The sequence below is a fragment of the Caloenas nicobarica genome, chromosome 3 (genome assembly GCF_036013445.1).
Source record: "Caloenas nicobarica isolate bCalNic1 chromosome 3, bCalNic1.hap1, whole genome shotgun sequence".
Taxonomy (NCBI): domain Eukaryota; kingdom Metazoa; phylum Chordata; class Aves; order Columbiformes; family Columbidae; genus Caloenas; species Caloenas nicobarica.
The window spans coordinates 21,325,844-21,470,022 of record NC_088247.1 but is presented as its reverse complement, the minus strand read 5'-3'; the positions used below and the strand labels follow the sequence as shown (position 1 = coordinate 21,470,022).

Sequence of the window (144,179 nt, the reverse complement as noted above, 5' to 3'; positions counted from 1 at the left end):
CTTTCAAATTTGGGATTATTCTGCCAAGAAGTCAGCCGTGTTGTAAATGCAAAAATGTGGGGGAGGAACAGCAGGATGGACTGAAGAGCAGGATGAGCCATGGTGTCATCATGAGACCTTGCGCTGTCACTGTAATTCTGTTGCCAGCACCTGAGACCCCTGATAACCATACCAGAGGCTCTTCCTGCTAGCGACTCCACTAGTTAAACAGAAAGAAGGGCAAGAAGAAGCATGAAAGGACCTTGTAGTCTAAGATCTCAGAGTAGGCTATATATAAGAGCCCTAGAGCCCATACCTCTCTCACTTCCCAAATTTAGTGAGGGATGTCAGAGGATTTCATTCTCAGCTATCTCAGCAGTGGAAGAGTCTCCTCCAGAACACAACCTGGGTATGTGATGGGCAGCCTTTTCTCTTGCTATCGAGAGAACTTAGTTGAGATAATGTGTAACTCTGGTACATCGATCTCCAAAAAATGGTGCGAATTTTGACCTGCATCTCTGCTGTGACAATCTCAATTACCAGCTCTGCTGACAGCTCATTTCTCAGTAAGAGATTATGTACCAAGGAGCGGTGGAGGGTGACATGCTTACTTGTTTATTTGCTTTATTTTTAAACTCAAACATGTTTTTTGAATGTTGCCTGTAACATAACACTACTGGGAGGATCCCAGTGCCTTTCATTCCTCGAGGTTTTCAGGTCCGTGGTCACTCTGCTGATCTCTGGAAAGCATTTACTGCATATGCTTGTGACCAGGGAGCCATTCATGCTATTACAAACATATTGCTGATTAAATAACCCTGTTCCATTTTGAATTTTGTATTGCACGTCTTTACAGGGATACCCTGCTTTCAGTGTGCACGGCAATGTTGGCCACCCCATGACCGCTGAGCTCCTGGACCGCTCAGCTAAGCAGGGCTTACAACATGGGTCTGGACAGTTGTGTATCCCTTTTGTGCTCCTGCTGTTCCACTGACAGCCCCACCAAGAGTGCAGCTACATCACACTGGGCCTCACTCCACGTGGACTTGTCTCCTGTACCTTCCCAAGTGAAGCAGCTTGTGTGTGGTTGACCTTGGATGGACGCGGAGAGGGCATGGGGCTGCCGACACCAGCCCACGTGCCCTTGCCTTGCTGTTCAGTAGTCACTTGAGGCTCCAGTTCTCCTTCCTTCTGCCATCTGCTTCATATAGGCTTTTCTCATGTTAATTACTGGCCTACTCATTTGCTTATGAATAGGATGAATTATATTTCTCCCTGGAGTAATCAAGTGCTCCCAATCTGAGGTTCCTTCAGAGACAAATGTGTGCCCAGGCTTGACAGAAATAATTGCCTTTGCCCCAGCGTAATGACAAAGAGATAAGCAGTCTCTGCAGCCCAGCAGTTCAGTGAATCTATCTTCTCTTCCTAACGGCTGAATCAGAGGCTTTGTGCTCCCAGGCTCTGGAATAGTTTCCATCTCTCAGAGAATACAAATAATTGCTAAGAACAAACCATGCTGTCACAGTTGTCATATATTTCTTGGGTGAGTTATCAGCAACAACTTATCTGTTACCCAAGGTTTATTGTTTTGGCACCTTTGGGAAACATACATGAAGCACAATGAATATAAATCACATTGCATTTTGACTCTGTCTTAAGATTTATGGAGAAACTAAAAAGAAAGCAGAACAATTTTCTATGTAGAAAGCATGGGAAAATTATCGATTCAAAAAATGCTTTGAATGGTCTTGATCTGGTAAGACGATGTGAGCATAAGTTTAAACTCAGGTCTATGGAATAATGCCAGTAACCTGAAAATACCAAGAGATTTTTAAGCAGTTTCACTGAAGTCAATGAGGGGCAGAGGGAAATGTTTCTGATTTCCAAAGTCACAAGGAGACTGACAAAGAATGCTTTTGAAAATCCTACTTGCAATTCGTACTGTTTATAATATATTAACAGTCACAAGGAAGTCTTTTTTATTTGGTTTTGAGTGAAAAATGTTTGCCACCAGAACATGGGGAACAGCTAAAATACAGAGAATCCTGATTGCACCCATGAAGGTGTGTTCGACCCAGAGACCCTGAAGCTATAATGCCAGTGCCATTTTCCTTGAAAAATATTTGATTTTTAATCTCTCTTTTAGAGACCCTTTATTTCCTTCTGTGTCCTATAATAACACCTCTAATCATTAAGGTAATTCTCAGAGCATGGAAGGGAGTGACCCAGTTCCTTATAAACTTCATCCAGCCCACCAGAGCCCTAGGCAAAGATTTCATCTTAGAGTCAGATGAAATATACCTGGTGGCAGAAGTAGCTGCTCCTGTTGTCCCAGTGCAGTGAGGACAAGTTGGTCCCTGGCTGTCAGTCCTGCCCTTGGCTGCCTGCTCTGCTAAAGGCACTGCTCTCATGACATCCATCTCTGATGGCAGCACAAATCTATATCCTCAAAAAAGACACATCTTATCCTTACATTGTCACGCCAGTAAGATGGCACCTAGAATGCCAAGTTGTGGCATTTTGATGATGTAAAATTTGATTGCAACTGAAAAATGCCATTATGATGAAATCTGGATAGTTTGAAACAAAATAATTTGCTTTGGGTTGGATTAATTCCTAGTTTGAGCAAAAGTGGTTTGGTTTGGTTTGGTTTGGTATTGTGTGTGGGTGGGGGGAGGGGGAGGTTGTTGTTTGTTTTCTGGTTTCTGTTTCTTTTTTTTTTTTTAATATGCCAGTATTTCCACCTTCAAATTCATGATTATATTAGATTGCCCATAAACACTCATTAACCCATATTTTAGAGTTCATCCACTAAACCCAGTTATTAATTATGAACAAAGACATAAATCTCAGTTTCCAAAATAGTGACAAAGTAGTTAGAAGAAAAAGAAAGAAAGAAAGAAAGAAAGAAAGAAAGAAAGAGAGAAAGAAAGACGAAGAGAGGTTGATTAAGGAATTTCTAACAAATAATATGCATGAAAGATTTTTGTACTAATAAAGCTTTAAACACATATACTTATATTTTCTGTCTTCTTCAAAAGTAGTGATGATGAACAACAAGGGACATTATGGATTTCCAACTGAACACACACAGAAGCGCATAACAACTTGTCCAAAGGCTTTGTGCAGCATGGAACTAGCAGTTTAGAAACACAAGACTAATGCTACTTTGAAAAGAGATGATGATTGATGGTTCATTTAACACACTATGTGACCAGATCTTTGATCATCAGTGACAGAAGGTGCAAAAGTTTGCATTGCCTATAAAGGACAGTCTTAAACATCAGACATCGCTTCGCCTACTCAACGGCAGTTCTGTTTACAAGATTATTTCCATTATTTCCATTATTTTGTAATCCTTAGATATTATAGGATCTAACATCTAGGCTTATCTAGGCTCCCTTTCTTGCAAAAGATTGGACCAGATGATCTTTCAAAGTCCCTTCCACCCTGGGTTGTCCTGTGATTCTGTGGTTCTATGAAAACACTGTTTATTCGTTTTTTTCTTATACTTTAAGAGGTCTAGTTTATATGTACTATTAAAGTAATGGAATTCCTCAAAAAAAAGTAAATATCCTGGTTATGTGGCAGTCTGCAAAATTCTACACATGTGAGACAAACAAACAGCACTTGGGATAAATAACCTTTGTGTCTCAGGTAAAACAGCAAATCTGAAGTTAAGAAAGGTCAAGAACAGATTGAGAAAGGCTGAGAACAAAACAACTGCTCTGAGTTTAATTTAATTATTTTAATGAATTAGACAATCTGAAACAAAAAAAAAAGGTAGAGTGGTAGAGGATTTTAGAAGAAGACAGATGATAAGGTCATTAGTCCCAGTGGAATAAAAGAAAATACGTTTGTGGAAGAAAACGCTTAATAGGAAGAAGTCTTTCTACTGCCTATGAAACAAGTGAAGTTATGAAGTTCAATTTTCAAGTTCAGCTTTTGTAGGGGAACAGGTCTGAGAGCTCAAAGGTGGAAGTGTCTGCTTTATGAAAAGTATTCTCCCAGTGCTAAGCTGAAGTTCATGTATATTAGTGAGAGTGTGTTCAGATTGGTTAGTTTTGTCCTCATTGCACCATTCTCTACTTGGTACCTGGATGAAGTATATCACATCAGAAAAGGACCAGTGAACTGTCTATACATTTCTTTAGCTCTGGTGGCAAGGGACAGTCACTCTGATGGCTGCAGAGTGGTGTTGACTGGTTTTAGCACTTAACAGGCATCATTTGACATACCAGAACACATTATCTCTTTGTACAGATCTTGCCTTTCCTCTCTCTTCAGACTGCTAGGGCTGTAACAATACAAAACCAGTAAAATAAAACCAAGATTTTTAGTGTTTTATCTTAAGAGAAAACCCAAATATTTTCAGATACAACCACCAACTTTTGGTCCTTCTGCCTCACACAGCCAAAATGAATCACAGAATCACAGAAAATGAAACGTGATTTCACCTGTGTATTAGACTTCTTTTGCTTCCAATGTAGTTATGCCAAACTGTGCGAGCTTTCTGACTTGCTTTGCAGCTTGAAATGCGGTTACAGGACTCATGCACAATTTACATTGCTAGCAGCAGAAGCAGCCCAACTGGGAAACTTGCTCTAAGAGGCTTCACACTTTGCTGGTGGTCACTGAAGCTCAGAAAGATGCTTCAGAGCTGGTACAGTGGGGAAAAAACTGCCTATTGCCCTGTGCTGACCTGCTGAGAAACGTCTTTGCTGTTTAGATCAGACTGATAGCCTTGGCTACTGGAATCCTTTCTGCACCATCTCCACTAAGACAAAGGTGGGCATCAAGGTTTGAATGGTCCCTGTGTTTGTTACGTGCCTGTCACAGTCGGCCCCTACATCTTAAACTGAATTCACTAGATTCTTCAGCCCACACAGGGCAATTGAATCTAGTTCCAGCTGTGTGTGTCCCTGCACTTCAGCTCCTTACTGTATAAAGAGCTCGGGTACATATAGCAAAGTTGCAATGGCTGACACGCAGTGCTGTTACACTACACCTTGTTTCTGTCCCCCGGGTGCTAGAGGGTTTGTTGCAGGTGGCATGTAGTGCCATCTCTAGCCATTCAATCCCTTCTTTTCTTCACCCAAGCCACCATAGCCATCAGGAGCTTGGAGAAAAGAAGACGGATGGCATCAGGCTGCCCCTGCCTTTGCCAGGTGTTGTCAGCACCATCAACATCTCACTGTGTCATCAAGACATCGCAAAGAGGATTCAGGAAGAGCCAGGATCCGTCCTTACACATGTGGCTTGTTCACAGAAAATTCAGTAAGTAAAGTAATCAAAAGGCAAACCTTAATCTAAGACAACTCCATATATTGTCTCATTGTTTTAGGGGAAAAACATATTTGTAACTCTTTTCGTTGACAGTTTTAGCTATAATGACTGCAAAGCAATTCAATAAACTCCACAAAATCTGTGCATCCCATGGAGACTGGGTACCTCTTCAAATAACCAAATCTTTCTCTTTTTCCACTAAATGGCACTAGGGATCTATGCTTAATTTGAAATAAGTGGAAACGAGGGTATAGAAGACAAATACAGGCTTTCCTTAAACTTTAAAAAGTAGACTTCCTCAGAGGGGGAAAAACCCAACCAACCCTAAGTAGCATTGTTTCAGGGTTGGCAGTGTACTGACACAAACCTTGTCCATTTACTTGTTAATCTTATCAGAAAATCTTCCTTGTGATGCAAACACCATAATTTTTAAGTAGTTGAAGTCTTTTATTTATCTGTGCCCACACTATAGAGTTTTTTCTGTCTTTTTCATACATAGAATCATAGAAGCATCAAATCATTTCAGCTGGAAGAGACCCTTCAGGATCATCGAGTTCAACCATAACCTAATCTAACTCTAGCATTAAACCATGTCCCTAACAATGTCATCTAATCGCCTTTCAACACCTCCAGGGATGGTGACTCCACCACTTCCCTGGGCAGCCTGTTCCAATACCTGACAACTCTTTCTATGAATAAATTTTTGCTAATATCCAACCTAAACCTTCCCTGGTGCAACTTGAGGCCATTTCCTCTTGTCATATCACTTGCTGCTTGGGAGAAGAGACCAACACCCTCCGTGCTACAACCTCCTTTCAGGCAGTACCTTTATTTCCATTAAACTATGGTCTCAATTCTCCTTAATTTTAGGCTAAGTAACCACAGAATTAAGAATCTAATGGTTTGAAATGCTGTGAGGCCACTAAAACTACCCTCTAGAAATATCCATATCCTATGAGGCCATGGAGGGGACGCACATGCCTCAGACACAAGCCCCAGCAGAGCTGAATGGTTCTGGTTTAGTGTTGAGGTTACAGGGGAGGAAGGGACAGGGGCTGGGTTTTTTTTTTTCCCTCTTCAACAACGAAGCTTTTCCTTTGAGAGTCTTGATCAAGTCTGTAGTTGATAGCAGATGGCAGTTTCCTTCTTTAGACAATTAAAGTAATTAATTTCATGTGGCTGCAGAGAAACCACTGATACATAACTATTTGTTTTCCTTCATTACCTCTCTAAAACATGGGCTCCTGATTCCTGCTGGAAAGAAACAAGGAATGGGGAGGAAGAGGGGAAATGTAAGTGGACAGGGGATTCTGAAGACTTTTAATGTTCATTGTAACTTGACTCTCTTCAGATTAAATAAAAGAGCTGGTAAGGCTGCAATCTAGTGTTGAATGCGTCTGCATACCAGCCTGCAAACTTGCAACGTCCATTCAGGCTATGAATCAGATTGCGAATGCTGACGTTCACAAAATTAAACATTTTCCAAACCAAATGCCACCAGTGGCTGCTGCCTGCCTCGGCTTGCTGTGCTGGAGGGGATATTCATAGCACTGACCCCAGGAGGGGCTCGGAGGAAGATATTCCCCAGCAGCTGAGGAATAGCAATAGAAGAATGTTGGTGCCCCAGCCCTCTGACAGGAAGGAATGGCAGTGAATTTCTGTAATATTTGGTTCATTACCTTCATTCCTTGTGGCCTGAATTTCCTTGCACTTACAAAAATGAAGTGAGAATGGAATAGCAGCAGAGCATTACCATGGCTTGCCTTCTGGGATGGGAAGATTTGGGTGTCCTTGTCCAGAATCTCACGTTCTGGATGCAGCGTAAGCAGTGCCTACAGTGCCCTCTGTGCTCAGGAGCTGTTGGCAAAGCATCACCAGAAAGACGCAGGATTCAGGAATGTGATATGAAGCTCTCAAATGTGGTTCTGATGCTTTGGTGATCCTGTGTGTCTGTTGCTCTTGAATATTCCCAAATGTTAGGATTCTCTTCGTTCATGTTACTTGTTCTTGATGAGGGAGCAGGATGCAGGACCTCAGTGAGCAGCTGAACGCCTGAACTATGCCTTAAACTGAGGTCATTTGAGTTAGAGATAGGTAAACAAATGAGCAGAGTTTGCTAATACATCCTTTAAATGTTTGTTTATTTCCTGCATTCCAGTGGTGTGGCTTACACACGATCAAATCTACTTTTGTCGAATTCAAGAAGAAAAGAAAACCATTCTCCTCTGCACCGAGAGTCTGGTAGGCAAATTTCTGTCTGGAATGATCTTGAGGGGCTGATTTCGAGACATCCAGAAATACAGGTTTATAAATAAAAGGCAGAATGTTTTAACATCGCACATATAAGTGGAGATTGCTATATTGCCTTAAAAAGCAGAAAAACATTACATAACAAAATCCTCTAGAGGATGTTAACAATAAGTTTTTAATCGTTATCTTTGAAGGCATTCTTTTCCTTAAATGAAACAAAATATGGAAGATCCTGCTCTCCTCCTAGATATCAAGTGAAAACTATTTTCATAAAACTTGTGTTAGGGTTTAAATATCCTTACAAGTGCAACTATTTTTCTCCCAAAAGCACAGTTTTTGGGTAGCACTCTCATACAATTTCACGAGATGTTGTATGTGAACATAAATTCAGAATTTAATTTTCCAATATTGAGAAACTTTTGCTCCTAAAATGAAGAGGCTACTCAGTTTTCAATGTGAAGATTTGATAGAAAATGGGGAGAACCAATTTATGGGTATGAACATTACTGTGTACAAGACAGCAGACAGTCTTAATTAGTTCACCACAGTTCAGTTGGAGGGATCAGATGATCCCAGAACACTGAGAGAACTGGCACACAGAGCCGGAAGGCTGGTAGAAACCATTATAAATACACCCATCACGTTGACTGTGGTAGCTTTTGACTTGAGAATAATAAACTTACTAGCTATATTTAATGAAAGAAAAACACAAACCAGGCATCTACTGATCCATTTGTCAGTACTCATGCTTTCAGAAGAATTTTGAAGAAAAACACGAGTAAAGATATGGAAGAAATGCAACAATACTTACCAAATATGGATTATGTAAGGCTTATCTGGCAGCTTTTGTGATAAGCTGTTCCTGGGTAAGGGTGATGAACCAGAGCCAAACTGTCCAGGCTTGTCTAAAACACTTGCTACAGCCTTTGATCATGTCCTACATGAGAACAAAACTGAGATGGAGAAAATGAGGAAAATGGAAAGTGATCTTCAGTACGGAAATACCTAATAGGGAGAAAGTGAGGTGTTGCTTCAAGCGGATACCTCTGGAGCTGAAAAGGGCTTTTCTTGACAGACATTGGTCATGAGATGGGTCTGATTTAATATTTTAATTGATAGTATTCCCATACAAAATGGGTACTTACAAACTTTGCTAAAAAAGCAGAACACTGAGAAGCATTACAAGTACAGAGTGGGGGTCAAGATCTGGACAATCTTGAGATGTGAATTTATAGAAATAGTGTGAAAGCAGACAGCACAGAGTGGAAGTCAGAGCACCAGAGGACTTCAAATTAGCCTTGGAAGTAACATCTTTTAAAGATTAAGAAGTGGAAAGTTCCCAGTGTTTTGATGACAAAGTAAAAATTGACTTTAAAAAGTCCACAGGTGTGTTTTCTTTCTTACTGAACTGTTCTCAATAATGTGGTTTTACTGAATAAGCTTGGTTTTCATTATGAACCTGCTGTTCTGCTTTCCTTCTTCAGCAGCGTGCTTTTCTCTTTCTCAGCTTCCGAGTATTTTGAAGCTATTCTCATGACAATGACTGGGAGGGAAAATGAAAACCATAAAGAAATAAGAGGAGGAGCTTTTGTGTTTCAAGATGGTAGCATAAATAAGTAACCTGCCTGTTGAATTTTCCTTTGCCTTTTGGCGGGATTATGCAATAGGCAGTAGAGAAGGACTTTTTTAAAGAAGTAAGGCGGGTGTTTGCTGGAAAAGCTGGACAAGACCATGCATTTTCACTGATGCACTAAAAGAAAACCTCAACATGTATCGGTAACAGAGTTATGGAAGGATAAAGGTGCGCACGAGCCCTGCTGCACACATTCAGTTTGCAGATGTGCTTGAGCAGCAGCTTGTGCAGGGTGACACTGAGGAGGGGAATGATCTTGCCACATCATCCAGCTCTCATGTAACACAGTTCCTGGACCTCACTTGTGGGAAAACTAGTTTTTGGGGGTACCCACGGGCAGTCAGGAGGATTACACTAATCAGTGCAGGTGCAGGGGACAAGGTCTGAGTAGTTTATTGAAGAACATGCTCGGGAAGAATCGAGGGGGTGTGTTTTCTTCTGGTGGGGATATTTCAAGGGCAACCTGCCAAGCATTTCAGCAGCTAATTATATCAGGAGTTTATTTTTTTGAAGTGTTTATAAGTGATCCAAAAAGAGGGAGGTTTGATTCTTCCACTTGACGTGTGCCAAATATAATTGGAATGATCACACACTGGTCAATCCGAGAACAAATTGGATTTGCAATTTTGGCAATCACCCGGCTTTTGAAGAGCCCTTTGGAAATCAGGATGGTTTGTTTCATGCGACGCTGACAGTTTGTGCACCAAAAAAAAGAATAGAAAAATAAGCACTTTCTTGCTAGACAAATAAGATCTAGGATGACCTCTTACTCTTTTGAAGCTGATGGCAAAATTCCCACTGGCCATGATTTCACTCAAAATCTTTCAGCAGTGAACTTAATAGTTCCTAGTAGATCTACTGAAAAAGCAGTGTGAAAATAATGTGATAAAGTTATCTTTTCTCCTTGCAAATATTCCCAACTGTAAACACTGTGTACGATCAAGCTGACATTGTCCTACCTGTAAAAAAAATCATTTAAAGAAATTAAGAAGGGAGGGAAGGCAGTAGTTTCTTTAGCGCAATGCCACAATGGCATTAAAAGGGCTGAAGACTTTTTCAGTCTGATCTTTGACAGTTTTTTCTTGTTAATCTAGTCCCTTAACTTCATCAGCTTGTCACTCTGAAAGACTGGCTCAAGGTCAATTGTTTCTAGTAATTGTTTCCTTGTACTCCTTATGCATTTTTCATCCTTCCTGTTTTCAAATCTGGGGGGCTTTCTTTTTAAAAACCTGGAAGAAGTTGGAAATAAGTAACAATTTCTTGTTCTGATTGTTGCCGTTTCATCTGTTCTCCCTATTTATTTTTCAGTTTTTTATTGATTTTATCATTTCCCCCATATTTTAATTAGAGATGAAAAAACTACGAGACTAGAAAACTCTATTTTTTATATTTAAAATTACTTCATTTAGGCTGTAGTTTAGTCAAGAAACTTAATTCCCTGTTACATTTAAGCATTTATTAAAGTCCGGTGTGACTTAAGCATGTTAAATGTTTTTCTCAAGAGAAATGGAATATATCTATATATCTTTCACCTATACAGCACCAGACTGTGCATTTCAGATTGCTACTGCCACTATCCAGTAACTTTCACTCTAGATTCTCCTACTATCAGCTCAGCTTTTTTTACTCCAGTGGGAGTCAAATACATTTCTCTAGCTATTTCTCTCAATGTCAGATGTTAGTTGTTAGAACTCAGGACAAAATCCAAAGATCAGGAGAGGTCATTGGCTTGTAAACCTTTCACATTGATACATATTTGCCTTTGTGACAAATAGCAAAAATTCAACAATTACTTACTCTTCCTAAAAATGTAATGTATATATGGTATGTTTAAAACCAAAGAAAAATTGCAAGTGTTTGTTCAAATAAAATAAAAGGTATCCAAACCAAAATACACTGTTGTAAATGCAATGTATGTATACAAACACGAGGATGCAAGATTTCTTTCTAATTCAGACTTTAAATTTCAATAATTGCAAGTTTGTCAATGTAACAGTGAATACAAAAATGCTTTCAAAACTGTTTATTAACCCAACTGCCTAGCAAGAAGCATTACGTATCAAAAGCCAAGTTAGTTATTGCACTGTTGGCTGCCACTGACAAAGTTCAGGCTGCCTGAGAGCAAGACTCCCACTGAAATGAACTGAGCCATCAGAATTTTGCATTTTTGAATGGCAGCCAAACTATACTCAAAATTTGCTTCTTTCATGAAGACTTCAGCCCTTCTGTATATTATTTTCTTGCTAAATTTTATTCCATAACGTGAAGTACAGATACTCAGTTTATGACTAGGTAAACATAAAAATTTAAAAGCATATTAAAATCTATGGAGCTCATGCAAATGTCAGCATTTTAACATCATGTAAATTTGTGGAAAGAACTATCAGGTCCCGCAAATGAACCGTGTCAATTTTCTGTAGTTATAGAATCACCCGACATGTCAAGATATTCTTTGTGTTTCTTTTTTAAAAAAAATACCTGCATAGGTAGATGTAAGCCCTGTAATCATAGTAGTGAAGTGCCACAGAAATATCTAAGAAAAATAACAATAAATGTCTCTTTCTCTCTCTCCCCTGTGTGCTAACTTTTGTAATGAGCTTAAAGGCATTTTTTTCTTTGATCTGCAAGGAACTGAGTTGATATACCAAAAGCAAGCGGAAAAAAAATATTCCAGGATGGTGAATGTGAAGAAATCAGTTTTTTACTTAGTTCTGATAGGTTTTGGAAGTCACACACATTAGGGACAGATGCACAAAGGCCAAGGGGAGAGCTGCTTCACTGAGGTTTGCATGGTCCATCGCTTATACATTTGTTCACAGCCGAATGCTTTTGACATACTGCTCGTGCCATTATTGCAGCAGGCTCAGCCTGACCAGCGCTCAGGGCCACTCTTAATAATCTATGGGAAGGAAAGTTTTGCTATCAAAAATTACAAAGCGCCTTGCTTGAGACATCATTTTTCTTGAGAGGACTTCCAAGTTTTAACTGTATTTCTGGCTTTGTAAAACACTTCACAGATTTCTGTGTAATCCTTGTGTGGGGGCCTCGTTAATCTCTGTGCTGTGCCAATTTTATGCTTTTGGCTTTATGGGAAGAAGAAAATAAAACAGAAGAAAAAAATAACATAATAAAAAAATAATAAAAATAAAAAATAAAATAAATAAAAGGATGTTTAATGTCATTGGGAACTCAACAGAATAACAGACATCTCTTCCAATTCCATCTCTTCAAATTATCCTTAGTTTATAGGAGAAAATGGACTCCTCAGTTCCGCTGTCTTCCTCCGAGGCCTTAAAGATGACTCCCAAGTTCATGCCTTCCCTTCCTATCTTGCCTAACTCCTCATTTCGTCACAAATTCCTGGGTCATCTCTCAGTGCCACTGCAGCTTCTCTGTACTGAAGCTTAGTCATAAGATCATGTTAGCTTGTTAGATACTCATTCCTCCTCTCTATTTATCTGGAATCATGAGATGTCTTCCAGTAGTGACATATGCCTTGCTCCTTTCCCTTTGTCCCACAAGACTTGGTCTTTGACTCATCCTGCTCCATGTGCATGAGGAAACTGGTATCTGGGCAGTACTGTCTTGTATGTCTCACAAACACTTATCAAGAAGCCTTGAACAGCTTCTCATATTGTGCCAATGATTTTAATTTGATTTAGGACATTTAAAATATTAATGGAAAACCCCCAAAAGATAAGAGGATGGTAAACATGGGTATTCTTGAGCTAACATAGAGCCCATTGCTGTTCTTGCTGACACTGATAATATCTTTTTGTCTGTGATTTGCCTGGGGCTGGCACCACTGTAACTCTATGGATGTTGACACATTAGCCAACAGCTCTGTAAATTAAATGCCCTTTACTTTACCCCAAACTACTCAAATATATTCAGTTAGGCAGCTCATTTCTTAAAAGAAGAATGTCCTTGGGCATTCGATATAAAACTCTCTAAAGTTCATGCCTAATGATTTCAAGAGCGATTGGATCAAACCTTTTTATTAGCACATGAGCTATTTTAGTCTAGTTTCCTATGTTGTTGTTGTTTTTTTTTTTCCCAGTGAGAACTTTCTGCTCAGTATTCATCATTCACATGATACTTCTACTTTCTACAGATGTTTCAAGTTATATAGGATATGTAGCACCTGCATACTCCCACCAGCAAACAGATATCACCCAAACTAGAAGGTGCATTTGCTTGGCCTGCCCTCCTGTTGGTTTGGACCTAGTAAGCACAAACTACGGGTATTTTTAGCATCTCTAAGACAGACCTATTTGCTGTCTGTTTGCTTTAGGGTAAGGCAGACAGGTGCTCAGGTGATGGTGTCTTTCTAAACAAAATGGTCCTGTATGCAACAGAACCTTGCACAGACTTCCACTTTGGTGCAGAAGAAAGCTGCTGCCTTCGCCGCTCTTCCCCCACCATGTTCCCACAGTGCAGATGCTTATTTTAAAATATTATTTGCCTTTCCCACATTCTTTTTGATAACATACATATAATTGTGAAAATATAAAGGGGCCAAAGGTTTGCTTTTGGAGTGATGGATGCCTACGACAGCAGAGGTTTATGCAAGACAGCAAGACTTCCTACGATACAGCTTCAATTAGTTTGTGGGCACATAGCAATATTGCAACTAATTTGCGTTCTCTTTCTTTGACACCATGCAGACCACAGGAAGGTCAGCTTGTAACTGTGCTGTCCCTTCAAACGAGTGACTAGTCCAGAGTGACTGCACACAAGCCATGAGTAGAACAGTGCTGCCAATGTACCAACACAGAGAGTCTAACAGGACTGGTTTGGAAACTCACTTCCATCTTTCAAACGTGCCTGTGCTCAGCTCCTTCTGCGAAGTGTTCTAAACACAGGATGCTCCTCACATTGCACATGGGAAAGAGTAAGTAGTGAGGCTGGCTCAGCCAAGAGGTTGTATCCATTAAAGGGCAGATTATGAGCTGGATGGACACAAGTGCCCAGCTTTTTTCTCTCTGCCTGCTGCTTTGCCTTTTTCCCCATCTGACATTCTGGTCCTCGGTGGCTTCTTTATGCAAAAAATGTGTGTCCATCTTCTGGTTTAAGGAGATTACGCTTTATCTCATGCCACTATCTCTGCTGTGAAAGCTGCATACAACACCTGAATTCAGGAGTATAAAAGACAAAGTTGTCCAACTTTGAGAACAAACGCCCACATTTGCCCAGAGAAGAAGCTATTTGACAAGGGTTACTGACATTTCTGTGCTGACCTTAAAAAATCACTTTATTCTTACTTAAAGGGAGAATTTTTCTGTGCCACTTCACCCCTCGGACTCCTTCCTGAGTACGATAGCCTGGAACATTGTTTCATCTATAGGGATGTAATAGACTTACAGTAGAAAGCAACATTATTTGGCTTGGTTCTGTTTTGGATTCATGGGGTAACATTGGTGAAGGAATTATACACAGGCACTCAAATTAAAATCAGGCCTACATCATATCTGCACCCAGAGTTATATTTGGCAGTGTACAAGTATTTTGAAAGTCATGGGAAGTGAGCAGACCCTGAAAAAATATGGATACTCCAAATGTTGATATCATTGCTGTAAACTTTTTCGTTGCTCTGGTATTTGGAACACTCTACACTGTTTAATTTGAGCTATTAACATTCCAAATGAAAGTAGCAAGAACTCCACCATAAGTTTATCTTTCTTTGACTGATTTTAACATGCACCCAAGTCTCTGTCTAGCTTTTCAAGATCCACATGGTAGGGTTATATTTCAGAATCACATTATCTATTTATACACTGTCTGCTTTAGCCATTTTACTGACACTGCCCAAGTGGCCCCCAGAAGCATTTGCCTCTCTCCAGTGACTACTTGGGAAGTTTGCTCTTCTAATTTTTCTCTTCTGAATCAGAGCAAAATTCAATCTTACAGTAGACTAAGCCAAACGATGCCAATATGTCCACCAGCGTCAAGTTAGAGATTTGATTCTTTAAGTCTTATTCATGCAAGAAAATCAGTGGTGCTGCTTGTGGAATGGAAGAGAAGTGAAGCTATGTTGTTAAAGGTCACGGGACCAGGGCTTCAGGATATCTATGGCCTGTGCTTCACTCAGCCTTAAAATTCCCATGCTCTGTCCCCTCCCTTCATTGCTGTATTTTAGCCAGTTTCTAAGTAATATTCCCGGCACAATATAACCCTGAACTTCAAAGAAGGCTCTTGGTTTTTTTTACAGATGTAGTAAAAGAACAGTTATGAAAATAAACGTCAGCTAATAATATAACAATTATGGAAAGGGCCAGATGCAATATAATCCAATCTAAGAGGTTAAATCCAGCATTACTTTTGCACCAAATACTACATATAGATACACATACATGGAGGAGCACACACAAAAACTGCTACACAGGACGTACCTTTAGCTTACTCAGTCCCTACATTTTATTACCTACAGAGGCAGTAAAGCCTTTCAGCATTAATTTAATAAATGCAATGAATACGTATAAAAAAGATACTGAAGAACAGGATCCAAAAGAATCTTCTTTCTCTGCAACCATGGTTTCATCTGGCTTCAGTGTATTTTCCTTTAACATTCAAATCGGACATGTCAGTGCGCAGGGAAACTTTGCATTTTCTTTACTCCAGACAATTACTCAACTGTTGTACTGTTAGCGTAAGAAAAATAAGGCCAGGAGAAGAAACAAGGAAGGACTATATAAAATGCACTTTACAGCTTGCTGTGTCTCTGATGCACACATTCTGTTGTAGGGACTTCAATCCCTTTTTTTTTTTCAGTAGTTAAGTTTATTTGCTCTGAAAGGCCATGAAATGCATAAACACAAATCTAAGAGCAATATGTGTGAAAATTACTGAAACACTGTAGGATGACAAAACTATTGGGAGCAGTAGAAGAAAAGTCTTAGGGGGCTGAAACAAATGCACTGGAAGAAAAATTTCTTTTTCCTGATTTTTGTTGAAATTATCCTTCAACTTTTTTTTTTCCCTTTTTTTTTTTGAAAAAAAATCTAAACACTTTCTATTTCAATGAGTTCAAAAATTGGACAATTCTTGTGAAAGGGAGTATTTAGTGGAAAATTCCATTCTGTTGAAAAAATGACTTTTGTCAAAACCAAAAAACAGAGCTGTGATTCAAAGAATCAGAGAAGACCACATACCAAGAGCACATTCCCCTTTCAGCACCCAGAACCTGGGACACTTCTCAGTACTTATGCAAGGATAGTCCCTTGCTGTTCTCATTCTGGTTACGTAGGTCTGCACATGGCATGGAGACAGCTGTATATATGGGGTGGTGCTTAACCAAGGTGTAATACAGGGGAAAAAAATCTGTGGATGGTTAGAGTAAGTGCTTAGAGCATGCTCCTGCTTAGAGCAGCCTTTATTCTTAGAAAACTGAATTAATGAGCTGGAAAAAATAGATTTTAATAACCGTTGATTAACACACTCACCTTTCCCACATAAGTAGTGGAAATTCATACTAACATACATCAACTTGTTTTACAAAGCATAGATAAAATTGCCATCCTTGTGTGTGCAATACTTCACTTAGGGTTATGTTGTTCCCATACTAAGTCCTGTAATAGATTTTTCACAATAATTTTATTAAAGTTTAAACACTGTTTGAATGGTACTTGGGCAAGTTTCATCTTGTTTCAGTAAAGGCTTGTTGTTCTCTACCTCCTGAAGCATGTATGGGACAAAGACACTTCTGGATTCCTTGCACTCAGAGCATCTACTGACGTCACCTGCTGAACTAAAGATCTATTTAAAATATATTGTCATTTAGATTAAAGTTAATTCTGACACAAAATTTAAATATGCAATATTCCCATACTATTTTACGTTTATCTAATTCATTGATCTTACTAGGAGGTAGCCATCGAATTCCTTTCAGCAGTAGAAAGTTATGGGATGCTCACAGTGTTATTTTACACAGTTATGCAATTTGAAAGGTTTTGTAGTGAAAAAAATATAAAGACAACTATAGAAAATGTAAGAGAGTTAAGTACAAGCACTAGGTTTAAAAGGGAGGACGCTGTTTCAGGGTGCCGGCCATGTTATACAGCTGGTTTTCCAAGACAGGAATGCAAGGGTGGAAAGGCTCATACAAAGTGCTCCGGGGAAAGAAAGGTGAAGTGAATATTTTGGAAGCTGCCTGAGAGAAAATGGGGAGCATACTGAAGATAGGGGGAAAGGAAAAAGGAAAACTGTAGCCACGCATTCTGATCAGCACAAAGGCGACACTACACAGACTTTGCAGAACATAAAGCAAAGAATAAAGATTTAGGTAGAAGAAAGGAATAAAGATTTCTTGACTTTTTAATGCTTTTCTGCATGTATCTCTGAATGCTAAGAGCCTCTTTGAAGAAAGCCAATTCCACATCACTGGTCGTAGGTTGTTAGATGAATGGATATTTTTTTGGTGTCAAATACAGCTGAGTTTATCTTGTCATGCCATCTGGAAGCAAAAAAGTGTAACCGTGGGATTCAGTTCAAGATTAAAAGAACTGTGGTGATGTTCCTGGCTACAAAAGCATGAGAGTGCAGACTTACTGTGCAACCCTGAAAATTTTCAAAAGCTTTCCACCATTTTCATTTATCATGTTAAAATGTACACTGTTTCCTTAGACTTTGTGTTTCAGATCACGCTCCAGAGGAAGTGTTCCCTTTTCCTTCCTTATTCCAAAAACTACTAAGGGATGTGATATACATTCAGGAGCCAAGGCACCAGGAGGGATTAATCACATTGTTAATGCTTTCACTTGACTCTACCTATCTTTCACTGCACCATGCAAGCAAGTATAAATAGAGGTTGCAAAGGATGACTCTGTTGTGGAAGGTAGAATCTATATTCAGTGCCTGAGGCACAAAGAAAGTACCTGCATAGGAAGAAGACGTCTTTGTGGTTCAGTAAAGCATCAAGTTCTCCAGTTTTTTATCAGTGCCCAGGACAACTACAGAAAGCAGCTATAGACCCCTGACAACCCATTTCCAAGAGGAAATGTGAAAAAGGTCTTGAGAGAACCTTAAAATTTTATGTTCTTCCAGGAAATCAGTTGGAAAAGTCTTCAGCAATTTTTGAAAGACACTTTGGTGTGTTTTGCTGCCCAAAATCATGTTTCCACTGAAGCAAATGGTCCTGCAGATTTCAGTGGCTATAAAATCAAGAAGTGACTGTTGATACAGAAGATAGTGCTACATAATTCATTTTGTGCTTAGAGATGTTAGACCAGATTTGTTAAGATGTTTTAATTGCTCAGCTGCCATTGAACTAAGTAGAGGAAGGCAGTGTAATAACACTCTTCTGCAATATCTGAATCAGATTCGACGACTTAAAGCCATTGTATAAATCCCTATGATCAACTAATACTTCAGATCACTTAAACTGATCATGTTCATATTTTAAATTTTAATTTAGCCTCAAATGTATGATGATTTTTTTCATCCAAGGTTATATGTTTATTATGTACTGGTATCTATTTTCTTGGTTTAGCTTTTGCTACCTGCAGAAAACTTTGAAAAACAAACACAGCTAATCAATGGAAATGATGCATTTATTTAAACATATCTGTATTTTAAGCTTATTACTCTGCTAATTCCATTAACCTTTACTTATCTCCTAGTCTGCATTGTTCAGACACATATTCTGGTTTTCATGGCAGCTTATAAAATACTTCCATTAAAATCCGGAAAGGAACTCTCCATCTATCATGGAGATGCACGACTTTCTTTAAAAACAACAGCCTAGGCTTTGCTAGGGCAGAATGACTTTTTATCTTTGTGACAGAAATCCCAGCTGACAGCCCTGTTTACGCTACAGAAAATAATGACTGCTGACAGTCTCAAGGACCACCCAGTGGGTTATTTACATTTGAAACATTTGAAATCAGCTCTGTTTAGATAAAGTTTCAGTTTTGCATCTGGCTTGCCTGCACATGTTGCTTGTATGCCGTATAAAAGTTAGTACATCTCATTGGAACTGTAATCAATAATGTCCAAGTTTCATACTGTCAGCCAGAATCTATTAACATGAAACTGCTGAGTTTCATGTTAAACATTTTGTTCATTTGGATTTTGGAGTCCAGTTGTTAATAGAAATCTCTTCATGTTTAAGAAAACAGACATTTTTAAATGTGAGTCAATAACATTTAGGCTTTTTATTCTGACATCGCCCTCAGGAGAAGAATATAAATATATATATTTTTAATATTACAACACGTAAAAGAAAGATCTTCCAGGCTACCTGAGTTCCTTAGGCTTGGTATGTACACTGCTGTTAGATTTCATCAACAATTCATATGGTTAAATTAAGAGCCCTAGATTAAGATGATCCATTTAGCAACAGATGATTTGAAGAGTTTTAAGAAACAATAGCTTGCATGAGATCTGTATTTTCTTCTGTTCAGGAAGTTATCTTTTCAGCTCACTATTTTCCATGTCTGTGTTTTGCCAAGAATAGTTCTAAACTGATAAACAGAAGAATAACCCATAGGTTGTTCTACTAATCAAAAAGAATTCTCTGAATATGAAGTTAGATAGGTACATATTTTTATGCAGCATTTGTCTTAGTACCAAAAAAGGCAATGATGAAATAAGCAGATAGTTTGAGTGTGTCAAAACTAGCAACTAAGATTAATATCCCATGTTAATTCCTATTACCGAAGTAGATATGAACTCATGTTGCTGTTAATTATATCTTTCCCTTTCTTAGATTTTCCATTCTTCATTCAGGGTGGCAGTTATCCATAGTTTCAGTTCATGTTGCAGTTTGGAAACTTTCATTAATAAGATCTGAAATTGTGCCTCCCTGCTTAATTTAGTAGGTCATGGAGAAAAAAAAATCATATTTATTTCTGAAATGCAAGAATGAAGTATTTATAAACAGAGTTCATCCTGTAGAATTGCCAACAAAAAGACATTAGACTGACAGTTTCAAGGAAAAAGTTAATCTTCTCTACTACAGACCCCAGAAACCACTCTAGAAAGCATTTCATGCAACCTCCCTCTCTCAGCTGACTGTCTCTCACATCATCCTCATAGGCAGGCTCAGGAAGTGCAGGTTGGATGAGTGCACGGTGACATAGATCAAGAACTGGCTGGATGGCAGAGCTCAAAGGATTGTGACCAATGGTACAGAGTCCAGTTGGAGGTCCGTAGTTAGTGGGATCCCCCAGGGGTCAGTATTAGGTCCAGTGCTGTTCAACCTGTACATCAATGACCTGGATGAAGAGACTGAGTGCACCCTCAGCACGTTTGCTGATGATACCAAACTGGGAGGAAGGGCTGACACACCAGAAGGCTGTGCTGCCATTGAGCGAGACCTGGACAGGCTGGAGGACTGGGCAGAGAAGAACCTGATGAAATTCAACAAGGGCAAGTGTAGGGTCCTGCACCTGGGAAGAAATAACCCCAGGCACCAGTACAGGTTAGGGATGGACCTGCTGGAAAGCAGCTCTACAGAGAAGGACCTGGGAGTTCTAGTGGACAACAGGTTGACCATGAGTCAAAAATGTGCCCTTGTGGCCAAGAAGGCCAGTGGTATCCTGGGGTGCATTAGGAAGAGTGTGACCAGCAGGTCAAGGGAGGTTCTCCTCCCTCTCTATTCTGCCCTGGTGAGGCCACATCTGGAGTACTGTGTCCAGCTCTGGGCTCCCCAGTTTAAGAAGGACAAGGAATTACTGGAGGGAGTCCAGCGGAGGGCTACGAAGATGATGAGGGATCTGGAGCATATTTCTTATGGGGAAAGGCTGAGACAGCTGGGTCTGTTCAGCCTGGAGAAGAGACAGCTGAGAGGGGATCTCATCAGTGTTTATAAATATCTCAAGGGGAGATGTCAAGAGGATGGGACCAGACTCTTTTCAGTGGTGCCCAACAATAGGATGAGGGGCAACGGGCACAGACTGAAGTACAGGAGGTTCCATCCGAATATGAGAAGAAACTTCTTTAGTTTGAGGGTGCCAGAGCACTGGAACAGGCTGCCCAGAGAGGTTGTGGAGTCTCCTCTCTGGAGACATTCAAGACCCACCTGGATGCATTCCTGTGCGATCTGCTCTGGGTGAACCTGCTTTAGCAGGTGGGTTAGACTACATGATCTCCAGAGGTCCCTCCAACCCCAACCATTCTCTGATTCTGTGAGCAGCAAATTCTTTTTTATGCTATCCAAAAAGCAATTGTGATTAGGAATCTTGAAAAAGAAAGTTTGTTTCCTTTGGCTGCCATGTTCATGACCAGACTCCAAGGGATCTATCGGAAAAGATGTTGGCAACCTGCACAGGAATCCACAAAGAAGGTCAGGGCTGCTTCAGAGCTTCAGTTGTAATTGGCTTCAAACACGTGAGGTGGATGGGATGGCTTTGTAAATGCAGAAGTAACTGACAGAAGAACAAACAGATGGTAATATAGGAAAAAATATACTTTGCATGGAATGATGCAAAGTCAGTATCCTTTCTGCTAGGAATGTGAGCTCCTGGAAAGCTACGTTAAGAATGTGTATTGCTGGAGAGTGTGACGGCAATGGAGAAAATACTGGTTGAATGGTTCTCAGAAGCATGTAAATACATCAATAACCCCTGTTTTATACTGTAATTTGAGTAGCAGGCTGGCTCCTAGTGAAGTCAGACCAGTAACATATATTTTAAGTAAATGTAGCACCATTTAAAGTCTACCTCAAAGCTACCAAATGAATCCCACTGATGCAAAATCAGCTGGAACAGGCCCAGGTATGGTCAGTATTGCCAGAAGAAAACAAGGGGTTAGTCTGAAGAGCATGAAATCAGATATGCAAAAGAAGTGATCCAAAACACATCAAACAAAATCTTAGCCTGCAAAATCTTAAAGCAGCTTGTCCTGGCTCACATTTGTTAGAATCTGACGGCTGACAAGAAACCAATTAGAATAAGAGACTGATGTTTTGAATTTCTGGCTTAACTGTGGCCTTAATTTTGACATCAAATATGGCAGAAGGAAATTGGGAACATTAAAATACAAGACACACTAAAGGGAATACCAGGCTGAGAGCAAGTAATAACCTGAGACAGGTTTTAAAAGGTAATGGGCAGATATATTTTCCATAAAAAAAGGACCACCAGAGAATGTATAACTCAAAATAAAACCAGTATTTTAACAGACATCACCTCTGCTTAAAATAAGTTCATTTTGGTGCAATTGCTGCAGTTGATAAAATCTTACAGAATGGCACCTATTTAAGTGACTTGATACTTTAATAATCAAAAATGTCTCCCAAGCAGCTGCAACTGTCAATCTGTGACAATACTTTTGCATCCAGGTGCTTTATTTCTTTCCCTCAACAGTATTATCTAAATTCATTGTGAGGCATAACTCACATTTAATTGTGTAAAAATTAGAGTCTAAAATGATTTAAAACCCTTGGAGAAAAGGATTTGACTAGCATTTGCATTTGGAAAATAAAATTAAAATGTCTGAAAGCATAAAAGGCAGTGCAAATATCGTGAAAACAGGATGTTCAGAAACTCAGAATTATAATGTTTGTTTTGAGACCATATATCTGATTCAACAGAAAAACAACTTCCATTTACAGGAATGATGTGAGAACATAGGCTGCCAAAGCCAGCTAACTGGTCTCTTTTTTTTTTTTTTTTTTTTTCACCACCTAACTACATGGTACAGTGGTTAGCATTACTTGGATGTTTAGAGGGAAGCCACAGGAAGGTCAGGTTTAATTGCCCTGGACACTGTCATAGTCCTCGAGCATTCAGCAAGTCAGATACTGAAAGGCCATGCATAGCACAGGAATAGTACAACACTGGAGAAGGACACACAGGTGGAAAAGAAGAAGAGAGGAAAAGTTCTTTGCTTCAAAATTTCTTAATGATAAAATGACTTTAACTATGATTATTGCTTTTGTGAATGAATTAATTGTATTCAAGTGGTTTAAGGAAACACTTCATATAGTCAAAATGACCTTCAGGCTCATGTTACCACTATAGACAATGTCCTCAGATTCATCAAGCAAGCAGCTCCTGGTTCTTCAGCCAGGGACATCTTCTACACAGCAGACAGCTTTGTTCAGCTCCTCTAGGCAGTGCCTGGCTTGCTTTCTCTGACTCTCATGTAGATATTTGTATAAAACAAATTCTAAAGCTGAAGGCTAGAAATATGCATAATGATGCTAGCAGAATTTGCTTTTTCCATAAAGTTAAATGGAACAGGTGAAAGGTTCAAGAACCGTTGAAGAGAACTCCAAAGCTGGGACAACCTATAAGCTTTCACAAAGGCAGCTGCAAAGACTCGGCGATGCAGATGGCAGGATTCCTCTGCAGCCCACAGTTACAGGATTTTTTATTTCTGCTGTTAAAAAAGAGATGTAGGTAAACAATTACAGCATGGATGGCAGATAAAGAATCATCTAGCATTAGGTTTAGTATGCATAAGTTCATACACTCCTGACATTTAAGGAACTATTTGTACTTCATTTTGGATGAAATTAACTAAAAACTTTTCCGAAGAATGAAGCTTGCTACTTCTTCTTATTTATTTTTCTTACATTAGTTATGGCATGGGAAGAGCCCAAAAGGTTCTCCTTGCAGTATTTCTAATTCAGTTAAGAGCAAGAACCAATTAAAAACTCACAAATTGTTTCCCATGAACTTTTGGGCTGAAGTGTTGGATAAATTTAGATTCTCAATACAACCTAATTTGATTTCAAAATGTTTTGGCTAAGCTATTTGAGAAATAGATGCCTATAGGTAGGATGCTGTGTCTATATTTAGGTAATACAGAAGAAAGGTCTATATTTCAAAAGTTCTGTGCATCCAAGTACCCACAATAAATCAATATAAACAGCTACAGCTCAGCTCCCATTCAATCAGACAATTATTTTAAAGCCTACATAAGTAACTATTTTTGATTCATAATCATATAGGCAAAAGTTGTGTATAGAATTGGTAGAAATGTATGCAATATGGATTTGATACTGTGAAGTTTGACAGAATTCATAAAAATCTGGTTTTAAAATCTTTGCAAGGATGACTAGAGCTACCGTAGAAATGTATTGAGCTTTTAAAGGAGAAATCAAATCATTTTTCAAGGAGATGCCAGTACTCAATCCTGAGGAATTTCTGCCTGTCATCCTGCTCCCAATTTATTAAGGCAAACAAAATAGAACATTACTGAGGAAAACATTCAGTCAGATCGAGCTGGTCCTTATTCAAACACAGATCCAAAATAACCACTCAGAGTGTGCATGGATGTGTGTGTGTATGTGTGTGTAATGGAGGAAAATGCCACATCAAAAGTTTTGCAGTGATACTTTTTACCAAAGCTATTTTTAAAACTATGGGATAAAATTAGATTACTAGTAAATGAACAGATTTTTGCAAAACAGGTACCAGAAAGAACGGAATTTGAACACACTCTGTGGGTTTGGTCATGTACTTTAAAGTGTCGCAAATGACCATGAATGGACAAAACTATGCAAGCTGTCAAAGAGATGTTAGGAATAAACTGAATAAGGTTTACAAAACTTTTTAACTTTTCTGAAAGCATAGATACTGTTTTAAATAGTTAATTAAAGTGGAAGCATTAATAAAAAATGCATGTGGAAGAAAGATCTGTCGATAACAGTCACACTCTGTTCCTGTCTTAACAACTAGCTGATGAAATTCCTGTAAGAAAGGAAAAAAACCTTGTTTTCAGTTTTCCCCCTGCATTTCGTATCTTTGGCCAGTATCAGGATAAAACGAGTACTTCAGTTTTTAACTTAATCTTAAGGGTTTAAAGATAAACTTTAAAATGTACCATCCTCTCCAGTTACCTTTTCCTGTTTACATAACTTGTTGACAGATGGTTGTGTAAATACTCTGAATGAAAATTTTGGAAGCATGGAACTGTCAGATATCATTGTTTCACCATTACAAGCATTATGTAAAATTTGGTGTATTTAATAATTATAGGATTTTCGAGTCTTTTCAATGAATTCTCCTAGCAAAACTAATAGACCATGCAGTTACATAATGTAAATTTTGCTAAATACCAATATAAAAGAGATACCAAGTCTTTTGAAGTTTTATTATTTGGAAAGGGTGGATTTCAAGAAACTAAGCTGTCACATGACTTGAAACACCATAAAACATGTAAGAAGGAGAGTAAGTCTTGATCCAAAAGCTAATGAGGAGATTGTATGCACTGGGATCTTCCTGTGAGTTGAACGCTTGCTGGGTAGACTTGGTAGACAGTCTTGTTATCATCACTCTGGCTAGCTTTTATTGTGGAAAAATAGAAAAAATAATAGAATGTGACAGTGGATTGGACAATGAAATTGACACTGAACAATCTCACAAGGAAACACTTGGATGCACTGAACAAAGTGCATGCTGATCCAAGCTGCATTCTGAGGCGGAAATATTGAACTGGAAGCATATTCATACCTGGAACATTTCTTTCTTCATCTAAATATAATAAAGGAAGGAGAAGATGCAAGAAAAGCCATTGGTTGTCAAAAATAAACCTCTTGAAGCATTACAGAACTCTACTACCTGATTCTATTACACGTGCCTTCGCGATACTGATCCGCTAGTCCAGTGACCCATCAGCAATCATATCTAGAGAAAAATTCTTAGAGCTACAATGTAAAAAAATATTTTTAGACACCATTAAATTCCAAATTTGAAGCCTTTAATATGGTAAGCCATAAGATTTCCTCCAATAAAGAACTCTACTTCGACTGCTTAGCATGGTGAAATATCTAACGTTAAGATGAATTATGATTAAGTTACCTGATAATGTTGAACACAGAGCATGCAGGCCTAACTATCACCCTCTGGGAATTCCCTTGCTCAAAATAAAGCCCATGAAGATGGACAGGAAATTGGGATATCATATATAAAAGATTGTCACAAAAGAAATATGGAAAGCACCTGTATTTTACATCGATAAATTACTGTTGTGTGATTAACTGCACTTCAGCAATTAAGAGTTCGTTTATAGGCTGAAGGTAACTGCTTCTAAGAGCATGGTGAATTGAACCTGCTCAGCACCACAGCAGAAGTATTTTGCCCATAATCTCTGTACCTGTTATTAAGTATCCCCTTGAGGGAAGCCCATGGCTCCATAACTCATTTTTCCTCTTCTAGTACAAGTACCTACTGATTTGGTCCTCCCAATCCCTTACTAAAAACCAGACACCAGGCATCTCATAACTGGTCTACAAACACATTTAATACTTTGTGCTAGAGGCATCATCTTCAAAATCTTCTCTTCTGCATTTGGGTCAGGCATCCTGTAGCAAAGGAACACAAACGTGGGTTTTCATGGAAAATCTCTCTTACTAGAATAAAAGTGTCTCGTGGGTGACTCCGTATATCTCCAGGTTTTTCTCTCTAGACCTACTGCAGAGAACCTGCTATATAAGTACATGTTCCTTAGAGATCTCTTAATTTACTGAATTGTGCAGACTGACTTTTACTGTAAAGCTTTTTTTACTGTAAAAACACTTTTGGAATTAGCCTAAGCCCACTGATGTGGGTTGATCAAGCCTGCATCAAAGGCACGTATAATAGAACCAGGCAGTAGAGTTCTGTAATGCTTCAAGAGGTTTATTTTTGACAACCAATGGCTTTTCTTGCATCTTCTCCTTCCTATATTATATTTAGATGAAGAAAGAAATGTTCCAGGTATGAATATGCTCCCAGTTCAATATTTCCCCCTCAGAATGCAGCTTGGATTTAGTAATTAATCAGTGCTATCCTGGAGAGCCTGCAGACTACCGTGAACACTCAGACGACCCTCATTTTTCCCCAAACTCAGCTAAGGCAATCCAAGAAACTAAATTTACATAAACAATAAAAAGATTTTACTGTGTGAGTTCATAAATTCTGACAGTTTATGGAAGAAGACACTTGAGATGAGTTAAGCAGCTTTAACAACCCTACACAAAGGCAAGTACGCTGGCTGAAAAAGCATCCACCATTCTGGAGATGACTAATGAAGTACTACAGCACAGTTCTGCTAGCAGATGCTTCAGCTTGTGCTGCATAACTAAAGTGCAGCAACAGGGTATAATAGATGCAGGAGTGATTATTTGTGAATATGTGGCATATCTAGCTTCTGGGTCTATGATATTATTATTAATCCTACTCACTGAGTCTTGATATTGAATGATTTAGTGTTATCTTACTTTATAAGCAATAGATGCAGTCTATGAAAAACTGGTAAGCACAGACTTTGCTTTCTCATCTCAAATTGGCAGATGTTACAACAGTTCTTCAAAAGGCATATAGTAACACTTCCATTGCAGCTACATAAAGTTATGTAACTCTTTCCAACTGGTTGGAAAATACTTTCTAAAAAAATACCTGCAAGCTGTGTGGATCCGTTTGGTGGTGGTATGTGTCTGAAGACACATCACATACATCTGCCTTGTCTATGAGACAAAGAATATGAAAGATTTTAATTGAAAGGCAGTAAACACATTTGACTATGGTTTCAGTCTCTTCTGTTTCATTTTGCGTTTGCTTATCAAAAACGTGTGGGCCAGTCTGAAAGAAATACAGAAACTTTAGCTAATAAGTAGGATGCAATGACTTTCTAATGATAAGTCTTACTCTATAACAGGCTTAGCCTTGTCATTCAGATGGGATAACTTAAAGCTGAACAGCACCTGATAGATCAGGAGATCATAACAGCAGATCAACTGCAACTTGGTTAGTGGAAAGATCCCACATACTGATTTTCCATCTGATATTCATGGCATTGTTAGAAGAAACAAGAACTTAAAACCCCCACATTTCTAAGTGAGGAAAAGCTGAGACTCAAGAAGAATAACTATAATCTTGGCATTAACTCGAAATAAGAGGCAAATTCAGCACATCCAGCAATGAGAAGGAAACTAAACTGGCTCTCAAAAACTCCCAGTCTCATTCTCACCTCTGCTCTGATTTGTCACATTAACTTTCAGGTCAATATCTGGATCTGTAAAATGAAGTTTTTTTACAAAAATACTCAAGTTGAAATCTGAGAATTATAGTGCTATACATTATTAATACATATATCCTACAGAAATATCTTCTCTATGTTATTGTTAATAATTTACTCTGTTTACTCTGCAATTTACTCTATCTTGCTCTTTCCTTAAAGATTAAACATTAAAAAGATGGGAAGAAACAGGAAGAGTTGTGCAAGCTTACTTGTGAACCAGGCAGAGATTTCTCTGTTTTGCTTCCCATGTGTAGAACAAGTTCCTACAGGAATCAAGTGACATCATAAGTCTATATATTTTCTGGAAGGGACTATTCATGCATTTTATTAAACAAATTTTCAGAAGTGCTTAAATTCTTCAAAGATGAGGGCAAGCTATCAGAGAAGCCGAACAGCTTAACTGTTACAGAAATGTTTAAAAAAAGGTTTTTATATGCCTGACAAGGACAAGAACTGGGGACCAGACCTAAAGCACTTAATAAGAAAAACTGCAATGCCTAAAGTGATTTTTAGAACCAAGTATAAAGGTAATTTCTTCTGCCATACCTCTGAAAAAATGTGTTTAGTAAAAGTAAAGAACTCCAACTCAGAGATGGTTTAAAGCAAATTTGAGAGCATTTATTATAGAAAGAGATCATAAATTATAATTTAATAGAAATCAGTAATTTTTCAGCATGTCCAATTGTAAATTGTTTACAATTTTTCTCTCATGTAAAAATAAATCCATTCAGTAAGACAGAATTGAAACTAGACACAAATTAGAGTACTCTTTATATGGCAACTTGCTCAAAAATAAAACTTCACCATAAATTGGCTATAACCTACTGTTTCTTTAAGAAATAAATTTAGCAAAAAGTTAAGGTCATTTAATGCATTTCAATTTTGTGTTAGGATAGCCTTGAGCAAGAATCTCATTTTAATAAAATCTGAAAAGTTAAAATATATTTTTCAGTGTAAATATATTACTGCTTCAATATTTTCTTCTATACAAATTTAGCTGTTACTTATGGCGACATAATTGGCTGGAAAGATGCCAGTTTGTCCTCTGATTCTTCCTTCCCACCAGTCAAACTGAGAATCAGTTTTGGTTGTGACTGTGATTCTGTCTCCAGCTTTGAAAGTCAAGTCACCTGGCTGTTGTCCTTCGAATGAATAAAGGGCCGTCACTTCTACTGGATTGTTCCAAGAGTGACCTGAAATGAAAGAAATTAAATAAAAAGGAAATTACTAAACTGCAGATACAGTAAGTCCTTAAATACACTATTATTAAGTATAAAACAGTGACAAAGACACCAAAATAACTTATATGAGCATATAAACTGCTGATAAAAACCCCTTTCTTTCCACTACATTCTTAGGTAAGTGAAATTTGGATTCTAGCCTACCAGCACAGTCTATTTAATAAATAAAGTACTGCTCTACATAAAATAAAGATCGGTATTTTTTTCTGTATGTCTCATATGGTCAGAGACGGTGGGGAAAAAAGTGACACGTTAAAGAAAGTGTGAGTGCTTCCTGAAAGATTGTTGAACAGAACAACTTTCAAGTGTTAGCTTTGGTATGTATTGTCTGTGAAAGTTTCCACACAGAAATTACAAAACTTAAAGCAGAGATTTTGATTTTTTTAATGATATTCAGAATACAAGATGGTAAAATACAAAATAAGCACAGTACTTCCCTTCTCTTTCCATAGGGTTTGCAGCATCTAGGATTTTGGTGTATCTCACACATTGAAGAAAATACACAAAGTGTGCTAGTGGAAAGAACTGATTGTGGTTTGACATATCGGAAGTGACTTGGCTCGCATAGTGGTATTTTAGACTACATACACAAAGGACTTTTGTTCTCTTTCGACCAGGCTCCTGCATAACTATTTAAGTCCTTAGCTGAGGTTGGACTCATGCCATGAATCTTCCGATCTAGAGTTAAAATCACCCAAAGTCTTGGATACCATTATCCAGCCTCCACTCTTGTTGATATAACAATGTTTATTACTATTGAACTTTCAATCTAAGTGGCTATCTTAAAGTTCCTTGTTTGCTCTCAATTCCTTTAACCGCCTGAACAACACAAGGTAGTTGCATTTGTTTAATGTCTCGCATGAATGCACCAAAAATGGAAGACTAGTTAAGAGAAAATAATGAAGTTGTTTACATGGTCAGATGGAGAGATTTCAGGTTGTATTGCTCATACAGACATGATAACTGCACAAATGTTCAAGCATGCAAGATTAAAGGCTTTTAGCATTAGCTGTACCTGTTTGCTGCCAGAACTGTGTTGCAAAAGAGGAAATCTAAACTCTTCTTAGTCTAAACATTGCAAGTACAGAGCTAGAAAGGATGGTGAGGGAAGCACCAATACAACTTTTCTTTTGGCAGTCTGTCATCAACAGCCAATACCCACAGAACTTTTCTTCTAGTTGCTTTTATCACTTCAAAAAAAAGAGGAAAAATCCTTTCACGTCCAAGCCTCCCCAATACAAACTGTAGCCAAAACAGGACAGACAGAGAAGAACAATGGACTACAAAGGTATGCATGAACAGCACAGATTTTTTTTTTCCCAGCAATTGTCAATACATATATTCATTCCATAGGCCAGTTCTTTGCCTTCGTGATCTGCATTTGTAGCAATCATCAAAGCTTAATACAAAAATCTTTGGCCATGTGTTGGGAGAGTGTTGGTTGCAGAGGAGGCAAATGCTGATTTCCTTGGTCACACAGTCTCTCTCTCCTGATATCTATATTCATGATCTAAAGTCACATACCACTATTTCTTCTGATGTGAAAACACATTCTGGTTTAACTGAAATTGAGTTAATTTTCTTCATGCAGTTAGAAACTCCTCTTTTTTTTGCAGCTAGCATGGTCCTTGTTTGGATTTAGTTTGAGAACAAGAAGGTAACACCCTGGGACAGAGTTAATGTTTTTTCTTCAAGTAACTTTCCAGTGCTTTTGAGTGTAAATGAAGAGAATGTAAGAATTTATTATTATCTTAGCTGTTGTCTGGGAGACCAAGGTCTTTCTGGACTTTCTATCTGTAAGTGTGAGGCAGCTGGGAAGGAGGCGTAGACGGGACAGACCTTGACTGACATTCGGGCTCATCAATGAGAAAATTCCACGCCATTAGCCTCATGCACTATATTTAATGCAGGTTGGGTTTTCCAGCTGTGGAGACCCATTCTACTTCTGCTCTGTTTCAGTTGAGTTCCATTCAGGAGTTCCTTTCATTTGATCTTTTGCCATTCTGCCATTTGGCAGTTGGCCTCTGGGCATTTCTTCCTTTTTCTCTCTCTCCCTGTGATCAGCCGTTCAGGACCAGGGTGCTCTCTCTTCTCAGGACTGGCTGCTCAGTGCAGATGGCGTTTGTGAGGAATTGCATTGAGTACCTTTTATTTTATATTTTATTTTCATCTTATATAGGTTAGTAGTAGTAGTAGTAGTAGTAGTAGAAGTACATTAGTATTGTTTTGTTATTTTATTGGACTGTTTTGATCTCAGTCCATGAGTTTCTCCCTTACCTTTTGATTCTCTCTGCTATTTGGGAGTCAGGGAAGAGCAAGTGAGCGGGAACTGTGGTTTTGATTGCTAGCTGGGGTTAAACCACAACAAAACCAAACCAGATGAGAATACCCACGTATATCAGGTCCTTATCTCCACCAGTTACTTCTACTAAAAAAAGGCAGCAATACAGCTTTTCTAAATATCTTTGTTACTTTTCACACTTAAAACCCTGACAGATTGGGTATTCAGCAGTTACATGATCTTCCTCCAAGAATTCAAGCATTTGATGCAGACAGGATTATATGATGTGTTCCCATGCAAAGTGTGGTTCGAAGCTAGATATTTTGATTGAGGAAATCATAGCAAAAACCACAAAAGTAAAAGACGCTTTGACTTTTTGCTCCTAGTTTTAATTCAAGAACAATAAGAAAACATTAAGATGCTACGACATGAAAACGGCTTGGACTCCGTTGCACACAAAAGGGAAGATGGGGAGTTTTACCCCTATGCTACATTCAGGCAGCACGCATGGGTAAAGGTGCATCTTATGTTATAATAAAGGCTACAAGTTCTTGTACTTTGAGATCTTAACCATATGTGTTTCCATCACCTAAATGTTCAAAAGGATAACCACTCTAGGAGAATTAGAGCTCCTATATAATTGACCAAACTATGTTAATATACTTGGAAAAATTAGATAATTGACATCACAAGAGACTGAAAGTGCTAGAAGTGACTGTGAGATCTTCTTTTCATTACATGCAATAGAACTGTTACCCCACTTTAATCACTTTAATATTCGGGACATGTAGCAAGGGCAGCAAGTAGTAGTTAATCTGCTCCATAGCTGAACTCGCTTTAAGAGTAGGACTATAATACCTTTTACATAAACTACTGAGTATACTGAAATCGGCTCAGTAAAAGTAGGAAGAAAAATTAAGGGAAACTAGACACAACTTAAAGCATGAAAAGGTGGAACAAAAAAAGTGCGTGTGAGATGTTAAAGTGTAGGAGGGCGTTTGATGCACCACAATCATGCCTCCAGCCACTGTTTGCTCAGCCATATGAACGAGATTGTTTTATGCATTTCCCTTTCCACTTTTTGCCCCTATGGATGTGTATATTTCCAAACATGCAGAAATCTCAAAGCACTCCAGCTGATTGTGAACATTGATTTCTGAGTCCTTGCCCCATTTGCTACCTGCTATCATTTAAAAACATTTCTGGCTTTATTCTTGGCGGCTATTTCACAAAAATTTGTATTTAATTTTTCCTAGCAGCTCTTTCCTATACTATAGTTTCATTTTATTTCTCACAAAGTTTCTAATCACAGTGCTTTACTTCTGTACTTTTGTAGCATGAAACAGATAAAATTCCATAGTTTTTGTCTCCAGGTTGCAGCATCCCATGCTTCATATTTATATGGATCATCCTAACAAATGTGTAACTTAAATGAATGCACTGTTATGAAATCTACCACGTATACTATAAGGGGGATCTATTTCACGTTCTTGTTTCCCGATTTCAGTTTTACAGGAAAGTGTTTTAAAAAAAATTGTTATAGTCAACATGAAGATTGCTGAATGCGTGTATTGAAACCACATTTGCAGCTCACACAAGATGGTGCTGCAGTGCTACATACAGCATATGATACTGAAATCATTCAGATTTATGAGTATGCACACTGAAATAAAAACAAATTACATTGTGGAAAATCCTTAATTAATGGTGTCTGAATACACACAGCACACTTCTACGAACGCAGTGGTCAAAACAGAAATACAGAAATTTTGGCTGAAGATCAATTAGTGCAGCAGCCAGCATACATATTCAGTGCTCTAGCACACATGGGTATGGCGTATGCTGGATAACAAATGGCTCTGACCACAATATCCTTTCATTTTTATTCATCTTTACATACCATCATGATTTGAACTTTTTGCTAAGGACTACTGCTATGGATTAAAGACATGATGAGGTATAAACTAGAGTGAATTTGCAGCCTCTTGGGCATGCTGCAGTACCAGCTCCAGAGAAAGGGCAATAAAACTGTCTTTAATCACAGCACATTTACCACAGATTCAAAGCATTCTCTAGAAAGTTGCTCTGGAATAGATTCTCTGGCTACATTTCTATTAATCGATTGAAGAGTGCCAGAGCTCTGCTTTGACTTTGAGGCCAACTGGCATAGACTGGTCACACACATACTAGTAAACACTCAGCATCCAGAGAGAAGAGCCACAACTAAACTACCTACTGGTGTCTATGCTGGAGTAACTCCTACACCACAGCTATGAATTATCTAGGAAAGCACTAGGTGAGAATAATGCAAAGGAACTTTCTAACAACACAACCACATAGGTAACCGAATTATAGTGCTTGGGCCCATGTCTTTACACTGTTTAATTTACTAGTAGATGTAGCCATTAGTTTCACCTTCTAACGTGAAACTATAAAATATTAGCAAACCCATAGGCTGATTCTAAGACTGGTTTTCAGAGAAGAACAGGCATTTTTCATCGTTTTGGGTTCAGCTTATTATGCTTGCAAAAACTAAATCCCCTGCTGTAGGTCTCAAATTTAAATTTGCTGGCATAGAAGTAAATATCCCTTAGCTACTGAATGTCTGATGCTGAAGATCTTGCAGAAGAATTATATAAAAGCTGTAGTGCTGCTTTTGGTCATTGAAACAGCAATAAAACTGAAATAAGTTTCATCTGCTTTGCCTTAGTGGTGAGACTGCTAAACATCCACTTTGCAAAATTCGCTAATTGCCAGCAATTAGAGAGCTAGCATGATTTTGTGGGTCATATGTGCACATATTAGATAGAAACTAAAAGTGGACTAATACCAACTGTTACTGCTAGTTTTGCATTCATCTAAACCATATTAAGGGGGATTGCACAAAAAGAGCCCTGTGACTCAGTTGTCACCACCAATGCGCCATCTGATCAACGGTACTGGTGACTTGCAAGGTAATCCTGTTGTTGACTGTCCATATAGTGTGCACTTTCTGCTAAATCTCTACTTTGGTAAATGGGCTGTGGGTCTGGTTTCTTTTGAAGTTGAAAGGTTATAACATTGCTTCTATTGGGAAGCAACATACCATGCAAAAATGCGATTGTCTAGGTAGATACATTTTTCCTTGAAACTGAATAGTCTCTTTATCTTTCTCATTTTTTGTGCAACCTCCAGAATGCGCAGCTATAGTTTTTGTTATTTAAAAATCAATCTGAATGAGCAACACATTCAACATACTAACTTCTACTCTCTCTGTATTTTGTAAAGTAGAGAGGAGTGACTGCAACTGCCACACAAAATGTTGAAAGTCAGATGAATCTCCAGCATCAGAGATGACAGAAGTTGAATAGTGCTGGCATAAAACCTCCACCAAAAAGCATCAGCTTACAGAAAAGCTGTCACAAAATTCTCATCGGTTAAACGGAGACATAGAAAACTAAGCAACCACATGAACCCTGTTTGTGCAGCAGAAGTAAGAGAAAACCAACAAACAGACCAAATGAAGGAAAACAACTACCAGATCTAAGCAGATGCAAACATATATGCTTTTAAAACCAAATATATGGAGTATCAAAAAGGTTTACTCTCACTAGTACAGTATTCAGAGGCACTGAAAGTCTTGGGTGTTGCTCATAGGTTTAGGATGAGAGCTTTAACTAACAGAGAACTGACAGAAATCTTAGTTCTTTACCCATTATGGGACACTGGGCTTTTGTTTGTAAAAGATTAGTATTGTGTTTATAATTACAGTTCAGGAAAGAATCCAAAGTAGGTTGAAGAACTAGGTTAATTACTGGGTCCTGCAAATCTCTGAGTGAAAAATGATAGTGTCAGCAATAATTAAGAGTTTATAGGAAATCTCAATGGCCACCCTTAGCAAATGGTCTGGACAACACCACCTGCTAAGATATAACTGTGAGTGCAAATACTGTGTGTGTGAACATACACATATATTGATTACACTAAACTGCCTGAGCATGTTTGCCCCAAATTATCATGTTAAAAAGGAAGACTATTATCAACTGGACATGTTAAAGAGGAAGACAACCATTAGCTTGATTCCACAGCTTTACATGAGCCAGCAACATGTTATTGCAGCAAAGGCAGGAAACAGTATCCTGGGCTGCATTAGGCAAAGCATCACCAGGAGGTCAAGGGAGGTGATCTCTCCCCTCTATTCAGCACTGGTGCAGCCACACCTGGAGTGCTGGGTCCAGTTCTGAGCACCTCAGTACAAGAGAGACATGGACAGAGTCCAGCAAAGGGCCATGAGGATGATGGGCTGGAGCATCTCTCCTATGCGGAAAGGATGAGAGAGCTGGTACTATTCAGCCTAGGGAAGAGAAGGCCCACTAGTGTCTATAAATACCTGAAGGGAGGGTGGAAAGAGGACAGAGCCGGGCTCTGTTCAGTGGTGCCCAGTGACAGGACCAGAAGCAACAGACACAAACTGAAAAACAAGATATTTCCTCTGAACATCAGGAAACCCTTTTTTACTGTAAGAGTGACTGAGTACTGGCACAGGTTGCCCAGAGAGGTTGTGGAGTTTCCACCCTCGGAGGTATTCAAAAGCTGTCTGGACAAGGTCCTGGGCAACTGGCTCTCAGTGGCCATGCTTGAGCATTGGGGTTGGACCAGATGATCTCTAGAGGCACTTTCCAACTTCAACCATTATGTATTTCATGAAAAGCTTCAAAGAGAGTTTTGAAACAAAGTGACCTTGAAGTATAAAAGCAGAATGAAAATTTGTAATTGGAGGGGGAGATAGTTTGGACTGGAACAGCAGTCATCAAAACCAAGTGTGATACAAAAGGAAGTCACCTTGCCAGCATCACCCCTGCCTAGGCCAGACAGAGCAGGCTCCCTGTCAGGCACTGTGACCAGCCTGCACGCAGCTAAGGGAGGGCCAGCATGGGGTGCCCCCAGCAGGGACTTGCATCTCTTTGTGCATATGTGACCTCGTGGTGGGGCTTTCTTGTCAACATACGGATCAGTGGGTTGTAGGAAGTTGCATGAGCACACATAGAGCTGCAGCACCCACATCTCCAACAACAGGTTTGTGCAAGGAGGACAACCTGCACTGGCAGAATAAACTGTGTGTGCCCATAACCCATATTGCCTCTGAGAGGGGCTGTGTATGAACGTAAAGCTTTGTACACATAACACTTGATATGCATGCATGCCTGGAAGTGTAGTGAAACTTTGGAGGTTGCATTTAGAAACCTCAGGTGTTTATTAACTTTTATAATTGTCTGATATTGTCAGTTATTTGTTGTAATGCTGATATTGATCCTGAATGTATACTTCACAGATTACTAGCTAATTATCTGTCATTAGTGAATTAATAAAGCAATTTGATCCTGTTTTTGGTTTAAGCTACATGATCTGAGCAGTCTTTCCCTGTGACAGTTCTTGCAATAGTGTCTTTTCCCACAGCAAATATTAGGGTTCAGGCTGACTGCCTCGGAGCCATTGCTGACCTTTAACTAGTGATTATAATGAAAGAACTTATTTAACTGCTGGTCTAGTAAGGAGGACAAATATGCATTGTAATGATGAAGCTAGGGTGAGAGCAGGAATTCGGATACATAACAAAAAGCTAAGCTCACTAGCAGTCCCATGAGAAGCTAGGATGGCTGTTCTGATTTGGTTTTGAAAAAAAGTTTACCCTAGGACTGATAGCATGACTGGGCTACTGTTAAGGTTAAGACTGGGATCAGAGTTTAATGAAGTAAGGGGCTGAAGAGAAATATTCATTGGTGGACAAGCAATATCAGGAATGAGACCAGGCATTAAAAGGCAAGAGTAAGTATCTTGCAGATATTTCTGGATTAGCTGTGTTCATCAACCGATAGAGGTAGATCTGGAAACTAAAAGATAACATTGGATCCTTGCAGGACAGGTGAAGGATAGAATAAGAGCAACAAATGTCTAATGGTTTATTCTGAGGTAGATATGAGTTACTGCCTTACAGTCGAAGTCAGCTTTAATAGTGGAACTAGAATTTGAGTATGGAATCCAGTCAGCAACAGTTATTCAGCTTCTGCACTCACTGTTAGTAGGGGTCTGAACAGGTCCCATTCTTACAGTAATTACTGCTGGCCCCGTTTCTTCATATTTGCAGACTTGAGGCTTATTAAGCTGTATTTTGGGCAGGAACTGCAAGCACCAAAGAGAAGATTTTCTGCTGGATTCAGCACACTACTGCATTAGAATACGGAAGGCAAGAGGTGGGTAAAGGAAATAGCATGCAGTAAATTCTGAAGGCATCAGGGTAACTCCTAATGACAGGGATTGCTTCTGAATTAGTGCTAGGGCTCATGACAGTGGGAACTAAAGACCTAAAATTTTGACTTGAGGAATGCAGCAGCACTGGGCCACAATGATGCCTAAAGGCAGGGAGAGAAATGGCTTAAGTTTAACTTTGAAGCAGGTAGGTGAATCACTAAGTTCAATCTGTAATACTCACAAGAATGGGATGAAAGCTGGATCTGGCAGGGAGTGCTTTTGGTTCTGTTTGAGCTCAAAGACACACTTAACCTGAGAGTCAGTGGAAGAATGTAAAGGATGGGCAAAGTGATAGGGCAGGAAATTAACTGTGAGGCAAGAACTGAATCTAGATGAGAGTAAAGGAATATTGAATTTGAAAAGGTCAGGGAGAAGAATGTTACAACAATTGAATCATAACAGGACAGAAGCCTGGACAAAAGTAGAGATGGAAAGAAAGGGCTGAATCCTTGAAATGATATTCAGAGAACAATTTATAGGAGGACTCATTGCTCAGAAAGTGAGAGCTTCTCAAGAAATTCTACTTGAAGATCACACATGCTCTGCAGTGATCAGCAACAAGCAATTTCAGATTCTATTTGATCATTTTAGCTTGAATTCATAATTAGTTAACAAAAGACTACCAGAATAAGGCAGGAAGAGATGGATCTGGAACAAGGGTAGTTATGAGTTGTCTGCAGAAAATGTTATCTAGCAAATGAAAGGGGACAAAGGATAGCTAGCTGGAAAATCTTAACAGAGAAATTGAGGGCTAATGAGGATGTCTTCTCTGCGACACACTGGAAATACAGAGGTAAAGGCCATTACAGACATAGTCCAGCTGTGGAATTCAGGGAGAACAAGTATTACCAAAGAAAACAGAGGATGACAATTAATCTGTCAGGTTAAGGGAAGATAAAATTTGATTTTTAATATGTGGTTATAAAGTGGTCACCAGAGACTTGGAAGTTACATTTACATCAGTGAAAGAAGCAGTACCAAGGCCAAGTGCCAGTTTGGCCCTGTCTATGCATTGAAACTCCATGTCTCCAAATCAGAGTAGCTCCATCCATATTTACTACTGGGGACAGCCTCTGTCACATGCTAACTTCCAGACTACTAAGGACAGCCCACTACCTTTCCCAGATCAAAATCATCCCAGGAACCTGCTAACAATTCAATGGAATAAATGATAAAGTTTCAGTGCCCAAAAACATTCCCTGGCAATGTTTAATTTATCAGCATAGATAGAGCCAATGGCTTGAACTGAATGCAAGAGAAACTGCTTTAAAGAGGGCCCAGAACAGTACTGAAGAACTCCAAACCAACAAGATAAAACAGACTAGGTAACAGCAATATGATCAACAGCGGGCTTTATCAGATGGAAAGAGTATGAGATGCTAGCACTGGGAAGAGATATTGCTGGATGAAATTGAGAATGTGAGGATCAAAAAGAAGTGACAAGATAGGATGGATACCTGGGACAGAGAGACAGAGGGGACAAAACAATGAGAATCTTCTGCATCTATGAAAGCTATAAAGATTAAAGATGTGAGCTGAGGATGAATAGAACCACTGTTGTCCCAAAAACACGGTTCTGTCACCCAGTGTGCAAAAAAAGCCAAATTGTAGCACACAGAGACGAGATACTGTTTATTACAGAGTTGCGCAAGTCTGGATGCTGGAATAAAGCCAGCACACCAGAAAGAAAAGTAACAGCCATTATATACAAAATCTTATCACTACATTCACACCCTAAAGAGCCTATTGGTTACACATTTGCATGTTGGTTACATAATCATTTTAGTGTATAATGAGCAATGTTTGGCTAAAGGACAGTTTATCCAACAGTCTCAAGATATGTATTAAAGCAAGACTCAACTATTCATAATTGTGAGGCTCCAAAATGTCTGAAGCTGCAAGGTCAGTAGTCTCTGTAGTTTCTGATTAGGTGTTTTGCAAGTCACTCTTTGTTAGAGGAGCAGACTGACCTAAAACTGAAAGGATTTACATATCTTTAGGTTAGCAATTGCCAACAGTATTCATTCTTTTAAGTGGTAATGGCTACATCATCATATCTGTATCAGTATCCTCCTGAAAGACACCCAGTATGGACTGGTAAGAGGGCATAGACACTGGCTAGGACCTGAAGAATGGTCCAGTAAAGCACATTCTCTGAGACTTTGGTTGGAGGTTGGTGTGTTGCCAGACGTTAAACCACCTTTTTGGCCACTCCTCTTTTTGCCCGCATTAGTCGTCTGGGGATGCTATTATAGAGCTGTACTCCTCCAGTTGGTAAGACAGGCTTCTTAATGTCCAGATTCAAGTAATTCACTACTAGTTTACATCTATTTTGGGTTTTTTTGACATGGGCCTTTGGCCAAAACCTATCTTTCTTGGCATTTACCTTCCCTATGCTTTTATAGTCAAAAACCCTTTTTTTTTAAAAAAAACCTTCAGGGTGTTACACTAAAAATAACTTAGCTACCTCATATCAGTGACTCCTTGCTCCACTCATTGTACTTATTCTTCTCCACACCTATTCAACTTGACCTAATTTTTCTTGAAAATGTGTAAACAGAATATTACTATCAGGTAAGAGGCCTGTAGGTAGCTGACTTCTCTACCATTAAGTGCAGAATTGTTTAAATAGAAGGGTGACAGACTGAAGGAACAGAGAACTTATTTTGTGGAGATTATGGATTTATTTCTGAATGTGAAAATAATAATTATATATATGTGTGTGTATATATATACATATATGGGATGAATCAGCACAGGAGACTGCCGGTACAGATTTTTTGATGAGTAGATAGTCATGAATGAAGAAATCAGCAAATAAAAATGTAAGGCGAAGGCGAGGAACTGGAAGCCACAGAAAGCTGAGGTACAAAACTGGGAGACGTATTACTGATGTGGCAGAGCTGCTCTTTTAGCGGAAGTCTGAGCTGAACCAAAGCTGCAGAACAGGCGATAAAGCAAGACAACAGAGAGCTAGGGACAACAGAGAGCTAGACATATTAGAACTCAACATAATACAATATTGAACACAGATAATCCAACAAAAAGCCATCAGTTCTATAAAGTGTTTTAACACTAGTAGGTTTTGAAAGGAGAGAAGTCTTTGTATACAATGATGGAGCCTGTTCCGAGATTACTGAAGATGAAAAAGGAAGCTGGCAAACAGAAGAGTAGAGGGATGCAAAGTCAGGAGGGAAAATAACGGTGTATTTGTGATTAGTACCTTTATCTATTCCCTGACCGTAAGAAGAAATGCCAGCACATGTATTAAATGGTGCAGCTGTTTCAAAGAGACTAAGGAAACAGGCCTAAAACTGACCTGTTGATATTAATTTAGAAAACTGTTAAGAATAGCATTAATCAGGTTGAAGTCTGGACTACCACTATGGAGAGAGAAACTGGATGGCATGTTGTCTAATAAAATGTTAATTCTTCAGCTGCCTTTTCTCCAAAGAATTATGGAGCTGAAACTACTAATAGTCTCAGTGATACGGCACCTTTTTCAAGAATGAGGCAAATCCAATTTCTTGGTTATGTATGACCAATCATTCTGGAGAGTATCTACCTTTTACTATATCTAAACTTACCCTCTTGGTTTCCATTATATTTTACATCTCTTTCTGAACTATTACGTAAAACAGCAGCTATGAAAATAACTTATGAAGATAAAGTTATGCCCCACAGAGTTTTGATTTCTCAGATTAATTGTGTCAGGGACAGTCAAAGCAGCACTGGTAGGGAACTGAGAGGGATAGTGTGGAAGAAAGATGTAAGTCTTAGTGCTGGATTTCTGAGAAAACCACTAATTATTCCTACATATTAGTTTCCTGCAAAATGTTCAGTCCTTTAAGGATCTCATGCCTTACGTCACTACTACATTTTGGAATTGCTCTTAAGTAGGAGTTTTAAAACAAGACTGAATACTAGTTTTAAATTCAAGATATGTGAATTAACAGTGGTTTTGATCACAATAATTCTAATGAGTCACACTCTAATGAGTTAGAACAAAGAAACAATTCAAGACACGCTTCATTGATATTCTAAAAGAATCTTAGAAATAGTTCAGTTGTCTGAAAGCATGCATGTATGTGACTAAACTTGGCTCCTTAGAAACAAAACAATTGAAAATATTTCATGTATGTTATGATAACAATAAAAAATGTACAGAATACCTCTGAAAACACAGGAAAAGATACTCTAGGATGTAAAGAAATAAAGCTACAAAAGTACGTAATTGTATGTTTACTACTAACTATATGCACACACACAACAAAATTTTTTTTTTTTTTTTAACAACTAATTTTTGCACTCAGAGTTTAGAAAGCAATCAAAATGATGAAAACTGCAACAGAAAACAGTATTCTGTCATTGAGATATAAAATACATGGCTTGCAATGGATGCGGCTACAGTCTGAATATTTCCCCAAATTCAGAAACCCCTTGCTTATATTATAGTATGTAATTCCTTTATTAAAAAGAACTGGGCCATTTACTTGCTAGAATGTAAACAAAGAAAAGTTACTGTGTAAATTAAGCTCATTCAGTATGAAAAATATTTCACTGTTTTTGAGTTTCTGGCCTATTAGGGAACATGCTGGCTCATCATCTTCATCTGCTGATGGAATGCTTTCTATCTTTGCTTCAGCACACTCAGCTTTTGCATTAAAGAAGTGCCTTTTTTGTCAAGCATCTGTGGATGTATTTGATATTTAGGATATAAAAAACCCACCTCCTGCTTGCAAGAGTCAATTTCGTAACTACTCTTGCTGATTACTTTTTGGATTTTTCTGCCTTTTCAAAAAACATTTAAATTTCCATTCAAACTGAAATGGTCAAATAAACTATATCAATGTCAAGGGCTTTATTATGTTCAAGACTACATTACTGCAAATAATGCCTGTGCTGAAATCATACTGCAAAAGCTGAGATGCAGTGCTAAGCATAACCTTCATATTCTGAAAAGTACAGTAATGAGAACAGAACATTGTTTTGTTTAGGTTAAATTGATGATTTAAGAATGATTTTCAGATTTTTTTATTATGCTGACAAGCTTCTCCATGTTTCCTCTACACATACTGAGTGAATATCTCAACCTGAAAACAGTCTCTGCATCTTGCTTCAAAAACCTCTGTACTGTCAGATTCAAGAGTTCTGCCAACATGTTATTGGCACATAAGCTAGGTCACTTGATATAAGCCTAAGCTTTTACCCGACTCTGGAAAACAACCTACAGCCTCAAAAAAAAAAAAAAGTCGTAAACCCAAGTTAATCCTACATAGTTTCTGCCAGCTTTTACAGTAATGTTTTGTGAAATACTGATTTAAAATTTTGTTAGTCTTGCATGGAGGAAAACTTCTCTGCACTGGTTAGAAAAAACGGTTAAAAATAATTAAATTATATGAGACAAAGGGGTATCTCATATGGAAACATACAAAATAATAGTATTGTACAAGGCCTTGTTTGTGAAGTGCTGGTGACCATTCTCATCACCAATGTTTAGAACTGGATGAGGAACAGGATGAGCAAGAACACAAAGCCCATTTTTCCAGAAAATGTGAATGACCTTGTTGGTTCAATCAGCAACATCCAGCTGGCTGACCTCACGGTGTGACGCTGAACTAGCACAGCCAAGATGGACTCAGGACCACAGGTCTCTCCATGACAGAGAACACATCACTTTTTGGGGAACCATGACATGTAATTTTACTGCTCATGTAAAAATATATTTAAAGTGGTTCTTCCATCAGAGTAAAAAACTAATTAATTCCCAAAGAAAGGAAAGTATTATCAGAGTCTTCCCTTAGCCCTTAATATAAAGCAGATGTTCGGTATTTTTCCAGGAAGACAGGCAGCATTTCCTCCCATCTCCTTCCTGCCTCTCACCTGAGATAAGGGCAGTGCTGGAGACTGTGTGGAAGACAAGGTTTTCTCAAAAATGCAGTTTTCAGATGTAGAGAAGTTTCTTGTCCCTGGTATCAAGATGGATCTGCAAAGCTTCACCCTCCCATTACTGCAAAACTGTTTCCATTTATTTGATGAGTGTCAGCTTTCATCTCAAGCCAATCAAGCACAGGGCATTTTGCTGCAGTCTGGATAGAAATCCTGTATATCCATCACTTCCTTGAGGTACTTAAAGTCCTGTTTGGCTTCTATTAGTATTAATGAAGCAGAAGCTCCCATACTCCCAAAGGCTTTTCTAGATAAATAGATAGGAAAGCAATTTAAAGTTGCCTTTGCCCTACTACTTGAACAATACAGAAAGAAAATACTACCAAACGTGGTACACAGTTTTGAAACAACTTTTAAAGCATATATTTAATAAATATGCTAAAACATTAAGCTACATGCTTTACAAGGGCCTCAGACAAAAGACTTTAACTTATACCATTTAACGTTTGTATGTTCACAAGAACAATTTCACATTTTAACTGCGTGAATCAGAATTATCACCATAATGGTGCCTTGCACTTAAAAAATAAGTGTAGATTGCACCGAGATTTTCCTGTGATTTAGCCCTGTTTTCCTAATTTTTATTCCAAGCCATTATAAAATGATCAGAAAAAATGCTGTTCCCCAGTGCCAGTATATCTGGTCCATATTTAGCATAAGAGCCCTCCGCCAACGCATGCACACATCGGAAAGACCCCGATTTCATCCTAACACGTCTGACCTCAATCTCTCTGTGTCTTGTTGTATTATGAGTTAGCTGATTATATGCAGTAAGTTATTTGTTTCAGTATGACCAGTGAAGTCCTGCATGCTACATATTTTTCTCTCAGCTTGCCACAACATAAGCCATAAGCAGCTTGATTATCTGACTTATTACATTCATGACAGTAATAGTACGATCCTAGTAAAAGTGAATCAGGGATAAAAATAGTCTCAAAAATAATTTCCTGGGATTTCCTGGGTTTGGTTAGCATTAAGAAAGAGCTCATAATAGCAAGAAAATTAATACTGTGGGGGACCACCAGATGGATGTTTTATTTTTCCGGTAACTAAATATAAACATGTCACAAGCCTTGCCATGAAAAACACAAAACCAGACCAAGCTTAGCTAAAACTCTTAAAAACAAAACAAAACGTACTTTAGTTACTTTCCAGGGGGTTAACTTCTTCACGTTTACTAAATTAGTAGACAATTACATGAGGGATTATGACAGATACATCATATATTTCACTTTGTAAATATTTTCTAAACCAAATATCTATTAGTCACACTGAGCTGCCTTGTTGATTTTACAGTTTATAATCTGCCAGAGCTCCTCTTCAAGTGACAGTACACAAGGAACAGATTACTGCACAGCTTCATGAGGGTTCTTGCTTACAACGTGAAGTAGTTCTACTTGATGCTACAGCAAATCTCTGCCTTTCTTGAAAAAGGAGTATTTAATGAACTGAAAAACGAAAAGTAGCTTTTTTTTTTTAGTTCTGAATATGCAGTACACATCCACAGCAAGATGTGTACTGTGCAGGCACATATCTGATTTCATCTGAGTTTGTTATTTTAATTATTTTATCCAGTTTTCTGTTAATTATTGAAATCAGTATCTTTCATTCACCATAAAGAAATGTCTACTCCATGTTCTCATGGGAGAACAATTTCATTAACCAGTTAACCTCCTTATCTACAAGGAGTAACAGCACAGAAATGTTACAGGAAAACATGAGAAATTCATTTGAAAGAATGGCTTTCTTTATCAGTACTCCATCAGGTGGAGGAGATCACTTGATTTATCTCTGATTTCTCATGCCTCCATTAATGAACAGAATTTGAAAAGTGTACAGTTTAATGCCTATGAAAATGACTCGGGGCCAACATTTCTGAAATATCAGCCAGTCCTAGTAACAGAAATAAAACATGTTTCCATGGATCACTTCACTTCCAGTTCAAAAGCAAAAAGCATATTTCCCTCATTGTGAACCGTGGAGTCTCCCTCTGTCCTTAAAACCAAAATATTTTAGATTCCTTCTCCCCTCCTGGTCTATGCAGATAGCATGGCACAAAAACCATTTTATAATCTTACTTAACTAAAAGCTTTTGATTAATTTTTATTAAAATTCATGTTAGCAAATGAATCTGTAGAATGATGACATTTTAAGTCATCTTGATCCAGAACAGACAGAAAGAAGCAAAAATTGCAATATTGACAATATTCTAGAAAGACACACTTTAAGCATATTGTTTCTGACAACATATGAAAAGCAAGAATTTATATAATATACTGGGAAAATGTTAACCTGAGACCACAGCTTTACCTGAATTTTATTGGCTCCATAACTGATGAAATACTTTTATATTACTATTCTCGTGTTTTGTTTTAATTACAATAAATAAGTCAAAAGTTTCTCATCAAGAGGAGATTTGGGTACGCTTACTTTTCTCTTATAGTGTAGTTATCAGAATTTTTTTGTCAGTGAGTATTTCTAAATGTGGAACTGCATAGCTGATATAAATAGCAGCATGTTACATTTCCAGTTAAATTTGAGCTGTTCTAAAACAGTACTAGTTTTGTTAAAGCTATGATAAGAAAAGCATATCAGAAAAATAACATAATTGATTCGATACACATGTAGCAAAGCAAGTCTGTATTAAAGTGGCAAACACACAGAGCGATACTCACCTTCAGCAGCTCTGACTAAAAGTTCCACCGTTTCTCTACACTGTTTAAACAAGCTTAGCAGCACCCCTAATTAAGGTACTAATTAATACAGAGACAACTAGAATAGCATCCAAGTTCCATGTTATATTTTGTCTTTTCACTGAATTTGATCAATATCATCCTACAGGATAGTAGTTCTAAAAAATAACAAGATCATAAATCAGATGGAAACTGAAGTGCAGAACACGCATGCAAGTAAAATAAGTGAAATGGGAGGTGAAGTCACAAGTAAAAATTATGCTATTGCCCTCAGAGAGCTGCAAAATAGATATTTTAAAGCTTTTTATCTCAGAAGCAGTCTACAAATTCTTAGACTGCATAAATGTGCTGTCTTCGTGAATATTTTTTTAAGTGGCCACAAAAAACCCCGTAATTTACTACGAAAAATAAATTCATGTGCAGATCATCATGTTTCCTGCACAAAATACACTTCAGGAGGCATGAAAATCTGCCTTGAAATACTCACAGCAAACAGATTTTCATAGATCTACCAAACCATCTGGCATTCATAGACAAGAAACATCGAGAACACCTCTGAAATTATATCGAGAATTGGGCCAGACTTGATTCCTGGAGAACTGTAACCATGAAAAGCAGCATCTCAGAGAGATTTAGTTAACACAAACCAAATTTAAAACAACTTCATGGTACCACCTAACCAGAAAGAGTTGATGTTGCCTCAACGGTTTTAACATACAGTAGCAATATATAAGAAAGTTAAAATAAATACATTAATAAATAATAAAAAAGTAAGGACTGGAGTTTCCTCCAAATTCATCGTGGCTTTTAGGAACCCAAATCTTATTGATCTCAGTGAGTTCACATCTCAGGATTTGCTATTTGTAGCACTATTTAAAATTTGAGAAGAAAGAGAAAACGACTTATGACAAAGAGTTCATCAATCGGTTTAGCAATCAAAAGAAAGATCAAGGAAGATCAAAAGGTGATTCGATTACAGCACAAGTGTCTCAAAGGGAACAAGAAGGGAACAAAAAAATGCTCTGGGTAGGAAAGGGCTCTTTAATACAGTGAATAAAGCCACAACAAACATCATTGTCTAAAAGTTGCAGACAAATTCATATGGGAAGGCATGAATTTTTAATAATGAGGTTGACTAGTCACTCAAACCTTCATTGATGGAAGGAGGGTTTTTTTAGCTTCTCAAAAACAGTGACAAATTTCTCATGTGTCTCCATGTCTTCATCAGTAGGCTTGATATAGCACTTCTTTCAGTATGTAAGAATAAAAATATATGCCTAATGTTTAGTAACAATCTGTTAATATTTTTATATTATTTTCAAAGTGAAAAGTTTCTGCTGAAAAGAAATAGTTACAAATCCTATTTTGAGTTTTTCAAAGTTTTAATATGATCAGGTTTGGATGTGATGATTTTATGTACAACATTCTTAAGGGCTCAATGTCTGCAGACAGATTCAAAAATCAAAAGAGGGCAGCCATTCTTCCCCAAGATAAAACTAAATTTAAAAATATTTAGTTCAAGTATTTGTGGAAGTAAGAAAGGCAGTGTCTCTGAAAGAAATCTTAAAAAAGCCTCAAAAAACACCTTGAACACTTAGGCTTTACATGCACAAGTTCTTCTGAGTTTCCTAAGCAAATCATATCGCTGCTTAAAAGATGCTAACAGCATCATTACTTCCTCCTAATTATGACAAAATACTCACAACTCTTACAAAAATAAGTGCTTTTGTGTTTACGATGAGTATTTTGTCATACAGTATTGTAGCCATAGACACACTCTCTTGTTCATAAACATTCCTGAAAGGGAATACATTACTGCACAGAGGCAGAATGAAACACTAAGCAAGTATGTATTTTCAAGGGCAGAGAACTCAAGCCTATGACGATTTCTGATATCTGTGAATGAATAGTGAAAGAACAGTGTTTGGAAGGAAAAAGATTTTTTATTTTTCATTCCCATTCCTGCCTCAAGTCTGTTTCCTGATTGTTTCAGCGTCTTAGCAATTTTAAATGATTCTTTTCCAATCATGTGAACCAGTCCCTTTCTGATTAGCTGAGCTGAAGAAAAAGTGAAAAAAAACCAATCTGACTTCTGATTCTAAACTAATTGCCTGTTAATGATTCAGTTCTCAATAATGTTCAGTTTGACCTAGCTCCTGCTTTTACTAGCAGATTGCTACTCCTGCTGCTACCAGTTCACTACAGTTCAATGCAACCACATCACTGCAATATTTTCAGAACTGTACAGTGTTCAGTAACCTGCCAGAAGGACAGACAGGTAAGTTAAGCAACCATTTATCTACAGTTTCAGTTACTTCCTGCTCTGTGACAGAACCCCAAGCAGAGATAGCTAGAAAACACAACACTAATGAAAAATTAATATCTATGATTAGAAATTCTAATGTGACAAATTATCAGCCTAAAGTATTGAAAAAAATGGTTCTAGTAAAATAAACTTGTGAGTCTACAATGCCCCAGTAGTCCACAAAAGAACCACAAGTCATTTATATTATAGATGTGGTACAGAACTCTGCAGAAACCTTCTATCTAGGTAAATTAAAGCTAGATCATGGTAATAAAACTTGGAAGAACCAGTCAGCCCTTTTATTAGGTTGTATAACATAGAGGGAACAAGTAGAAAAATGAAGCTGCAAATCCCTAATTCTAGTAAGGGAGGAGGCATGAACTCTCACATTAATAAGGAAATCTAATTTCTTTATCTGAACAGTCTTCAGAAAAATCTCTACTAGTGTAGCAATGTCATACATCACTGAATCATAATAACTATATCAGCTATGAGTTTGGTTATTTTTTTTTCCAGAATCATAACAGGTCTCTGCAAATTATTATTTTTTAAAAATAAAATTTATGGTGTTTCTAAGCTTCTGGAAAAAAATTAAAGCACTACTGAACCAACAACTAAATGCATTACCTTAAGTATTATTCAGTTACATGAAAACAGTTTACTTGCATCTGAGTTCAAGTTTCACATTATCAGTTTAGAAAAACATGTTTTTCATTTAACATTCTTCTTGCATTTGAAATAGGTTGTATTATACTACCTATCTAGATAATCCAGGTCCACATAAAGTAATCAAAAATGTTTTAACCGCAAGTCTAGCTCTTCTTCATCTAATGAGAAGAATTAATGTTTCAACCTTTCTACTACTTTTGTAACTGTTGCAAAACCAAAGCCTCATAACAGAATGTCAACATCCCTCCTCCCCACCCAAAAGCAAGTCCTTACCACTGGCAACCCAGACAAGCTCAACATCAAAACCTACCCCTGCTCCAGCCATTATACCTAAAATGTAGCTTCCTAAAGATTAGTTTCATGAGCTCTTCTATTAGTTATCTAATAACTTTAACCTAGAAAGATGAAAAAAATGTTGAACTTTTTTTCAGATTGCTGTAGAACATCCATTGCAGCAACTAATCCTGCAATAAAGATCGACTGGTATGAGACATAGCTGCTCCGTTGAAATCATCTGGACTATAAACAGTCAGGAAGAGAGTACTGACAGACAGTATGGACTTAAAGCTCCGTCTATTCCATCACCCAGCATTAATACACCCTTCGTTACTGATGGGAAAGGGACTGTAACTCTTCTCCAGCCTCTCATCAACATGCATGTAGGCTACGGTATTGAGACACTTAGGGGAACTGACTTCAGCCTTGATTTTCTCTGTGATAAGAACAATTCTTTAGCCTTTAGACACATACAGTACCCCTGTGGTTTCAGATAGCATTTGAACTGCTACCTATGGAAATGAAATCTGCAATAGGAAGCAAAATGCATTTTATTTTCAAGTGGTGCATGCAGTATGTGAAAATGTGTACATATCACATATATAAAAATATGTAATAAAGAATGCCTTGATCTTGGTTTTGATCCTAGCAGAGACCACTAAAACATTTATTTATCAAATGGACAATATACTTCATGGGAGAAACAATCTATTTCATTGACTTTGAAACAGCTAACAGTCTTTTACCTGTGAAAGATGAGACTCCTGGTGGGAGAGAACACTATGGCAACTAAATGAACTTAACCACTTTTACAATAAAATTTTTTCCTAACAGATCACGAGTTTCCAGATAGTGCACCTCACAGTTCAAGAGTTACATTGTAAACTAAGATTCTCCCATTAGAGTTGAAACTGCTTTAAACTTCATAGAATCAGAATAGAACAACAAACAAGTGGTATCTTTTTGGTATAGTGCAGAGTTATCTCAAGTCAATACAAAAACCTCAGGGAGTATAACTGCAATAGAAACCTGTGTTTATGTCAGTATAATCAGATATGACCTGTGGAAGCACTTTTTAATTAAAATAGGAGTTCTAGTACCTTGCATAAGGATTTGGACACAAGCTGGTTGTATCTGCTTTCTTTTGCACTTCCATTAGGTAGTAATGTAAACCAGTTTTACTAGTTTCAGTGCATTTTTCAAGGTCAATGAATAAAGCAAATGAACTTTTGCTGTTCAGAAAAAGAACATCATTGTTGGAATGTAAAGCCAGGGAATAAAATTCACATTTATGAAATATTTTCAGGACAGCATGCAAGACCTGAATCTCATTTTAACACATGGACAACAAAGAAAAATATGTATGGCCAGATGCTGTTAGATGTCTTCCAAAGTACTTTTAGGACTTCTCAGATTCCACAGTGCATTGATACAACATGTGTACGCTTAGTACTCACCCACAGAGGCATAATCATTTGGAAGTTCAGGATAAAGTTTGTTTGTACTCTTTTTAGCTGAAAGAGAAAATAAAGTAGCAAGTTATATGATACACTAACATACGCTGTTATATTCCATACACTGCTTTTGTAATACATGTTCAATAGTTATAAAATGATGGCAGCTATCTAAGGTGCAGCACGGAAGAAAGAAATAAGGACTTTGCCTTATATATCCTTGTCCAGAGAAATAAATCAAGTTAACAACAGGAGCTACACAGTAAAGCCTCACTTTCAATGACAGCACTTTGGCAGAAAAACTGTTATGGAGCCAAAATTCTGCCTCCCCTGCTCTACTGTAAGACCTCTACCTATTAAAAGATAATGACAACCTAAAAGAAAACCCAAGTGTTCTAGAAACCTGAAGTTTCTAGAAGCAGAACTAGTAGTTTCTAGTGGGACTGTTCTTTTTACTAAGAAATTTCGTTGTACCATGGGGTTTCTACGTATCCAACAAACATGAATGCTCCTTTGAACTATTACATGCTTCTGTAACTATACAAACACCACTTCTGTACCAAATCTGTCAGAGAAGAAAGGTTTGTTAACATAAAACAAACAAAACCTTTACCCTTTATCATTCATGGCACCATCCCAACATGCCTTCAGTGTTTGCCCAAGGAAGAGTATCAACAAAATATTTTTATAGAGACAGCCACTACTATAATAACTGCATAACATTCATTAGCTTTAATGCTCTAATTTTTTAATGGAGAATACATTAATCATTATAAAAATGCTTTTAACCTGGTGGTGTTGGTCTAACAGCAGGTCTAGGTGGGTCTGGTCTCAATGGTGGTCTAGCAGGTGGGTCATTTACCTAAAATGTACACATTTTTATAAAAAGCTATGTCACACCTGGAAGTAGATTGTAACTTCAGACCCTAGATGTATTTCAAGTTACATTGAAAAAAAAGAAGTCACTCTTTCTCCACTGAAATTGTGTGAAGTCGAGAAGCACACTAAAGAACTAGCGACACACATATGACTGTAGTTATTCACTGTGGGTTTAACAAAGATGTCTACCAGTAACATCAATATCTACAAGAAAACATCTTCTACAGTGCTCAGTATGGTATTGTAAGTTTGATTTTTTCAATGGAAGACAGAAAAAGTAGAAAAAGGAAGAGTATTCACATCAAACCTGGTATGCTCATTATTTGCAGATTAACTTGATTAGGAATGGTTGAACAAATTTTCTAATCATCACTTTAGATTTTATTATGGACTACTATAAAAACAAGTATATACTTTGCTGTTTTGGAGGACGAAGAGCAAAACCAGCAACATTCTTGTCCAGAACAGTCTACCAGGGCAATACTTGGATGGATGCATTACTCACATGCACTATCTGCAACGTGTTATGCCTTTAAGCATCCAATAGAGACATTAAGAATGCCACATGAATGTCAGCATTACCACTGACCAAGAAGTGTTCAGGAACAGAAAAAGCCTGTGTGAAAAAGAGGTGCACAAACCCTCCTGTGTTCCCTTACAGCTTTTCCTGGATTATTTTTTTGTTCTTCATTTTCATAGACTTCAGTGAAGGATGCTAGAGTTTCATAAAGATCTTCTGCTTGAGCAGGAACAGGCACATCACCAAGCAAGATGGCACTAGCACGAATATCCTGCCCATAAAACCTGATACAAAAGAAAATATGCCAGGTATTTGATCATCACTACATTTCAATGTCTAGATAAATTAATCCCGTGCAAATGGTTTCCCTGCCCCCAGCCCTGCATTTCTCCTACTGATCATCTATTGAGAAATGACAGAACTAGCTCAACACTAACTTTTGAATAAGTAACTGTAGCAAACTTGAATGCCTATCTACCACCTTATTTCGAAATATTCTTCACCAGTAATATTTTGTTCCTCATCATGCGGTATGCATCAGCTAGACTATTTGAAAACTGAAGAAACACACATCATTTCTGCAAAACATCATAATAGACTCCTTAATGATGTAGTAAAATTCTGTAACGGAAATACTGGAACCTCAATTTTATGAATGGAGACAGCTAAAAGCTACTGACATGCTGTCATTAAAATTAGTATTAGTCTTTGCTGATATTACCAGAATCCAAGTTTTTATAAACACAGAACATACAAGGGAAAGACACTCAGAGGTTCCTCGGATTTTTAAACTTAATAGGCTGCACGATGGAGGCAGCAATCCATAAGCCGGGTATTTTCTCGAATCCAGTGATACTCTAAACCACGTTTTTTTTTAGTTTCAAGTGACCTAAAAGAATATTTCTCATTATCCAGTAAATACCTCAATACCTATCTTCTACAATACTGTGCTGGGTTTAGATAGCAAGATTCTGGTAAGGGATGGGGCTACAGAGGTGGCTTCTGTAAGAAGCTGCTAGAAGCTTCCCTCATGTCCAACAGAGCCAATGCCAAGCAGTCCCAAGATGGACCCACCACTGGTCAAGGCTGAGCCCATCAGCAACAGTGGTAGCACCTCTGGGATAACATAGTTAAGAAGGAGGAAAAAGCCTGTGCAACAGCAGCTGGTAGAGAGGAGTGAGAACACATACGAGAAACAACTCTGCAGACACCAAGGATTCCCCTGCAGCCTGTGGTACAGACAATAGTGAGGCCAGCTGTCCCCCTGGAGCCCAAGGAGGTCCATGGTGGAGCAGAGATCCACCTGCAGCCCATGGAGGACCCCACGCCAGAGCAGGTGGATGCTTGAAGGAGGCTGTGACTCCATGGGAAGCCCACAATGGAGCAGGCTCCTGTCAGGACCTGTGGCCCCATGGAGAGAGAAGCCCATACTGAAGCAGGTTTGCTGGCAGGACTTGTGATCCCACAGGGAACCCAGGCTGGAGCAGTGTGTTCCTGAAGGACTGCACCCTGTGCAAGGGACCCAGGCTGCTGCAGTTCCTGAAGAACTGCAGCCTGTGGAAAGGACCCAACCAAGTTGGAGTAGTTCATGGAGGACTCTCTCCTGTGGGAGGGACCACATGCTGGAGCAGGGGATGAGTGTGAGGAGTCCTCCCCCTGAAGATGAAGGAGCAGCAGAAACAACATGTGATTAACTGACCACAACCCCCATTCCCTGTTCCCCTTTACCACTCGGGGGAGGAGGCAGAGAAAATTGGGAGTGAAGTTGAGCCCAGGAAGATGGAAGGGATGGGGAAAATGTGTTTTCTTCTCGATTTGTCCTTATTTATCATTATCCTACTCTCTTATTAACTGGCAATAAATTAATCTAATTTCCCGAAGTTGAGGGATGTTTTTTTCCTGAGACAGTAATTGGTAAGTAATCTCCCTACCTTTACCCCAACCCACGAGCTTGTCGGCATATTTTTTCTCTCCCATCCTGTTGAGGAGGAGGAGTGACAGAGCAGCTTGGTTGGCATCTGGTAGCTTGCCAAGGTTGACCCATCACAGATATATAATCTCTAAGCACTCAGCATTATCTCAATTACTTGTTGCAAGGTGTCTAAATTGAAGAAACCCTTGCCTCTCAAGAAACTCTAAACTCAGCACAGTATGTTCTCAAAACAGACTCTTTCTAAACTGAATGTGTCCTAGTTCGTTTTGTCACTATACTTTCTCTGAATCTTCTAGATTTGAAGATAACTTACTTGCGATTTGTTTCTTTCCTTTCAATTAAACAGGTTCCTTCAAGAGATACCCCTGCAAACAGTCCCCGAGATTTGCAGTATGTGTAGACAGCAGCAGAGCTTCTCAGGGCAACATCCCCTTCTAAATTTCTAGAAGGAAAAACGTTTTGGTTGACATTCTTCAATATGGCTTTGCAACACAAACAGCAATTATCTTTTTATTTTAATCCTACCAAAAGTCAGCAAGAGTTTAACTTCTCTTAGTTCTTATAAACTCTATTAAATATAGTCAAGTGGGAAAGGCTTGAAATCCATTTCCAGTTCTTATTTCAGACAGGACCAAGTACAAAGTAATTAAGTTGTTTGATAAGTTTTCCTCTGAAGCATAGAATAATGTTGCCTCGTGAATGTTCCACATTAGACTTCATCTTGCATTCAGAAGTCTGCAAATGAGTAACCCATATTTTAATAATGTTTTTAAATTATGAGATCATGTTTGTGGTGATGTGGAACTCTATATATCCAAATCCTCCTTGATTTTATGCTGCCCAAACCAGCACAAAATATTTAATTAAAGCCTTATTGGACCTCAGCAGAATTGGATGATTACAATTTTTGTCCTACACAGGATCACATAATATTTTACATTTGAAATACCTCAGGCAGTCAGTCAGTCCAACATACTGTTCAAAATGGATACATCAAATTGAGATCAGAGGGATCTGGGCTTTGCCTAGCCAGTTTTGTAAGACTTCCAAGGATATAGATTCCATGGACACTCTGAGCAACCCGTGCCAATGATCAATTATAGTCATGTTGAAAATCTTTTTCTTATATCCAGTAACAACCTTCCTTGTTTCAAAACAATTTATGACTACTATCTCTCACTGTCTTGCCATGCACTCAGTAAAGAATTGGAGTCTCTCTTCTCAGTGATCCCCTGTTGGGAATGCAGCCTCTCAGAAGACCTCAAGAACTTCTCCAGGTTAAATAAGCCGAGCTCCCCCAGCCTCATTGTTCATGCACTCCATATCGCTGGCCATCTTGGTAGCAGTTCACTGCATGCACTTAAGTTTATAAACATCTTTCATGTCCTGCAGGGCCAAAACTGGACACAATATTCTAGGCATAGCCTATTAAGTGCTAAGTACAGGTGAACAATCCCTTTCCTTGTCTACTGATTACAGCTCTGTTGATGCAGCCCCCTGCACTGTTTGCTGCCCTTGCTGTCAGGATGCGCACCTCACTGCCCACCAGGCATCTTCTCGACAGGGCAGTTACCCAGCCTGGCAGGCTCTGCCTACATAACTGCAGAGGGTTCGTCCAACCAAGGGTGCAGAACTTAGCATTCATCCTTGTCATATTTCATGAGGTTTCCTTTTGGATCTTTCCTCTACACTCTCTAGGTCCATTGGTCTGAATGGTAGCCCTACCCTGAAGTGTATATTGCGCACACCCTCATTTGGTGTCATCCACAAATCTGAAGAGGTTATTTTGCATCTGCTCCTCCAGGTCACTGATAAAAATATCAGGCAGGAGAGGTCCCAGAACAATCTCCCAAGGAATTCCACAGAAACCTGGCTTCAAAGCACAACATGAATCATTGACCACTATTCTTCAAGCCTGATGATCTGGTTTTTCACCTATTTGCTAGTCTTCCCTGCCTTGACACCTAGGTCACAATGTCCCAGCTTGGACACAGATGTTGCAGGACAACATACTGAATGCCTTTGCAAGGTAGATGACATTCACTGCCCTCCCCTGATCCACACATCTCTCTCATGCATGGAATAGGTATCACCTTATCCTTATATTTTATCAGAAAAGATGATTAACTGTCACTAAAAACTTCATTATCACAAAAAAGGAATAAGGAGCCACGTGCCCCATGAACAGAGTCTGAAGCTACTGGGCTTGGTAAGCCTGGAGAAGAGAAGACTTAGGAGCCACCCAACAGCAGCCTTCAAATATCTATGAAGACACAATCAAGAATATGAAGCCAAGCTCTTTATAGCAGTGAACGGTGGAAGGATAAAAGGCCATGGACATAAACTGAAACAAGAAATGTTTTGACTGGGTGTAAGGCAAAACTTTTTACCATGAGGACCCTGGAACAGTACAGCAGGTTGCCCAGAGAGCATAGGCAGTCTCCATCTTTGGAGGTTTTCAAGACCCAACTGGAATAACAGCCTGAGCGACCTGATCTGAAGTCATAACAGACCTTGCTTTGAGGAGGAGGTTGGAGTAGAGATCTTGTAAGATCCCTTCCAAGTTAAATTATTCTGCAATTATACCATCTCATCCTTCAAATTAAGCTGGCTTAACCACTTAAGGCTTAAAAGTAATTATTTGATGTATTTTTTATTTACTGTCAGGCAGATCTGTGGTGACAGAAAGCACAGACCTACAGGTTAATGGAAATAATAGTTCAGTCAGGCACAGTAGCACGTGAGCTCTTTGTTGAGCCTAGGCAAGCAATTGCCTGCAAAGAGAGAATAAATCTCAGAACACTTTCCTTCTACCAATAAATGCCTTTATCAGGAAAGAAAAAATAGCAACAGGTGACTGAAAAAGTGTAACACTGCAATAACAATATGGTCCAGTAAACCTACAGGCTGCCCAGGTTGTTTTGTAACATATCAAATAAAGCCACGCCAATGTTTATATATAGCTTTAGAAACTGCCATCCATATTTAATTCTACCCTATATTTAAATCTACCCCATACTAGGAGAGTATTTTACTCACCTCCCCAGAGGTCCAATTGCCACAGTAAGATTTCCTCCAAGTGTAAGATTCCCTCCTTTAGCAAAAGCTTCTACTGCTCTTTCATGATTCAATATTATCACCAAGTCTGAAACCTAAAAAATAGCAAATAAAAGTACTACGCTTTTTAAGAAGAAAGTTAAAACAACATGGGAGAAGCATCTTCTGTTTTGCAGGAAAACAGGTGGAAGTATTGAAAATTTTCCCTTCCCCAAATGAAAACTAGCTCCAGATTTATCAAGATTTTAATTCAAGTGAGAATCTCTCATTCTTTCAGAGAATTACTTCCTTTCTTGTAAAGGATTCTTCTGAAATGCTTTTCATAACAAGCTTGATTCTTTTTCTGCAAGGTATTTTGAAAGTAAAAATCCTTTCACCTACTTTTAAAATCAAATTTGACTGATTTTTTTTTAATTACTGATATGGTCAGTGTGTGATAAACAAAAGCTGTAAAAGAAACCTTAATTCAAAATTTCCTACTTAACCATTTTTTTTTATTATCAATGGTTTTGCAAACAATTATGAAGGCATTTTCAGATCCTTCTATAAGAGAATTAATGACAGCAAGACAAAACAAAAATTACTGTCCAAAGAATAACAGTAAAAAAGTACAGGTTCTCCCATTATTGACAAAATTTTATTTTCCTGACAGAAAATTAGGGGGGTTATATATAGACGTGTGTATATAGAGACAAATTAATATTTAATTTTTTAAGACTTGAATATATGAGATGTAGCCAGTTTCTTCAATAAACTATTGAAGCAAATAACTTAAGAGATAACAAATTATTTTTGAAAGATTGAAATGCAAAATGGAAAAAAAAAAAAGAAAATCACTATTTTTAAAAGACTTTGTTTACCTGGATTGTGACACAAAATGCACTTATCAAAGAACTTATACTGCTATTTAAGTTGATGCCTATTACCATCAGTACTGTAAAACTATAACTCTATTTGATTTAACAAATTCCACCAGAAGTCTTCTACAACTCCTTTCCCAAACTAGAAAGCATTATAAAGAAGGAAAAAGTCTTTCAAACATAAGCATGATCCTAATAAAGATCACTTGATCTTACTTGAAAGCTCAGTAAACTTACTACATGTATTAAAAAAAAAATTACTACAGCAGCACCAGTCTGTTCAACAGAGTAGACTACACTTTTCCAGCTTACTGTGATGGATTATCTTTTCAACAGATATCTTGACTACCCAGGGACTACTGTGCCTGATCTTTCATCTGACGGACTTGACTGAAAGACAGGTTCAGAAAAAACTTTCAACTTACCCCAAATTCCAAACAGTGACAGCAGGGAATACAAGAGGAAATACCAGATTATTTGCAAAACAAGGCTGGCCCAGAAGTATTTCACAGAGCTTAAGAGAGGCCCTTGTTATTAGCTCCCTGGTAATGTCCACCCCATCCCAAACAAACGATGGCTGACACGAGTAGTTTCTGAATCATCCAGGGACGGAGAGAGAATGTCATTCAGGATGCTGCTACCTCCTTTTACCCATTAAGAGGGTCAACCCACAGCTGAAGTTAAATGAATCCATAGTGAGAAAACCTTCAAGGAAAGCATTTAGACGACTTTTCAAATTAGTCTTTAATTGAGGTACCAAGTTGTTTAGTATGACTTCTGAAGTCTGTGATTTCCTTCTTGTTGCTTAAAAGTACTCATAAGTACCACTACAATGATGCCAACTAAAATCTCTCCTACAGGAATAAAATTCAACAAATTTCTACATGGCTTAAGTTTATATGCGACTAAAAGAATGCTGAAATTGGACTCTGGGCTCCTAAACCACTTAGGTACTTCTGAATAGCATCTCTTCTCTAGAAGAAATAAATAAGATTGTGTTACAATAATGTCACTAAGGAGAGTATTTTGTAAGCTGACTAAAATTTCAAATGAAGGGCACTATATTGCTCAGAACAAACACTGTCTCAGAAATAGCTTCTCTATTGAAATTATTTTAGTAAGTATCGATAGTAAATGGTTACATTATCTAAAATATCAGATGGAAATGATTAAAGGAAAAGTTTCATCAATTAATGAAAGCATGTGAAGAGTCTGTTTCATGGTCATAAAAGGAAAAAAAAAACCCACAAAAAACCCAACAAAACAAAACTCAAACTCTGGGACCCAAAATCAACATTTTCTAATGCTTTCCTACGGTAATGAAAACCAAAGAAAAGCCCCCCAAAAAAATAATAATTTTGTATTTCACAGTATCCTTTAAGAAGTGCACAGTAATACCACCCAAGATCACACAGTGAAAAACAAGGATGCAATAAAATATCGATCCATTGCTCATTATGTGAGTGCTGGCTGACTGGCTGTCAGGACAGGGGTAGCTGGCTACTTGTAGGGGACACACTGGGGGCTGCCGCGTACCACCCAGATCAGCTGTGCACCAATTCTTCTGAAGAGCAGAACACCCGTAGCCAGAGATCTTGTTGGGATTCTTTGGTAATCAGCAGAACAGAAGCTACAGAGAAACAAAAGAGAAGGACAGGACTGGAGGCTAGGGTGGGAAAGAAGAGGGAAGACAGAAAGAAACAAGGGTGAAGGAGCTGTGAGGAAGAAGAGATGGGAAGCAGAGGGAGAGAGCTGTCAGGGCTCAGATGAACAGCATTTCTCTGAACATGGTGTAAGCCCCTTACTTCACCATTTCTGCTGGTTGGAAACTGGCTCATTTTCTGTAGGATTCCTTCAGAGGAGGTACCATCAGTTTTGGTGCTCCCAAACCAAAGGGTTAAGTCAGTAATCACAAGTTTGAGTGGGACATGCCTGAAGTACAGTAGCCTTAGCTGAGCTTCATTTCCCTCCACCTGTAACTCCTTTCACTGTTCCTTGCCAGATGGAGTCCTTGTGCTCTTCAAGTAAGCACTTGATACAGGACTACGTATAGGATACTATTCATTAACTCAGATTGACTTATATGTGAACACTGACTGGAAGCTTTCCATAAGGGAAAAAATCAGTCTGCTAGAAGTGAGAAATCAAGGAAATAGGTGTTATGTCACTTCTTTTCATTTACATCTCTCCAAGCAATTAGACTGATAGGATCAAAACCCCTATTTTGTTTGTCTTGTATAACTGAATTTTATAATAGCTTTTTTATACAGAAAAATTGATTCTACTGTTTCACTGACATTCAGACTTTTGTCAATGCATTTTAATTCCTTGCAAAAAAATTACCAACAAGTATTTCAAATGCAAAGTTATACCTCAATTCCAATTTCAAATCCACCACCAAGGCCAGCAATTCCTATTGCAGAAGGAGCAGACCAGGCTGTCATGCAAAACAAGACAAATTTACAGAATTTTTACCACATGTTACAAGAAATACTTAACATTAGAGTTAAAAAACACCAACAAATTCTCTGTTTAAAGCTGTGTTCAAAACCAGTACAACGCAATCAAACCATACTGGTTTATCCCACAGGAAAGAATTTAATACAAACGCTCATATAAACAAACCTTTGTTAAAACTATTTATCATACAGTTCTCCATAACTGGATATATTTCATTCTTCTAGTGAGTTTTAAACTATATGCTTTTATGTTTCATCCTTTTCTACAAAGATATTGAAAGCATTATTTAAATCAGGTGCAATATAGGCACAACATTTTGAAGACAGCTTTCAAACCAAACATTTTCACCTACTGGCTTGGCTCCTTACACATCTCATGTTTTATACTATGAAAAGAAGTAATGAAGAAAAAAATTTTTTCCTTTAAATTCTCCCATGAAATACAAAAGGAAAACATCCACTTACTTCCATTAGGAAGACGAGCTAATACAATTCCACTTCCGCCTCGAGCAGTCACCAAAAATCCAGCTTTAATAACGGACAGAACTGCAAGGCCTTTGGCTTTAGCTATTACATGTGCTGAAATAGCAAAAGAATTTATTCAAGATCTTGTAAGAGAAATTTTAAGAGATGGGGAAAATAAAACTACATTTCACGATTTTAACATGTAAGAGTCAAATAATCAAAGCAAAAGCTTAAAGAAAATGGCAAAAGAGCTGAACTGATAAAGATGCCGCTACTCCATAGTCAACCACAAAGCCAGTCCCAGGTCAGACCGGCCTGCGCCAATCTCTACACTGCCACATCTGCTTCACCCATCCCGGTTACCTCAGCCACAGTTAGTCTGCTTATTGCCACGAACATTGTGTGTGAGTACCCTTAGTGAGATAAAGAGGCAGTGAATACTTGACGTCTACATCTCTACAGATTTTTGGAGGAGTCTGAATTTAAATCACAGAGACACAGAGCAGCCTAATCAGCTTATATCATTAGACAGTGTTTGTGGCAAATAAAGTGTCATCATCCTGCAAGTCTTATTACAGACCTTCTGAAACATAATATTTATAATTCAAAGCCATAACCAGCAACACTGGTTGAAGGAAGACACTAAGAGAAACACAGAATAACAATTGCAAAAATAAAGAGGACAGCAGCAAATAAGAGTGCTTAATCAGTATCAAAGGAGAAACACACCTTGATTTCTTTCCTTTAACTTATTTTCATCTAGCTAATTCTAATAAACACAGATATTCAAGAACTTGAGCTACTATTCCAGGTTCTACCTTAAGAACAGGAATTTGCAGGGCGAACATGAGACAGCCCATCCAGCCCAGAAGGAAGCCCTCCTGTGCGGATACTGTGTGGTTGTAAACATGCAAAATGTTTGCCTAGAATACAGCAAACTGAATGCCTTCCAAAAGGTTTTCACAAAAGTTATGGCATCCCAGATCTTCATTCCTCTCTAAGTTATGGACAGTGAAAACAGAGGCAATTGGTAAAGGGTATGTGAATGCAACACAGGGAAGCACTGGAGGTTTTAGCTGAACCAACACATTTTCATTACTCACGAGGTATGATTTTATCGGGTCCATTTCTGGAGGTTATTTCTGTAAATTCTCGTAATATTTTAGCGGCCTTTTTAGCTTCTGACTTCAGGTTGGAAGGTATAGGGTTATTCACTGTAAAACATGGAAGAAATAAAAAGTGGTATCTATGGTCAGTTCAGGATAGCTCATATAAAAAGTGTAATTTGTATGAGAAAAGTGATTTTTTACAAATAAAGAGTAACACAAACAAACCAGGGAACAGCGAATATAAAAAATGATCTTCTGCATCAGACCCACATTTTGTCTCTGATAGTTGTAACAGAAGATGCCACCCAGGAAGAGCACCCAAGCCCGGTTCTTTCCAACAATCTGTTCCCCTTGTACTTTCTAGAATCCACACTGGTAACAACAAGGATGTTGGAGATACCTACTCAGTTGTTCCTGTCAGTATTTATTTATGGGCTTGTTGCACATGAATTTGTCTAATACCTGTTCAAATGTGCTGATATCCTTTGCCTCCAGAACTCCTGCAGCAGCAGTTCACTACCCGCTACTTAAATACTTGATGTATTTTAAATTAATCTACCAGTTACACTGAATGCTTGCTAGTTCAAGTCTCATAAATCCTGGTGAACAACTGCTACATTCAACTTATCCTCTACCTTTATGCTTATATAAATAGCCACAGCCTCCCAGCTTTCTCCACTTCATGAGTCCCAGCCATCTTAGTCTCCCCTCAAGGTAGTTGCTCCATCACTCTGATACCTCTAATTGCTCTTCTCTGTACCACCATCAACTCTGCTGTCCTTCCAACTGGCAGTTGTTGGCCCATGAACACTAAAAGGTTAACATCTCTTAAGAGACTCCTTTTACAGAGCTAAACTTGCAGTATGTTCTGAAAGTGAACAAAATTCTGTTTCAGATCAAGAAATTTCCTTTAAAAATCTACTTCTTGTTCAAGGGTTTATCAATATTTTCTCTCCAATATAATCCAACATAAGCATCTCTGTAGATTTCAACTGAGGAAAAAGCAGGGATCAGGGATAGATTATGTTTGCTTTATAAAGCTGTAGACTACAGTAGCAAACACAAAAAAATAAAAATCTTGAAATTTACCCCCCCAGATCCAGAAGATCATAAATTCTGCAGAAGAGATCTGCTGTCATTAATCAACTACTGAACAGAATCAAGTATTAGAAGATATTAATCTTCTGCAAAAGTATATATGTATGGATAGTAACCTTTCACCTGTAGATTTGCAAAAAGAGACCTTAGTGCAGATAAAAAGACATGAGTTAGTCTTGATTCTTACATTTACTAAAACTCTTCAAAACTGTCACTTAAATTATTCTTGTTTTCTTGTCTGGACATATCAACACCCACCATTTCCAAGTTTATCAGCAACAAGTTGTCCCAGTAGTACATGGATATATTGTCAGATCAAAGATGCATCTAACCTAATGTCTTGTCTCTGAAAAGAACAAGTGACAGTATTTCAATAAAATGCCACTGTTCTTAAATTCACAAAAGCATAGAAAAGATAGCATATAGAGAAACAACTTTCAGTCAAGAGTGACCCAGTTTTTTAATAGGTGTTCCCTGAACATTCATTCACCTCCTCACTCTGGGCAACATTCCCATCCAAAGCCATGAAGGTGAGGACTAAACACATTTTGAGATCAAATCAATGAACCTTGGAGAGTAATTCCACTCAGACTAAGTGAAACACATAGCAGCAAGTCAGCCAAGTTTCTGTCCAGGCTCCATTGACTAGAACAGGAATTACACCTCTACTTTTCAAAGTGAATTATATTCTTCTAGTATGTTGTCCAAGCAAGAAGGAAGATTCCCAGAACAAGAGAGATTTTGCCAGCTGAGTCTCTGAACCAGCTTCCCCCGTGAAAGCTTGGAGCAACATTTGGCTTTGGTGAAAATGCAGCAAGTATAACATTATAATTAATAACATTATAATTAATATTGCCAAAGACAGTGCATGTCCATTTCCATAATCAGGTGAACACTTCTGTATGTAGGTTTTCACTTAAGATATTTTGTAAGTCTAGACATCTTGACTTTGGGGAGGGTCATCTACCTGGTTTACCTAAGACGCATTGCATGGTACTTAATTCTTATGGTTCAATAAGACTAAAGTTGAAGAATACTTCATTTTAACTGTGGTAAAATGGACAGTTACATGCCTGATCACGCAGGACTCTCAGCAAAGTCATCAAGACAATGAAAATAAGACATGTGCATGCTGGAGAAAAAAATATTGTGAAGATAAAATAGATTAGAGAGATAAAAAAACCATTACAGAGGAAAAGCAAGCAGTATCCAACTTCTGGATTACAGAGAAATATCTGTGCTCCTCTCTCTCTTTCGCCTCTTCCTTAACTTTGCATGCATTCCTTCCTCCCCTTTGCTTCTCTTTTGCCCATCTCAGAATTTGGAGGAATATCTCTAATTCATTCTTACTGCTAAACAGGAAAAAAAAATAGCTCATATTTCAAACAGATTAGAAGAGAAATCCCTTAGCTACGTCAACTGAGAAAACACGAGATGTTTTCAGACATGAAATGAATGAACGTCTGAAAGCAAAAAGAAATTAGTTTAAAAAAAAAGTTTTCATACATATTTTCAGATTCAGAATTGCTTCAGAAAGATTTGGTGGTCACCAGAAAACAGTGGGTGCATGTTTTCCTGCACATAGGAGTTACTATTTAACTGAGGACGATTCAAAGCTGAACTCCATGACCCAGTAAAAGTAATACTGTTACTACCTCAGTCTCCCTTCCACTCTCAATACATAATTGGTTTCAAAATCAAGTTTTGGTTGTACCTTGGTGCAGGAGTGAGAATGTCAAAGTAACCCTTTTCACTGTTTACTTTGAAAGTTTTACATAATACCTAGGATGACTCCATGATTTTCCTATCTGGTTTATTTTTATCCTGGTGTTGCTATTTAGGAACAAATTAGGAAGAAATATTTTTACTATGAGGATGGTGTTTTTATGAACAGGTTGCCCAAAGAGGTGGTAGATGCCCCATCCCTGGAGACATTCAAGGCCAGGTTGGACAGGGCTCTGAGCAACCTGGTCTAGTTGAAGATGTCCCTGCTCATTGCAGGAGCGTTGGACTAGATGACTTTTAAAGGACCCTTCCAAACAACTATTCTATGTTTTATCTGCACTATGACTCTAAACATTGTAATCCCAAATGCAAGCTTTCCATAGAAAAATACCACTACTTGAGCAAACTGAAAATTATGTATTTCCACTCTGCTCCCTCTAAAAGGGTATTTTTCGTGCCACATGGTGTGGGGTTCCTTTATTACCAGGGGACGGGGGAGATGGAGAGAGATTCCTCATCCAGCTGTACACCGCAAGAGGAAGCACAAGAATAACATCTCATCCTCAAAATAACAGCAGAAACTTCACTTTCTTCCTGTATTATTTGTTTCCTACATCAATATTGCTTCTGCATCCCCTAGGTATCTACAGGAATTCACAATTCCACTGTCCCTTGCTTTTTCCCTTCTGGAGACAGACTGAAGCAATGCTGGCTTATTTTTCTGGACTAAGAAACAGCAGGAGGATTTCACAACATTCTGCCAGATACTTTGCATGGAGCCAGATTTATGTTCTTTCAGAAGCAGGCTAAGAAATGGGTGATGTGGCTCATTTTGGGTTCCTTTATTTACTTCCATAATGTCATGTAGATACCAAGGAACTGGCAGATGCCTACAGGGGTCTTGAGGAACTGATGACTTTTTGAAACAAAACAACACAACACTCCCCTCCCCTCCAAACAAAACCAAAACAAACACAACCAAACAAAACCCCCACAAACAAACAAACCCCCAAACCAAAAAGCCCACATCCTGACCTAATTATGTACAATATGGTACTTGATAAAGCCTGGCTGGACTCCCGTTTTGCTAAGATTGCTGGAGCCATAGCAAAAGAAATATTTTTTTATCACTGAGGAAAGGGGGAGGTTTGGTTCTCCCTCTTGGGCTATGACAGACTCAAGATTTTGTTGACAAATCTGAAGATTAAATAATGACACAGACAACAATCAGCACTAAGAAGGCAAAGTTTAATGGTAGCTATACAGCACGGGTGAGGCCTCACTCTTACTATTAAGTTTTAGATCAATCAGTTTCACAAAACTTTATCAAAAGGCAAAGATCATTATGCTTTTCCAGTAAAAAACAAAACAAAAACAACTAGTAAGTGGAAAATTGCATAAATATGTCAAAGACAATTCAAAACGAGTTATTTACATTTAAGAAAAAGTACATGGATGCTTGCACTATGAAACACTGGCATCTGTCCCAAAATACAACAGAAATAAAATAACTAAAGATTATAGTGAAAGTTAGGGACAAAATCTTGTTTCTGCTTGCTTTAATCACTGTATAAACAGACAAAACTCTAAGTAGGATATCTGTGACATCAAAAATTGTTTAAACTTCTGTTCACCGATCAAATTGTCCTCCTTCCCCTCAAGCTTACCTTCAGATTTGAACTGTAAAATTATTTTCTTAATAACCAATTTAATATTGCAAGTCTATTGAACAGATGTTATAGAAGTATCTGATTTTTAATTAAAATACTGTATGTAATATTTATAAATAAGCAGAAGTTCCACATTCAGTTTACCCCTTCAATAACATAAGGAATAATCCTGTAGCACTGTCTTCACTATTAGCTTTTAAGTATGCATACAAAATTGCCCATTTTGTATTCAAGTAATGCTCAGGAAAGAGGTAACCAGGAGCAATAAGACAATAATATCTGTCAGGAGGATACACTGACTGATGGATTTGGAATGCCATGACCAGCGAACGCTCAGCTGGGAACAAGCTTCATTTGCACTGCTGCTTGTTGTTGAAAGGAGAAGATATTGAGCATACGTGAGTCAGCAACACAAAACCCATGGGGGAATATCACACCAAAATTGATTAACTGCTTAATTTGTAAGCTGATGAGGCAAGTGCGTCAGCCTCTAATTTACATTCTGACTAACAGTAATAGTGTGTTGGCTGAACATTTGGTGAAATTATCTGAGCAAGGTGTAATAAAGAATAAATAGAGCCTTTTTACTTAAAAGGTATAACTAATTCTGATATAATCAATATTCTGCTGAATATGAACAGCTGAAATAAAGGATGCTGGCATTATGAGAACCTGAACATCAAAAGTGCTGTTTCAAAGAAGATCAATGCTAAAGTGGAGACAAAGTCTCACATGCAGATTTCATACATATGTTGCCCATTATGTATGAGCTTTGCAGTATTTGGTGGAAGGTGGTTTTGGGTTTTTTTTGGTCACAAAAAGAAGAGAAAACAATGGCAAATACCTTATACAAGCCTCAGACAGTAATTCAGTCTTAATTTTCACTTCAATAAAAAGCTCAGAAACAGCACAAAAATACATTAAAACATAGCTGATTTGCAAATACCCATGTTATAGCAGCAACATAAATGCTAAAAAGCTTGTATGAACACAGAACATCCAAAATTATGATTATGAACATTCATAAACATAAGAACTAGCATAGTCAAGAAAGGTGAAAGAAGAACATCTAATGGGAAAGAGAAACCTGAAAAGCAAGACAGTGCAGTGTTGGAAAAGACTCTAAGCAAGTTTTCAATTCAGTATTACACTTAAAGAGATTAATGTAATTTTGGTTTCACAAATGTGTAACATTGTGGTACTGTAGTAGCCAGCTCAGCCTTGGGATTCATCTGGTACCTGAAATTGCTAGAACAGCGTGCAAGACGTGTGTTGTAAGCATTTTGCCTAACCCAAGAAAAAGTGAAGCAATGTAAAGCAGGGGATGACAAGCAGCAGACTATGTTGAACATGTCTCCATCAGTCTCCCTCCATTTACTACGTCCAACACATGAAGCCAGTGGTAGACAGCAAAGCAGACAGGTCAATGAAATGTCAAGAAAAGATCTCTGGAGTTCAAGGTAATAGTGGCAGAAGTTGAAAAGGAACCTGGAGGAAAAGGATGGAATAAAATAAAGACAATAACCAGCCCCTTTAGTTGAAAACCAGCAGACTTCTGCTGTCAGAGCCTGACCTCCTTACTCCAACAAGTAGATATTGTTTCCTCAAGACTCCAAGAAGCATGAAGGAGGAAAGCCTCAGAATGTGCACTTTGGTCATCCTGCTAGAAAGCAGCAATGGTATGGCAAAAAGGAGCCCAGGAAAGCAGTAGCAGCGAATGAGAAAGTAGCAATTATTGACACCAAGGTTCATGCCAACTGTCTGTGTTGTAAAATTCTGCCACAGGCACCTGGAGAACAGCAAGGGAGGCAGAAGACAACAGGAAAATACATTGGTGTGAAGCAATGTAAGCAAAGTTGAAAAGGAGAAAACGGGTCTCTGTGCAGTGAAGCCTTACGCTAACTTCATGTGCTTTTACCATGTTCCTCATCGCTCGGATTCCTGAAATTTTACCAACTTTCATGCAGTACTGTTCTCAACAAGCTTGATGCGAGTAGTTGGTGCTATGCCAGAGACAGTTCAAGTTATGGTACGGTGCAAGTACTACAGCAGGACCTACATGGACATGTAGGGTGGCAGCTGAGACAACTGGACAACTCTAATGTGCTTCCACAGCCCTGAAGTTTTTTGTACTGTGAATTAACTAACTACCCTGTTCTCCTTCCCCACCTTGGATAACAAGAAGTTTATTGGATGGTATTGCACTAACGTGGTGCTGTCACTGGCGGGGAGGGAAAACAAAGCAGAAAGGTCTGCAGAACCTGCAGCCTTCAGCATACAGAAAACAAGGAGTTGGAAGTATTTTAAGATTTACCTAAGACAGATGGAAATATAAGAACAATCAGATTTTTCTTCTCAAACACTGCATTGGAAGGAAGTGAAATGGTGCTTAAAAATAAAGCTGAAAATTAAAAACAAACAAACAAACCCCATTCTTATCCATGTTAAAACCAGCCTCTGTTTCCTTGTTTCACCTACGATAACCTGCTAAAGTTAACTGTTGATGACAGCCTGTGCACAGGAAAAACCTCATGAGCATACTAAAGTTACAACTAAATTCAGTCTTCAAGAACTCAAATATGGAAAAGGAATGTCACAGAAGACAGCACCTGCTCTGAAACGAAAATAGCCCAACAATTATATTTCTCAGAGGATAATCTCTGACATTTCTATCACTACATAAAGCTAAGATATTTACAGTATTTTCAAGATTTTTTTTATTGAATTGAGAAGAGGGCTATAATAAGAAATCATTCTTGAATTTATGAAGCTTACATTTCCAAAACTACATATATTTATATATTTAAATCACAGTAATTTGAGGAGGAGGGAAAAATGACAAATGCCATTTTAAAGATCAGTACTTTTGAAAAACTCTATGGAAACTTGCGTTGAATCTGTATGTTTATTCCCAGACAGCTAAGAAGTCAGACAACAACGACGAGAAACCCAGTCATCTACATTTGGATATTGGTATGCAAATCCACAGCATGAAGTCAACCCAAAACCTACAGAATCACAAGTCTTTATTCAAAAAAGAACCACTTTAAACACAGAAGCCTTTCCATTGAGAGCAGATTTTTGTTCTCATCTCTGTAAATCTGTGGAGTTTTTTGCTGTTGTTTTGTTGTGGTTTGTTGTTGTGTTTTGTTCTGTTTTAATATATTATTGTGAGTTATGGAAATCCAAGTACCTCTGAAGACAACTCAAAGGAAGCCAGTATTATTGGAAGCATGTAACTCTGCTAACTTTGAACCTAGAGAGAGAAACTGCCTCACCTCCAACCTGCACTTGTACTATTTTACTATTAGTTGTTATTCCAAGACAAATTGCTCTTTGCAGTCTTTATAAGCACCTAACTCTGTTTTAGGGCTTTCTGCTATGACTTCTTTACAGGAGAAAACTTCTCCTTCCTGGTCAAGTCTTTAGGCTGTTGTCCACTAGGCACGGGGATTTTGTAAACTCAGGTTTACAGAGATAAAAACTGAGATGTTAGCCGATGATCTTTCTGAAAGCAAAGTAAAATTCATTTGAAATGCAGTAATTACATAAAATAACATATCCAAAAATAAGCTTAACCTCTGCACAGGCTATCTGAATAAATTGCATTAATAGTTTGGACACTATACATGACAATATTCACTGTTAGCTGTGTCAGTGTGAATAGTGCCATGTATAGTGTCCAAATGCATACAAAGTTTTTGGTCAGCTGCTAGTGTTGATGAGCTGCCTTTTCAGATTTTGCTACCAATTACGTAGGCACTTTTAGACCATGGCAGCTCAATGTTTTTCATATAGAATATCAATTTTGTTAATGCTAAAAAAACCCACACAGCATGCAAAAGATCTCATGCCCACAGTTTTATTGTGTGCATATTTTTAATTACTTTTCTCAACAAAGAGGAAAGGACTTAACTAATCCAAACACAAATTGTATCACTTAGTAACTTAATGGGATATCAGTCCTCAATCCCACTTTGAATTAACTGTTTCCTTGAGAAAAGTCAAGGAACTTGAAAAAAACTCTGTATCACACAGAGCCACCCACATTGTCAAAACCATTTGACGAGTTGGGTTCCCAGCAGTTTTTGTACTGAAGTCAGTTTGGAGGAAATTCTAATTAGAGATGCTGAATCTCCTCTCATCTCCCAGAAGGATGAACTTTCTGATGAGAGCTGGAATATAAGAGGGTAAAATGATACTGACATAGCTGAACAATGCATTCCAACAAAAAATGTCTTCCCTTTCTATACACAAGATGTTTCAACTAGGTGATGGCTCCTTACTTCCAAGGAACTGTGGCAAGTGAAGAGGGCCGCTAACTGCCTGAGGCACAACTGAATCAGAGGAGTTGTTCCAAAAAGCACATCAGACATCTGTTCAAATGCACGAGACGCAGAGCAGTGGAAGACCTGTAGATAAAGGTCTTCAAAAATCTTTGTGACTTTTAGCAATTACAACAATGCTAAAATCCCAAGTCCACAGTTCTACAACTGAGTTGTCGCCTTTGCACTAGGAGAGAATAAATACAGGGGGCATGGGGAAGAAAATCACTCAGATTGTACAAAGACAGTCAGAAAACAACATTTCCAAGAATATAGAGACAGCGATAGCTCTACAACAAGCAACAAAGGCAGAGTTACCCTGAAGGTTGTCTGAGACTAACAAATGAACACTTCCAATAATTTGTACTATGAGAATTGCAGGCTTTGCTCAAAACATGCCACCACACCTATCCACCCTGCCACCCAAGCCCTGGGAAACTGTCTACCTGAAATCCTTTTAGCAAGTCTTTCATATACACTTATTGTAATATGTTTGATGTCTAAACAGCTGAGTTAGTAACAAAGGGGTAGGGTGCTTCCCATCAAGCAAGATAAGTAGCATGACTGAAGATAAGTCAGAGCTAGGAATTCAGTTCTGCCTGTCTCTCCTCATGTTAATTCAAGAGTTGGTATGATACGTGGAATTCAGACATGGGCGTAAGGGAAAAATCCCAAAGGGAATCCCAACTTTGGCTTGCTAACTCTATTTGAATCACAAAGAATATACTTCAAGGCAATCCAAGCAGGTAAACATTACCTTTACACAAGAAAGCTTTAACTAAAACAAAGCTGTGCTTTTCAAAAAAAATCCTGAAAACCATCTTGTTTATCTTCTCACCAGGGACAGAAGCATAGAGAGAAAAAAGTGTGACAGAACACAACCCCAACGTGAACTACACAATAGCCCCATGTGCTACAATAATAACCTACATGAAAAAAATATTTGGGTACCTTAGCAAAATACAGATTCCAGCTATTTTCTACAGAAAATATTTAATACTTCTATCAGCAAAACTGTCAGTATCATTCTGACCCTCTCATTTCCCTATTTCATACATGTCCCATTTGATGCATACATGTCCCATTTGATGCAAATCTAAGAAGCTGCTAATTCCCACAATGAATTAATTTCTAGAATTAATCACGCAAGAAACATTTCTTCAAACTAGAAGGAATAAACATTTTAAAAAGTGAAAGTGCTTGATATTTATTAATCAAGAGTTTGAAAAACCCTAGTCCCACCTAAGCTCTTACATTGTCTTGTTCACAATAGCGTTTCTCTCCCACAAAGTCATACAACTTATTCTTCATAGCAGCCTTACATTACAGGCTCTTTTACAGCAATATAATGGATGTTTAAAAAACCCCAAAAATATCATAGAATCATAGAATATCTCAAGTTGGAAGGGACCCAAAAGGATCATAAAGTCCAACTCCCCACTCCTTGTAGGACCACCTAAAACTAAATCATATGACTAACAGCATCATGCAAAAGCTCCTTGAACTCTGACAGGCTCAGTGCTGTGACCACTTCCCTGGGGAGCCTGTTCCAGTGACCGACCACCCTCCCAGTGAAGAACCTTTTCCAAATGTCCAATCTGGACTTCTCCTGATGCAGCTTCATTCTATTTCATAGATAATTTCCTTGTGCCCTATTGCTGGTCACCAGAGAAAGGAGATCAGCACCTCCCCATCTGCTGCCCCTCTTGAGGAAGTTGTAGATGAAAGAAAATAAAATAAGTTTAAAAATCTAGACCAATCCAGTACTGGCCCATGCTTATTTTTTATCAGATTCTTTGATTTAGGATGCTTGTGTCTATGATCCAAAGAAACCTATCAACAGGGAAATGTTGTGCTCCTTCAAGAATCAGTATGCATGTGATCCACAGCAAAAGTGGGCTGATAGGTTTTTAACTTAATACAAATATAAAACTGAAACAGCAAGACTCTGGCCTCTAAACATGCTGTGGCCTGAACCAGAGAGAACTACATAGATCTTATCACACCAGAAACAGTAATTCTTAGTGATGAGAAACCATGATACAAAACAAAGAACGAGTTCTGCTGCAGTTCATTTCAAAGGCATGAAGTTAACATTTACTGAAGAAGGTATACACTATAACTCTCTTCCACCACTGAGGGCTGAGAATGCAGAACAGTGTTTAATATAGACATACTCCCCAGCCCTCTCCCCAAGATGTGGAAATACAGAATACTTCATCTCAAAGTTAAAGGTAGGCATGTGCCTGTATGTAACATACACACATAAAAACACTGGGTTTTACATGAACTCCAGAAAGGTGTTTCAAAGCACTCACTTCTATGCACAACCACATTTTCCCCTGACACACAAATGCAGAGAAAGGGGGTGGGGAATCTATTTCCTATATTGACATCTCAAGGCACTCCACTTGGTAAAAAGCAGGAACAAAGGCACCCTACACCGCTCAGGTTATAAAGCGTGGCAGAGCCACACATGACAACTACCCAACCGACCCATCTTGCCCTTCTCTCTTTCGCTGAGGCCACATCTGACACCTGAGCAGCGCCATGGCCCCTCCTGGCTCCAGCACCTCGCACTCCCCACACGTGCAAGCCGACCTGCGCCACAGCGGAGTGCGGCAGTGCGCAAGGAGGGGGATGCTGGAGAGAGCGAGTGTTTCTGATTACCCATCATTTCCACTGGTAAATATAAAAAAAAAAAAGTAGTTGTACAACTGCATTTACAACAAAAGTGATACATGTAGGTCAGTATATGAAGTTGCATAAAGGGAAATGTGTTCCATTCCAGAGAAAATATGCTACACGTAAGATTTTCAGATTATAATGGTTAATTAGCCATCACATTTGAAAGTCACAGATTTGGCCCAAAATATAGAATCTGGCATTTTTTATTTAACCTGCACAGTGCCGCATATTGACTGAAAAACAAGGCAAGCAAGTCTTGAAAGCAGCAGAGGAATCCAGTCCCAGCCACACCTGCCACCGCGGGGCCGGCGCCCAGCGTTACAAAACCCAGGTACAGGGATAGCCCAACAGATCAAGCCTGATACAAAAGAAAAAAAAAAAAAAAAAAAAAATACTCAAGCTCTTCTGGAAGGCGGAGAGCGTGTGTGCTCAGCTTCACCAGCAGCCTGCTCAGGCCAACACCGGCTCGACGCCTCTCGAGTTCCCCCTCGGAGGGCGCCCCCCGTGCGGCAGCCCCGGGCGGGCAGGGAGGCTGACGCGAGGACTAAGCGCTGCTCGCAGCGCAGGGGCTCGGCCGCTCAGTCCGGGGTGACAGCCCGCCCGGCTCAGCGCGGCGAGACCCGGAAGCAACAGCCCCGGCCGGCCAAGGGCTGACGGCCCCGCAGCGGCCGGGGCGGCGGGCGGCTCCCTCCCCGCTCCCGTGCCCGCCGCACAGCGGCCGCCCGGAGGTAAAGGGGGAGGCGGCGGGACGGAGCGGACCGGCCGCCTCAGCGGGGGAAGTCCCGGCGGCGGCTGAGCAGGGCGGGATCCCCGCCGCGGTTCCCCCGCTAAGGAGCCCACCTGCCCCCTCCAGGATACTCACTCCTGCCCGAGCCAGGAGACTCTCCTCTCTCTCTCCTCTCCTCTCCTCGGCGCCGCCGCCGCTCTGGGCCGGCCGGGGCGGCCCCGCCGAGCTGCGCACCTGCCGCAGGTGAGGCGGGGTGGGGCCGAGGCGGCCGCCAACCGCCTGCCTGCCTGCCTGAGTGCCGCCTCCGTGCGCGGCGCCTCCGTGCCCACATCCTCACCCCGGTGCACACACTTGTGCTTGACGCAGCGTTACGGTCCCCTCCCCCCCCCCCCCTTTTTTTTTTTTTTCTTTTTTGTTTTCTCAAATCAGGCAAGAAATGTAGCCGGCTGCAACGGCCCGTGCCGTAAAGCGAGGCTCAAGTTGCGCGACAGCCGAGAAGGTCCCTTCCTTGAGGTGGCCTGGCCCCGCGCGAAGATGGCGGCGGGAGAGGTGAAGTCGGTGCTGTTCGTGTGCCTGGGTGAGCGGGGCGAGGGGAGAGGCGGGTCTTCCTGCGTCCTCCTCCCGCCGCTCTTCGGTCGGGGCACCGGGCGGGGGTGCAGGGAGCGCGGTGAGGCGGGGGGAGCTGTCCCACCCGGCGGCGTTGCGGGTAGGCCTGTCCCGTCCCGCTCGCGGTGGCTCTGCGGGTGTCTGCCTGCCCGGGCAGAGAGCAGCGTCCACGTCCTTCCCGTTGTCTTTGTGATAGAGCGGAGTGATCAGTAGAAAACAACACGTGAAACTCAGTATTGATAAACGCGAAGGTTGCGTGTGGCGCAGAGCCAGCTCCTCGATACGCAGAAACAAGCGTGAGCTCTGAATTAACCGGTGTTGCTCAAGAGCAGCGCTGGGCGGTGGTTGTGAATGGCTTTCTGAGACGGGCTGCTCAGAGCTTGGCCCCCGAAAGAGCGGGGAGAGAACGGAGAACCCGCCAGCCACTGTCCTGGCGGTGCACGGCGGCAGCGGTACCTCTTGGGTGGGTTTGCACGTCTGAAAGAGGGAGAGAAAACTGTGACAGAAGTAATTGGAGTTAATGGAACGGTCTTTGTAAGAATGAAAATATATTAGGACTTTAGGTAACGAAAATAACTTGGTAGAGGGTGGAGATGGTTTTGATCTATGAAATTATGGCTATTATGAAAAAGAGTGAAAAGAATATGAGTTTTATGAAGGGCTACCTAAATGAAAAACTAGGAAGCTATTTAAAAAAAGAAATCTTTGTGTTTAAGTTGTGAATTTCAGGTCACAAGAAGTCATGGAAAACAGAAGTGTAAATGGGCTTGGGTGTAAATGGTGTAAAAGGGTTTCCTGAAGCTTAAGACAATTGATTACTGATAAGCAAGATGATCTACTGTATCTTCACAACCAAAAGTTGCTAACCTGACTACATGGATTACAGGGCCATGCCCCATTTGTACAGGCTTTCTCTAAACATCTGCTTCTGCTCCCTTTTGGGGATAACAAGTTAGATGGCTCTTTGCTTAGAGCTAGGAGAGCTTTTAGCATTAGCTGCTTCCTAGCCCTTGTAATCTCACCTATGGGATGAGAGTTGATCTCTGTGAATCCCTGGCATTTTGCCAGTTTGGTTACAAAACCATTGGCTTTTTTTGTTGTTGTTCATTTTTATTTGGTTGGTTTTGTTTGTTTGTTTTTCTTTCCTTTTTTCTTCTATCTGCTTTTCTGTTGTAACAGGAGAAATGCAGATTAATTGAATAGCAAAACAAGAGTTTAGTTCTGCAAAATATATTCTGATGTTTACCTTAGAGTAAAATCAGTCCCTAGTAATAATTTAGGGAAAACATTCCTTAGTAAGGGATTATCAACTGCTGTATGTTTGGGAGCCAGTGGTCTAAAACATTTTTGTATAAAAACATCTAGTTACTGTGCATCTTTCTTTCCAAACACTATGTTCTAAATGCAGTAGTAATCTTTATGAAATGATTCAGGTATATCTATGGGTCTGTAAGCCCACAATGGTGATTTGCACTGTTACAAGTTCCTAATCCAGTTGATTCTCAGAGGAACTGTTAGTAAATAATTTAGGTGTGGGGTGAAATTATTAATATTAAGCTTGAGGAAAGGCTGAACAGGTCAGATCTGGCATTAACAAGATGGATTTTTTAAAAACAAATGTTGTAAATACCTTTTAAATTTCCCCTTTTGTGTTACTGGGGGATAAAAAAATAACCATAATGATATGTGGTGTGTGACTTAAAACCTAATTGACATGACAAGCACTTATTTTTTCCAGTCAAATACATACTCAGGTTTTGTAGGCAACTTCTTTCTTCTTTCTGCTTTAAGTTTGCTTAATGCATTTTGTCAGTCTTGAAGACTGATCCTGATGCCTTAATAGATTTTTTTCCTCACCCATGAAAGAACACCCATGGTTATTGCTGAAAAGAGTACTAAACAGGTTTCTAGAACTAAATTTATGTGTAGTATTCTGTGCTTATTAATAAAGCACATTAATTCTGAAGTTTGCCATATTCAGTTTGAGCTGATCCCTTAAAGTACAAGCCTTCATGAAAAATTACATTTTCTTTCTACATTTTTCTGAAAGAAACCTATTACTGAAGTATCTGTTGACTGTATTCTTTGTAATGAGATAAGCAGAAATAAATGACACAACAAAATACAATCTCGTTAATGTGCATAATTACATTAATGGTAAGGGTTCCTCATCACTGAGAAATAAATGAAGCACCCAGAAAATTATGTAATTACAGTATATGATAAGGGACCAGAAGAGAACTTTTTTCGTTTAAGGCAAAGAAATAATTAAAACTGGAGGTGAACCAAAATGCAGTTTGCTCTTTTACTCTTAAGTAGCTCATCTAACTAATGATTGATCTCCAGAAATGAGCTTAATATGATGCTGTGTTACATAAGTCATCTTCTTTCTCTCTGATGACTTGTCCACTATAACATAACAAGCTGCATGGGCATCTTAGACCAGGCACAGGCTTATTGATCTCCTCCATGTATGGAGGAACAGTTGTGAAACAGGTGAACAGTAAGCAAAGTGGTTTTGGCTGGGTCCTCAGAAAATGGTTGCTTGTTGTGAACCACGGAGTATGAGTATTGCTGTCAGAGATCTAGACTGCATAAAATAATTTCTAAAATGACAATTTATTGAGTGAGGAAATTAGGTTACAGTTACAGAGAGATTTGAGTTTCCTAGTTCAGTTGTCACAATCCATAATATGTGTTTAGGTATAGACAAATACAAGGTTTCATGGATCAAAATGCCATTTATAGCTGCAGAATGGGAAAGCAATTGCCTGGATAAGATATTGAAGCTATGAAAAACAGCTGCTGTAATAAGTGTTCTTAGCAAGCTGTCAAAAATAAATTATACCCTTTTTTGGACAAAGAAAAGAATGTTAGATAAATGTAAAGAAAATACCTTTCTTCTGTGCAGCATCTGTGTAGAGAGAGAGATATATATATATACACACACGCACTAATATTCAACTTCTGAGAGAAATCCCACTGTATGTTGGTAGTGGGAAGATGTATGGAAGTTAGCTGATTTCATTTAGGTGGCTATATACTTAGGTGTTTCCGATAAAGAGTGTAAGTATTCCATGAAATTGACTGTGAATTGAAAGGCCAAGGAATCTGGAGTAAAATCAGAGCCATTCAAGCACCATTCAAGGTGCCTTACAAAGCTAATTGAATGCTGAGTGTGACAAGATAGACTTGAATGGAAAGAACTAGGAATCGTGATGAAGTTCAGAGAGGAGTTTAATTACAGAGTGGAATAGAGTGAATAGAAAGTTTTAAACACTTTCCTATGAAGGGGACCTGATGGATGATGCAAATGATACTGGGAAGCAGTATTAAAGGCACTCAGACCATTCATGGAAAAAGTAGAGTTAAAAGCAGGCTTTTAAACATGAGAGGATGAAAGGTAGTAAAATTTGTTACAAACAGCAGACAGAAAAAAAGAAGAGAAAATGTGTTTGCATTTGGGTAAGGTCTGAGGGAGTGAGAGAGCTGAATAACGAACAATGAAGATAGAAAAATTTTTGAGATAATAGAGGAATAGATCAACAGTATGTAGGAGTGAGCTATGGACCTGAGTGTGAAATGGATTCAGGTTGTCCTCCTGTCAGTCGAAGAAACGCTTCTATTTCTGTATGGGAGTGAATCAAAGATTAATGCACAGACTGCAATAAGAGCTCAAAAAATTAAGCATTGGCTTGGATAACCATCAGTGGTGTCCTTGCCCCTAGAAAATGAGTGAGAAAGCATGACACCTTAAATGTGAACAACAAATGGTTCCAGTACTGATTCTGTGGTTGAAACTTAAGTCTCTTACCCTTGAATCATGATAATTGAGGATGATTTTAGGATTTATTTCAATGGGCAGACTCTTTCTGGGTACCCTGGGTACTAGTTTTCTATGACTGAAAATGTCACTACAACATAAAGAGCTTGAAATTTAAAAATAAAGGGAGAAGGTGCAGATTTAGAGAACTTTAATACTGTTAACTTCTCCTGTCATGGTTTAACCCCAGCTGCCAACTAAGCACCATACAGAAGAGTAAAAGTGAGAAAATTCGTGAGTTGAGATGAAGACAGTTTAATAAGTAAAGGAAAAGCTGCACATGCAAGCAAAGCAAAACAAGGGATTCATCCACTACTTCCCATCGGCAGGCAGGTGTTCAGCCATCTCCAGGAAAGCCGGGCTCCATCACACATAATGGTGAATTGGGAAGACAAATGCCATCAATCTGAAAGTTCTCCTTCCTTCTTCTTCCCCCAAAATATATACTGAGCATGAGGTCTTATGGTATGGAATATCCCTTTGGCCAGTTTGGGTCAGCTGTCCCAGCTGTGTCCCCTCCCAGCTTCTTGTGCACCTGCAGCCTTCTGGCTGAAAAGTCCTTGACTTGGTATAAACATTGCTTGGCAACAACCAAAACATCAGTGTATTATCAACATTCTTCTCATTCTAAATCAAAAACACAGCACTATACCAGCTACTGGAAGGAAAATTAACTCTATCCCAGCCAAAACCAGGACATCTACTTAAAAAGAGCAGATCAGTCAAATACAACTAAGGAGAAAAGAACACAGAGGATGATAGGTAGCAAAGATAAGGTGTAGATAACATATAAGGAAAACATTGTTTGAGTCCAAGGAAGAAGATAATCTCCCTACGAATCTTTTTGTGAGACTTCCCCCTTCATTCCCCAATGATGGCTGTCAATCCATATTTAGGAAATATTTTGCATCTGTGAGAACCTTAACAAAGCCTGGAAAAAACAGATGTGGGATGTAAAACTGGATATGAAATGTATAGCAATGGTAGTGGGAAAGAGATGACTGGGAAATAAGGATTGCAAAACTGAGGAAGTGTGGACTGGATGATCGGGTAGTGAGGTGGACTGCAAACTGGCTGAAGGAGAGAAGCCAGAGAGTTGTGATCAATGGGGCAGAGTCTGGCTGGAGGCCTGTATCTAGTGGAGTGCCTCAAGGGTCAGTTCTGGGACCAATACTGTTCAATATATTCATCAATGACTTGGATGAGGGAATTGAGTGTACTATCAGCAAGTTTGCTGATGACACCAAGCTGGGAGGAGTGGCTGACACGCCAGAGGGCTGTGCTGCCATCCAGCGAGATCTGGACAGGCTGGAGAGTTGGGCGGGGAAAAATTTAATGAAATATAACAAGGGGAAATGTAGAGTCTTGCATCTGGGCAAGAACAACCCCAGGTTCCAGTACAGGTTGGGGAATGACCTATTAGAGAGCAGTGTAGGGGAAAGGGACCTGGGGGTCCTAGTGGACAGCAGGATGACCATGAGCCAGCACTGTGCCCTTGTGGCCAAGAAGGCCAATGGCATCCTGGGGTGTATTAGAAGGGGGGTGGTTAGTAGGTCCAGAGAGGTTCTCCTTCCCCTCTACTCTGCCCTGGTGAGACCTCATCTGGAATATTGTGTCCAGTTCTGGGCCCCTCAGTTCAAGAAGGACAGGGAACTGCTGGAGAGAGTCCAGCGCAGGGCCACAAAGATGATTAAGGGAGTGGAGCATCTCCCTTATGAGGAAAGGCTGAGGGAGCTGGGTCTCTTTAGCTTGGAGAAGAGGAGACTGAGGGGTGACCTCATCAATGTTTATAAATATATAAAGGGTGGGTGTCACGAGGATGGAGCCAGGCTCTTCTCGGTGACAACCAACAGTAAGACAAGGAGTAATGGGTTCAAGCTGGAACACAAGAGGTTCCACTTAAATGTGAGAAGAAACTTCTTCTCAGTGAGGGTGACGGAACACTGGAACAGGCTGCCCAGGGGGATTGTGGATTCTCCTTCTCTGGAGACATTCAAAACCCGCCTGGACGCCTTCCTGTGTAACCTCACCTAGGTGTTCCTGCTCTGGCAGGGGGATTGGACTAGATGATCTTTTGAGGTCCCTTCCAATCCCTAACATTCTGTGATTCTGTGATTCTGTGATTGAAGTTTGCACAAGTCAGTGAGATAAGGCTTTACGTTAATGATGAGATTAACATTACCAGTTGCAAGGAGTACCAGGGCTAAACAGAGTTGGTTAGGATGAAAATAATATTGCAGAGTATGTGGAGAAAAGAGCTTCTATTAAGTCCATTCAGGGATTCTGTCCATAGTCCCCAATGATAGATTTAAATGGTGATTGCAGTTCCTCAATAATGTTAATACCTCCAGTAAGATCTGGAATATGTCATCACAAAATACATTAATTTTTAGATCACAAACTAGGTTACATGTTTGTTTCAAAAATAATGTAACTGCAGTTTCTAGTTATTGCTAGAAGTGGTAGTTCATTATCAATCGGTAATCACAGTGCCATTCATGATGATGTGATATCATCAAAGATGATATTTATGGCATTTATTTTGAGTAGTGAGCAGGTTACAGAAGAGTGAAAACTTGGAACAAGTCGTTCAATCCAGGTAAAGCAGAAGGTTAAATAAACAGAAAAAGCCATGAAGGATTGATTTCAAAAGTACCATTTCAAAATTCTAGGAACTAGTTAATTAATTAGTATTAATAATTGTTTATTACTGAAATTTTGAGTGTAGTAGTGAAACTTACTGTTCATGCACAGTTACATGGGATCATTCATACAGAGGAAGAACATTGCACAGGAATAAGTGGATGGCCTCAACAGCTGGTGTAATGGAAACAGAATTTAGTAGTTTAAAAAGAAGACTTAAGTGTCACCTGTTTGAAGCAATAGAGAAAGAATGGACAAATTAGAAGTAGGGGATTATGAATCGCAAATTTGATACTCATGAAGGAGTCAAATGTGATTGTAGAAGTTATCTCAGCTTATTTTCAAAAGAGCTAAGTAAATATTTCAGACTCTTTTGTTTTATAAAACAAATTGGTAAAAACCTTTCCTGCAGAGTAGTCTGTAGTTTTGTCAGTATTCAAGAAAAATAATTTCAAATTAGAACCAGTGCAGACTTGGCTTAACTGGAGCGATTAGTTAAGGGTCAGTTAATTTCATGAGGAGGCTGAGAGCTTGGTTTGTTTAGTTTAGCACAGCTGTGCTTGACAAGGGTTCTGTATCTGTTGCAGGAAATAAAGGTTTTTAAGACAGAGAGTGATGTTAACCAAGATCAGATGAGCATAGACTTCCAAGAAAAAATATTAAGTGGGAATTTGAAGGTTTCTGGCTACCACAGGAAAGGAGTATCTGGAATAGGCTTTTTAAAAGAGAACTTGATATGCTTTTTAGGAGAAGCAATGCTGTATATGCTTGCAATATCAAAGGTTTGGGCTCATAGATTATGAAGGTTCTTTTCTGTCTTATGCTATATGTCACCATGTTCCTTCTGTTTCCTATTAAAATTATATTGTTTAATGCTTAAACTCAAAGAAGTGAGATTTAATTTTTCAATTTATTACCATATTATTGAACTTTTTTAACATTAATAAATACTAACCTGTTTTCTCACTTTATTTATAAACACAACTTTTTTTCTGTTTTATTTTTCTTCCAAGACTCATTTAGTTTCTCTGTTTGGAATAAACTAGTTCAAACAAAGAAAATAGTATGCTTTCTTCTGGAAGAAGATCTACTGCCATCAAAATTCACTTAATGTTTTGTCAAGATCAGTTTCTCAATGGTCAGCAAGTTCCTTTTGCTCATTTAGTAATTTGAGGTTCTTTAAAACTTTGACAACAAGTTTGTATTCCTTCAGTGGTTCACTTCCCACTTCATTTTTTTTTTTAATAGTTGGCATGATTGGCAGCAAGTTATTAAATGTCCAGATCATAGCAGCCTCTTTCTCTTAAGCAATGGCTAATCTACCTTGATATTTTGTTTGAAAATATAGGCATGAAAATGAGGCTGAGTGCCAGATCTGAAAATGCCTTTTTACTCCCAGAAATTTAGCTTTGTTCATGGACATTTCGTTTTTGTACTATTTGAGATTTGGAAAGAATTTAATCAGTAGCAGAGGAGTGATTTATTTACAGGTATAGAAATGAGTGTTGCCATTTATGATATTTTATACTTACCTGCTCAAAAGTCAGAGATGGGCAAAGTCATACATTCTATTTGATTGGAAGTGAAGATTTGTCTGTATGATTTATTGTGCATCTGGGTGACATATCAAATGTTATGAATATCCATGTAGTTACTTAGGATTTCTGAAGGATGGAAAGGTAGGAAGAATTCAAGTAATAGTCGAATAGGCTTTTTATTGTTGAGACTTTTCATTCTTTTTCAAATAATATGTATTTTGGCATGCATGTTTGAGAGGTCTACTTTAGGTGGTTAACTGAGTTACAGCTTCAGCAGTGGAGCAAAAATGCTGTAGATCCATTATTTCTAGTTTTAATGAGGCATTACTTCATTCTTGACAATAAGGTCAGACCAGTGGCTGGTGCAATTGGAGGTCATTGGAGGAGAAGACTAATTATGTATTTACTAAATTATGTATCTTAACTGTTTGTTGGCTGATTGACATCACTTCAGATTTGCCATCAGGTACATTTTGTTCCTAATCCTCCATGTTTTGGACCAAAAAGAATTTGGAAAATGTATTTTCCTGAGCTGTTTTTAGAGCTTCTGTAATTGATATCTTTTGGGAGGGTTTTAGAATTGGTATCTGGAAGCTGCTCTTGATAAGGGTTCAGTTTGACCTGCAGTGACTTACTTCAGTGGTCAAGAGCATTTCTACTACAGGTTGTTCATCCATTTCACTATGTTGGTTCCATAGTGGTGGTGACTGTATTTTGGAGTTGTCTAAAAGTTTTTGTTAACAAGTAGGTAGTAATGTAAGCACTAAAGGCAAATATTTGTAATTCTCCAGTAAAGGATTAGTTGAAATTTGCCAGTATGAAGGAAGATTTGAAGATAAAAATCATTTTCTGTATTTAAATTCCGTATTTTTGGCTGGTCTTCTGTGGTCATGGATTCTTTGTGGAGGAGAAGAAAAGATCAGTATGCTTACAGAATACCCCTCCTATTTGTTTTTTACAAGCTATATCTTTTCATATCTTTTCTTTTCAACAGACTGATGGATATTATAGAATCATAGAATGGCTTGGGTTGGAAGGGATCATCTAGTCCAACCCTCCTGCCATGGGCAGGGACATTTTCCACTAAATCAGGTTGCTGAAAGCCCCCTCCAGGCTCACCTTGAACACTTCCAATGATGGGGCATCTACCACCTCTTTGGGCAGCCTGTCGCTATTCTTACACGCAATATAAATCTATGCTCTTTCAGTTTAAAACTGTTGCTGGTTGTCCTGTCACTACAGCCCCCTTTATATATTGAAAGGCTACAATAAGGTCTCCCCAGTCCTTCTCTTCTTCAGGTTGAACGAGCCCAGTTCTTTCTTAGGTATTCCATCCCTCTGGTCATTTTTGTGGTCCTCCTCTGGACCCGCTCCAACAAGTACATATCTTTGCTGTACTTTGTTCAGTTTTGGGACCTTAATTACAAAAAAAGACATTGAAGTGCTGAAGTGAGTTCAGAGAAGGGCAACGAAGCTGGTGAGAGATCTGGAGCGCAAGTCTTACGAGGAGCGGCTGAGGGAACTGGGGCTGTTCAGCCTGGAGAAAAGGAGGCTGAGGGGAGACCTCATCGCTGTGTACAACTACCTGAAAGGAGGTTGTAGCATGGAGGGTGTTGGTCTCCTCTCCCAAGTAACCAGTGATAGGATGAGAGGAAATGGCCTCAAGTTGCGCCAGAGGAGGTTTAGATTGGATATCAGGAAAAATTTCTTCACAGAAAGGGTTGTCAGGCATTGGAACAGGCTGCCCGGGGAAGTGGTTAAATCAGCATCCCTGGAGGTATTTAAAAGACGCGTAGATGAGGTTCTTAGGGACATGGTTTAGTGACGGTGTTAGGTGAATGGCTGGACTCTGATCTTGGGGGTCTTTTCCAACCAAAATGATTCTGTGATTCTATTCTGTGATTCTGGGCTGCAAGCGCATGTTGCTGCCTTATGTCCGATTTTCCACCCACCGGGATCGCCAAGTCTTTGTCCACAGGGCCGCTCTCAATCCCTTCAGCCCTCCAGTCTGTGTTGATACTGGAGGTTGCCCCGACCCCAGTGTAGGACCCTGGGTTTCCACCCTTGCAGAATCTCTTGGGTTATAATAACAGAAGCAATCCACATTCTACCTAAGTAAACAAAAATCTTTCATCTGAGCTGTACTGACATATCCATACAAGTACTGATTTTGTGTTTGTTTTTAATCATCTGAAATTTCACTTTAATCTCCTGTTTCTATAGGAAACATTTGTCGCTCTCCAATAGCTGAAGCAGTTTTTAGAAAACTTGTAACTGATGAAAAAGTTGAAAATAAGGTAAGCTATTCGTTTCTGCTTCTGCATAAAATATAACTGTCTCGTAGCCAGTTAGTAGAAATAAAAGCAGTGAGAAGGAAAACATAAAAATATGAATTTGTTTTTCTGTAGTGGAGGATAGACAGTGCAGCGACATCTGCCTATGAAATAGGAAGCCCTCCTGACTATCGAGGACAGTCTTGCATGAAGAAGCATGGCATTACCATGAATCATATTGCCAGGCAGGTACTGTACTTTAATTTTCTTTAAATATGTGTATGTATTTGTTTTGTTGTTACAGTGGATGACAGACAGTGCTGCTGTTTCAGACTGGAACGTGGGGCGCTCCCCAGATGCAAGGGCTTTAAGCTGTCTAAGAAATCATGGCATTGAGACAGCACATAGAGCACGGCAGGTAGAAGAGAGTATATTTTCTTTCTTATTCATACCCATGCCTTGTTTAGCCCTAACTGTTAAAATCACAGAAGTCATTTGACCAATGCATGGTTAAGTATCAAGTAATAAATATGATGTGCAGTTTTTCAAAGGACTACAAAGTGGACTAACTTTTCTAGTTGAAGTTAGTGGGGTTCTTGTTATTAAGCTTTATTGGAAGTGTAACTAGGAAGCATTGGAGCAGTTTCTGCATTATAGAAGAATCCTGCCTTCAAATGTTTAGTATTTTGGGTATTTTTCTGGAATGTTTTTTAAATGCTTTTTAACAATGGACTTGCTCTAGTAGTCTGTGATACCTGTTTCAGCAAGGAATTGTATTTTTATTTAAAAGGTCCAAAAAGAAGTAGAATACCTGTTCACCCATCACAAAAAGTTTCTGCTCTTGCATGAAGATCTTTTTAAAAAAAAAAAAGTGCTAAATTGGAATGAAGGCACTCAAACTCAAGATTAGTAGCATAATTGGTGGTAATGTCAGAGGAAAATGTACCCTTGAAGCATTCTTAAGTCAAAGACTGATTTGTCACTTAGTGAAATCCTCTAAGTTTCACCAAAACTCATCTCAGTTTTCCTTAACAAAAGAGTGTGTATTTCCATGCTGCATTCCAGAGAGATGAGAAATAAATGTGTCTGCATCTCTTTAAATCATTTAGGCACTGAAAAGTGTCTGAATAACTTACTTCAGTAACTTAACTTCAGTTAACTATTCTCTGGATATAATAAATTCCTTTAGGGCTTCATCTTTACTTAGCTTGAGTTTATGCCACTACTTTTTGTGCTAACAAAAAGATCAAGTAGTCTTGGTAGTATCTTCCATTTCTGTTCCCTTCAGAATTTTACTAGACCTTACTGAGGTCATATTTACTTTCTTTACTTTCAAAGACTACATGTTTAGTTTTTTAACTTTAAAAAATAAATTCCCTCAATTAGTCAGTTGCCCTTTGCTGACCTTTCCTGATGCTGATCTCCGTTATGTAAGACGAACAGGATTGAGCACAACATCGTTTCAGATTTTCAGTGTTTTACTGTTAGAATAATCACTAGAAAAAGTCTGTTATGATCTTTTCCTTTTATGAGTTCTGGATTTACTATTTATCAGTGCTTACAAACACCATTATTATCATTATACAAGCTAAATGGTACTGAAACTAATCAGTCGGTGTTTCAGTCACAGTAGTGTAACATGTTTGTATTCTTAAAAGATAAGCCTTGGAAACTTGAGAACTGTTCTTGGGTATTACTAGAGTGGTTTATGAGCAGTTAAACTAAAGCAAAGCATCCAAAACCAGTTGATCCTCTGCCTTGAAACAAATCTATATATTCTCTTCTGGCAGAAAGGGAATGAAAACACTTTAATGAAGACATTTGCTTATATATTTGGGCAAATGAAGAGATTTTTAAAGCAGAAAAGCCTAAAATGTTGCATACACAGGGAGAGGAAATTAACAAGAATGAGACAATAAAATGAAAGACTAACAGGATGAAAATTTGTCTAAAAGATCCCAGTACAAGCAGTTTCTTTTATAAAGAAAACTTTCAAATCCCTGAACTACAGGTTAATTTTGCACTGATGTAAGCTAGGTAATGCCAATATGTTTTTTTCAGACTTCTATCAAATGGTCTCTGCTGATTCTCTAAACTGTGTGGACCTGATTTGGTCTCACAGTACTTCTGGAAGGAGAGGGACTCAACCACGTGGAACAGGACTTTTCAGAGCGGTCAGCTTAGTACAAGCGGGAGTATATTTATTTCACTGTTGGAGACAAACTCAAGGATGGAATTTTGTGTGTGACTTGTTTCAAAACAGATTAAAGAAAGATTTAATACAGAAACTGTAGAAATAGGGAGGAGGGATTTGTCTTCTGTTGCCTTCAAAACAGTGTCATAAGATGCCTACCTCATGCAATTAGCTTTTTCTCTTCTATGGAAAGCTGTTACCCACCCAGTGAAAGGCACTTTCTTTCATGTAATTTTGTGCATAATTATGATAATCAGGGATTGTATCTTTTTTTTAGTCAAAACTGACATAAATGCTACAAGAATGATTTATGTAAGAGGGAATGTTAAACTGGTTACATCCTGCCATCATATACAGTGATTGTTCAAGCAAATTTGAAGTGAAAATTGAAGTATAAAAATAAATGTGTACATTTATATATGAAATAGTTTGTTAACATTTTATTTGATGGTAGGTTGCTGTATGTTTATGCACCCATTGAAATTCTCTATGCTGTTAGTCTTCATGCACAAAACAGATAGGTATTAATCAGTTTCACTTTTATTCATGCTGAGTCCAAAATTGATTTCTTTATGACTCATACCGTGCATTTGCCTTAAATATGAAAGGGAGGTTAGAGGAAAGTTGTAATAAACAGTGTTTCACAACTGGACAAATTTGAGAACTACTGCATCTCTTTGGGTTTTAGACGGAAAAAAGGAGATTTCCCTTATGTAAACAAAGAGAATGTTTAACAAATAAATTGGAATGATTATGTGTTTCTCCACTGATGGTCGTTAAAATGGTTATATGCATTTTGTAGTGTAAAGTTACTGTTGTCTGTGTAGCTCCATCCAAAGTTGCGTACTTGAACTTTGCATTACCCTTCTCAAAATGTACGTAAATGTGAATGTCCTCCATTTCTTACCACAAAATACTAGTTTTTGTAGTTTTAATGAATATCTTCAGTTCACTGGAGTCTGCTCAATTAAGCTTTTTGTGTCTGATATTACTGTGGGGCTTAAAAGCATAAGCCAACCAGTAATCTTGTTTTTAGGGCTGCATCTGTCTGTGTTAATTCTGGTTCATGGGATAACTGTCAAGTTGTCAAGTATACAGAGAGTGTGGGAAGTGTGGCAGGTGTGTTTTTCCTTTTCACTGTTTTTTATTTTATTCTTATATATGTCTGTACCACAAAGTAATCTATGCCCACAGATTTTCACAGGAGCCAGTGTGTGGCTGTGTAGAGGAACTAGAAGCAGCTTGTAGAGGTACTGCTTAGAGTTGCCAGGAAAACAGAGCTGTTTCCACTACAAAAATATTTTTGTAGGTCAAAGGCACTGCATGAATACAGCAAATATTTTTACAGTGAAAATAAACAAGTCTGCATTAGTTGTCACCATTAACCCTTTCTTTTTGAATGTTCTCCCCCCCCACCTCAGCCTTCAAATTCTCCTTGTGTGGAATGTTTCATTTATGGCTTTAGTCTGGTGATGGTTTCTATAGGTCTTTTCTTACTCCCTGTTATAGGAGCTTAATCACTATCTATTTGCTGCTTACACAAAAAAATAAGTGGATGTTTTGCCATCTAAATATTTTTCTGAATATATAAATGTTTTTTACAAATTAAAACTCTTACTTCTAGGATAGTACGTTTTGCCTTTTTGTTTACTTGCTCACTCAGTTCTCTAGCCCATCCTTCCCAGAGATGCCTGCCAGAAAAACCTGTACTGAACAAACTTTCCAGCTTTCTTCGTTATGATACTACACATAGGACCACGTGTGAAATGCAGTCTTAATGTAAACTCACTAAACATTTTATTTGATTTATTCATCCTCATTATGGATACTTGGTTGAGATATCTTATACTAGCATACTGTGCATTGTGGGCTTGTCTTGGGGAAGATTCTACCTTAAGCTAAGGCTTAAATGTAAACTAACATATAATTACACTGGTAAACATCTACAGCCATCCTTATTCCAGTACAGATAACTTTAGTACTTAAGGTTATGGCTTATCTGCAATTTTTGCCTTCCGCACTCTGAACTTGGATCCCTGAATGTAGTTAATATTCACGTTCAGGAGTCAGTAAGCTACAGGAAAGAAAAAGAAAGATGTACAATACATGACAGGTTTTTTTTCACATCATATAATACATTTTGTGAACTTATATGGCTTAAAATACTGTGAGTGCATTTGTTTTTAAGAGTTCGTAACTCTTACCATCATACTTCAGCTTTGATTTTCGCTTAGTATCTTCTTCTCTGGAGTGACAAATTTCTAGATTGGAAGTACTGAAACTGATTCCAGGTTACCTACATTTATTTTTTTTCTATCAGGAAAGTAATTTGTCTGCATTTTTATTGCATGGTCTCTACAACTGGAAACCTGCTTTAGTTATTGGAAAGTGTTAAAAATGTCATTTATAATGATGTTTCTAAGTTGATGCATGAGATATTAAAAAAATATTGGTAAAATAGCTATTTTTTGGTGGAAAACTTGCAGAAATTGATAAATAGTCGTAACAGTATATTTCAAATGCCTTAAATTATTGTAAAAGTTGATGAAGGTACACAGTTTTATTCTTCCCACCTGTGTCTCCTTTAATAAATCAGAACTACAAAATTTGAAAATACTTTTTTTCCTCCCTTTTTAGAAATCAAATAGTTTGTAGCCTAAAGCACATATTTTTAATTTTAGGTTACTAAAGATGATTTCCAGACCTTTGATTACATACTTTGTATGGATGAGAGCAATCTAAGGTAATGTATGAAGAAATGGAACAAATTCATATGGATTACTTGTAGTGATATCTCATAAGCCACTTTGAAGACAGATGTCGTATTTTACTGCTTAGCTTGTCATGGCCTTTTTTTGTTTGGTTGAGTGTGGTGTTTTTTTTTTCCTATGTGGTGTGAATGATATCCTAATAGATGGATTTTTCACTTCGAATATGTTTAATGAGCTAGAATTCAGTGATTATTTGTGTGATACATGCCACTCAAGGATTAAGCACATGGAAATTCAGTATATTTGTGCTATAGATGTGCACCTGATGCATGTATAGTTAAGGAGGAGGACATACTGTCTTTTGATCAAAGTGATTTGTTTTTCTAATTGCATGGGATCTACAAGGCACTGTGAAAACTTGAAAGGGATTAAATATAGTGTGGTTTTTTTCTTTTTTTTCTTTTTGAATAGAGATATAGTGAGCTCTGAAATAAGTAAGGTTGTTGGCTGGGTGACATCTTGTTTGTTGGTGTTAGCTATGTTCTAATTAACTGCACTTTTGAGGCAATTTATGCTTACAAAATATTTGGTGAAGTAGCTGCCTACTGTGAAAATTTGGATGTCATTAGCAAAATTTCTACTTAATTACATACATGTTGATGATTGGTGTTAAGGGGCTGAGCTTTAATAAACTACAAGCGTCAAAGTGCTTGTAAGGACCGTTACTTGTAAAGTTCAGGAAAAAAAAAAAAGGAAAAAGCACACACAAAGCAAAAAGGAACAAAACACCACAACCAACAACAAAACAAAAACCAAATAAAACCCTATTAGTAGCATGTAAAAGCTTCAAGAAGCAACACCACTTAACTGAAAGAAGTATCATTTTGATGAATTTTCTAAATGTTTTGAATGGCCTCTCTCACACGGCCTGCACGAATGAAGGTTTTAGGACACTTTACTTGATTGCAGTGTGTCAGGCAAAGATGTGACTAGGCTTGTTTCTATTTTCACTTGAATTCTTAAATGAAAAGTTCCGTATTAACAATGTATATGATACGAGCTGTAGAGCAGAAGAAACATCACAACTATAAGAGGGATATTGCTACTGCTACACCTAAGTTTGATGTTACATTTGCACCCAATTCAACCATTTTCCCTGAGAACACTCATTCATAGCACTAGGAGGGGAAGCTGATTCCAGGTGTTGATGGAGTGCCTTTCATATCAAAAAGGAAGATCTGGGACATCCCTTTCCCTTAGTACCACAGCCATCTGACCCTCTCCTGTTCATTAAGTGGCATGCAAAAGCCTTGAAGGAAATGGTTAGACGTTTTTTGTAATAATAAAAGGCTGGGAAATTATTGAAAATCTGTAAATTCAAACAATAACTTCTTACTTGGTAGTGAAGTCCTGATTTTTCTTTAAGGAAAACCAGTATTGTGGTCTCACTGCTATTTTGTCATTCTGAACTACCTGAAATTAACTCCTTAATCAAAATTAATTGTTAGAATTTAATTTCTTAAAACTGATTATGCTTATGACTGTATTTATGGGAATTTTTTTTGCCTTTTTTAATGCTGAGGAAGTAAAATGATGATTGGGTATGGAGAAATATAATAAAAGAATTTAATGTGTTCTGACTGCTCTTCATTGTGAAAGTCATAGTACTGAACTACTTTTAATCTGAAGGTGATGAGAAGTACATTTTAACTGCATTTAGGATAATGGGTAACCATTTCTAAGTAGATGGGGAAAATACCATCTCAAAACCAGTATGTTTTGGCAGTGCAAGGTTAATGGTTGGACTCAATGATCTTAAAGTTCTTTTCCAACCAAAACGATTCTATGATCCTACATCTTATCAACAGCAGGCAACGTAGAAGAAAGAGGATGTGGCAAGTGATGAGATGTTACAGCATGTCCAAGGGAAGACAGATCTCGTTCACCAATTCACAAGTTAGAGGCAGTATTGAGAGAACTTGCAGCCTAGCAATTTAGAACACTAGTTTTGAACAGATGGGAGAAGCTGCCTCATACATGTGGAAAAATATCTAGATAATGTTCATTATTTTTATGCAATACAAGCTAAAGGTGGATATTGAAAGTACTAATTATTGATTTGAGGAAGAAGTTGATGAACTTACAGTTACAAAGTTCTATTAAGCCTTAGGTCAAGTGCCTCACTGCTTGTTTATGCTCTGAATTAAGTTTATGTGTATGTCCTCCATACTCAAAAAAAAAAAAACCCCAGACAACAAGAAAGAAACAAAAACAAGCAGCAGCATAGAGAGTCCACAGAACTGAGTCCAGAGGCATATTACTTTTCTGTGTTCTGTAGAAACAGTCATGAGCATCTCATGCTGATGCCAAAAAAGTTCTGAAGAAAAATTCATGGGAAAATTTTATTTTCTCTTTTACAGAGATCTGAAAAGGAAAAGCAACCAAGTTCAAAACTGCAAGGCTAAAATTGAATTACTTGGAACTTACGATCCACAGAAACAACTTATCATTGAAGATCCATACTATGTATGTGTAAGAAATTCTTTGGGTGGCTTGATTAAAAATTGTTTATGTATTATATATAATCTTTCCAGATCACACAGTTGACGTGATATTATATAACATATGATGTTATATAAAGCCAAGTGTAAACATAATTTTTAAAAGGACTTAACAAAATGATACAAATTATTGGGATAGCAAAGGAAAACTTGTCTTTATGCTTAAAACAATTATTTAAATTTAAATAATGCAGTGCCCCTATATTTTCAATATTGGGTGAAGCCCTGGTTGGTCAGCCTCCTTGTAAAGAGCATGTAATCAGGAAAGACAGAGATAAAGACATGGACAGACATGGTCGAAGAAGTTGAGTAATGTCAGCCAAGAACAACCAATTAGATTAACTTAATCCAGTTGAAGATGTCCCTGCTCATTGCAGGGGGGTTGGACTACATGACCTTTAAAGGTCCCTTCCAACCCAGACTATTCAATGATTAAGATTCTTCAGTTTAGGAAAGAAAAGCGGATCAAGATACAGTAGGGTCCTACAAAATCTTGGTATCGTGGGAAAAGGTGAGTGAGGAGTTGCTGTTCATTACCCAAGAAGTAGAGAATATCAAATGGCATTAGTGGGAAGCGGGTTCAAAAGAAAGAGTTGATGTTTTTTTCCACATGGTGCTTCATTAAACTGAAACTCGACAGGTTACTGTGAATGTAAAGAAAAACAGAAAAGGCTTTTAAGGGCTCAAAAAGGCAATGGAAGAAATATGTGAAGGAAAGTTCAACCAGGACTGTTAAAGTCACGGTGTTTGGCTGTGAAAATTCCTGAGCTGCAGATAGTTTTTGCATATTTCTCCCTAATTTTTACTATCTCCAAGTATTTGTACTGTTCTTCTTCTTCCCTAATATCAGTTATTTGCCATTGTTGACAGCAGGAAACTAGTTTGCAAAAGTTTTTTTGTTTAAGACAGTATTGCTATTCTTACATTCTTTTTTCTGTGTTCTTTTCTAGGGGAATGAAAAGGACTTTGAAACTGTTTATGAGCAGTGTGTTAGATGCTGCAAAGCATTTTTGGAGAAGCCTCATTAATGCTCCATCGTTTTATTTCTAAAATAAAATAATTAGCTTCTCCTGGAATACGTAAAGTTTACTTGATTGATGTATTTAAATTGTAATTATGCCTCAGTAGGTTCAAAAGTTTTTCAGTTTAATTTTATATTGTAGCTTTTCTGTCACCTAATTAAAAATATAGAAAGGTTTTAATTTGACTAGATGATCAACTATTTTGTCACACATCAAAATAATAATAAAATATATCATTCAGAATAAATCTATCTGTAAACTCCTCAGTGCGTTCTCCCAAGCACTGCAAAAGTAATGTCTTGCTTCTTTATGTGCTATAGTAACTAAACTGAGGTCTTCTCATTGTGCCCTTAGTGAGTTAATTTAAATCAACTTGCAATGGGAGTCTGCAAGATAATAATGTGTGATAACTTGGGCATGTCATCCTGGTGTCATCAGGCAGCCTTTGGGCAGAAGCTGGTTGGCATTGAGCCTGCCCCCGGACAGACATTGCTCTTAGCACTATTTCAAAGCTTAAGTAGAACCTCTGTGTGTGTCATCAGGAGCCTGTGAAAACAGGGTTTTATATGAGTTGAAGTGTTCAGTTATGGAGAGAAGAAATAATTATTGTTCTAGTAGATTTTTATAGTGGTTAAGATGAACTCAAGTTCAGAAATAGTGATTTACATTCATAGGACTTCTCTGGGTAGTCTTGGTCTTGGGGTCAATTCCCAGCACACTGGTACAAGTACACGTAATGCAGCATTTACTTTGAGGACAAAACAGGTCAGCTTAGAAGTCTAGATGTGAGATATACATTGTGTATCTCGTAGTAATATACTCAAATCCATGCAATGGATTGCCTGTCAAAAGTGTTCTCTGAGACTATAGTTCAACATGAAGACAGGCCATCTGTAATAATAGTATGAAGTTAACAGAAGGCCAGGAAGTAGAAGGTTCTGCTTTTGGACAAAAATTGAATGCTTTGTAAAAATCCACGCCTGTTTGTTTGAACATCACCTTTCATTTCTGCCTTGGAAATGTCATTGTACTGAGATCAGTAATGTCACGGATACCATGACAATTTTCGTATTTTGTATACCACCATTGGTATGGACTAGTATTACTACATTCTCTGTAAAACTGGATCTGAACAACTTGTTTTCTTATTTATTTAGCCTTGATTTTGCCTCTGTTTGCCTTCCAGACTAGTTGAGTAGCCTCTGTATATGTTACCCACTCTCCCTTCTGGGAGAGGGATGCGTTTTGGTAGAGGACCCTGTTATTCCTGGGGAGGGAGGAATCCTGGTGTCATTGTGTGTGTGCTGCAGCCTTGCACAATGGGCACTCTTGCTGTAGTACAGCTGTGTTTGTGTTAATGAGGTTTCTGTTTTGTGCTAAAATTTCAATTGGATATAAAACTTAAGAACCTGCTTACAAAAAGGCAAGTGGTAGATGGAACACTTAAATAGAGAAATTAGGATCTTAGCGCATTATTGCAGTACCAATAGTTTTGACTTTTAAAGAACAAAGTCAGAATTTGCAAGTTAATAGCAGTTTCACTTCAGAGACAAAGAGTAATATGTATAATACTTCAGGTCAGATCAAGCACTGACTCTGGCAAAAAAAAAATAAATTTCTTTTATGAATGCTTTAACAAACTAAATGAAGGGAAATGATGGGCAGTTAGGGACAAACCATCTTAAATGTGGTTTTATGGACTAACCTCAGAAGTGGAAGTATTTAGGTGTAATCTAATGTTATTCTCTGCCAGAGTGACCATTTAAAATATTCCAGTGAAAGTAAAATAACTCAGGAGATTGAGAACACCATTGTTTGTGCTTTCCCATTCATGGCTGTGTAGGAGTTGAACACATGATTTCCTACGTATTAAAGTTAAGAGCCTTCACTAGGCTTAGGACTCTTCCTGTAAAGTGATACTAAGTCAAAACTATTTGTGTTAAAATCAGTTCAGATTTTAAAAGTTTCAGCCTTGAGGTATATTTTCAGCAAGTAATCTATTGGCTAAATAATTCACCAGCTCTACTAGAAAGAAAAAGCCAATTAGTTGATTTCATCCTTAGTGAGTTCCTTTTGAAGGAGGGGAAGGAGAGCACCACGGTATTTTAAAGGAAATTGTAGAATACAAGGATATGGAACAGGAATTGCCTTCAGGAAGGACAGTTGCGCAGTACCGTTGTTTGGGTTCCAAGAGAAACAGTTAACATAGGATTAATATGCAAATTGTGTATCATACAGATAACTGAGCTCTTACAGGTTTAACATACCACTCATGAAAAATATGAAGTTGAATGAAAAAATACAAAACGGACTCCTTCTTCCTCTTCTCCCCCACCATGGCTTGTTTTAGTTTAGGTAGTAAACTTATACCTAAGATTAAATTTAAAAAAATCTGCTCTAGTACAGTTGCATCTTCTGTCAAAGCATGCTGATTTCTGTTAAGTCTAGTGAAAACTTCCATGGGATTAATTTATTTGTATTCATTTTTAAGCCATTAAATAAATTACTATTTTACAAGGTAATTTTCTAGAAAGTTTGTATTTACCCAGATTTCAGGTGCCATACTATAAAAAGAAAGATTTATACTAATTTAAACTCCCATGCTAAGTAATATGCTGTGACCTGATTTTGGTCAGTGGAACCACAGAGAAGCAGAGTTCAGCCACGTCTTTGCTGCACATGAGCAGCCAAGTGAATCCTGCAGCAGTAGATTCCATTAATTACCAGGTTTTTAGTGTGCATGTATTACTTCTATTGAGAAATAAAACTTTAACATTTAGTGATCACTGAAAGCAATAACAAAATACATATTTCTCCCTTTCTAAATACAGCCATGTTCTAGGATGAGGTTTTGTACTTCTGCCATTTTTTTTTTCTTTTTTGTTTGTAAAGAGCTAGATGCTGAAGGCTCTTAAGTGTGAATTTCAAGAATCCCAGCTCCTAGCTTTTATATTTCTCAGGGCAAGGAGGAGTATTGTTTTGTTTGGTTTTGTTTTGACATTTTGTGTTTGAATTGAAGATACATTGAAAGCCAAATGCCAGTATTAAGAGAACAGTACCTGGGGTTCATCTACAGATCACACATAATAACTTTCTTTCTGTTTGAGCCATTTCATTATGACCACTGGATTTAAATCTGATTTAAGGAAGAAAGGCAAATGTGTATCAAGGCTTCCTCAGTAAGTGCTCGCCAACTCGAAAGTTCTGTGGTACTAAAATGATTTATTGGACACTTACTGATCATATAATCTTGCTGTATCATTATCAGACTGCAGATTTTTTTGGGGAAAAACAAACAACACCAGACGTCATAAAGATTCAAATTTAAAATGCTATAGAGACTTGGAGGGGCCTTGTGGTCTGGGCGTTTTGTGGGACTGGAACACAGAGATCTGTCCATCCTCACAAATCCACAGAGAATATCCAAATTACTGGACTTCTCTGAGGTGGGCGGACCTTTCTTTCTTACTCTACCAAACTTACTGGAAAGAGTTTTAAGTGTGGATAAATAATAGTAGCTACCAAAAGATAGCTTGTTTATCAAATTCTGGATTCAGTGCAAGGAAAGCAAACCGAGGACAACTTAATACCAAACACTTTATTACTTACGCTTGTTATTTACAGTATTTACATATTGCACGTTCGCTGGAATGTTTGATACATTTATTATATAAAGTAAATTAATGGCAGCTTGTGTTTGTGTACAAAATCCATGCTCCACTGTCCAAAAAAATGTGTATACTTGGAATTACGTTCCTGTTTGTCATGCAATTTGTACTCCTAGGGTACAATGTGACCCCAATGCAAGTCTGTTTTAACCAAACTTTTAAAAAATTGCATAAGCGTGAAGGATATCAAGTGACCACAACTACTGTGGAGCAGATCTTTAGTAGTTCTAGATATACAAACAAACATTCCTTAAAATTGTAGAATTAAGCAATAGAACAACAATTTTCTTGGTGAAATATTTGTGTTTACATATTTTTGGCAGCATTACACATCAGTTGTGTGTTTTTAAATATGGAGCATTAAGTACTACTGGCAGTTATGCTACTGTAAAGAATGTCAATCTGCAAACTGTTGACGACATACAAAATGCATGTTAAAAGAATTATGGGAAGTAGTCTGTCAATCTGCAAAAATAAATCTCTTGTTCACAATGGAATATGTTATAAAGGTAATAAGTTATATTTCCCTGTTGGTTTCCAAGGCACTTCTCTTGGTTCTTGGTGTTTCTTTTCATGGTGATAACATCTGGTGGATTAAAAGAAAGAAGAAAATTGTGTTTTGTCATTTTATATTTGCATACGTGTGTTTAACAATGTATTTATCATATTGAAAAGAGTAAATAAAACTCGAGAATTCAGTGGCATCTTTGGAAAAATCCAGTTGTACATTTCTGATATAGCTCAGTTTAGTTTGTATCAGCCTGAGTGCTAAATTAGTGTTTTGTTTGTTCATCAAGGCTGAAATTTTGGAAATTGTCCCTTTTTGTGGTGGTTCAATTTAGGTTGACAGATTTGGAAAATACAGTTCTATTCAAAATGTGCTCAGAGGTATGTTTAGCCTGTTCTACAAGTGCAGCTGTGAAATCAAAATGTGAATAAACCTCAAGGACAGTATTAACAGATTGCAAATTTCTGTCTTCATGTCTTGGTGTGAGGAAGCTGTTGATATGATGTTCCACTAATATAAATCTGTCAAGGTAAGGTTTGAAGGATCTAGGAAGAAGTTGGCATTTCATTGGGTCCGTTAGTGAAGAAACTTGGACTCATAAACAAGAAACAACTAGAAGTAACTTTCTGAAATTTGGTGATTTCTGTAGTCCCTGGGACCTGGCAACACTGAGGCAACACAAACTGAGTAGGAGTTGCAATGGTTCAATTTGCTGCCCGTTCTATTAACTCTTCCTAGAATCGGTACTTGGAATGAAAACAAAGCCATTTCTGTGACAATGGTATCAAAATCACTGATACAAAATTATAGGTTTCCACGTTGCTTATATGCAAAGCTAGAAATCTGTCCTCTCTCCAGTAACTTCTGAGTTGGCTGCAACCACGTTTTCTAGACAGGTGACCACTGAATGCTGCAAGTCTGCCTTGTTTCATGTGTTTCTAAGACAACCTGTTAATTCCCTTGTTTTGAAGTAAAAAATGCACTATGTCTTACTAGTCACCAGGAGCTGCATGGGTGAAAGACGTCGCTCTCAACATGAACACATTGAGCTGAAGCTTGTGTGTCTTGTGGACACCAAAAGTCCATGTGGGAGATAAAAACCAGTGGGTTCTCTGATACTAGAGTCCTGCTGATGTCATTTTTCACAGACAAATTAAATTCTCTTGATATATTGAGTTTCTACATTTTCTACTCAAGTACTCTATTTGTAATAGAATCATTTTAATGCAAAATCAAAAGCTGGAGAGGGACTTTTGACAAGGCTATGTAGCGATACAAGGACTAATGGCTTTAAACTGAAAAAGGGTAGATTTAGATTAGATAGAAGGAAGAAATTCTTCCCCATGAGGGTGGTGAGGCACTGGAACAGGCTGCCCAGAGAGGTGGTAGATGCCCCATCCCTGGAAGTGTTCAAGGCCAGGCTGGATGGGGCTTTGAGCAACCTGGTCTAGTGGAAGGTGTCCCTGCCCATGGCAGGGGGATTGGTACTAGATGAGCTTTAATGTCCCTTCCAACCCAAACCATTCTATGAAAGTCACACTTGACATAATCCATTGGAAATCAAGCTAATGGTGCATAAAGAAATATTAGTGGTGTTTAAACATCTAGTTTTGCAGTTTTTTACAACCATTAGGAAATGTAATAATGTTACAGAAAAGCTTTATGTCATCTACGTTTTTTTCTAGCTTTGCAGATAGGACAAATAGTTTGGTTTTTTTAATATCCTTCCTTAGAGGGGAAACTGGTATGCATTTTCCTTGTCTTGCCTTTTCATCTAGCTTATTTTCTGTATGTGTGCCTCTTCTGTACCCTGCTTAGGCTGTGATGTTTGAAAACTAACGTGCTTTTGGTCTGATCAGTCTGTGGTACAACTGACAATTTAATAAATACTTTTTTCATTACTAATACTAATGGGAATATGCAGCTCACTAAGGGTGACAAACTGGAATTGGATAAGATGCCCATTTGTCATCTCATCTATACTTGGTTTTGTATGCATATCGGATCAAAAGCTGCGGGTCTTAGATTCCCAGTGCTCAGCTGAATTGCAGTTTTCAAAATCCCTAGTGTTTTCAGAAGCCCTTGTAAAGGCCCTAGATTTTTAGCACTGATCCGTCTGTTGTCCTTAGTCCTTGAACTACTGCTTATGGTACAAGGAGGTTTTTAAGCATAACCGTCTGAGATCATTGCTGGTCTCTAGCAAACGCTTGAAGAACAGGCAATGGAAAAGGGAGGGCACTGACAGTGGCACCTGTTCAAACAAAACCAGTAAAAGCTGTATGACTGCAGCCAAACTGATTGTGACAAATGCTGTCAAAGAGGACAGATTTTCTTTTCCAGATTCATCACCATCTGCCACAGGAAATCCACAAAGTCTGAATTGGGAACTTCACGAATCTTGTTCCTGACATGTCTTACCTGCTGCAGATACAGACAACGTAACAGTTGTTGGATGTATGTGCATGGGGTGTGGAGAAAAGCAAGTTTGGAGTATGTATGTGAACTATTGGGAAACTGGGAGGAAAACAAGGCTGAAGGACAAAAAAAAAAGAGCATCAAGGACAGGACTCTGGCATCGCCATGTTAAACATGAGAAGGAGAAGGCGTTGCAGAATGGAGCTAGTCAGAGATGGTGCTGCTGGTGACCAGGAAAAGCAGCCTGGGCTGCTGATTGGAAAAAAAAGACAGGACTACTGAGTGATGTGGTAAGGAAATGCAGATACGCTGCTCTGCCTTCACCCCTGCCATCTCAACCAGTAACAAGGCTGTTAGTGGGGCCCTGCAGTGCTTATTTTCTTGGGCAGGCAAAATGTGAACATACACTCTAGAAAAGAGAGAAGATGGAGCCCAGTTATATATGTGTAGGATAAATGTGAAAAGCCGAAGGCTCCATTAGGTGCAGTGTATCACCCACACACCCCTTGGGTGTGTAAGAGATGCCTAGTTCCTGTTTTCACGTCTTATTTTCTTGTTCGATCTTAGCACTGAGTTTCAATGTCTTTTGTGCTTCAAAACTATGATAGTCCAAAATGCCTTTTAAGTACAAACGAAAAACAAATCTAGCCTTTTTTTTTCTTACCCCCAAATTGATGTCTAAACATGGACAGATGTCCATGGATCTGAAAAAATAGAACAAACCCACTAATTTGCCAAAGTATCAAAAAGCAAAAATTCATCTATAGCTCAGCCTACTCATAAGCCTCCAATGAAACAAAAATCAGCTACCAAGTAAAACAGGAAATCTAATTTGGGGGGCAGGGGGGGAGGGGAAAGTATGTGTCGATAATTAAGAATGTCTTCTTTTACTAGTTTATAATACAGGAGTTTAAAAATATTTTTAATGTATTTTTCATTACAGTTAAGATAAACAGTCAAATCCTACTTGTGAATTTAGACCTTTGTGGAGTAGCATCATGGAAGAAATTTTTGTTATCTAATATTCAGGATTTAATCGAGCTTTAGAGCTGATACTAACTAATAGCCTTATGGCAGAAACCAGAAGTGTCTACCCATTGCCTAAATAAACTCTTCGTACACTGGAGAGCCATGTTAAGTAAGAAATGGCTTTGAATTCTTGTCTTGCTATGTATAAGTGGTACGATGTTCAAAACTTTACAACTTCTTGCAAACACCTTGAACTAATGATAGCTATACCCTTTGTGGAGAAAAAGGCTGACTTGATAAGTGGAAAACCACAAAAAACCCATTTCCTACAGCTCAGTCTGTGAAATGATGAAAGCAAATAAAGGCTGCATTGTACTCTTCTGTGAGAGAGAGAGGATGTCTTAGCCACACAAATTGAACTGATGCCGTGGAAAAGCTTTGAGGAGAAAGGATGCTTAATTGTATGGAGACACTTGTGGATCTCAGGACGTGTGTGGCAGAGAACAGCCTTGCTTCCTACTGACAGAAGTTGCTCAAAAGTGCTGATACTAGTGGTGATTTGTGTCTGTGTAGAATGACAGAAGGGGAGGCTTGTTACTTTGAAACATGCCTCCTAGTTGAGCAAAGGAGTTATTTGGTAGAATGAGATGGACTTGGAATCCCATCTTGAGAGGTGAACCACTTTAGTTACTGTTCCTTCATACCGTGAGTTTGTGTTTCCATGAGAGGATGTAATGATACAGATTTAAACTCTCTAAGGAAAGGGAGAAAAAGAATTCTCTGATGTATCTGCTTATTAGTATTGGTAATAACATTATTCAGTTATCTTTTTCGGGTGAATATCGTTATATAATAACTAATTTGTTTCTGGATTTTACAGTTGACAGGTTGAATCCCTGGCATTTATTCTAGTTAGATCAAAGGATTTACCTATTTACTAACTTTTATTTGTCCTAATGCTATATGCAGTTGTTTCAACAATTCCGTCACTGAACACACAATGTATGCATAAGATTCTGCTCCATGGCTGCATGTTTCAAATTAAGACAACAAGTATTGTTACAGTTACTGGACATTCTGCATTGAAGCTGGACTAGTTTAGGTTTATTTTATGCAGTCAGGCAGAAAATACTTAAAGAAATGTAGAGAAATTAGAGCATAAAGTCAGGATGTTGAATTATATCTAATGATTTAGTATCTTACCTCTGCCCTTGGCATTAGAAAAGTCTTTTCTAATGTCTAGCTAGAATCCTTGCAAAGTTAAACACATTATCTCTTGTTTATTCACACTAGATAGAAAGAATAGCTTGTAGCCACTTTTTATGAAATTGAATATCTCCATCATGTTTTCCTGCAGTTGTCTTTTCTTTAGATTAAATAACCCAAATTGTTTTTAGCTATTCTTGTAAATGAAGTTTTCTAGGTCTTTGGTCATCCATGTTGCTCTACTTTAGATTCTTAAAGTGCCCATATGTTTTTGTCCTTAATTAAATACAGTATTCCAGCAACAGTGATTATTTCAGGTGTTTCATAAACAATGTTTATGTTTATAAATTCCAGTATGTTGTGGGTTTTTTTTTTCAAGTGTGACATGGTTGACATGCGGTGATCCACTACAACCCCTACATTTTCTACAGAACTGTCTAGTTATTCACAATTTGCCATGCATTTCTGCAGTTTACTCCTGCATGACTTCATAATTCTGCTCTTTCCTTGAAATTTTATCCCATCTTTAGACAATTCAGCTAATTTCTCAAGATTATTTTCAATTTCAAAATTTTATGCTATCATGGTTCCTTTTCCTACACTGCTGTCATCCATAAATATACTGTCTTCTCTCACCCAAGTTATTAATTAAAATATTGAACAATACCATACCCAAAATGAAGCTATGTGACTCTGCTCAATATATTTTTCCAGTTTGACAGTGAAGCACTAATAACTTATTTGTATTTTTTTTTCCAGCCATTTTTACATTCATCTTGATCACATTTCCCTAGTTTGCATGTGAGAATGCCATGTAAAACAATATCAATGCTTTAAAAAGTAAACTAAGACGCTTAACATTTATTGCTTTGTCTCACTGACTCCACATGATGTGCATTTTGTCACAGAGTTAAAATATCTTGGTTTGACACCATTTGTTTCGTTGTTTTTTGTTTTTATTTTGGTGCATAGTGAAATTCCCAAAGTATTTGTGGGAATTAGAAGTACATCTAGGTAAAAAGGGAGCAAATAAACCCACAGACATGAGAGGTGAACACAATGAATATCCCAAGAAATCTGAACAGCTTAAAGTTAGTTTATCAGTGCTACTAATAATACATTTTAATGGAATTACTATAAAAGCACCTGCAACCTATCTGCATCTATAAAGCTTTCATGTGTATAGCTATGTATACATTAACGCATACCAAAATGTCCACCATAGATGTACAGCTGCACACAGAAAAGGGCGGCTGCTGCCAATACCGCCAGTTGTGCACTGAGTCAACTCTTGAAAAATAAGCTACAGCTGTTGTGTTTTGTTCTGTAACAACAAATTCACTCTCTGCGTACTGAATGCTGCTATGAAGAATTCATACCTGATGCACGTAGACTTTCATAAAATGACTTCCAGTAGGGGGTACCCCTTATTTATCGCCAATATTTGTCAGATTAAGCCAGTTACTTCACATACTCTGCAAGGGGAAATACCTTACCCAGAGGACATTTTTTATGACACTCCCATGAATTTTCATGTGTGAAATGCAAAATCCGCTGCTTTGCTGTGCAGTAGAGTGTCATTACTGCTACGAAAAGCTTACCTTTATCCTTCCATGCACATCGGGCTTACTGCCAATCGAGTAAGGAGCCTGGCACATCTTTTATAGTCTGTCATGAAAAAAGAGCATAAATAGATTACTAAAGCAACCAACTTTGCTTTTAAAAATAAAAAGTGGTAATGGTGTGCAAATTATTGTAATAAATTCAGTGAACACCATAGTTTGCAACAGTATAGTGATGAGCGACCTATACTTGGAAATGGAGCGTGTAAAAATTCTGTAACTGAGAGTGTTGTCTAATGGCACATATAACTCTACACAACCAATTTCTGCATACATACTATCTATAAACAAACAGCATGAATGTGCTTGGAGGCTCTCCAAGTGTATGTAAGTATGGAAATTTATACATCTGTGTCTGTGCTTAAAACATCTGAACATGTGGCTGTAGTATTTCCATTCTAGAGGAAGAATAAGCAGAGCTCATCTGTCTTTGAAATCCAGCGCTCAGTGAACAGGTCTATGAATTTAAGTAACGCAACTCTGCAATAAATTTTCTTCCTGAAAAAACTGTTCAATTAGACAAATAACATCTCCTAGGCATAGGAATGTTACATCCAGCCCAAGCAGGTCATCACATCATACAAACACATTCATAACTGTATCTTAAAAGTAGTAAAATTGTTTTTTTCCACAGTAGTTCTATTGTTAGTAGTTCTTATTTTAGGTACCCTCTGCATTTTGATGCATTCATAATAAAGGGCAGAACTAACGCAAAACTAAATTAATCCAGAGATTTTTTTTTCTTTAACATGGCAAACTGAAAGCAAATTTTGTGGAAGTTGGTTATGGACAGACATCAGAGTAGATTACTTTTTAGGTGTCAATGTTGCTATGCTGTACAAAGTGCCAGAAGGTATTCCAACAAAATGCTTCTGTACTGGCTACCACTGTGTTACAGCATCATAGATGCTTCTTTGTTGTTTGGCCTTTGAATTTCAATATTGAATGAGCAATATTACCTGAAATCAGGATATTATCAAAAAGTAACATCGTACTGTGCATAAAGAATTAAAGCAGGTGGTTTGCCTCATTTTCCTAGAAGAAAGTTACTTTAAGGAGACGCTAGTCAGTCCAGTCCGGTGACTGATGTTAATTTTCGTTAGGCATTATTTCATTAATGTGTAACTACATCTAACATTTTCTAGAGATGCAATGTTAACAATCCCTAACTCACAGCATAGATATGCTCTAAGTGCCATTCATACAAATTATCCTCCATTATCCATACATTACCTTGAGGGGTATGTCACCCGTCAGGAGGAAAAGGCTAATTCAGACCAACAATTTTTAGCTTTACAGCTTGGAGTACTCAATTAGCACTGAGTCAAATTACGTTTGTGAGGTGATCCTTATGAAAAAGGTAACATGACCATTTGTTTGTTCAAAACAGACTAGTTACGAACAACCTCAATCTCCATCCATGTAAACGGAACATGATCTGTTTAACCATTATCTATAAATCCTTATCTTTCTAAGGTATTCCTAATCTGAAGCCTTACAAATAGGAAAAAAGCCTACAATTCTTACCAAATATGCTGTTAAAATATATTGCGCTGATATATTTATTAATACTTGAGACTGGGAATCTGTAACTCCTGTTTCTATTTACAGCTCTGTTACTGACCCAGCTGGTTGACCTCAGACAAGTAAAATACAGTGTGCTTCCACTCTGAAAAGGCTGCACTAAAATAGCATCTGCTTGCTCAATGGGTCCACCTCAGTATGAATCTGGAGTCACATCTACTGCCTTATAAATGTCCATGTTTGATTTTCTTTTTTTTTAATTCACTGTGCTGCCAACACTGATGAGATACCATAAGATGCACTTTCTTATTTGTGTCCATCAGTACATTTTTTTTTTCTTTACAAAGCCTTAGGAAGCTATACTTTCATAATGCACCAAAGACAAGGGTTGCAAAGATTCATTGTCAACATCACTGGTAGATTGGTAGCTGAACAGTCAAAATATAAATGTCCATAAAATATGTTCTACATAAATAATCAATGAAAAGGAAATAGCCCCACCTGGATTTCTGATCCTATCTTGAATTCGCAGCACTAGAAATTAAATAGAAGTTTGCGAGAGGAGTCACGTGTTCCTATGAAAAGCAAACACTTTGGTTTGGCACCAAAGAGGCATCTACAGGAGGACCTAAGGAATCAGGGTTTACAGCCACTCTGTGCAGTGTATTTGCAATGAAAAGTTCTGTTTTCATTTCCCTCACTGCAATGCTGATCCTGCTCTAGCAATGCTGTAAAGCATACTAAGTGTAAATGTACTTAGTACATTTTAGAGCATTCAAAATTCATTGCACAGAATGTATTCTAACATCGTATCACTACTAGTACCCCATTGAGCTATTAAATTTTGGAGTTTGCTGTTGTTTTACGAAAGTCTCTGGTTTTGTCACTTACATGCTGGGATAGTGCAGTCCCTTGTATTGTGATAAAGCCGATGAAAGTGTTTACTACATTTTGGGCTAAAGTAGAGTGGACCTGAAATAGAAAGAAAAAATAAGTTAGGAATCAGCACAGCTCACAGGAAGAGCTATGCAGTTTATGGTATGTATGTGAAATGAGGGATACCAATGCAAATTTGAAACATACCTGTTAAATGCTTTAAGAACTTGTCTTTCATCCTCAGATCTCTGGGAACTATTTCTGTTGGTTAGAAAAAAAAAAAAAAGAATAGTCACTCTGCTGCACTGGAACTATGCTTGCCAAGCACAGCATCGGGAAAGGGAATTAACTCTGTCCAGCAAACATCACTACATCTTGACAGATGCATAGAGGTCAGAAGTCCTTTGCATACAGCAGGCCAAATTGCAAGCATTTGTTTTACATAAGAAGCCACTGTAAAATGCACTGTGAGACACACTGTGATGATGAAACAAGTAATGTCTGTTAGGTGTACAGTCATTAGCAATGATGATGATTGGCTGAGAGTCAGATTTCAGCTCTCTATGAATTATATTAAGTTTACCTAGATTTAAATTCTTCAAGAAATTTTAGTTCATGCTTGCTCAGAAATGGCATGTTCCGCTAACGCTAAGACCCAAAGATATATTCAGGTTTGGTTTTGTGTCTTCTAATTCTCTTATGCAAATGTATCCACTCTTTTGTCACGGGTATTTCATGTATTTTTGTACAAGCACCATCCTACTGTAATCATGAAACTGGATTGATCTACTTACAGGAATCTTTTTTTCTCCCCCTCTAGCAGTAAATAAAATTCACAGGAAATGATCCCAAGCAAATTGCTCTCTTCTGGCTCCCCGTGTTTGTGGTTTACCGCCTTGCGTTCTGTGTCAGCAGATGGCAAAATGAAACTGGTTTACTGAAATCCATTTTAGCCCTAACCCTTGCTTGTGTCTTCCTGATTTACAGCTATCTCTGATTGCTTTCCGTCACAAACTCTATGCTGATAGCTTAGTGCTGATTGTGTATGATATACTACATGGTGCTTTATTTATTTGGCCATAAATGCCTGAGCAGCCTTTTTCATTCCCCTGGCACCTCTTATCCAATATAAAGCAGAGAGCATTTCCATCCAGATCTGATTCACTTGTGAGGTTAGACACTTCTCGAAAGTCATTCTTCATTTACTTCTAACTTTAGTCAGTGTAAGTAAAATTGACTTTATCATATTTGACCTAATTATGTCATGAAGAGCATTAAAAACACACATGCTTCACTCAGAAATTTCCCGTGGGACAGGCTCACTGGGAAAGTGATGCCAAAACTGAAATGAAAGACTCTGAGCAGTAGTTCCTTTTCAGAGTTGCTGGGAATAACTCCATTATAATAAGAGAATGAAAAAGTCCTGCTTAGGAGTCAATGACACCACTACCAACTAATCTGCTCTGAAGTAGGTTATTATTTTACATAGATAACTGTTCAGCACAAACCAGATGTTTCACACAAATACGCCGATGTAGGGTGGCCAAAAACTATGTTCGTGTTCCACACTGAGATTTATAGTTATGCAGATCAGGGTTCCCTGCTTAGTCTGGCCTCCTTAACTTTTCAACATTTATAAAACAAAATGTTCTCAGTGTGCTGATCTTAAGTGGAACAAAATTATCTTCCTTTGTATATTCATTAATCATCCAGATGGAGAAGTAACATTTTCATGACAACCACCAACAAACGCAAATCATGAGGACATCTGAATATGAATGAGAATTAAGAAAAGGTACAATGAAGCTTTATGAGATCAATAAAGGCAAAATAAATAGCATACTCGCAACATGAAAGCAAGTTTGCAAAAAGGTGAGTAGGCATCTGCTGGAAAATATTCAGAAAGTTCCTTTCAGTAGGAGGGGTAAGAAGAGCAGCAGTAATGCTGTAGGGGTTTGGGAGTGACGGTGAATAGTAAATTAGACATGGCAGCAGGAGAAGCCAAATCCACTTTCAACCGGACACACAGAAGCGCATCATGAAACTGAGCAGTAACTGTGCATCAGTGTGCGCCTTGGTACAACTGCTTCCGGGCTGCTCTGTGCCGCCCTGCGTGTCCTACAAACCAGCCGGGGCTTCCACTGGAGGCTGGGGAAGAGCCAGTCAAAGAAGCAGGACTGCAGGGGTGTCCCAACGTAGTCACAGCGCGTACAGTGACACAGGAGTACTCTGTTTCACGTCCCTGCTATTTCAAAAGTGCTACCTCTGGAGTACGAAAGGGACCAAGAAGCAGGGCAAAAAGCTTAATGAAGCTGAGCTGTGGGAAAAACTTCTATGTGTGAGATCTGTAAGGACATACTGTAGTCCTGCAGGAGAATTCTTGCTACGGTCATTTCCAAGAAACACTTAAACCAAGCACTTTTCAGAAAGTGGTAAACTTCCAGAAAAAAAAAGAGAGCATTTTCATCCCTTATTTCTTTGATCTCAGCCCATTTCAGTCTTTTCCCTTAATAATAGGTTTTGTTCAAAGCCAACACACAGGAAGCTGGACTTTCAGTCAAGTACATTATCCACTCAGTAAGAGGCTCTGAGATGTGAATGGAGTTTTTCTACTCCAAATTTGCCGTGTCAGTTTCTGATACCAAAGGGAATCTGTAGGTATTTTGAGCGGTGAATTCTTGATATAAAATTAGTAACCTGATGTGATGTCTGATTCACCAAGGCACCCTATAGAAAAAAACCCCACAAAGATCTCCTAAGTCATGCACTGTGACTTACCAACTCTCTGCTCATCCTGGTATCCTCCGTAGTCGGTCACTTCCCTTCGATCCAAGTTATAGTCGTGCTTGGAGAAGTACTGCACCCCACTGTCCTTCTCCAGGTGGTACCTTTTCAGTTCCTGAATGATCTCCATGATGAGATTTAAGAGACTTTGCCTGTCCTTCAAATCTGCGGAGTCAGTTTTCTCTTTGCAATATCCTGCTGAGAGCATTAAGAGCACCAGCCCCAGCAGCCCAGGAGACCTCAGTCCACTCATTGCAGTCTGACCCGAGGGGTGCACAAGCAGGTGAGAAAGACGGATCCACTGCTGTGGGAGGCCTCCTATTTCACTGGAACAGAAACACGGGGGTGGGTCGGAGGTGGGGAGGCTCACGGGGGTGAAATCGGAAACATTACAGGAGGAAAGCGCCGAGACCGCTTCGCAGGTTGCACCACGCGGGAGCCCCGCCCGCTCCGGCAGCCCCGCGGCGAGACCCGGCATGCGGGGAGGTTCGGGGGCCGCCGGGGGAGCGCCCCGCTCCGCCGCACCGCCCCGCGGGGTGAGCCGCCCCAGCGCCCGCCCGCCTGTGCCCATGGGGGCCCCGCGGGCGGGCGGGGCGAGGCGCGGGTGCCGCGGCGGGACCCCCTCGCCCTGCGCCTGGTGGAGCAGACCCCCGAGCGCGACGGGCCAGCGCCGCGTACCGCCCCGCGTCGCTCCGTCCGCGGAGCGGAGGGGCGCAGGCGAGGGGAACAACTTTGCCCCAAGTTTTTTGCCGGAGAGCCAGGGCAGCTGCCACGCCGCCCCCCAGCCCCCTTCGCTGCGCGGCTCCGCGCCGGGACGGGCGGTGCGCGGCTGGGGGCAGCCGTCCGGGGTCAGGGACCGGGAACGCCAGCGTTCCCTGTCTGTCCTTTTTCCCTCCCAGCACGGGGAAGGGACGCGGACGGCCACGGGCACCTCCACAGGGAGCAGCAGGGAGCGGCAGGCAGCCGCGGCGGGGAGCGCTGCCTCATCTACGGGTCCGCTCGCCTTCGGACGGCTAAATGTCCCCTCCGCTGGCTGCCGGGGGCGGCCGGCCCGCGCACACGCCTGCCCCCCGTTCCGTCTGGCAGCTCTCCGCTGCCAAGTTTGGCGGCCGTCCGGCGGCGCCCGCCTTCCCCCCCCGCGGGCTGTCACCGGCGTGTCCCCGCAATGCCGCCGGCCCCGCCGCACGCAGCGCTTCGGCTCAGCGGGGCGGGAGGGGTGGGGGCGTGGGGAGCGAGACGGGGAGGAAGGAGGATTGAGGGCCCTTCGCGGCTGCTTTACCTGTGTCTCCGTCCCAGAAGCAGAGGTGTCTTCCCTCCGGGAGCCGCTCCCTCGGCTCTCCCCGGACGGCAGCAGCCCACGAGCGGCGGGGAGTCCAAGTTTTCCGCGGCTGGCCCGCCCGCCCCCCTCCCGTCCCTGCGCTGCCGCCGTATCCACAGACTACTCCATCGCCGCCAGCCCCAGCGCAGCCGCTTATATAGGCTATAGGATGGACATGAGACGGCAGATAGTATCGACTTGGAAGTGGGTGGAAAACAATAAAAGTCCACTTGGCAACCTCGGGAGCGTCGCTGCTTGCACAAGCCCCCCCCTTCCCGCCCGCCTTTCCCTCCCGCCCCGGTCCCCCCCGTCCCTCCCCCTGGCTCGGCTCTCCCGGGCAGGGCTCAGTCACTGCTTCGCCTCTCTCCGACGTAAGGAGACGGTCCCAAGTGTGTGTGTGTGTGGAGTGGGAGGGGGCGGCGGCGGGAAGATGGGGACGGGGGGGCGCGCCTCGCCCAAGCCTTTAATTAGAAACGCGCTGAGGAGCTTCTGAAATATTGATGGCCTTGGCGCAGCTCCCCGTCAGGCGGGTCCCCGGCCCCGCGGCCGCAGCCGCCCCGCTCCCCGCCGTCCCCCGCGGGGTCCGCGTGGCGGGGGCGGGCGGGGAAGCCGCCTGTTTACCGGGAACTCCGGGCCTGGCTGCGGCGGGGAAGGGGAGGTGTTGGGGCGGGGGCGAGCCGCCGGGGAAGAGGAAGGCTATTTTCTGCTCCCGCCGACCGGGAAGCCCGCGGAGAGGTAGCTGGAGCGGGGTCTGGGTGGAAGAGGCGGGCGTGTCGCCTCTCTCGCCGATTCTTGGCAAGGGCAGTCCCGAGTGGCCAGGCGGCTTCCTGGGCTCCCGGCGGAGCGCTGCCTGGAAGCGCTCCCGGCGGGGCCGGATGGGGTGAGGAGGAGGAGGACGCAGTGCCACCCGCTCCCTCAGAAGAGGTGACAGCCCGAGCGAAGGGGAGGTGCGGTCGTGGGGGAGGAGGGGGCGGTGTTGGAGGGCGAGGGGGGCGACAGCGTCCTGCAAGCGTTGTGCTTCCCTGTAAAAGCGAGTCCGCTCCTGCGAGAGCCGCCCCCCCCGCCCCACACACACCTCCCCAGAATAAACGAACTCAGCCCGAATCCGCCGCTGCGCTCCCCGCGGAGCCCCTCGGACGTGAAACACGATCCGGCTGAACTTTTCTGTTTACTTTGATTGCGTGGATAAACCTCTCCCTTGGCAGCTGCAACGGGCAAATGCGGAGCCGGGCCGCGTGGCGGGCTCACTTCCCGAGCCCCGACAGGCGGCGTGCCGGGCGCCGGACGCGCTCGGGCTCCGCCCGCCCCGGGGGCAGCGGCTGCGGACCCTGGGCGCGGCCGGTACCGGGGGCAGGGCCGCCCCCCCCGCGCTCCGCGGCGGACAGGTAGGGCCGGCAGCGGCAACAGCGACCCCCAGCGGGCGCCGCCCGGCCCGAGCCCGGCGCTGCCGCCGCCCGCCGCAAGGCGGCGCTGAGGGGCGCGGCCCACCCGCGCGCGGGGGACCGCCGGGCGGCCGTTAACGGTCGTTCCTCGCCGCCCCGCGGAGGAGCCGCCGCTGCCGCCGGGTGGGGAGCCGGCAGGGGGCGCTGTGCGGGTGGGCGTCATTCGGCTGTCAAACTGAGGGAAAAAACGATGATTTCTGTTCCACGGCGCTCCCCGTGCGCCCCCGTGTTCCCTAACTACAGCTTCATTGTTTTCACCTACGTTATCCGATTTACCTTTCCTTAACAACAACGTATAAACGGCATGCAAGTCTATTGCTACAAAAAAGCCCATGCTGACACAATGAAGTTACTGAAAAAAAAAAAAAAAAAAGAAAAATACACAGCATGATGAAGAAAGACACCCAGGGGCAAGACTGAGCAAGAACACTTTGTCAGGAGTCCAGAATCCTTCCTCCTCTTTGGCTTCGTGGTTTGTTCCCAGTCACCTTAAGACTCAGTGAGAAAAATAAATGGAACGAGCAGTTCAACAGCGAGAAAGAATGTCCCTTTGCATGACAGATCTTGGTATGGCTATATTTACAAGTTAGTCATGCCAAATATTGACACATTAGGGTCACCTAATGGAAATAGGGAGGGTGGAAAATGAGCCAGGTAATATACAGTCTGGCGTTCTATTTCTATGATTACATTTCAAGTAGTCCTTCACCCAAAGTAATCTCTTTGGGAAAAGATAAATACAGCTGCGGAACTGGTAGAGGCATTCAGGAAGTCAACTAAACACCTGGACGGATTCTCCCGTAGCTTACAGCTACAATTTCTGTGTAATTTTTGGTCACCAAGCCATAAGGAAGGAGCAGCCTGTGTTTTGAGTTCATACCAGTTCAACTCAGGAACCTCGGCCTGCACCTTTCCTGGGAAGTCAGATATAACCAGAGATGTCTGTCATGTCTGGCACAGAGACCGGTTGGCATGGAGCGACCTGTGAGTCGTTGAATAATACGGTTTATGTAGCTTTCTTCTTTCTGAAGAGGCAGTGGACATTATCAAAAGCTCTGCGTTAATCCCTCTTATGAAGTAACTCCAGCATGGGAATGGGATAACTGGCATGGGCCAAAGACACACCAAGGACAGATTAACATCGTAGACAATTTCATTGCAATGCTCAGCAATATTCCCTTTAAATGTACTTGTATAGATGTAGACTCAAAGTACAGTGGAGATATTAACTGAGATATGAGATAGGTAGATAAATAGCCTGTTGCCTTTTTATACATGCAGAAACTGAGACGAGGGTCTATTCTGATTTGTTTACACACTGAATTGTACAAAGATGTGAAATGGCTCCTATGACTTCAGTGTAGTTAATTGAAATTTACACTGATAGATTCAGGATGATAATTTAATGATCCAACAGGTTACGTTTTATTAAACACATTTTCTTGGGGCTTCATCTAAGCTAACCACTTAGATGCTAACCACCTAAATGCTACCAAGCTCCTACTCTGCACATGTATTGCCAAAACTGCAATCCTTGAGACTTCTAACCACCCTCAGCCTGACTCCTGAAGCTTCTAAAGTGAGTAGGTGCACGTCGGCCATGACAGCTCACAGGTTCTTGGACTTCTTCCCTGAGTACCGGGAAGTGCCTGACTCTCGTCAACACTAAGCATCCAGGATGGTGAAGAAAGCATTCTTCTGGGATTTACAAGATGTAAGCTTGTGTCCCTTCAGGCAGAGATGAAAGAAGAACACGCCTTCCCAGCCGGGACAAAACCTGCTTGCTTTCCTTGAAAGAAGGCGGAGAGGTAGATATGAAACCCAGTGTTATAAAGCAACATGAACCTGGGAGAACAGATCATAGAGGTAATGCTATCCAGTGAGTATTTTGGTTTGTCCTGGGGGGAGAGTTTTCATTGAAAACATTTTTTGGTCTTATTTTTACAGGATGTTGCTGAACACTTCTGCAATCAAAATCTATGAATAGATCAATCCACAATGTTATTAAAAATGCCCTATCTTTGAAGTAAAGATCATGATCCTCAGACTAAGAACCTTGTGAAGTAAGCATACATGAATGAGAAGATCGAATGCAGTATTTGGTGGATAGTTTTAACCAGTGTGCTGTTCCACATTCCCTTGGTGGTTATGAAACAGAAGCACTACATTTGGGATTCAAAACAAATGCCAGGCCGAATTTCTAGCTTTGTTAAATAACACACATTAGTCACTGTTTTCACCAATTCGGTTTTATTATGCCATGCTAAGACAGTAAAGGAAAGATATCTTGGCTTCTTTTACTTACAGGGTGTACTTGAAAACAAGAAAAATGTGTTCTCTTCTGTTCTGTCTTCTAAGACTGGTGAAATTTTCATGCTAAGAGCCATACAGTTTCAAGCATGCTCTTGTTTCAGCTGATTATAACAGACATAAGAGTTCCTATCTATATTTAATAAAAGCAAGTGCAACATCTTCTGAAGTGATTGCAAAGCAGAGTGATTGTCTAAATCAAGCTCATAACCAATATATGAACTTAGTGTATGCTTAGGAGAAAATTCCAGTGGACACTCATATGACTAAACTATAAAAATGCTTCTTGTGTTGCTCTTTATTGACCTCAGAACCTCAAACCAATGTTTTGAAATAATTTTTTTTCCTTAAGTATCACAAAAACTTATAAAAATTTTTTAAAGTCAGGTTGCAGTGTTGGTTTAAAAAACAGACTTTTCGCTCCTCACAAAAGAAATGCAGTATTCAATTTTCAATTTACACAGCAATCCTGCTAGAGGTAAATGTGATGGAATGAGATGAGCTGGTAATTCTGTTGGGTTAATTGACTGGGTATCAGTTGGCTGTCGTGGCAACTGGACTTCCCAAATATTGACCACACAAACAGAATCTACATGTATGATAGTTACTTTTTAAATATACACAGAAAAAATATATACATTGCGTCCAACAGATGATACTTTCCAAAATCTCTGCTCTAAATTATGAAAATGCAGAATATGTTTTCAATATAATGTATTGTACATAAGTATAAAATAATATTTATGCACCTGGCTCAGTTATCTCTGTGAGCCTCCAACTCTCAGAGGCAATGCCCAATGACAGCTGCTGGGGAGAGTAAAGACAAGGCATTAAGAATTCCTATAGCACTGAAATCAGCCAGAGAACATATATAACTAGAACAAAAACTTCAACAGATGTTAGGGGTATTAAAGCCAATTGAGCATTTTAAGGACTTTCCCCACTTCCTACCTGATGCAGATGCCAACAGGATTAAAATACCATCAATCATCGCTGCAACCAAAAGTGAAGAACTTAGATGCAGTTCCCAAATGTTTTATCACTATTACAGACAGGGCCAGCTTGATATTTGGTAGAAAGTTGAAAAAAAAACCCACAACAAAAAACCCAAACTAGATTTCTGGCTAGAACTTTTCCCGACATGTAAATTCAAGGCTAAAGACAGCCAACACGTCAGTTATTGAGCCAGTTTAAAAATTACCTTCAATCAGCTTTGCAGTGCTGCACCAATGCAGCACTACTGTGGAAATGCTACTGAACCAGCAGGAACAAATTCAATCTTATTAGAACAGTCTCAATTTTTTAAGTTGCCTTTCATGGTATTCAGTGGATTCACTGAAATCTCCAGAGACTGCTCCTCTGAATTAGTCCGTATTTTGGTTTTCAGAGATACTTTATTTTGCTCAGTAAAGATAAATGCTGCAGAGAAGCAAGCCAGACCTCTTTTGACTGTAGAATGTTGCTTACAGGAGGACACTAACAGAGACCAGATCCCTAAATTTTAAGCAGCTTAAGGGAGGGTGGTGGGTTAATCCAAGTCTAAGAAACTATCTTTCAGGTCATAAGCAGTTTTATAGCTACTGTGCAGCAGTGAGCCTACTATATGTGTGTTCACTGTTGACTCCTATCTGTCCACTTGGAGTCATATAGAAACAGCTGGAGAGACTGTCTTTCCACATCAAATTAAGACTACAAGTAAAAGCCCTAGCTAATGTCTCATTAGCTGATAGAGTGCATTATATTTTCTGGCCTGCTCTGATCTCTGTGCCAAAGGAAAGAGGATGGCTTCAACATACACAAGAACTCAGTAGTTTCAGAGTCAGAGTAGCGTCCTCTTTCATTCCCAACCATGATTCTTAGCTTGAGGAGACAAGTGGATCACATGTGTTTTTTAGAGCCATTGCTGATAGAGATAACATGTTTTGATAGTACAGACTAAATTTGGGAATGTTATCTCACAGTGTGTTTGCACCACTTAAAAAATTTATGCTGAAAACCAAATGCCATCTTAGGCAACATAAGGATATCCCGTATGACTCTCTATCAGCATCTGAATGCTGAGCACAAGCATTGAGAACTTTAAAAAGCAGAGGTACTTTTTTCCTTCCATGAGTCATCAGTAGGCAGCCATGCTGCCTGTTCAGTGGTCGGGCCCTGTGATGGTCTGGTTGACAGCTGGATGACTTTTTACAGATCAGATGCAGAGCAGGCCTATCAGCAAGACTAGGGTTTAGAGAATGCTTGTAGGCAAGTATACTCTTTGAGATAGTGTGCCTGCAAAAGCAGCTAAGGAATGGTGGGGGGTTAATCCCATTCTAAGAAACTCTCTTTCAGGTCATAAGCAGTACTATACCTCCTGTGCAGCTGTGAGCCTACTGTGTGCTCACTGTTGACCAGTGGTTCTCTCCTTCCGAAAACCAGCCTTGCAATCCCAGCTGTATCCAGACAGCCTCATGACCAACTTCATAATGAAATAAGATGCCTTTCAGGATAAATGCAGAAAGTTACTCATCATCAGGACGAGACTATAAACAGCAGTCTATAGATTTAGGATTTCAACTCTTAGCCTTTCTTGATTCTACACTTGAAGTAATATAAAGAAATCATCCACTGGTCCAGAGTTGTGAATGCTGTCTCTTCTTCTATGGAAGTTTGCTGTCCTTTAGAGGAGAGAAAACATCCTGAGTCAGATAAACTGTGGGAAGTCCAGGATCTGGCATGCACAGGTTACTTCTGCAGGAGTAAACAGAATGTGCTCAAGACTATTGATAAAGTCCGTGGCACTTAAGCCAGCTGGCACAGGATGGGCCACATCCGTTCTGTCCGTCCTTCTTACTGCCTGAGAAGACAGCCTTACGCAAACTACTCATTAGGAATGCTGCCTGGACTGCCTCGCTTCCCAACAGTACCCAGGAATCAATCAGGAGAGTTGTCACAGACTAACCACCTGCCAGGGATTGCTCTAACAATTTAACGGTATCGATGGCTGGGTTCCAGTGCCAGGAACTGCTCTAAAATTTAACAGTATCATGGCTGAGTTCCAGTGCCAGGAACCCTCCCTGGCAGCATTTGGTTTTATCTTCTGGTACAGGCACAACCTGTGGGTCCCACCCATGTTTCAAGGGATAGAGGCAGCTGCAAACCAGCCATCCCTTTGGGGTCTCTCAACAGACAGGAGCTTTGTTGCATCACATCCCAAACTGGAATAAAATAAGCACTGGAATCTGGGAACCGCAACAGCTTCAAATAGCAGCTTCAAATCTTGAAATCAGTTAAAAAAATTGTTCCATGTCTTTAGTCAGGCAGCTGTACACAGCCTCCACTGGAGGCAGTGAAGAATCAATGGAAATTGGGCAGAATCACAGTGATATCAACTCAGTTACAGAACAAAATAAAAATATATTTTTAGATCTTGTATGGCAATGGACCAAAATTGTCAATATCTTTAGTTTTAGCTCAAAGGAAAAGAAAAGGTTAAAAAATAACTTTATACGACCTTTACAAGCTGGTCTTTCTCCCGAGACATAAAATGACTTTACCTCACATTACTTTATTTCTAACAAGATATAACATACTTACTGAATATTTTGCTGCTTTGATTGCACTCTTCAGCCTCTTTCCTGACCTTTTTCCCCCCAAAAATTACTGGTCCATTTTTAAATGGAGAAATTTTCACACGTAACAGAATAATACCCTTTTGAGACCAGCGAAAACATTCTATTCATTTGAGGCATTGTTTATTAGTACTATTTTCATTTTTTCTATTTATTTTTTCTTATTCTAAGCTAAAATGTCAGGTTTGTCCAAGTTTGTCTCACAGAACCTTGATTCCAAGTGGTTCTGAAACTGAAAATCAACTTGGATTTGACATACATTACGAAGTGGGACCAATCGATTTTTATGGGTTATTTTATTGTTGGTGTTGAAGTTTCATATTAAGAAATCATGTTGTAAAAGCCTTTTCTACAGTTTTCACTCTACCAGCTAATTGAAAAAAAAAAACCAAACAGCTGTGAGAAGACCTTACATTGCTGAATTAATACCTATTTTTTATCATAAAAGATAAAAATCTAACAGACGATTCACTATTTATGCTATTCATTTAGATTTTACATTGAGCTCAGCCTGGATAACAGGAGCAGTGCAATTGTTTTCACCTTTTCCAGTTGGCATAGTCATCTGGGGAAACCTTCATGCATTTTTATAATGATTCAGTGACAAATACCACAAGGGAAAGGTTTCTGTCCTAAAATGTTAATTTCTCATTAAAATATTCAACTGAGAGGTTATTTCTCTTGCATGCAAATATGGTAAAATGTTGTTCTGATATACTAAAGAATTTGTCTCTATAACTGAAGGAATGCAGATGGAGTTCTATCGTGGCCATCAGGTACTGCACATAGATATGACTGTTTATGCCCATCTTCTTACTTATTTTGCAGTGTGAGTTTAGTGGAAATATCACTTTGGTAGTTTCAGTTAAGTCAGAAATTGCAGTCAGATTTTTCTGTTAGATCCTGTCATAGAGTGAGAGTGTTCCTTGGTCAGTATTGCCCAATGCAGCTGTGACCTCTGCAGTTATTCTATTTAAAAACACAGGATTCAGAGTAAAAAAAACTCCCACCTTGTTTCAGACAGAACTATTTGTCTCCTTTTCTTTGTCCATTCCTTACTTGTTAGAGGAACAAGAAGACAATAGGCAAAGGAAAAGGGGTTTGACTGTAGCAGTAGTGATTAGGAACTAGATGAAATCTGGAGCTTCCTTTCTCGGTAAAAGTCCAACATTTCAAAACATCTTTCCTTTGATTTGAGACAAATCAAATAGAACAAATAAAAAACCATCAAAAACATTTACAGTAGAAAGTAAATATTAAAAGAATTTCAGGAAATCACAGAATATTCTATGATTTTTCCAAAATTAAATGGTGCACCCAGCTAATTCAGAAGTGGGAGCACTCTTGGGAGTTCTCCAGAATTAGGACTAGCACAGGGAACATGTGAAACAGGATGTCCAACAAATCGAGTCTTGAATGGCCTTCCAGGGTCTTTAAAGCTTTGATCTACCTAGATTTCCCAAGACTACTACGTTCTTGGCTCTGTCATGTCCTGTAACTCCTGACTGTGCCAAGAAACTTGATCTTGAGGTTGGCTCTTCAGTCTGTTAAATCCCCAGCTGCCTAACTGAAGCAATCACTTTGGTGCAACCTACTAGGGAGCTATGTTTGTGATTTGATAGAAAGTAAAATATTTCTGCAGAACTTTGTTTTTAACTAAAGAGTGCTCCTCTAATGAAATATTGCCATGTTTGAAAACATCTTACTAGCTCTTGTCATGTATTAGGAAGTTCTCAGTCTGAGAAACTGGGTGAAGGAATAGAAATTAATGGAGCGTGATCTATTGAGGGTATTTCTTAGGAGCACAATGCTAAATATTGTGCCTTTTTTTTTTAATTACAGAGAAGGTAAGCCTTGCTGTGTTCAACAAGCCAGTGCTTGTGTAGGAAAGCCGTTATGTACTGAACAGTGAGGTATAAACGTCAGAAAAAGTTCTGGTTTTTATGTTCATAGCAAAAACAAGTATTTTCATCTCATTAGCCTATATTCAAAGTGAGATGTCCCTGACAGCAAAACAGTTATCTATTAGCAGTGTATCCCAGGAGAATGGCCAATGGATCTGGCAGTTTTCTGTAGCATACTTTGGAAGAGAAATGTTATTCCAATATTGGTCATATATGTGTACAGGATAAAAAGATGCTCTGATTAGTTGCTCCAGATAATGTGGAAAACAGATATATTTTTGTTGCCATGAAAGGGAAATGTCATGGTTCTTTCTTACCCAAAGGAATACATACAGAAGTTCAAACTCAGGTGTTATCTAACTCAGTAGAACCACATTAACCTTGGTGCTGGTTCTCTCAGTTGATGAAGTATCCATATACCTTATGTCTCTACAAAATGTCCTAATGAAGTCAGCTCCAATTAACTATTCAGACATCAATGGATTAATCATAGTTTAATGAAAGATACCTGAGATAAGTTGTTGTGTTTACTTGTTCATTTTAACAGATTTTCCTGTTATTCAAGGCAAGAGCACCTGACTGCCAGTCTTTTTCCAGTTGATACTGGAATGTTTCTTTTGATGCTTTCTACATCCCTTAACTTATTTGTATGTTCTTTTCTGGTGGTCCTTCCACTTTTTTTCTGCAAGATCCTTTTGTAAAAGGAAACATCAAAAGAGTTAATAGCATGCCAGTAACAATCTCACCAGTGCTCTATCTGGATTTACAGTTGTATATCTCTTGTTAGTAAATGCAAGTGCCAATTCATTCTGTCATTTTGCTACAGGATGGTGTTGAGCTATTATATCAGTAGCACCTCTCTGACTCCTTAACAATATGTTATCTGTGTGGTTACTTTTGTCAACAAAAATTCTATTTTCTAAGAAAATAATCCATCTCATCTTGTTTGACAAAATCTATTTTTGTAAAATCTGTGTTGACTGAGATTAGCTAGAATCCTATCTTTTAATTTTTTATTTATTGATTTAAAAATCTTTTTCTATTAGTTTACCTCTGACTGGAATCAGACTAATCATTTATCATCCCTTCACTCCATTTCCTCATCCTGAATGGTGACAAAAAAAATAATCAGTGTTTTCAGTCTTCTACAGTTTCATTGTCACTGTAATAAATAAATAAAATTAAAATCAGGAGACCAGATATTTCCTCAGCAAACAATTAAGTGTTACTGGAAACACCTTATGTGCCTGTAAGATGCTTATCAGTTTTTGATGTTGTCCAATATCTTTCTGAGTTACTAGTGAATTAAGAATCTTTCCTTTATTCCTATGTGATCCATGTATCTTATCTGGCTTCCTTCTAAAGACAGAACAAAAGTATTAATTGAATAAATGTTCCCTTTCTGCACTATTAATAATTTAACAATTCATGTCTAGTTAAAAGGCCCGTTTCATTGCTATGATTCATTTCTTTTTCAGTGCATTAGAATTCCTCAGTCTTAGGTGTGCGCAAATGGATTTTTTTCCATTGTTGTTAGCTTTCCTACAGTTCAGGTGGTTTTAGCTACCTATCATTGTGTTTCAATATTATTAAGACAAGCTTTGTAAAGGAAAGAAACCCGTTCTGCTTTTCTGGAGGAGTTGGCATCAGGGAAATCTGGCTGACACTGTCAATGAACTGTCTCAAAAGCTTCCTACATAACTAAAGCATCTTCTGAATAAGTTCCAAATGTCCTTACATAGGTAAATAATTGCCCAGAATAGAGAAAATGCAGATTGGAGTAAGGAGTAAATTATCACAGTGCAAGAAGATTATCGGTAGAGCCTTTCGGGGACTTGTGCTAAGACTGATAATTTCCAGCATATTCATAAATGAGGCATTCCCTGGAAAATATGGTAGTGTTTACTGATATTAAATTGTTCATCAAAGACCAAATGTGCTCTCTAATGGCAGATGAAACTCAGTATAGGTACATTTAATGGTAAGCAAAATATATGGGGAAAATAATTTAAATTTTACACAGAAAGTAGATTGATCTCTGAGCCGATGACTATTTTTTTGGAATTATGTACTGGAATTAGAATAGGCTGTCTCCAGACCAACCATTTGCTTAGTAGTAGCCCATCGCATCACATGCAATATAACCTATTTTGAGTTGCTGAAAAACAACTTTATTTCTTCTATAATTGATGATCATACCTGCTTCAGAGATAAACTTCTGTTTGATAGCTCCAGACCTCCAACTATTGCTGAAGATCTTGTAAAATCTGTATTAAAAAAAAATTATCAGCAGTTTCTGTTGAGAAACCTTAATTGGAAGCAGAATTAACTCTACTGTAAGCTAAAGACCTCTGACAGTTATGATATATGACCCTCATTATAATCCTGTAGATGACTATGCTTTGCTCTTCAGCTCTGTGTCCTGGTTCCAGCTGGGATAGAGTTAACTTTCTTCCTAGTAGCTGATATAGTGCTATGGTTTGGATTTAGAATGAGAAAAATGTTAATAACGTACTGATATTTCAGTTGTTGCTAAGTAGTCAAGGACTTTTCAGCTTCTCATACCGTGCCAGGTACACAAAAAAGCTGAGAGGGGGCACATCCAAGACAGCTGACCTAAACAAGCCAAAGGGGTATTCCGTACCATGTGACATCATGCTTAGTATGTATTTTGGGAGAAGCTGGCCAAGGGAACACTGCTAAGGAACTGGTTGGGTATCAGTTGAGAGGTGGTGAGTGATTGCATTGCGCATCACTTGTTTTGTATATTCTGTTATTATTATTATTTTCCTTTCTGTCCTATTAAACTGCCTTTATCTTAACCCATGAAGTTTACCTTTTTTTCCCCATTCTCTCCTCCATTGTCACTGCGAGGGGAGGGGTGAGCAAATGGCCATGTGTGGTGTTTAGCTGCCTGCTGCGTTAAACCACAACAGTCTGTTACTCTTATAAACCACCTATCAATACTTGCTAGAAAACAAAATAAAAGTCATTATATGCCTGCTGCTTCCTGGTTTATCCTAGCCATGCAAACTTTCTGAGTTCAAGTTTAAAACTAATTAATCTATTCTTCCTGTTCTGAATACTTTCACTTTACCAGCAATGCAGTGATGACTCACAAGAACTAATTTTGTTAGCTTCCTCAAATAGAGTTCATGTGTCTTTTTTTGAATCTAGGAAATCGACTGTTTGTGTTCCGTAATAAAATGATACACACATTCTTGCAATAAGCCCGGGAGGTTAATTCTTGCCCTGGTGAATTAAGGTACAGGCTGGAAGCAGTGGGAGAGCTTGCATACCATTTCTTCAAGTATATGTGGATTTTAAAAGAATGGGGCTGCCATTTTACGTGTCCTGATTCTTCTATAATAACTGAAAAAAAAAATATTGTTTACTTGAGGAACTAAGGCTTTGTTGTTGTTGTTCCCTGGGTAGAATTGCTAATTTTCTTTGTGTTGAAACAGTCATCAAGAGTTGTCCAGGCGAGTGATACCAGCTGTCATCCTGTGATGACCGTAGGAAAAGCCAATCCCCCTGGATGGAGAATGTGTGCAGCAAGGCTGTTGTCTGTAGGAAACAGATTCAAAGTTCCTTAGAAAGAAACAAGGAGCTAGCAGCACACCACCAGCAATAGTAGCAGCAAATGTACCTATAACCACAGTTATAAAGGCAGCAGCAGCAGTCACCATACAAGCTTCAAGAAGAACCTGTGAGCAATTGCAAGAACTTATGAAACAGTAAGAGCTGCAGCTACAGGAGCAACACTGAAAGCAAGAGGCTCCAGAACTAAGGAAAAGTATTAAAAGCTGTCGCTTTGATCAGTAGACCCTGATAAAAAGAAAACCAACATATAAGACCAAGTACAATGATGTTGAAACTCACAGGCAATGAATGACTCCCAATAAAATCAGCCTGAGGGGAACTTAGAAGTGTTGCTGGAGCTTTCAAGTGACTTACCAAGATCCAGACATCCTTAAGTTGTCAAACCATCCAATTTGTGGAAGGCAGCTCAGGAAATGCCAGACCTGCTACAGGAATTCTTGCAGGAATGGAAGATCGCAAGTCAAAATGTGGTCATTCACTAAAATTAGGTACTTGTTATGAACAAGATAAGAAAAACATTATCAGGAGCTATTAGAGCATCCATGAACCACTACTGTATTTTGCTTCATTAAGAGAGAACAAGTTGTTGATCTTCGTGGGATTCTGTGACATGTTGTGAAGGATGACTATAATATACAGGGCCTGGATCAACTATGTTTAGCAAAGCCTTGATGCTTTCAACTGGTTCCTGATTTTCATGACTGAGGCACAGTAACAGACGTGGAGATTCTGTTCCCAGGATAATATGGGAAGATAAGCAGCTGCCTGGAAAGTTTTCAGAGATGTTTGTTTTGTTAATAAGGACACGCGTTATTTTGGACATTTCTATACAGATGGTTGCACAACTTCTGAATATAGAAAACCTGCAGCATACGGTGAAGGAATAGCACAAAACAGACGTTAGCAACGTTGAAGAGTTACATAGTGAATAGGATAGCTCAACCACATTGGTTACAAAGTGTGACAGAGTTCTGACTCTGTATTGACTGTGATACATCTGGTGCCACAATTATCTTTCCTGGATTTTGGGACATTTTGATGTCTTTCTCTCAGTGGAAGTATCAGCAGGCTAACCTGGGGTGTATCTCTTGCATGGGCTGCAACAATATTAACCGAGAATAATACTGCAAATGTAACTGAGAAATACGCTGAGAAGCTGATTTGCTTTCCTAGGTGCCTCTTTCACATTAGCATACACTCATTCATCTCTCATGGTGGGATTCTTTTGCTAAAATATTCGAAGGTGTTCCCCACCCACTCTTGCTATCAGGGCCCTGAGTGCACCAGCAGCCTCTGCAGTCTTTTCCCTTCTCTGAGGTGTTTGGCTACCTGCGGTGAGGGTTGGCTCTGATGCAATGCAGCTGTGTAACCTGGGACCAGACAGCTGTGAAAGGAGTTGTGAAAAAGCTCTGAGAAACTGTGTTGGAGGCCTCAGCTGGCTCAGGAGCTCAATTTCAGTTTAGGCCCTTGTCCCTGGCCCTTGTCTGAACTACAGCACAGGTTTGCACATGCTTGACTCTATACTTCATCCTGGGTTGACTTTCTTGCTTGACCTCAGACCTGCCTTATGATTATGACATTGTCCAGTTATCACTGTCCTGTTGGTTGGCCTCGGTTACTGTCAGTGGACATATTCTGCTCTTGGGTTGTGCGGGACTGTCTCTCCTTGTCAGTTAAGTCACTGCTCCGCCTGCTGTGTTCCTAAATTGCCTTCTCCTGCAGAGCAGTTGTTACCTGACACTAGTCACAGCAGCCCACTTCTGCCACTCCCAGATAATTTCTTGCAATACTACTCTACCAAGTTCCAATTCAGAATCAGCCGTCTGTCAAAAGAAAAATCTTTACTGACATATGAAGACAATGCAAAGAATAGGTTTTATTCCCTAGTATGTTAATCCTACACCATCCATTGTATTGCTTTGTAACCTATTCATTGAGGGGATTGTGAAAACCCCAAGGAATTTATATGGTCCAGCAATGAACTTAATATCCAGCTCTTCACTCCTGATTTGCAACCTGAGCCTAAACACAACCTTAGTTCTTTTTCATTCATAACACAATAGTCTACTTTTGGTTATCTTCTGGCCTAGTTTTTTTCTTGCTAGCATCTGGCAATAGGCACAAGTTTTGTCACTTCTGCTCTGTAGAATCCGAATCTTAAACTTCTTAGCAGAGACCTGTAGCAGGAACATACTTCACTCTAATTGTTATCAGAATGTAACAGTTAACTGTCCTTGAGTCCTTGCTGTTACGTACTATTATTTTAATTATAAATGTAAGTGGGCAACCAATATAACCAACATAACCAAACTAACTTTATCTCATCATTTCTTCCTGGTACTTTTCCTACTCAGTGAACCTTGTAAGAGCCACAAACAAACCTAGCTTTTCAAACTGACTATGTTGAACCCCTACATTCACCAGAGACCCATCTTTCCCATACCAAAGAGTATCTGCAGTAGCTAGAGAAACAGCTGTAAAACATTTACCTGTATCACATCCAACACCTGTCTTATTTTGAAATTATGTCTCTTACGGTCCTAGGTGGAACCTTTACTAAAACTGTAAACTTATAATTTTCAATAAATCAATGATCCTGAGAATTCAATAGGTGGGATTTATAAACTCGGAACACCTACACTGAACCCATTCACCTCTGTCAGCTCAAATTTTACTTTTACTGGCCTTTGAGACCTCAGGAAAAGTAAAGTTTTTGCATTGTCTTCTATAAGAACCTCACACCTTTTTCAAAAGTCTAGGCATTAACCATGACCAGGAGATTTCATTTCTCCCTAAATCCTTAGGTAAAATAATAGTGCCCACCTGTTTCATAACATTAAAAAGTGTTATAAAGTGAGACCAAATAGCTGATAATAGAGTATTGGAATAAAGACTCATGGTATTGAAATAAAAGCTGGTGCCAACAGGAGTGGGGGAGTCATGGTTTGTTCTGTGGCAGTTATGACTAATAGATGCAAATCGAGAGCAAAAATTAGGAACAGTGATGCACTTAATGCTGGCAGGATAGATGCTGAAGGGCTTGATCTTGCAGGCATCTTGCAAGCCATGCAGAGCTGAGTGTTGAAACCATCAGGGGTTTTGTTTTTGTTTCTGGCTAGAGGTAGGTGTATACTTTGATATCAGGTTCAGGTTAAGGAGAAAAAGGATACAGTCATTCCAGACCCTGCCTTCATCCACTTTCTCCATGTCTAGCAAGACCCAGCAATAACCTTAAGAAATCAATCACGACTATTCTTAAACTTAATCTCAAGACAGGGAGAAGGAGGGGGCTGAGGCATGAGAGGAAGGGAGGTAAAAGCACTATCTGAAATATGGCTATATCCACAAATTTCTATAATCGCATCCCCTCAATAGCACTACCAACATCAAACTCAAATCTTACTTTGAGGTTTATTATCAGCCTAAAATAACCTAGGAATTAACTGTAAGATACTAGACCTTGCCAGGTCCAGTTCAGTTTGCCGATTAGCACGCCGTGGCAAAATAATGTTGCAAGCTCTAAACTTTGCCATAACGCCAACATTTTCATTTGTCTTAACTCCATGCTAGCAGGCTGGATTAGCCACAGGACTATCTCCTCGGTGATCCTCATTAGAGACTTCTTCCTGTGGATAAGACTACTGTTAAAAAGTTTAAAAATAAGAAGCAGAATTATGATAACAGGGAATACAGAGTTGGGATAATGACTTTATCTTTCCCATGAGGGCCATAGGACCAGAATTATACCTGACTTTGGTCTGAGTGAGATGTTAAGGTTAGTTCTTCAAGGGAAGGGATCATAGTTCTAAGGAAAACATAAATTCTGGGACTAATTTTATGGTATGGAGTAGTACTAAGAAAAGTGGGGAGGAAGTCTTGCAAGATGTATTTTGCAGAGGCACAATGAGGATGAATGTCGCTAGAAAAAAATATGTCTGAGTCTTTAGGTATGATGATTGCATTGGAGGATGTATTGAGCTAATGAGGTTTGGGAATAGAAATAAGTGTAAGGTGAGAGAATCAGATTAAGAAATTGAGTTTATTGGTAGACAGCAGAGCATACAAGGCCAAGAAGTTCTGTTAAGGAGATTATGGTGCCTTAATGCAGAGATGAGGGAAGGACTAGAATTGAGGCTAGAGAAGGGTTAAATGCAGGTTCTGCACAAGAGGTGTTGAAAAGTTTTGAGAATTTTGTGTTTTCTAAGGCCTGCAGAATTAGGATGATCCCACTGCTGGCCTGGCTAAATGGTTTTATTTCTGGTTTGAATGTGCTTCACATAAATATCGTATGGGTGCTGTAATGATTGTAAGGGAGTATAACAGTTCATCGATAACTGAAAAATGTTAATTGCTGCAGCCTGTGCAGGCTAAAACAAAGACTGGTGTTTAAAGAAAAACTGGTTAAGATTAAAGTAAGACTGATATCTCAGTTAGGGACCGGTACAGAAGATGCCCAAAGTCTGTGTTTATACTGGAACTGGAACTACAAGTCTCACAGACCTGGGATAAGAGTTTAGCAATAGAAGCAAATGGGTTTTCAGCATATTTGAGGCAGATTTATGTTGTATATCTTACTGAAAGTTATATTTATGCTTGTTTTAGGGATCAGGTGCTATAAAGCGAGACCTCTAGAGCTAAGCAGACTACAATATATGTAGTTCAGGATCTTCTGAACTGAGATGAGCGATGGTCTTGGAAAGTCTAATGTCTAATATTGATGTGGGCATTGATTGTTGATAAAAGGAGGTCATTTATTACAGTTAGGTTTTTTTTGAAGACAGGAGATTAGCTGTAAGAGATTTGTTTCTACAAATTCCAGATCTTGTTGTCTGCCCTTTTTGCAGCTTCCAAAAATAGTCTTAGCCATTTAACATTTTCTGTTCCTGACTTTGTGAGTCTTATGGGTTACATGCAGTCCAAATCTTCAGTACTTCTTGATCTTCAAACTGCACTGAAATGAAACATAAACCAAACTTTAACAACAGACATTCTGGCCAGGTCCGTATCATTCTGAACCATTTGATCCTGCTAATCTCACTGTCTTAGGTCTGCAAATCATACATAATGAACTGAAAAATTCAGTTCCTGATTTGCAAAGTTAAACTGCCACCCAAACCAGAATTTTTATTTGTACTTTACAGTTGCGTACTAGATTATGCCATGTATGTGACCCACTTCAAACCTCTGGTACTGTGCATTCTAGAGTGCTGGACTACAGGAACCGGAAAAGAAATCTTGTTCTTCACTTCCTCTTATTCTCAAAGTTAGACCAAAAACTTTCTTCAGGTAGAAGAGTAATTACTCTAATCTGTACTTGCTGTAGGTAGCATTGCTGGTAAGTTATTCACGTGCTGGAGAATTCTGATTTTGTATTCTCAGAACTGAACTGTATCCCTATTGATAACTATAACCAGAACCCTATAACATCTAGAAAACTAACCAGGACCAATTTGCTCCTCCAGTGCCAGGTCTTTCACAGTCCTTTGTTCTTTTCAAATGCTATCAATAACTCTATGCTCATTCATCCCTCCAGGTCCTGATCTTAGACCTCAACTTAAAGTGGCATTTCACATCTGCCTTCAAACTAAGCAGAAACCAATTTCCCTGCCACTTATATGCTCTTGTAATAGCTCTCCAGGCAATGAAGGCTCCAGAAATTACCCTAGATCTTCAGTCTTTCCTGTCTCAGACACTAAATCTATTTCTGTTCCAGCTTTAGCCTTACCAATAGACTGAATTCCCATCCCTAACTCATTAAATGACATTTTTTCATGTTCCCATGTACCTAAGTGCATTCAGAAACCAAATATAAAACTAGATCTTTAGTCCAGCTTTAACTATAACCCAATGTTTAGGTAAATATCTCAAAAAGATAAGGAGCAAGCTAGAATTATTGTTGGCTTTCTCTGTTGTGCCAACTCTACAGGTCTTGTGATACAAATACATTTACTTTTCTGATTTCTCTCTGTGGGACTTCAAAATGTGTGACAGCAAAGCTTTTTAATGTCTAATGAAATGTTTGTTTGAAATGTGTTTTAGGTTATCATAATTGGTGCTATCATACCTCTGCTGGTGCCAAACCTGGCAGCAGTGCCAGGAATTTGCCAGTACTACTGCAGGGAGTGCAGTGCCAGGCTAAGCCTCGTTTCTGTTCTCAGCCACAGGATTTGCATGATATGTGACCTGCAGTAAGTTTACTTCTGAAATGCATCATGATATTCCCTCCTACTTGGTGCCTGTTTAAGAAAAAACTACATGAAGCAAGGGTTATCTTATATATACATCTTTATTTTATATATATATAGTATATATATCTTCATTACAAAATACACACATTTCTTTTTCCTAATAATATAAGTTTTTAAATATTCCATGATCTGCAAGAAACTTTGTCAAAACTTCTCACATGCATTAAACAATAAACTTCACATGTGAAATTCACCATATAATCAAAGTTGCTGGCTACCTTCGAGATAAAAATTCGGTACTCAGTTGTCAAACTTAATTTAAATCATGTTGTATTTTCTGTATCAGAGTTAAGTTTTTATCTTTTCACAGATTCTTCCTTGTATTTTCTATTAATAAGTGAGTTCTTATATGACGTAACACTCCCAGGAGACTTTGTAATCCAGAATTTATGCTTATTAAAAATACTTATATTCTTTTGCTTGCTCATTAAAAAAAACGCGAATCTCTGAATTAATGGAAAAAATCAAGATATAGGGGGTTTTGTTGTTTTTGTTTCTTTGTTTATTGTTGTGAGGTGTTGGGGTTTTTTTTACATTGGAATACAGTAAAAATTGTTACTGGATAAAATGCCAACATTAAGTGCTGCCTTCCACTTAACTATGGTAAAGTATATAAAAATATATATTATGTGCTATGATAAAATATCAAGTTTTAAAATATTTATTATAGAATCATAGAATCATTTTGGTTAGAAGAGAACCTCAGGATCGTTGAGTCCAACCATAACCTAACCTAACTCTAGCACTAAACTATATTCCTAAGAACCTTGTCTAAATGCCTTTTAAACGCCTCCAGGAATGGTGACTCCACCACTTCCCTGGACAGCCTGTTCCAATGCCTGACAACCCTTTCTGTGAAGAATTTTTTCCTAATATCCAATCTAAACCTCCCCTGGCACAGCTTGAGGCCATTTCCTCTTGTCCTATCCCTTGCTACTTGGGAGAAGAGGCCAACAACCTCCATGCTACAACCTCCTTTCAGGTAGTTGTAGACAGCAATAAGGTCTCCCCTCAGCCTCCTTTTCTCCAGGCTAAACAGCCCCAGCTCCCTCAATCACTCGTCATCACATTTGTGCTCCAGGCCCCTCACCAGCTTCATCGCCCTCCTCTGCACTCTCTCCAGCACCTCAATGTCTTTATTATGATGAGGGGCCCAAAACCGAACACAGGATTCAAGGAGGGGCCCCACCAGCACCGAGTACAGTGGCACAATCACTCCTCTAGTGCTGCTGGCCACAGTATTCTTGATACAAGCCAGGATGCTGTTGGCCTTTTCGGCCACCTGGGCACTCTGCTGGCTCATATTCAGCCACCTGTCAATCAACACCCTCAGGTCCTTTTCCACCAGGCAGCTTTCCAGCCACTCTTCCCTTACCCTGTAGTGCTGCCTGGGGTTGTTGGGACCCAAGTGCAGGACCTGGCACTTGGCCTTATTAAACCTCATACAATTGGCCTCAGCCCAATGATCCAGCTGGTCCAGATCCCTTTGTATGGCCGTCCCACTCTCCAGCAGATCAACATTCCCACCCAATTTGGTGTCATCTGCAAACTTAATGAAGGTGCGCTCAATCCCCTCATCCAGATCATTGATAAAGAGATTAAACAGAACTGGCCCCAATACTGACCCCTGGGGAACACTACTTGTGATTGGCCACCAACTGGATTTGGGTTCATTCACCGCAACTCTTTGGGCCCAGCCATCCAGCCAGTTCTTCATCCATCACAGAGTACGTCCATCCAGGCCATGAGCTGCCAGCTTCTCCAGGAGAATGCTGTGGGATACGGTGCCAAAAGCCTTCCTGAAGTCTAAGTACACAACATTCACAGATCGGGTTGGTCAAACAGGACCTGCCTTTCATATTTCCTTTATTTCCTACATTGTGTAATCAAACCCGTTTTGGATTTATTATCTGCCTGTCCAAAACAGCCCATTGATTTTCGAGTAATTGAGAGCTAGAGATTTAGATTCTCAGATGCTCATTTAAGTTACCAATATATGTTACATTTAAAATGATGAATTACTGATGGGTTGAACTAACTACTCAAGAAGGTTACCTGTAGACCTTATGAAAAATTACAATGCTTAATTAACATTTAGTTATTTTTCTCCTTTTTTGGTTTACAATTACTTCAGTTACAGTGTTTCTTTACAATTAACATTTAGTTATTTTTCTCCTTTTTTGGTTTACAATTACTTCAGTTACAGTGTTTCTTTACCTCCCTTTCTTAAAAATAATACCAAAGAACAGAACACAGTTGTAAGAGTGATCTATGTCATATGTAATCTCAGTCCCAGAAATGTCTGAAGCATACTAATGGGTGCTGAAAAAATAGTCATCTCAACACTGATATTCTACCCACAATTTTAGTGTCAATAAACAAATAAAACAAAGTTGCTACAGCTATCCATTTATTTTCTACTTAGTAACAATTAGATGTATCATTGCATGCTTTGTTCACAACTGAATAAATTAAGGAAGAACACAAATGATAATTTAATAAATATAAAGAAGTTAAACTGAGATAACACAAGAAACCTTAGGGTAGATATTTCCCAATTTTTGATTATATGACTCTGAAACCAAATTAAAGTTATTTTTCTGTAGCCCTTTTAGGGTACCTGAAAGTAAATTATTAATTTGTATTAGATCTCCCTGAATTGTTAAGTAAAACCAGGTTTTTATACAACAGGAGGATTTATCTTGGGGAGATCTGGGTGCAGATTTTACATTTACCTTAGACCGCCTAGAGACACAATGGGTGTTTCTTTATGTCTTTTTGCCTCTGAGCATGATGAAGTTCCATTATAGTTGCGGTGTCTTTAACTGTGACTTACCTACAAACAATCTCTGGTCTTGAAAGCATTTAGTTAAATATATAACCCTCTTAAGCTTAATAAAAATACCCTTTTCTTATGAAAGCCTGTTAGAAAATATCTTTCAACCTTCAAAAACCTGTTAGATTTGACAGTTTTTCTTCAAAAATAAAAGCATAGAAATGTATCTTTTTAATATTTACCCCACACTTAATAAATACCTGTGTTTTTTCAGTTGTATTCAAATGAGATGAACTCATTAACACTATTACAGTCTAAATGTGCAAAGCCCTCTACTAAGAACAATAACAACTATCATAGTTAGTCCTCACTTGTAAAGTAACCGTATTAGCTCTACCAACTACCCTACCTCTATACAGCCAGCTTCTCTCCCCACATTGACTCTAACAACTTCTTTGTATTTAAATTCACAGCTGCCCACAGTTTTAAAGTCAGTAGTATGGTGCCAAAACTTTTTCATACGAGCTTTTTCCACATTAGTGTATGTCTTTATTTAGGAAAGACAGAATTTAATGGCCTAAATGCTAATTTAGCATGCAGCCTCCCCTTTCCTACACTTTGTCCATTTTGTACATTCTTAAATAATTTAGATGAAGCGTGGAGAACTTTGAGCACAGATCTTCTAGTTCCGTTCCATCATATAGCTGAGGCTGGTGCTGAGCTGGCACAAGATGCCCTTTATAAACAGAAGTCTTTTCAAACATGAGCACAATTTTGTACCAAGCTCAACCAAGCTCAGTCAGATCCTTCTTCTCTTTATAGTAGCACATGGTTACAGTGTCCATCAAGAAAGCAGAGAACCTGAAGTGTATGCCACAGGCAGCCCAAAGGGGATCATGCACTCCAGAAGAATCCATCTCCATGAGAATATAATTTTAAGGCTGCTTTGGGTGGTGTTGACCAGGCATTTTGCATCTCTTCAGAAGTTGTGTCACCATTCCAGAAAGAGTTAAGGATTAAGAGAATAAGAGAAAAAGAAAGAACCCAGAGGAAGGACTGTGACTTCATAGCCTCATGACCAGGCATCTCTGCTGAGAAGGTAGCTGCATTTTAATCCTGCTCTTTGTTCACTTTCTACATTTTATACTAAACAGTTGCCAGTTTGATAAACAACCTTCTTTTCCAGAAGACTGTCTTAGCCACCTGGTAACAACATTATGTCTTCACTTTTTTTGATGAATTTTTTTTTTTTTTCATAAATTTGAAATAACAGATGATTCTTAAATCCTTCAAAGTAGAAAAATTCTGCAGGTGATATGAAGAGTATCCTTTCTTCTTGCAAAGTGACAACTCTCAGAGAACTACCTGAGTCACTCTAAGGCGTGTGTGTCTGTGAGTGCATGTTGAGGCCCCTTCAGACTGAAGACTAAAGTAAAGTCTTCCCACACTTCACAAGGAGTGTTGGAATGTGCACGCACATATGTGCGCCAATCAGGAAAAGATGGAAGGATTGCATTTTTAGTATTTCTCTGGAATAAGACATGAAATGCATCTTAGGTCTTGACAGCACAGAAATAAGCATGTCAGGGACAATTTAGGCAATAGAGATATTCAAATACACATTTCCTTCCTCACAATTTTTCTAATAGCTGCTCTGCGTTAGATTCTTCTGTGTTATTTGTTTTGGGTCCTATTCTGAGGTGTCCAGTATCCACAAACACTATTGAGAGACTAGATCTGAGTTTAAGTTTCAGGAGTGTAAAAGTTAGCTGCAACATGTAACTTTATTTGACCTAATCCAAGCTTGATTGTAAAAAATGTGCTTTTGCTTATCTAAATGTAAATAATCAACAAATAGTTATGTTTTCAGATTCATATATTTTTTTAAGTTACTTTGACAATATCACAAAGAGAACTTTACTAACTGATACATTTACTTCCCTCAATATTTTAAGTCTTCTGATTTTTTTTTTTTTCCAGGTTTATTTCCCTTCTTCCTGTGGAAATTCTCACTGAAGTTCCATCCTAAAAAAAGAGGGGTAACCCTGACAAAGTATCTGCATCCCTTATATGTCTGTGTTTAAAGACGTCTGACTAGACAGCACTTACACCCTCCAGGTATTCTCTTCCTAATAGAAGACATCTGTTGAATGTGTTACAGGAGCAGGACTTCATAAGGCTAACAAGAGTTGTTCTTTATTTAGTATGGAAACGCATGGCAGAAGCCCTTTGGCAGTTTGAAATGCAAGAATATATTTGGACTGTTTTCTCCAAATCCATCACAATATGTGATCTAATTTTCTTAGGGAAATAATGGGTTTTAGCTCCCTTTTATTTAGATAGACTATTTTATTTAACTTTACACTCATTAATGGGAGAAAAGAGGCAAAATGCAGATGTGAGAACCGTACTTTAACACCTCAAGGTTTCTCTATCTGCAGTTTGGTTATCTATGCTCCCAAAATATTCCAGTCACCTCTGATATTCTGGGTTTTGTGGTAGAAACAGTAGGGTTACCCTGTATTGCCAGCTGACTAGTCTCCTGCAAAACCCTTTTTCCCCTCTCACATAGTTAGCTTTCTTTTGGGTTATGCAGAGTGAAAAATCATCTCTGCAGTTTTAGTTAACTACGTTCAGAATGAAACAGGGATTCACTAAACCAGAGCCATCACATCAGAGAAGGTAACAGGGAAATCCTGCACTGTAACACATAACTCAGGGTCCATGGGGAAGTGACGAGAACTCTCTAATAGTGCTTTTCCTCCTCTGTTTGTTGCACTCTAGTTGCACACCACAGGGGTATCTACTGCATTCTTTGTGAGTTGGTGAAGCTACAAAGTTCTGGGAAACTACTCTTTTGAAAGCAATTTTCATCATAAAAATGACATTGGTCAGTTATTAAGGGCTCAGAGCTATAGCTAAACAATAGCGATTTTGTGAATATCCCATTCTGTTCTTTCTAATGAGAACCAATTTGACCAAGTTTAGCCCTCATGGAGGAAGTTTCTCAAATTATCTTACTAACAATATGTACTTATCTGACTTAGAAAAAATTGTTTAATGAGACAACTTAAACATGTTCTGAAGTACTCAGACTCGAGTCAATTTTCTCATAAAAAGGGATTTTGACATTTGGTTTGGAGACATTGCTGCTTTTGGAAAACTCAGCATGTGCGGAAAAGGGAGAGAGTTGTATTACAGCTACATACAGGCAGTATTTGATGTTGTAGTTTCATGAGGACTGTTACAATTAATGCCACTGTCTTACAATTAGTGGAAACTATGTGGTGACTTGGTAGACCTACTCTGCTTTGGAATATGACAAGCTGCAAATATAGATGAAAACAATGTTTGACTTCTTTCCTTGTTGGAAGAAGTTTAATTGTACTGGTTTGAACCAGCCTACTCATAAAAATATCTGAATTTATTTTCACAAATTTACATTGTTATATAATTCCTTGAGCCTTTATTGAATATTGTTAATTTTAGCTTATTTTATATAGCACAGGTAGGTACATTATTATTGCCATATCTTCTTCTAGAATATACTAGTATTTGCTCAATTTTTTTTATTGATTTTTATTATTAAATGAGATATTCAGAGCAATCAATGAAAAACCTTGGTTGTCAAAGGTAACAATAACTTTGATTATGAAATACATAGAAGTATTTATAAAGAACTTGAAACGCAGCATTTAAGAAGTCAAAGGACAGCTTTTAAAATTTCTGCCTTGTTTTAACTTTCCAAAGTTTTCCTTCAGGCTATGTTTTGGAAACTGAATGCAAGAATGAGGTACTGAGATGCATACCTTTGTGTGCAATATTAGATTAAATTGTGGAAACCAAGGCTGTAAGTGTGCAAAAACATAGAATGGAAGTCTAGGAGCTATCTGATTTTGGCAGGTTGACCCTGGCTGGACACCGGGTATCCACCAAGCTGCACAATCACTCCCCTTCTCAGCAGGATGGAGTGGGGGTAGAGAATATGATGGAAAAATCTCACGGGGCAAGATAAGGACAGTTTAATAAAAGCAAAAGCAAAGGATGTGCATGGAAGCAAAGGAAAACAAAAGATCCTCTACTTCCCATCAGCAGGTGATACCCAGTGACTTCCTGGGAAGCAGGATTTCAGTACATGTAGCAGTTGCTCTGGAAGACAAATGTCGTAATAATGAATGCGCCCCACCTCCTCCTTTCTATTAGTTTTATTGCTGACCAGATGTCACATGGTATGGAATATCCCTTTGGTCAGTTTGGGTCAGCTGTCCGCGTTGTGTCCTCTCCCAGGATCTTGCCCACCCCCAGCCTACTGGTGAGGGGGGATGCTGGAGGGACAGCCCTGATGCTGGGTGAGTTCTGCTCAGCAGCAGCCAAAACACTGGGGTGTTATCAACACCTTTCCAGTTACCAATGCAAAGCACAGCACCATGAGGACTGCTATGGGGAAAATTAACTCCATCTCAGCCAGACCCAATACACTGATAATGAATGAACCTCATTAGTGGTGCCTTAAAATCTAGACCTAATCTGTAAAAACCTTGTTCTTTTATAAATGTGATCTCTGTGTTTAAAACTGAAATTTGTTTATCTTTAGACATATTTGACAGTGTAAATGGGATGAGGTTGTTTTGCTTAAGGATTCTAGATTAAATCTGAAGAAAGGTTCTTATGACTTAAATTGTTTTCAATTGTATCAGTCATAGTCCTCTTAATTTTGAAAGGCTGCTATCTCTAAGGACATCTGTTCTTTTCTACTATCTTTTTTTTTCTGCCCAACTTAACAACACTTATATAGCTCATCCTTAGCAGTAGCCACAGAGAAGTTATTCGGAAAATCAGAGAACAAAATAAGCCGAATCACAGTGTAAGAAGTTGCAACCCATCAGTTTAGCATCACTTGACTGATGATCTATCTTCAAAGCAATCGCATCATGGATGAGACAAAGTTATAAAGTACATCTGAATCACCAGAATGAGTGTTTTCTTTTAACAGGTGGTGTAGAGGCCAAGATATAGTGGTCTCAAAAGGAAGACATGCTGAACTTATGTAAGGAGAGGCAAATAATGAGATTTAATGAGAATTAAGGTTCATTACTTTACCTTTCTCAAGATTATTGCTCCAATGCTGTCTTCTGAGTAAAGAATTTCAATACTTTCTCTGGGTTAACACTTTATTAAGATCACACATATTTGCCACTTACAAAATTGTTACTGTTTCCTTGACATCCTGGGCAAGATCCCTCAAGCCTTAATTGACATCATTTGCCCATAGCAAATTTGATTCATACCAGTCTTCATTTATTACTAATGTGATGAAGAAAACCTTGTAACAACTGGAGGTAGAAGCTTAAATCCTTGCAGCAGATTAGAGGAAAGTACCTTTTTCTACATGTGTCCTTTATTAATAATGCGTTGAAAGCTCTCATGTATAGCTTCTATCATAAGGGAGGAACGTACTAGGGTTATAGAATTGCTAAAATTTGTGAAACCTGAAGATTTCTTATGATACATGATTTGTGGAAGGCTGTAATTCAGTGTTAGGAATACTGAGTGCTCAGATAAATGCTCCGCCTGTCAGGATGTCTGATATACAAAGGACTTATGATGCAGTTAACATTAGAAGGTACATGCTAATGGAAAAGCACAACAGAGCTGTAGATTTAATGGTAAAATTTCTTAACCATGGTCACAAAAGTAGGTATAAGAAAGAAAAGGACTAGAGAAGTCTGAGAAAGGTCAACAAAATGAATTTGCTTTGAAATATCACCAGTTAGGGAAGTATAGGGTAACAGAGAGAGGGTTTTGATTGTTTTTAGAGAAGGCAAGTAATGTCTCATAGAAATAAAGGCCCAGGATGTCCATGTCTCCCTTGCACTGGACAGCCCAGAACTGGGCACAGTACTCCAGATGTTGTCTCACCAGTGCCGAGTAGATGGGAAAGATCACCTCCTTCAATCTGCTGGCAACATTTTCTATTGCAGCCCAGGATTATGCTGTCCTTCTTTGCTGCAAGTGCACATTGCTGGCACATGGACAACTTGGTGCAGCCAGAACCCCAAGGATGTTCTCTGCAAAGCTACTTTACAGCTGGTTGGCCCCCAGGCTGTACTGGTGCCTGGGGTTATTCCTCCATAGGTGCAGGATTCTTCCCTTTATAGAACTTCATGACATTTGGGTAGGCCCATTTACCCAGGTTGTCGAGGTCCCTGTGAAGAGCAGCACAACCATCTGGTGAACCAAACACTCCTCCCAGTTTTGAATTGTCTACAGGCTTACAGAGGGTTCGGTCTGCTACATCATTTAGGTCATTAATGAAGATGTTAAACAGTAGTGGCCTCAGTATCAACCCACGGGGTAAATCACTAGTGACTTGCCTCCAACTGGACTTTGTACTTCTCAACACAAGCCCTTGAGCCCAGCAGTTGAGGCGATTTTCAGTCCATTTATCTAGTTCATGTGTCCTCAGCATCTCTATGAGGATGTGTTGGAGAGCGCCAATAGCCTCACTAAAGTCAAGATAATCAACAGTCACTACCCTCCCATTATCTACTGAGCCACTCATCTCATTATGGGATGCTCTAAGGTTGGTTATGTCTGATTTTCCTTTGCAAATCCATGCTGACTACTCCCAAGCACTTTCCTGTCCTTCATATATTTGGAAATGGTTTCCAGGAAGGTTTTCTCCATCACCTTCAAGGGTACTGGTGAGACTGACTGTTCCGTAATTTTGTAGGTCCTTCCTCCTACTCTTCTTGAAGAAAGGAGTGACATTTGCTCTCCTTCAGTCCTCAGGAATCTACTTTCATCACCACGACCTTTTAAAGATAATTGAAAGTAGTCTCACAATAACACTGAGTAGATTCAATTCCAGACAGGCTTCAGCTTTTCTACCCCCATCACTGCAGGCTCCAGGTTAATTCCCGTTGTTGATACCAGCTGTGCAACCAGTTGTTTACCCAGAGAATCCATCCGCTCTTCTTTAAGCTCTTCTCTCTCATCAGCAGGATTATAGAGAAGAGCCCTGGACCACCATGCCCTTGATCATTGCCCCAAGAGCCATGTAGTCATGCTTGGTACACTCCAGCTTTTCCCTGGCAATTTCATTACTGACCACCATGGCCATATCACTGGAGCAATCAGGGGTAATATTTTGTGGGCTTGACAAGACGTGCCCGTCTCTTGACAACATCCTGGACCTTAGGCCCTGTCAAACATCTAGGTGTTCCTGCTCCGACAGGGGGATTGAACTAGATGATCTTTTGAGGTCCCTTCCAATCCCTAACATTCTGTGATTCTGTGTGATTCTGTGATACTGTGAAAGAGCAAGCAGGACAGTTAAAAAAATATCATACTAGTTTTTATTGCAGAGCCCCATTTCTCTGGGCACCAGTGAGTTGTAGATGCACTGTATCCATGATGACAGAAAATCATTAAATTGTCTAAAAGAAATGTAATCCTTGAAGGTATATGTAAAAGAAGTTCTACTAGCCAACAATGTGGCTTTTGCTAATTTGAAGCGAGTGTCTGTGTTACCACCTGCTGGTTGCAGGCAGAGTTCTCCAGAGATACTGTATGGGGTGCAGGTGCCTGGGTGCTGGGGGCTGCGGGGGTCTCTGTGAGGAGAGGCCGGGGCTGCCCCGTGCCGGACACAGCCGGTTCCAGCGGCTCCAACCACCCACCGCAGGGCACAGCTGAACCCTCCAGCTGAGGTGGTGGCATCTCTGGGTTGACATATTTGTGAAAGAGAAAAACATGGCATAGGCAGAGAAGGAGAGAAAAAAAAAGTGAGAAACAGCCCTGCAGACACCAAGGTCAGTGAAGAAGGAGGGGGAGGAGGTGCTCCAGGCACTGGAGCAGGGATTCCCCTATAGGAGCTGGAGGAGACCATGGTGATGCAGATTGTTCCCCTACAGCCCATGGAGAGGACTATGCTGGAACAGATATCCACACTGCAGCCCATGAAGGACACCACACCAGAGCAGGTAGATGTGTCCTGAAAGAAGTTGCAGCCCCTGGAGATACCGTGCTGAAGTAGGCTCCTGGCAGGAACTGCAGCCTGTGGAGGACCCATGCTGGAGCAGGTTTATCCTGAAAGACTGGGACAGAGGAAAACTGTGAGAGAGAAGGAGCAGCAGAAAGGAGCTGTTCTACACTGACCATAACCTCCATTCGCTGTCCTCCTGTGCCACTTGGTGTGGGGGAAGGAGGTAGAAGAGTCAGGAATGGACCGGAATTGAGCCAGGGAAAAGGGGGATGGTGGGCAGAAGGTGCTTTAGTTTTTGTCTTTGTTTCTCGCCCTCCCACCATATTTTAATTGGTAACAATTTATTTTTTTCCCATTTGAGTTTGTTTTGCCCATGGTGGTAATTGGTAAGTGATCTCCCTGTCTTTATTTTTCTATCTTATTTTATGCCCCCATTCTGTTGAGGAAGGGGAATGAGAGAGCGGCTGTGTGGAGGTCTGGCTGCTGGCCAAGGTCAAAGCCAGCAGAGTCCTATTGTCTTCCTGCAAGATGCAGATGAAAACAAAGTTGCCCACATAGCAGTTACAGCTTGTTGGCCAAATTACTTATTCCTTATACTTGACTTCCTATAAAATTTCCAAATAATTCTATGTGCGACAAGAGCAGAACAGAATATTTGTGTTACAGATTCATCAATTGGACATGCATTGCTGCTACATCTAATTTTTAAGAGGAAAGTCTTTCCTAAGGAAGAATTTCTGTCTTCAGTTATGACAAGGCTCTATTTTGAGACTTATGGGGAAATTTCAAGGTCACTAGAAGAGCAGGAGCAAATTATATGGCTCTAAAACTGATATCTTTTGAAATGATGGCAAAAAACTTGACGATCAGTCACAAAATGAGGATAAATTAGATCAAAAGAGAGATCTCACAAAGAGATAAATGATTGAATGAAATGTCTGAGATCATTATCAAGTACTTATGTTTGTAATTATGGTCATAAGTATGTTAAGGTGGGCAATAAATAAATCTGGGGAAAAATATTTTATGTTTCTTAATTAAATGCCTTTGAAAAATGGATATTTCAGTGCTGATACTAACTAGGGACTTGTGAAAATACTTTATTGCAAGATTGCAATGTGAGAAGTGTCCTAAAAGTTGCAGCTGATTTTGTTATGCAAATGTTAGAAGATGCAGGGGAGAAAAAGTAGAAATATGACTATTTTATAAACAAGGAAATACACATAAAATTGCACAACCAAATGTAGCAGATGTAGCGTGATTCTGGCTGCATTGGGGTAAGTGATAGTTTTCCCTTTAGTACAAGTTTAATTTCTTGATAATTGTGAAGGAATCAAGGGACCAGTTGGAACTAAGCCAGTGCTCTTAGATTCCTTGTGTAGTTTTATTGATTTTCAGTAGGGTATGTTAGACTCCATAAGTTTAAATTTCCAAATTTATTTTCATGTGTGAAGTCTATCATATTCTAACTAAACCTGAAGTTGGAACTTTAATCAGTTAATAAATTTTATAGCAAAAAGAATGATAGGATTAATCCAGTCTGCTATTTAGTGTAATCATATCAGAATTCCATCCAATCATTCTTGTGTTAAGATTTTTTGATCATATCTTGCCCCAAAATGCAACTTATGATTTCACTTTCTCAGACTTTTGACAGAGATTGTTCCAATTGTTTATTGTTTGTATAATGTAGTGTAAAATTTAAAATGTATTGGAAAAAATTCTGTTTGAGAGTGTACAGATAAGCAAACATGAAAGATTTCAGTATCAACAATACTTCATGTTACAATAGTCTGGAGGTTTTTGTATTTTCTTAAGTGTCCTTTCTTTTTCTGTTAGGAAATTATTTGAGGGTTCGCAAAATTAATAGGTGTCATGGCATTTTTCTATTTTTACACAGAAAGTTTTAATATGAGAACAGTGAGAAACTTCTTCCATCCAGACTTTCCTGCTGGGAGGAGGCACATGGCAATTTGTAGTTTTTCCAAGATACAAACAATATATATGTTCCAAGACATATGATCTTGGCAAATGACAACATAATGGACAAAACCTTACCAAATCTAGACATATGGGACTATTTACCTTAAACCTAAGTTTTATTATTTTCAGTAGGCTGAAAATAGCTTTTTTTTTTTCAAATGAATAACATGAACAATGTATGCCTTTGTGAGACACCTCCACCTAATGCACGACTGGTCTATTTATGTCTTTATATGTCTTTTTTCTGTCTTCCTTATTTTCTGCCTCCCTGCCTGACAATCACAAACTTTAATATGCTCTACTTGGCCTAGTAACATTGAGTTTTGGGTTCACACTGAAAACCAAAACATCTAGCTTAACTAAGGCACTATCTATGATAGAGGCCAAGAGTGGGTGCTCAGGAAACAGTATTCTTAAAGCATGACCTCCCACAAATGTTTTTCATAGAAACTTTACAAGGCTCTGTTGTATCCACACCATTATTTTTAATACTGCTAGATGAATATTTCTTCAAAAAACATGCCTAATTACTTTTCGAACCCATTTTTATATCTTTATTATGCAGAATTTACTGTGGCAATGAGTTAGCATTGTGAAAAAATAATTTTCTTTTAGACTTCAAAGTGATTAGCTGTGATTTATATTGAAGCTACTTTTAAGTATTCATTGGTGGTTTTCCACTAAGGAGTGGCACTGAAACGCTTAAAAGCCTATAGGCATGGTCCTGACAGACAGAGAAGCAGTTTCAGCAAATGTATATCAACCTCAGTCATTATCTCCATTCTAATTCCTCTTATGGATTTGTCCTTAAGAGGAATTATTAGGGAGTCAATAGAAACTCACCCACCTAAATCCCTCTGGATTTTTAAAGAGTATAATGAACATTTTCATTTCCCATTTTGAGACATTGTGTGGTATCTCTTTTCATTCCTCCATAGTGGCCCTTCACCCTTGCCAGAAATGGATGGATGAAACAATATCTTCTGTCTTCCTAGCTTCTAAGGGCATTTTTCAACTCAGTTATACAGTGGCTGATCAGGACTACTAGAGAAACTTGAAGTACTAATCCAAAGCTCACTGAAGTTAATGAAAAGACTTCCACTGATGCCACTGGGTGCCACATGGCTCTCAGGCTCCAAAAGGGCAAGGATCTGACAACTTTCTTAAGAAGATTTCCTTTTATATATTTATCATAAGCTAGAGGCTTTTGTTACAAGGTTAGACTGTCTGACATCTGCTCTTGCATGCTACCCTCGGAGATATTGCATTAATGTAAATAATGACATA

General features: G+C 39.1%; 3 protein-coding genes across 5 annotated transcripts; 1 reads left to right on the top strand and 2 right to left on the bottom strand.

The window, feature by feature from the left end:
• Positions 1–28,771: 28,771 nt before the first annotated feature.
• Positions 28,772–75,085, bottom strand: SH3YL1 (SH3 and SYLF domain containing 1). 2 transcript variants are annotated; one of them, XM_065631841.1, is made up of 10 exons: positions 74,903–75,085; positions 62,529–62,639; positions 61,426–61,539; positions 60,874–60,938; positions 57,624–57,736; positions 54,898–55,026; positions 52,773–52,935; positions 52,042–52,114; positions 51,256–51,312; positions 28,772–29,289 (listed from the first exon to the last, which is right to left on the bottom strand). In XM_065631841.1, coding segments are annotated over exons 1-10 (1,026 nt in total). In that variant the 5' UTR covers positions 74,904–75,085; the 3' UTR covers positions 28,772–29,089. The 2 variants fall into 2 exon arrangements, with proteins under 2 accessions (XP_065487913.1, XP_065487915.1); XM_065631843.1 differs by having other exon boundaries at positions 52,791–52,935.
• Positions 75,086–75,238: 153 nt separating this feature from the next.
• On the top strand, positions 75,239–94,192 carry ACP1 (acid phosphatase 1). Of its 2 annotated transcripts, none has more exons than XM_065632392.1 (6): positions 75,239–75,344; positions 85,601–85,674; positions 85,955–86,068; positions 90,526–90,587; positions 92,976–93,081; positions 94,067–94,192. In XM_065632392.1, exons 1-6 carry the CDS (start codon positions 75,302–75,304, stop codon positions 94,142–94,144), a joined length of 477 nt encoding a protein of 158 aa, XP_065488464.1. In that variant the 5' UTR covers positions 75,239–75,301; the 3' UTR covers positions 94,145–94,192. The 2 variants fall into 2 exon arrangements, with proteins under 2 accessions (XP_065488464.1, XP_065488463.1); XM_065632391.1 differs by lacking the exon at positions 85,955–86,068 and adding an exon at positions 85,786–85,899.
• A 10,315-nt stretch (positions 94,193–104,507) lies between these two features.
• ALKAL2 (ALK and LTK ligand 2) lies at positions 104,508–110,697 on the bottom strand. Its single transcript, XM_065632686.1, has 5 exons — positions 110,642–110,697; positions 109,705–110,036; positions 107,134–107,187; positions 106,942–107,022; positions 104,508–104,572 (listed from the first exon to the last, which is right to left on the bottom strand). Exons 1-5 carry the CDS (start codon positions 110,695–110,697, stop codon positions 104,508–104,510), a joined length of 588 nt encoding a protein of 195 aa, XP_065488758.1.
• Between the last annotated feature and the right edge of the window lie 33,482 nt (positions 110,698–144,179).

Coding starts and splice junctions, on each gene's coding strand:
- SH3YL1 (XM_065631841.1), bottom strand. Junction 61,540..62,528: donor ACCCGATAAAATCATACCTC/GTGAGTAATGAA, acceptor TTGCTATTTCAG/CACATGTAATAGCTAAAGCC. Junction 60,939..61,425: donor AGCTCGTCTTCCTAATGGAA/GTAAGTGGATGT, acceptor TTTGCATGACAG/CCTGGTCTGCTCCTTCTGCA.
- ACP1 (XM_065632392.1), top strand. CDS start 75,302: ATGGCGGCGGGAGAGGTGAAGTCGGTGCTGTTCGTGTGCCTGG. Junction 75,345..85,600: donor GGTGCTGTTCGTGTGCCTGG/GTGAGCGGGGCG, acceptor CTGTTTCTATAG/GAAACATTTGTCGCTCTCCA. Junction 93,082..94,066: donor TCATTGAAGATCCATACTAT/GTATGTGTAAGA, acceptor GTTCTTTTCTAG/GGGAATGAAAAGGACTTTGA.
- ALKAL2 (XM_065632686.1), bottom strand. CDS start 110,697: ATGAGGCAGCGCTCCCCGCCGCGGCTGCCTGCCGCTCCCTGCTGCTCC. Junction 107,188..109,704: donor CCAGGATGAGCAGAGAGTTG/GTAAGTCACAGT, acceptor TCTAACCAACAG/AAATAGTTCCCAGAGATCTG. Junction 107,023..107,133: donor GTTCTTAAAGCATTTAACAG/GTATGTTTCAAA, acceptor TTTCTATTTCAG/GTCCACTCTACTTTAGCCCA.